At 35.0% G+C, this 144,179-nt stretch overlaps 4 protein-coding genes and 1 long non-coding RNA gene across 5 annotated transcripts; 3 read left to right on the top strand and 2 right to left on the bottom strand.

The window, feature by feature from the left end:
• Positions 1–41,963: 41,963 nt before the first annotated feature.
• On the bottom strand, positions 41,964–46,900 carry LOC117571869 (transmembrane protein 41 homolog). The gene is made up of 4 exons (XM_034254318.2): positions 46,393–46,900; positions 46,000–46,312; positions 45,661–45,789; positions 41,964–42,860 (listed from the first exon to the last, which is right to left on the bottom strand). The coding sequence occupies exons 1-4, from the start codon at positions 46,460–46,462 to the stop codon at positions 42,350–42,352; spliced, it is 1,023 nt and encodes a 340-aa protein (XP_034110209.1). The 5' UTR covers positions 46,463–46,900; the 3' UTR covers positions 41,964–42,349.
• On the top strand, positions 43,109–43,681 carry LOC127566405 (uncharacterized). The gene is made up of 3 exons (XR_007955709.1): positions 43,109–43,208; positions 43,376–43,405; positions 43,581–43,681. It is a non-coding gene; the product is annotated as an uncharacterized LOC127566405 (long non-coding RNA).
• A 428-nt stretch (positions 46,901–47,328) lies between the features above and the next one.
• On the bottom strand, positions 47,329–53,382 carry LOC117571882 (uncharacterized). The gene is made up of 5 exons (XM_034254354.2): positions 52,421–53,382; positions 48,974–49,244; positions 48,630–48,920; positions 48,244–48,428; positions 47,329–48,180 (listed from the first exon to the last, which is right to left on the bottom strand). The coding sequence occupies exons 2-5, from the start codon at positions 49,110–49,112 to the stop codon at positions 47,479–47,481; spliced, it is 1,317 nt and encodes a 438-aa protein (XP_034110245.1). The 5' UTR covers positions 49,113–49,244; positions 52,421–53,382; the 3' UTR covers positions 47,329–47,478.
• On the top strand, positions 50,346–127,858 carry LOC117571874 (homeobox protein 13). Its single transcript, XM_034254334.2, has 8 exons — positions 50,346–50,496; positions 69,096–69,170; positions 92,495–93,896; positions 115,208–115,328; positions 115,569–115,724; positions 125,220–125,479; positions 125,641–125,733; positions 127,155–127,858. Exons 3-8 carry the CDS (start codon positions 92,652–92,654, stop codon positions 127,257–127,259), a joined length of 1,980 nt encoding a protein of 659 aa, XP_034110225.1. The 5' UTR covers positions 50,346–50,496; positions 69,096–69,170; positions 92,495–92,651; the 3' UTR covers positions 127,260–127,858.
• A 10,842-nt stretch (positions 127,859–138,700) lies between these two features.
• On the top strand, positions 138,701–139,571 carry LOC117574418 (lipopolysaccharide-induced tumor necrosis factor-alpha factor homolog). Its single transcript, XM_034258259.2, has 3 exons — positions 138,701–139,060; positions 139,116–139,263; positions 139,329–139,571. Exons 1-3 carry the CDS (start codon positions 138,730–138,732, stop codon positions 139,447–139,449), a joined length of 600 nt encoding a protein of 199 aa, XP_034114150.1. The 5' UTR covers positions 138,701–138,729; the 3' UTR covers positions 139,450–139,571.
• The last annotated feature ends 4,608 nt before the right edge of the window (positions 139,572–144,179 follow it).

Genomic DNA, 144,179 nt, shown 5'->3' with positions numbered 1-144,179 from the left:
GAAAATGTAATTTAACACAGCGGCGACCCATATTCTTTTTCTCCTCTCTCTCTCTCTCTCTCTCTTTCTGTCGTTCATTGTATTCCCTCTGTATTCTCGTATTTCATGCCGCATAACGGGGCACTTGTCACAATTCTACAGTTTTTGTTAATTTTCGCTGGATTTTGAAATGTTTATGGCACATTCGAGTGCCTGAAAAATGAGCAAATTTCGTGTGTTATTTTCTCCAGTTGTTTCTTTTTTTTTTAATTTTGCGTTTTTGCTAAATTTTGCAAGTGAATGACTTTGCCAGCAAACGACAATTAAAATCAGTCATCTTTATTGCATCTACCAAATATTATTCGCAGTGCCTCCTCGAGTGCAGTTTTTCGGCAAGTGCCGTCAACAGTTTTTGGGCAGCAGCCAATTTATTCGCTCGAGTTAACATGCCATGAATTCTATGGTTTTGCACTACAACCAGCAAAAAATATTTCTTCATTTATAAATGAATTAATACATTTTTTTCGAGAGCTTTAAACTTTGTTCTGTAAATACATTAAATTACCAGATTAGCTTTATTTAATTACTAAACTAAAGTCGTACCGTAATTGACTTGACTTGAGGTTTAGTCTCTGTTATTTTGCCGAAAGTTCTTAAAAATTGCATCGAATTGAGATGAATTTTAACAATTTCAGCAGCAGAAACAAAAAAATATTACAGCAAAAAGCTCGCCTTGATCTTTTGAAGATTTCTTAGATATCAAAGATTACACGCGACGTATACTTGATATGCATTCGTATGCTATGTAGTTGCTCGCTAATTTTGAGCTAAAACTAATTTTCCTATTTAAATTATTATTAAACCGATCATGTAATGTGCCACAGCTACGATAAGTCTGAAGCATTCTCTTTGATTTAAAAAAAATAAACGAAAATATCCGCTTACAATAATTGCCTAAACCAACACGAATTCTCGTTAGTCTCTCGTTATTTTATGCTGACTGCAAAAGCAAATAGTTCAAGGCCAATTGAACTGCGAGTAAATTGCAGTTTTTGCACTTTTCAAACTGAATTAGCTATTCCCCAGTGCTCTTAGGGGACACAATATTCCGCATACGCAGCGTTGGTCAGCTAGTTAACTTTCTTGATGCACTTTTAAAACTACTCTAAATACAAAAAAATAAAAGAGTTGAGAGCGTGTTCGACTGTGAGAAACGTGTCATTGGAAAAGTGATGAAAGGCAATTTGAAATGGAAAGCAAATCAACTTATTTTGGTGAGTAGAATTTCTGCTTAAAAACAATTCGATTAGTCGAATTTCAATACAAGTTTTCCTCACATTATATTACTCATTTTAGAATCATTGTTTTTCGCTGCTATCCAGTGCGTGGCATTTACAACTTTTCTTTTCTTTAATGGCCTCGCGGTTATTTGTCTGCTGAAAGGAAAAAGTCATGCGAGTAAGTGCAAGCATAATTAAATGGCAACTTTTAAGTGAATTATGCTCGCCATTTGCTTAGGCTAAAATGCCAAAGTTAATCGCAGCGTTCTTTGCTTTTTTTTAGGTTCATTCATTTAAATCGTAAATCGTTTGAATGAACTTGAAATTGCCATGGCCGATGGCAATCGGTGGCCACTAAATTAGATGATGTGTCTGTGACTTTTGTCTCGGCCACGCAATCATTGTGGCAAGCCATTCATTTATGGCCATAACCCAAGCACACACATCCACACACACACACACAGACACACACAGAAGTTATGCAGTTAAGCAGCTGTCAAATTTCATGCCATTCGTTTTGGGTTTCATGACCAAAATCTCGGCCACAAAATGTGATTTGCACAAGCCACACACACACACGCAGATATCACGAGCCAGCGCACACCACTGCGTATACTTATTGAGTTTCATATTCACCCGCGCTTGTCTCTTTAAATTCAGACTGCAGCCATTGCCATGGCGTAGTCGCTGCCATTTCCGTTTCCGTTTATTGTTGCAAGCGAGCAACGTTTCGTTTCGTTTTTGTTGCTGTTGCTTTTCTGTTTCTTTTTGCTGCTATGATGAATCGATCCCAGACTCAATTTATTGATATGCTTCAATGCTACCTTAAGTACTTGGGTTTCCTTTTGCTTGCAAGTCAATGTATAACATGTGGCTGCGTGTAAGCGTATGCGTGGTGTATGCTCAACGTCAAGCACAACAACATTGCGTTTATTTTAGATTATAATATTGCTGATTGCTGACGATTGCCCAACTATATTGCTTACTACGTAGTTATTTAATTTCGATTTTTAATGATATAATAGAAAGATTTTATGTAGAAATAAATGTATTTAAAAAAAATGGATGAAAATAATACCTTTTCCTTTGCTTGTTGCTTGCTGATGATAGACAAATGATTCATTTATTTAATTTCATTATTTCAATTTCAGTTATTTAATTCAACATTCGGAAAAATTATTAAAATCGTTGCAAGTATTTTTAAGGTCAAATATTTTTTAAAGAAAAATAATTTATTTTCTATAACCATTTGACAAACGTTTATTTTGTTGGATTATATTTTAATTAATTATTACTTAATTATTAAATAGCTGAAAGTATTTGTCAAGCAAGCAATATTTTAAATATATCCTACATTAACAATTTGCATTATCCATTTAGAAGAAATACTTATTATCCTGAAGACTTAAGTTGCGTTTGCTATAGAGTTTAATGTACACTAAATAAAAGGGAATAACTTTATCAAAGTATACATGTTAATTTTTGTATTTATCATTTACATGAACTAAGCAAAAATATATAAAAAATTTGAAGTAGAAGTAAGTAAAAATAACAAACGACTTTAGATTGCAATTTAATTCAACTAAAAAATTGCCATAATATTTTAATGCTCCATTTTATGTACTTCTGTATGCTTTAATTTTATTTATTATATTTTTATTTATAATTATGTATTCTTAATAAGTATTATATTATTGATTTAGTCTTGTTCCATAAAGCTGTAATGCCATCACAATATGTATTAAACTTGTAACGCATTTCGCTGGGTGTCTTAAAGTCGTGCACACTCGACTAGCGCAGATTTATTCGCTCTTTTTTTAAAGGCATTTTCTACTGTTGTTGGTTCGACGAGTATTTTGGGCGCATTGGGAGCTTTATTCGTAGTACTCTCGTCGTAGTTGTCGCCTGAGTGCAGCGAACTCTCAGCCAAAAGGCCTTTTCCCTCACACGCGAAGTGCTCTTTCCATATTGCGTGGCGATAGCACACATATGGCCAGGCGGCGGCATTCGAAGTTTATTATTTTAAGTGAAATATATTTGCGGGTGCGGTTCACACACACACACACAGAACGCCCAATGAAATGGCCACCGAAATGGCGTCGCCTGTGCATTTCGAATCGAAATATATGCCTTGCTATATGTTAGCACACTTGTGTATGCGAATCTACGAATACGACCGCAAAATGTGCATAAATAAAGCACAGTAATATTTAGATTACTAATATAACAGTGCTACATACTGGCTACACGCCCTATTTATGGCCGACCAAGTGAATATGTGACGTGCTTAAGACTATAACACATAACACATAACACATTGCGTATGCGTAATATAGGTGGCCACATAACCAGGAGTGGATCGAATAATTCCTAATGAAGAGCTGTTCAAATTGAATTTCAAAAAATATTATATGTTAATAGTATTAATCAATAAATTGATTGAATTAGTAAAAGTTCAATCAATTCAATGAAAGATTACAAATTGCTGAAGTTGGTTCAAGTTTTTATTTGATGAAGGTGAATATGGCCTTAAAGAAACGGGCGAACGGATAGGCATCAAAGGTAGTTTAAGAATCACTCCATTTTTATTTTTATCCATATAAGTTTTTAACTAATGTATTAAGCTTTATTTTTTATTTATTGCATTACTTAAGCAGGCAATGAAATCACAAGAAATATTGAAAAACAAATTTATTGATATGTATTTTTATTAATTTCATGATGTATTTTTCCTTTACTAAATATTTATTTCGATTTGCTTTTCAATTGAGTATTGAACATATTGTAAAGTAACTTCAACTTTAGTAATAATATAAATAATATGAATATGAATATGAAGTAAAATACTTTGACAAGCTGCAGCTAATTTTACAAATGCCCCTCGCATGAGGGGAAGATCTTACATATAAATAGTAAGATTTGCAATAAGAACAGAGAATTCAGTGAATAATGAGACGCAATTTAATGAAACTTCTGGTGATATACAGTCTTAAAAATATGCACTTATTTATGGCAAATAACATATTTGAAAGGAAACTTAAAAGCCCATTTTAATACTTTCTAAAATAAACCTAAGGAAAAATCAAAAGCAATTTAAAAGGCTATTTTCATACTTTTGTAAAATAGAATAAATGGAAAATACGAATTTTCTCAGCAATTTAAAAATTTATTTTTTTTAAATTTGATATTTTGCAAAAATAATGTGAGTATGCTTATCTTTTTAAGATTCCCCAAAGCAGACTTAATTTTGTCTTTAATAATTGGACTGATCGTAAAAAACGAGAGACATAAAATTATTAATTCAGGCGATTTGAACTTTGAATTCGTCGTCGAGACTAGAGAGAATGAGTGCCATTTAATCAATTTTGTATTGTTAGCCTTGGCACACATCGCAGGCTTTGACAGGAGGAGACTACGAAATATTATTAAGATATGTAGTTAGAACCGAGACTATGTGTGATTTTTTTACAGACCATAAAAGTTGTCAGCAGCCGGGGTGTCATAAAAAAGAATACAAACCGAGAACATTCCATTCTTTACCACCAATCATATTTTTTGGGGAAGTCTCCTCGGTGTAAGTATTCGACTTGAAAAGATGACGACGACATCGTTAGACTACATATTTAAAACTCTATACTTCTGGAGTTGCCATTGATAATTGAGAGAAATAAACGTAAAAGATGTCGAAATAATTTATTACTAAACTACTTACTTGTCACGTTGCTTGTGAAATTGGATTGGATAACAAATTGTTTCACTAGCAAACATTTTAATACTTATAATTCGTTTAAGTCTTAAGTGAATAGTTTTTTTTTTTTATTTTTGGCAGTCAACAAAAATTAATTGTGAATTTACAATTAAATCATTCGAGCAATAAAAAGTAAAAAAAAAAAAAAATAAAATTCAATTGGAAATATAAATATTGATTAAACAATAATGTCTTTTATTGTAGTAAATCAAATTTGCTTAAGTTACAATAAGAGAGAATGGTAGAATATTTCAAATATTTTTTTTCTGGCTGGAAATTTCAAAATTCAATAGTTACTTTACATGTCTTTAAGTGGCCAAATAGTATAAAGCTTTTAATTGGTTTTTATATGTTAGTCACAAGTTGTTTTAAGTTTATTCAAGCAAGTTTCAAATTTCTGGTATGTACTTCCACAATATTTAACTATGTGCAAAAAAGAAGAAAAATAAATTGATTCACAAATCAGTTAATGAAAAATGTTGCAAAAGATTGTAGAAAATTTTGATAGCTCGAACAATGGATTAAAAATGTGAACTGCTTTGTAAAGTATATCTTATATTAATGTAATTGAATTTATCATTAATATTTCTTCTATAAGTCCAATCTCACTGCCAGGTTTCATTTGAAGAATAGAAAATCTAGCTTGTCTAGCTTTTCTTTGCGCTGCAATTAAGAGTCACTTATGTTGATTGTTTTTAGTTGTGTTGTTTTGTTTTGTTGTATGCTATACATTCACCTTGGTGTTGAGTCTCACACTTAAGTCGACTTTAGGGCAGCTTAGCGCCTCTATCATTAAGCTTCGAGTCAATGAACCTTGAAGTTTTTGGAGTAACCGCAACCGGGACATGCCACACGCTATATTTGTGTGTAGAACGCAACCAGAAGCGCAGAGTTTAAGCAACTTTTGCGTGGCAAGAGTTTGCTTCCAAGTTCAAGCTGTTCCCAGCGGCATAGTACGCGACCTCGTTGGTCATTCGTAAAATTCATTTCATTCATAAATCGCTGTCGAGGGGAAATTTATCCGCGCAGTCGCAATTTAAACTGTTCCCAGTTAGGGGAAGACGGGGGACAGTTTTAAGTACACAACAAATAACGGTTGGGGAGCCAGCAATAAGGGTTTAAGAGAGTTTAAATGGGAAGAGTTAAGGAAATAAGGCTGGGAACAGTCTGAGAAGGCAGGTTAGAAGGAATGGAGTGGAGTTTAAGCCACAGCCTGGGCTCAAATGGTTCAATAGTGAAACCAGTAAAACCAATTGGATGCCACTAACAAATTGCTATTGCACAAATTTGGCAAGCGATGCCTCATCCGGTTGCCAATTATTTTAGTTCCTCGCCAAATTCTTTCCCCTCCCCTAGCACCCACCGCACGTGTGTGTGTGTGTGTGTGTGTGGGTGTGTGTTAAAGTGTATAGGCTACAAGCGGCGCATAATGATGTCAAAAATACATTACTTTAAATTCTCGATGTGGCGTAATGAAGCCGCAAGTTTTGGCTTGCCTTTAGCTATCAGCTATTTTTGGTACGGAATTTATATGACTTCAAAGCGTCAACAGGTTTTAAAACGGCAGCAAATAACAAGGCTAAGTAAAGGCACAAATTTATTTATAAAACTCAACTGGATGTAGGTTAATTGCTTTGAACTATCTATCGTTTGTATAGCACATAAAATGTGTTGTCTGCTAATGAATTTCTTGCGTATACGTAATAAATAACTGAAAGCCGTGTACGTGCTAGTATGGTATATTATTAAAGGTATGGTATTTTCATGTATTTATCTAGAAAAAAAATAGTACATGTATTGTTTCGCTGCGTGTGTGTCGGAGTATGCACTTTTAGACAACTTCAACTGTGCAAGTTACCATATGTGTAAGTAAAATGGTATATTATTGAAGGAGTGGTATTTTGCTGTATTTATCTACGTTTCTACTTTTTTTTTTAGAAAACCTTCAATAATATGCGATTTGTGCAACTAAAATGGTATATTATTGAAGGATTGGTATTTTGTTGTAAATAAATAACTGGGAATCAAGATAAATGGTATATTATTGATGGTATGGTATTTTGCTGTATCTATCTAAAAAGGGATATCTTTTGTCTTGATGCTTTGCTACTATACCTTCAATAATATGCGATTTGTGCAACTAAAATGGTAAATTATAGAAGGATTGGTATTTTGTAGTAAATAAATAACTGGGAATAAATGGTATATTATTGATGGTATGGTATTTTGTTGTATCTATCTAAAATGGAATATCTTCTCGATGTTGTCTTTTGTCTTGATGCTTTACTACTATACCTTTAATAATATACCATTTGTGCAAGTAAAATGGTAAATTATTGAAGGTGTGGTATTTTGTTTTATTTATCTTTAAGCAATACCTGCTCAATATTGAAGATGAATACAACAAAATACCATACCTTAAATAATATACCATTTGTGTATTTCTTTGAAGGTATAGTATTTTGTTGTATTTATCTAAAAATATTGGCTTTCAATTAACTTTTGTTTTGCTGCGTGTGTGCAACTTGAGGAGCTTATGCATACAGCTTGCAGTCAATTATCAATTTGTATTGGCTCAATTAGCCAGGCATTTGGCAAAACAAAACTTGTGTGTAAAATAACAATGCAGAACACAAAGTAATTTACAAATATTGCTGAGCACACTCGAGCTACAATTACAATCAGATGCAGACTCCGACTCCGACTCCGAATCAAAATCAGAGAGAGTGAAGAGAACTCGCATGTATATAGATTTTCGAATGCAAAGTGAGTTAGCCAAAACAGTGGCTGCCAAAAGTGTGGGTGCCAACGATGCCAACGACGCGTCGGCAATCAATAAAATTTTACACCGCATGTGAGCGTCGAGAAAAGAAGAAAAAAAAAAAACACCAAAGAAAGAAAGAAAGTAAAAGTAATGAAGGAAAATGATAACAATATTATTTTTATTAGAATTTAACAAGGCTTTTGCAGGTGCAGATGCGGCTGAAATTCAAATGTCTGCCAGCGAGTGTGCGTGTGTGTTGCTTGGGTGTAAACTGTAAGCTAATCAAAGTAAATTACCTTGAATGCCAATCAAAATACTTGCGAGAGTGCAAATACGCATGCAAGACGCAAAATGCTTTGTATGCCATTAAAGTTATCTTAGACGAGCACGAAGAATGAAAAAAGAGAACAAATTTAATAGAACGCTCAATTTCGCTGCCTTGTGATTTTATGCGTTGGCCTTGGCCTTATGCAAAATCAATGGCAATGCGAGTAAAGCCAGCCTAAAGCTCTATTTGCCAGCTGTGAAGTTCATTCATCTAGCATAGACATGACAAAAAGTATAGCATACTTAGCAGCGCAAGTGTTTGGCATCATCGCATCGCATCGCATCGCTTCACTGGATTCGTTTAATTAGTGCCAAACTTGACTAACTTAAAACACACACACACACACTAAGTTAACTTTCAGAGGTTTGTTGTAAATAAATTGATTAGCTTTTGCATGTGTCAATTGTGTTTGACAGTTTCGTCAGACACAATCGAAATTTACTTGAGTGCGTTTGTATTTGTTGTCAAATTTTACGCTCATCAAATTTTCAATTTCAATTATGCTTGACTACATATTTGCTTGCTAATTTAATATAATATATAAATTTCATTTTGTTAGTTATGCAATTTACTTGTTATTAATTTAAGCTCAAAGCTTAATGTAATATTCACTTTCACAATTTGCTTATTTAATGCATTACGATTATTATTATTACGATTGTGCTTAATGTGTTCAATATTTGCTCTGCTTTGAAAATGAGTTTTTTAAACGGCGCATAAAAGGAAAAAAGTCAATCGGCTTTTTGGCGGCTTACACAAAGCGTATACGTTTAAATGTGATTTTCAATTTCGTTGTGATTCCTCGAAATGCACATTCACATATGTATATTACATTCATTCGTATATACAATACATACATATGTATATATAAATAATATATCAAAGCGCTTAAATGCTTAAGTTTCGTTTCCAATTAACAGTAATTGCGAAATGTATTTATTTGATCATTGAACGTGAATCAAAAGCTTATTAATTTTGCAGCTGACATGGACAACAGAATGTAAGAAATTAATTTTAAATTTTATTTATAAGAAAGTTATGGTAGTATGTGAAAATCAGTTCGAATAAGAAATTTATATTCAAATATATCAAATAAGTTTATAATAATATTTTAAATTTAAATTTATTAAAGTAATATTCTTTGTAGTTTGTTTATATTAAAAAGAAAGCATTCAAATATTGTAAATTAAGAAATAAAATTTAAGTAATTTAATTATTAAGCTTTATATAATTTTAATTATTTTACAACCATTTGGTAATAATATGTATATTTGCATTATTATGTATTCGATGTGTCCCTTAAATAAATAATTTCAAATTTAAATGCAACAAATCGGAATGTAGTTTTCAATTTACAAATTTCAAATGTCGAACTTAAACATAACTTTCCTTATTTTAAATAAATATAAATATTTTCTTTTAAATGTATTGCAATCATGAAAGTTAATGAACTCAATTAACTAATTAGAAAACTTTGTTAAATGTTAATATTATAAATGTTCAATTTTAATTCAATTTAATAATTTCAATTTGTAAAGTTTTCGGTTGTTTTTTGTAGACTTGTAATCAATATTTTAAAAACTAAACATTACACTGATTAAATTGAAATGCTAAACTTCAACTTCAACTGTTCAACTTTCATTTCGGCTACTTTAAACTTACAATTTGTTGTGTTAAGCTTTAATTTAAATTTATAAGATTTAAATATCCGATGAAATTGAAATGTTTAAGGATCATAACAATGTCGCCATATCAGATCACTTTTGTGCTGAGCTTTCTATGCTCAGTTGTTAAGCTGTCAATGTAGCGTTAAGTTTGCGATACACACACACACACACACACACACACACAGACATCGTAAACTCACACAAGCATAGAAGCTATCATCGATGTGCGGTGCTTATATCACAATACACAAAGTATCGCTATCGCATGTAGTGTGGCTTGGGTCATATTAATGGCACATTTGCAGCCAATTACCGCATAAAAGGAAAATCACTGCAAAACTAAGTAAAATGAAAGTGAAAACTAAGCTATAAAATGCATGTAATATCCGACCGTTCGATATATACGCCAAGCGAGGACAAGGACAAATTTAACGTTCGCATTCTGTGTGGCAAAAGGTAGCGGATTTGATGGTTAAACATTTGTAGGGTATTCGCCAGTCGCATACTACATGCTACATGTGTTTTTGTCAAAAGTAGCAACAAGCCGCTTATTCGCTTCGATGACAAAACTCTTGTGTGGATTTCCTATTGCATTGCGAGCAGCACTCAATTCACTCAGCAATATGCAACAGATATATTCATGTTATAACATATATATATACAGTAGATTCCGGTTATAGCGACTTTCAAGGGACCGACGACTAACCGAAAGGAGCAAAACAAATTTTTGTTTTGTTTTCTTTTTTATGGTTGCCATGTTCGTAATAGGTTTGTAAGATAAAACAAATTAATTTTTAAACAAAACAAAAAATTTATAAATTTAATTTAATAGCATGGGTTTTCCATAATAAATCGTACTATATCTGCATGTTCCTTAGCATAAGCTAAGGCGTTAGCTAAAACTAACAGAGAGTAGTGAGAATGTAAGAACCTTCGTGTCGCTCCTACGCACACAAACAAGAGTGCCAATCACTGATAAATGCATATATTTCTAACAGCGTCGCTTGATACTTAAATTTGTTGGCATTATTTCGCAGTATTTTTATTTTTCGTCGCAATATCCGGTTGAATTGTGAAAAATTTCGTCGGTATAAGCGGTTTGTCGCTAAAAGCGGAGACGTTCTAAGCGGAGGCCCTTTTTATATTAGGTTGGCCAAAAAGTCTTGCGGTATTTCCGATAGGTGTCTTTGCAAGCGCGTAGTTCTAGTTCTATTCGTCGCATCGGTTCATGCGATACCTTTTTGGAAAGCTCTTTTCACGCGCTAACACGTGTTTGATTTAATTTTTTTTTGTTTTGATTCGTTCGTGAATTATAGCGTCACAAACATGGAGAAAAATAAAGAGAAAATATGGCATATTTTACAGTTCTACTACGATAAAGGCAAAAATGCAACTCATGCTGCCAATAAAATTTGTGCAGTTTATGGACCCAATACAGTTTCCATTTCCACCGCACAACGATGGTTTCAACGTTTTCGTTCTGGTGCGGAGGTGGTCGAAGATGCGCCACGGTCCGGAAGGCCTGTCGTCGAAAATTGCGATAAAATCGCTGAATTGATCGAAAGAGATCGGCATAGTACCGCCGGAGCATCGGCCAAGAGCTGGGCATGAGTCATCAAACCGTTTTAAACCATTTGAAGAAGCTTGGATTAAAAAAAAAGTTCGATGTGTGGGTGCCACACGACTTGACGCAAAAAAACATTTTTGACCGTATGGATGCATGCGAATCGCTTCTGAATCGCAACAAAATCGACCCGTTTTTGAAGCGGATGGTGACTGGTGATGAAAAGTGGATCACTTACGACAACGTGAAGCGCAAACGGTTGTGGTCGAAAAGCGGTGAAGCTGTCCAGACGGTGGCCAAGCCTGGATTACCAGCCAGGAAGGTTCTTCTGTGTGTTTGGTGGGATTAGCAGGGAATCATCCACTATGAGCTGCTCCCCTATGGCCAAACGCTCAATTTGGACCTGTACTGGACCGCTTGAATGCAGAACTCATGCAGAAGAGTCCATCTTTGATCAACAGAGGCCGAATTGTCTTCCATCAGGACAACGTCAGGCCACACACATCTTTGGGGACTCGCCAGAAGCTCCGGGAGCTCGGATGGGCGGTTTTTTTGCATCCACCGTATAGTCTGGATCTCGCACCAAGTGATTACCACCTATTTCTGTCCATGGCGAACGACCTTGGTAGTCGGAAATTGGCCACAAGAGAGTCCTGTGAAAATTGGCTCTCCGAGTTTTTTGCCAATAGAAAAGCGAGCTTATATAAGAGGGGCATTATGAAGTTGGCATCTCGTTGGGAACTCGTCATCGAACAAAACGGCGCATATTTGACTTAAATCGCATTATTCTAACCAATTTTATGAACAATTGAAAATTCAATAAAAATACCGCAAGACTTTTTGGCCAACCTAATATAAGGTTGTATTGGGACCAACCAAGCCATCGACTTTTCGTCGCAATAACCGGACGGACACTATAAGCGGAGTCGTTATAACTGGATTCTACTGTACTTAATGTGTGTATATGTATCGCTTGGCAAAGTTGTTTGTCAAACAGATTTGCTTTTGCATTGATTTTCAGGTGGCGCACTAAATATTACAATTCTATTTTATGACTGCTTCAACTTCAAAGTAGCGAATAAAAACTAGAGCAACTGGAGAGAAAAGTATCTCAGTGTTGTGCACAACAGAAAATATTCAACAAAAATCGGATTTTGATAATATGCATTGATTTGAAACAGTCTTTAAAGAGCAAATCTATCAGTAAATAACTTAGTTGATAGTGGTTGGTTGCTTCTCTGAACAGTTGATAATCAATCACTTTATCAATCGCGAAATTTCAAAGATAATTTTAGTTTTGACAATTAGCATTGTAAGTGACTTGATTGATAATAGTTGATTGCTTGTGTGGACAGTTAATTATCAATCATTTCGTTAATCAAGCAATTTTAAAGATAATTGGATTGGTTGTCATCTCAATTTAGACAATTTCCATAGTTCCCAGCTTGATTGATGGTGATTGATTGCATTGCTGTAAAATTCATAATCAATCCTTTTATTAATCAAGAAATTGCAAAGATATTTGATAGTTTGTATAGTTACTAGTTTGATTGATTTTGATTGATTGCTCAACTAGGCAGTTGAAAATCAATGACTTCGTTAATCAAGCAATGTTAAAGATGATTGGATCGGTTGGTATCTTAATTAAGGCAATTTGCATAGTTTTAATCTTGATTGATAGTGATTGATTGATCAAACGATCAATCACAGACATCTGCAATGCAAATATTTAATATTTTATTTACTTTAGAAATATTCAAGCAAATTAGCTGATCAATCAGTCAGTCAATCAACTAATTAATACAATCTTTCAGTCAATCATAGACAACTTTACAAAGCAATTGTTAAGGCATCGCTAATTTGCGAGTAAAGTGCTAAAATTGAACATTTATTGGTCATTATAAGGTGCTTGACTTTGATATTGTGAAAGTGTCTGCGTTAATATGCAATTGTCAGCAATTGGGGAAATGCGTGTTTATTGGTCAACTTGCTTGAACTCGACCTCGAAGTGATTCTCAGTCAGAGTCAGAGTCAGAGTCTCAGTCTCAGTTTTGTGTTTTTGTCATTTTTGACTTTTACATTTCGTTCGTCAGCTGCCAATGAAATTGCGCTGAGCTGACATGACGTTGTCTGGGTTTGAACTTGTCGACTTGGCCGGGCCTGGGCTGAGCTGTGCGTATCCTTTTGATGGTCCGGCTCGGCTATTGGCAATTATTTTGAAACAAATTGTCAATAAATGAGAGACAACTTTTAGATTACTTTGGCTTTCACGCGTCTGCAAGGCGCCATCTCATTTACATAGACAAAAGCCGATGTCCGGCGGCAGTCCATTTTCAGTTTTAGCTCAATTTGAGTTCAGTTTGAGTTTCGCTTTTTGGTTTTTCGGTTACGGTTTCGGTTTCGGTTTCTGTTTCGCTTTTGGCTTCGGTTTGAGCAACAGCTGCGTCATGACCGCCAGCAGCAATAGCAACAGCATCAAACTCATAATCATTGATGATTGTCCTTGTCCTCTAAAAAAGAAGAAACACGAACATTTTGTCATTGTCATTGGCATTTTTGGACCGTATGATAAACCTTTATTGCCGCCGTCGCCTAAATTAATTTGATTTACGCTTTATGCTTTTAGTTAATTTGCCAAAGTTGTTCAGCTTAGTCATCATAGCTTAGCCTTCGAGTAGCTGCGGTTACTTTTTATTGCCACAAGTTCACCTGCAATTAGCTGCAACATTGCAACTAAATCAACAATTCAATAATAAACTTTCATTTACGTATTCTTCGTCATTATTTGTCTTCTTGGTGTCTTGGCTTAGTTGACCGCAGTGTCCACAATTCACACCCAGGCAATGTTTACATATTTTAATGGCTTTATTCTTTCGTATTTCACATTAAACTTAGATTTACCTCTTCTTTTTAATTTAAACATTTGATTAAAAAAGTGTCTATTAATTAATAATCCAAATAAATCAAAGAATATTTCTCATTATAAAAAATAAGATCATAAAATATAATCAAATCAAAATTCACCAATATTCATCGCTAGACAAATTTGTGTTGTCATTTTTTACAAGGTATTGAGTTTTTTTTATAAATTCAAAACTGAAATGCTTTATAAAATTAAAATGAAAATTAAAATTCATTATATAAAGATTGAATAATTGTTTTTGATTTGTAATTTAATTTTCAAATCGTTTTATTATATTTAAACTCAATACAAAAAAGTCAGAGGCCTCTATTAAAAATTATAGCACTGCTTCTTCACTATAAAATTTATGTTGGGAGCAGCGGACAGCTAATGTTAATGTTAATGTTAATGTAATGCTGTAACAGCATCTGCCAGCAGCGCTGTTTCTGACGGCAGCTCTGCTTTCTCTCTGTTAACACTCGCTTGCATTTCGATTGGCTAATTGCATTCCTTCTTGTGTTCTTGTACTCTTCTTGAAGTCACAGCTAAAATGATAAGTGGTTACGTATACGACCGTGTGTACCACGACAATAAAACTTTAAATTTTGAACTTTCGCGTTCTTATTAAGAAACGATAATATTGTGCGTGAAAGCTACTAAAATGCTTAGTAGCTTAACAAATGAAATAAATAATATTTGAACTATTTTTATCTATATGCAAGAAATAACTGAATAAAATTGAAATTGCTGAGCCATTAAAATGCATTAAGTGAGTTCCTCTTATTTTTCATTAATTTGTTAGTCTTAATTAAGTAAAACAGCACTTTGTCTGGTGTCATTTGATTTGAAATATAAAACAACAATCCGCAAATGTATAAACATAAATCAGAGATATTTTAGAGGTAGATTCGTATGCCGCACAGTTGATTAAATCGCTGTGCATATCTTTGGGGCATACTTACAAGCGCAGCAGCAAAAAAAAGGCGAAGAGAAAAGAACTTCTTGCAAAGTTCCTGACAAAGTTGCTGCAACCGGTGTGAGAGTGCGACTGTGTGTGTGTGTGTGAGTGTATGTGTGTGGCCATATGTCAATTTAGGTAATATTGTCGACGTTTATGATGAATTTATATGCTGCGGTTTTGTTTTAGCCAGCCAGTCAGCGAGGAGAGTCAACTCAGAGGCCAGAGGCAAACAAAGCCATTAAAAAGCCAGCACAACAAAGTTACAGCGTTTTATGTTTATAAACAGCAACAGCAACAACAACTACAATAACAGACGGCTTGATGCTTAAACTCAATTTGTACTAAAATACAAACACACCCAAACACACAAACACATACATATACAGAGGCAACTTTTCTACAGCGCATTGGCACTTGAACTTGGAACTCAATTCGCCAGAGAGACAGCCATCATCTAATTTGGTAAGTCTCCGACTACAATGCTATATATAACATACTATATATAGTATGTAGTTGACAAAATGTTCGCATTATTGTTACGAGAACTTATTATCATTGTGCAAACGATGAGCATATTTAATCGTTTATATTCTGGCATTTTCACTAGAAATATAACTAAATGATGGCATTGCACTATGGGTAAAAAGTCCCGAATTGCGGCATTTTTACCATTTTTATACCCGCTACCCATAGGGTAGAAGGGTATTATAACTTTGTGTCGGCAGGAAATGTATGTAACAGGTAGAAGGAGGCATCTCCGACCCTATAAAGTATATATATTCTTGATCAGCGTCAACAGCCGAGATGATATAGCCATGTCCGTCTGTCCGTCCGTCCGTCTGTCCGTCTGTCCGTATGAACACCTAGATCTCAGAGACTATAAGAGATAGAGCTATAATTTTTTTTCGACAGCATTTGTTATGTTTGCACGCAGATCAAGTTTGTTTCAAATTTTTGCCACGCCCACTTCCGCCCCCGCGAATCAAAAAAATCGAATAACAAGCGTAAGTAATAACAGTAATAACTATAGTAGTTATGATCCCTGAAAATTTGGTTGCGATCAGAAAAAAATTGTGGAAGTTATTAAAGAAATACTTTTGCATGGGCGAAAACGCCTACTTACTAGGGGTCTGAGTTGCTTTGGCTGACAATCTGGTATATTGTGCCGTCTATGGTATATTTTGAATGCGGTACTATATCCATATACCCTTTGGTATATTTTTAGTATTTTTGCAGCATATTTAGTATATTTTGGGAATAATACCGCAAAATATATTGCTTTTATTCAAAATGGGTAGCGGGTATCTCACAGTCGAGTACACTCGACTGTAGCTTTCTTACTTGTTGAAGATAGAAACATGAAACTTTGTACATATACCTAAAAAATAAAGATCGAATTTCGGATTTTTTTCTTTTTTCAATTGGACCACGCCTTCCTTCCCGCCCACCTTACCATGAGGTTATAATTTTCGATTTTTTTCTAAAAATTTGTTTTAAAATATTTTAATGTAATATATTTAATAAAATTAAACTAAATTTATTAAATTAATATATTTTTAGCAAATTCGCATTTTAAATTTGATTTGGATCCATGCAAAATCAAATCAAAAATTAATTAGAGCCCAATATTATGTTTTGTGACTCCATACCTTGGTGCCCAGTTAATAATTTATGCTTCACAAAGCTCTTCCTCCAACGCCCGAAAATTTCGAGTTCATTATCTCCGCCTTCTTCTACCTGATTATCATTATTGTCTACACATGCCCATGTTATTGAAGGCTCAATATCAGGAGATTCCAAAAGAGCTATAACATCTCTCAGTAGGCTTTTTTATAGTTTAATCTTTGGCGTTACTTTAGATTTATAGTTGAAAGCAGTGGGTCAGAGGAATCCAATGCTCTATTAAACACATCTGATATAGTATTCAGGCGGCTGTTTTTCCTTGCATGAGAAAACATATCGAGTTTGTACAATTTTTTGCGCTCTTCTGATGCATTTTCACGGAGAGCCCCTAGAAGAAGTACGGAGGTTTCCATAATTTGGTGCCAATGTACCAGTACTTTATGCAAAATTTGAGACATTGGATACCTCAAGTATCTGCTTTAACTTTTGATGGGCATACCTCAAACTCACATTATGTAGCAATTAAAATTATATAAACACTTTTCAAAACGGCATGCAACAATAGCATTGAATTGTCTGTTTCATAGACTAGTTCAAATGCTAATTTTCACTTTAACCTTGGTCCTGCCTCAGTAATTTTCACTTTAACCTTGGTCCTGCCTCAGTATACGTCAAGCGTTTACGACCAGGCTTTTCGGGTGGAACATCATCCTAAGAAACTCAATTAGGACAGAGGATGCAAGCCATTGCGCAGGCTTTTCTGTTGCATTTTCGTAAATTAGTGTTATTCAATCTGAAAAACTGAATAAGCTTATCTTTTATTAGGATTTGCTGAACATCACTTAATTCATTTTCATCGATATTTTGCAAAACAAACTGCTTCACAGCAGTTTGTTGGCGGTTGTTGTTGCCCCAAAAATCAAACAACGTTGCAAAACAAGAAGTAAATACAACTGCAACATTGAGTTTTGCCGTAAATCGGGCAAAAACGGGCAAAAATGTTAACCACTATTTGATTGTTAACAGTTTGGTTAATAACATTCAGCTTTAATATTGCCTCGACCGGCCTAGACGCACTAGTTACACTCCACAGAAACACAAATACATTTGTTACCAGGGACAAATGCCTGCGATTCGCTTGCGATTCGGTTGCGATTCGCATGCGATTCGCTTGCGATTCGGTTGCGATTCGCATGCGATTCGCTTGCGATTCGGTTGCGATTCGGTTGCGATTCGCCTGCGATTCGCTTGCGATTCGCATGCGATTCGCTTGCGATTCGGTTGCGATTCGGTTGCGATTCGCCTGCGATTCGCTTGCGATTCGGTTGCGATTCGTCTGCGATTCGCATGAGATTCGCTTGCGATTCGGTTGCGATTCGCTTGCGATTCGCTTGCGATTCGGTTGCGATTCGCATGCGATTCGCTTGCGATCCGGTTGCGATTCGCATGCGATTCGCTTGCGATTCGTCTGCGATTCGCCTGCGATTCGGTTGCGATTCGCTTGCGATTCGTCTGCGATTCGCTTGCGATTCGCCTGCGATTCGCTTGCGATTCGGTTGCGATTCGGTTGCGATTCGCCTGCGATTCGCTTTCGATTCGCATGCGATTCGGTTGCGATTCGCATGCGATTCGGTTGCGATTCGGTTGCGATTCGCATGCGATTCGCATGCGATTCGGTTGCGATTCGCATGCGATTCGCTTGTGATTCGGTTGCGAATTGCATGCGAATCGCCTGCGATTTATTCACGCGCGATTCGCCTGCGATTCGCTCGCGATTCGCCTGCGATTTATTCGCTCGCGATTTATTCGCGCGCGATTCGCGATTTATTCGCCCAGTGATTTTTTCGCTTGCGCGCGAATAAATCGAGGGGCGAATAAATTGCAGGCGAATCGCGAGCGCATCGCGCGGGAATAATTAGGTTACTTTTTTTCTTTCTTTTGACCAAGAAAAATGTCCCATATTTTAAGTTGCTTGAAGAAAATGTTTGAAAACACAACTTATGTTATATTTTTAAAATATTTTTAATAATATAATTGATTCGCTTGCGATTCGCTTGCGATTCGCTTGCGATTTATTTAATAATACTTCAATTATTATATTCAAATATTTTAAAAATATAACATAAGTTGTGTTTTCAAACATTTTCTCGCCCCGCGATTTATTCGCTTGCGATTCGCTTGCGATTCGCCTGCGATTCGCTTGAGATTTGGTTGCGATTCGCATGCGATTCGCCTGCGATTCGCTTGCGATTCGGTTGCGATTCGCATGCGATTCGCTTGCGATTCGGTTGCGATTCGCCTGCGATTCGCTTGCGATTCGGTTGCGATTCGCCTGCGATTCGCTTTCGATTCGCATGCGATTCGGTTGCGATTCGCTTGCGATTCGCATGCGATCCGGTTGCGATTCGGTTGCGATTCGCATGCGATTCGCTTGCGATTCGCCTGCGATTCGCTCGCGATTCGCCTGCGATTTATTCGCTCGCGATTTATTCGCGCGCGATTCGCGATTTATTCGCCCAGCGATTTTTTCGCTTGCGCGCGAATAAATCGAGGGGCGAATAAATTGCAGGCGAATCGCGAGCGCATCGCGCGGGAATAATTAGGTTACTTTTTTTCTTTCTTTTGACCAAGAAAAATGTCCCATATTTTAAGTTGCTTGAAGAAAATGTTTGAAAACACAACTTATGTTATATTTTTAAAATATTTTTAATAATATAATTGATTCGCTTGCGATTCGCTTGCGATTCGCTTGCGATTTATTTAATAATACTTCAATTATTATATTCAAATATTTTAAAAATATAACATAAGTTGTGTTTTCAAACATTTTCTCGCCCCGCGATTTATTCGCTTGCGATTCGGTTGCGATTCGCTTGCGATTCGCTTGCGATTCGGTTGCGATTCGCATGCGATTCGCTTGCGATCCGGTTGCGATTCGCATGCGATTCGCTTGCGATTCGGTTGCGATTCGTCTGCGATTCGCCTGCGATTCGGTTGCGATTCGCTTGCGATTCGTCTGCGATTCGCATGCGATTCGCTTGCGATTCGCTTGCGATTCGGTTGCGATTCGCCTGCGATTCGCCTGCGATTCGCTTGCGATTCGGTTGCGATTCGCCTGCGATTCGCTTTCGATTCGCATGCGATTCGGTTGCGATTCGCTTGCGATTCGCATGCGATCCGGTTGCGATTCGGTTGCGATTCGCATGCGATTCGGCTGCGATTCGCATGCGATTCGGCTGCGATTCGCATGCGATTCGCTTGCGATTCGCTTGCGATTCGGTTGCGATTCGCATGCGATTCGCATGCGATTCGCTTGCGATTCGGTTGCGAATCGCATGCGATTCGTCTGCGATTCGCATGCGATTCGCTTGTGATTCGGTTGCGATTCGCATGCGATTCGTCTGCGATTCGCATGCGATTCGTCTGCGATTCGCATGCGATTCGCTTGCGATTCGGTTGCGATTCGCATGCGATTCGCTTGCGATCCGGTTGCGATGCGCATGCGATTCGCTTGCGATTCGGTTGCGATTCGTCTGCGATTCGCCTGCGATTCGGTTGCGATTCGCTTGCGATTCGGTTGCGATTCGCTTGCGATTCGTCTGCGATTCGCATGCGATTCGCTTGCGATTCGGTTGCGATTCGCCTGCGATTCGGTTGCGATTCGCCTGCGATTCGCTTGCGATTCGGTTGCGATTCGCCTGCGATTCGCTTTCGATTCGCTTGCGATTCGGTTGCGATTCGTATGCGATTCGCTTGCGATTCGCTTGCGATTCGCCTGCGATTCGCTTGCGATTCGGTTGCGATTCGCATGCGATTCGGTTGCGATTCGCATGCGATTCGGTTGCGATTCGCTTGCGATTCGGTTGCGATTCGTATGCGATTCGCTTGCGATTCGTATGCGATTCGCTTGCGATTCGCTTGCGATCAGACTTGTTACAGCTGTTCAAGCTGTTGAAGGACACTAAATCGACAAGATGCAAGTGCAAGGTAAGTAAAGTTATACATATTTTTGAATTAAGTGAAAGAAAACATTGTATAATTATAATTCAATAGTCAAATACTGCTGTCAATGTTTTAATCTGGATTGAGTAGAGAAATGATTTAAGTATTCTACTATCTTAAATTATATATTAAATAACGCGGGCCGAATAAATCGAAGGCGAATCGCGCGCGAATAAATCGCGGGGCGAATAAACCGCGAGCGAATCGCCTGCGATTTATTCACGCGCGATTCGCCTGCGATTCGCTCGCGATTCGCCTGCGATTTATTCGCTCGCGATTTATTCGCGCGCGATTCGCGATTTATTCGCCCAGCGATTTTTTCGCTTGCGCGCGAATAAATCGAGGGGCGAATAAATTGCAGGCGAATCGCGAGCGCATCGCGCGGGAATAATTAGGTTACTTTTTTTCTATCTTTTGACCAAGAAAAATGTCCCATATTTTAAGTTGCTTGAAGAAAATGTTTGAAAACACAACTTATGTTATATTTTTAAAATATTTTTAATAATATAATTGATTCGCTTGCGATTCGCTTGCGATTCGCTTGCGATTCGCTTGCGATTTATTTAATAATACTTCAATTATTATATTCAAATATTTTAAAAATATAACATAAGTTGTGTTTTCAAACATTTTCTCGCCCCGCGATTTATTCGCGCGCGATTCGCTTGCGATTCGCCTGCGATTCGCTTGAGATTCGGTTGCGATTCGCATGCGATTCGCCTGCGATTCGCTTGCGATTCGGTTGCGATTCGCATGCGATTCGCCTGCGATTCGGTTGCGATTCGCTTGCGATTCGTCTGCGATTCGCATGCGATTCGGTTGCGATTCGCCTGCGATTCGCCTGCGATTCGCTTGCGATTCGGTTGCGATTCGCCTGCGATTCGCATGCGATTCCGTTGCGATTCGTCTGCGATTCGCCTGCGATTCGCTTGCGATTCGGTTGCGATTCGCCTGCGATTCGCCTGCGATTCGCATGCGATTCGGTTGCGATTCGCTTGCGATTCGCATGCGATTCGCCTGCGATTCGGTTGCGATTCGCTTGCGATTCGTCTGCGATTCGCATGCGATTCCGTTGCGATTCGTCTGCGATTCGCATGCGATTCGGTTGCGATTCGCCTGCGATTCGCATGCGATTCGCTTGCGATTCGGTTGCGATTCGCATGCGATTCGCCTGCGATTCGGTTGCGATTCGTCTGCGATTCGCCTGCGATTCGGTTGCGATTCGCTTGCGATTCGGTTGCGATTCGCTTGCGATTCGCTTGCGATTCGGTTGCGATTCGCTTGCGATTCGTCTGCGATTCGCATGCGATTCGCTTGCGATTCGCCTGCGATTCGGTTGCGATTCGCCTGCGATTCGCTTGCGATTCGGTTGCGATTCGCCTGCGATTCGCTTTCGATTCGCTTGCGATTCGGTTGCGATTCGTATGCGATTCGCTTGCGATTCGCTTGCGATTCGCCTGCGATTCGCTTGCGATTCGGTTGCGATTCGCATGCGATTCGGTTGCGATTCGCATGCGATTCGGTTGCGATTCGCTTGCGATTCGGTTGCGATTCGTATGCGATTCGCTTGCGATTCGCTTGCGATCAGACTTGTTACAGCTGTTCAAGCTGTTGAAGGACACTAAATCGACAAGATGCAAGTGCAAGGTAAGTAAAGTTATACATATTTTTGAATTAAGTGAAAGAAAACATTGTATAATTATAATTCAATAGTCAAATACTGCTGTCAATGTTTTAATCTGGATTGAGTAGAGAAATGATTTAAGTATTCTACTATCTTAAATTATATATTAAATAACGCGGGCCGAATAAATCGAAGGCGAATCGCGCGCGAATAAATCGCGGGGCGAATAAATCGCGAGCGAATCGCCTGCGATTTATTCACGCGCGATTCGCCTGCGATTCGCTCGCGATTCGCCTGCGATTTATTCGCTCGCGATTTATTCGCGCGCGATTCGCGATTTATTCGCCCAGCGATTTTTTCGCTTGCGCGCGAATAAATCGAGGGGCGAATAAATTGCAGGCGAATCGCGAGCGCATCGCGCGGGAATAATTAGGTTACTTTTTTTCTATCTTTTGACCAAGAAAAATGTCCCATATTTTAAGTTGCTTGAAGAAAATGTTTGAAAACACAACTTATGTTATATTTTTAAAATATTTTTAATAATATAATTGATTCGCTTGCGATTCGCTTGCGATTTATTTAATAATACTTCAATTATTATATTCAAATATTTTAAAAATATAACATAAGTTGTGTTTTCAAACATTTTCTCGCCCCGCGATTTATTCGCGCGCGATTCGCTTGCGATTCGCCTGCGATTCGCTTGAGATTCGGTTGCGATTCGCATGCGATTCGCCTGCGATTCGCTTGCGATTCGGTTGCGATTCGCATGCGATTCGCTTGCGATTCGGTTGCGATTCGCCTGCGATTCGCATGCGATTCGGTTGCGATTCGCATGCGATTCGCTTGCGATTCGTCTGCGATTCGCATGATTTTCGCTTGCGATTCGGTTGCGATTCGCTTGCGATTCGGTTGCGATTCGCATGCGATTCGCTTGCGATCCGGTTGCGATTCGCATGCGATTCGCTTGCGATTCGGTTGCGATTCGCATGCGATTCGTCTGCGATTCGCATGCGATTCGGTTGCGATTCGCCTGCGATTCGCCTGCGATTCGCTTGCGATTCGGTTGCGATTCGCCTGCGATTCGCTTTCGATTCGCATGCGATTCGGTTGCGATTCGCTTGCGATTCGCATGCGATCCGGTTGCGATTCGGTTGCGATTCGCATGCGATTCGCTTGCGATTCGCATGCGATTCGCTTGCGATTCGGTTGCGATTCGCATGCGATTCGCTTGCGATTCGGTTGCGATTCGCATGCGATTCGGTTGCAATTCGGTTGCGAATCGCATGCGATTCGCTTGCGATTCGCTTGCGATTCGGCTGCGATTCGCATGCGATTCGTCTGCGATTCGCATGCGATTCGCTTGTGATTCGGTTGCGATTCGCATGCGATTCGTCTGCGATTCGCATGCGATTCGCTTGCGATTCGGTTGCGATTCGCATGCAATTCGTCTGCGATTCGCCTGCGATTCGGTTGCGATTCGCTTGCGATTCGGTTGCGATTCGTCTGCGATTCGCCTGCGATTCGGTTGCGATTCGCTTGCGATTCGGTTGCGATTCGCTTGCGATTCGCTTGCGATTCGGTTGCGAATCGCATGCGATTCGTCTGCGATTCGCATGCGATTCGCTTGTGATTCGGTTGCGATTTGCATGCGATTCGTCTGCGATTCGCATGCGATTCGCTTGCGGTTCGGTTGCGATTCGCATGCGATTCGCTTGCGATCCGGTTGCGATGCGCATGCGATTCGCTTGCGATTCGGTTGCGATTCGTCTGCGATTCGCCTGCGATTCGGTTGCGATTCGCTTGCGATTCGGTTGCGATTCGCTTGCGATTCGTCTGCGATTCGCATGCGATTCGCTTACGATTCGCCTGCGATTCGCTTGCGATTCGGTTGCGATTCGCCTGCGATTCGGTTGCGATTCGCCTGCGATTCGCTCGCGATTCGCCTGCGATTTATTCGCTCGCGATTTATTCGCGCGCGATTCGCGATTTATTCGCCCAGCGATTTTTTCGCTTGCGCGCGAATAAATCGAGGGGCGAATAAATTGCAGGCGAATCGCGAGCGCATCGCGCGGGAATAATTAGGTTACTTTTTTTCTATCTTTTGACCAAGAAAAATGTCCCATATTTTAAGTTGCTTGAAGAAAATGTTTGAAAACACAACTTATGTTATATTTTTAAAATATTTTTAATAATATAATTGATTCGCTTGCGATTCGCTTGCGATTCGCTTGCGATTTATTTAATAATACTTCAATTATTATATTCAAATATTTTAAAAATATAACATAAGTTGTGTTTTCAAACATTTTCTCACCCCGCGATTTATTCGCGCGCGATTCGCTTGCGATTCGCCTGCGATTCGCTTGAGATTCGGTTGCGATTCGCATGCGATTCGCCTGCGATTCGCTTGCGATTCGGTTGCGATTCGCATGCGATTCGCTTGCGATTCGGTTGCGATTCGCCTGCGATTCGCATGCGATTCGGTTGCGATTCGCATGCGATTCGCTTGCGATTCGTCTGCGATTCGCATGAGATTCGCTTGCGATTCGGTTGCGATTCGCTTGCGATTCGGTTGCGATTCGCATGCGATTCGCTTGCGATCCGGTTGCGATTCGCATGCGATTCGCTTGCGATTCGGTTGCGATTCGCATGCGATTCGCCTGCGATTCGGTTGCGATTCGCTTGCGATTCGTCTGCGATTCGCATGCGATTCGCTTGCGATTCGCTTGCGATTCGCTTGCGATTCGGTTGCGATTCGCCTGCGATTCGCCTGCGATTCGCTTGCGATTCGCTTGCGATTCGCCTGCGATTCGCTTTCGATTCGCATGCGATTCGGTTGCGATTCGCTTGCGATTCGCATGCGATCCGGTTGCGATTCGCTTGCGATTCGCATGCGATTCGGTTGCGATTCGGTTGCGATTCGCATGCGATTCGCTTGCGATTCGCATGCGATTCGCTTGCGATTCGGTTGCGATTCGCATGCGATTCGGTTGCAATTCGGTTGCGAATCGCATGCGATTCGCTTGCGATTCGCTTGCGATTCGCATGCGATTCGGTTGCGATTCGGTTGCGATTCGCTTGCGATTCGCATGCGATTCGCTTGCGATTCGCTTGCGATTCGCCTGCGATTCGCCTGCGATTCGCTTGCGATTCGGTTGCGATTCGCCTGCGATTCGCTTGCGATTCGGTTGCGATTCGCCTGCGATTCGCTTGCGATTCGGTTGCGATTCGCTTGCGATTCGGTTGCGATTCGCATGCGATTCGGTTGCGATTCGCATGCGATTCGCATGTGATTCGCATGCGATTCGGTTGCGATTCGCTTGCGATTCGGTTGCGATTCGGTTGCGATTCGCCTGCGATTCGGTTGCGATTCGCCTGCGATTCGGTTGCGATTCGCCTGCGATTCGGTTGCGATTCGCATGCGTTTCGCTTGCGATTCGCCTGCGATTCGCTTGCGATTCGCCTGCGATACGGTTGCGATTCGCTTGCGATTCGGTTGCGATTCGCTTGCGATTCGGTTGCGATTCGCTTGCGATTCGCATGCGATTCGGTTGCGATTCGCATGCGATTTTTGAAAAAAAGTTCAAACCTTAGTTATTCAATAATATATATATTATTATATTTTAAAAATATAACATAACATAACATAAATCACGCGAAAAAAAGTTCAAACCTTAGTTATTTAATAATAATTCAATTATTATATTCAAATATTTTAAAAATATAACATAAGTTGTGTTTTCAAACATTTTCTCGCCCCGCGATTTATTCGCTCGCGATTTGCTTGAGATTCTTTTGCGATTCGCCTGCGATTCGCTTGCGATTCGCCTGCGATTCGCTTGCGATTCGCCTGCGATTCGCCTGCGATTCGCCTGCGATTCGCCTGCGATTCGCGAGCGAATCGCGCGTGAATCGCAAGCGAATAAATTGCGGGGCGAGAAAATGTTTGAAAACACAACTTATGTTATATTTTTAAAATATTTTGAATATTATAATTGAAGTATTATTAAATAACTAAGGTTTTTGCATATGAACTTTTTTTTCAAAAATAATTGAAATAATAAGTATAAAACGAATAAATCGCAGGTGAATCTCGCGCGAATAAATCGCAGGCGAATCGCGGGCGAATAAATCGTAGGCGAATCGCGAGCGAATAAATCGCAGGCGAATCGCAAGCGAATCGCGCGTGAATAAATCACAGGCGAATCGCGCTCGAAAAAATCACAGGCGAATCGCGCGCGAATAAATTGCAGGCGAATCGCGCGCGAATAAATCGCAGTCGAATCGCGAGCGAATCGCGCGCGAATAAATCGCTCGGGAATAATTAGGTTACTTTTAAAAAAAATAATTATGTTGTATAAGTGCGTATATGATATTCTTTTGACCAAGAAAAATGTCCCTTATTTTAAGTTGCTTGAAGAAAATGTTTGAAAACACAACTTATGTTATATTTTTAAAATATTTTGAATATTATTATTGAAGTATTATTAAATAACTAAGGTTTTTGCATATGAACTTTTTTCAAAAATAAATCGCGGGCGAATCGCAAGCGAATAAATCGCGGGGGAATCGCAAGTGAAAAAATCGCGGGGCGAATAATTATACTAAAGACATGTTGATCTTAAATTTTAAAGAGGATTGTGTGTAAATTATTAAATGATAACGAATTTTAAGATCAATATGAATATTAATATTAAATGAATAATTCTTGAATGACAAAAGTGGCACTTTATTAGAAACTTCATTTACATATAGGATTTTTATTGATATCAATTTATTAATGTTCATTTTACATGAATAATGGTGCAATAGCTAAGTTCACACTTCTTCCTCTCTAAAAATCCATGTTCATAATTAATATTAAATAAATAATTCTTCAATATCTAAATTCACACTTTATTAGAAACTTGAACTTAATTTTCATATATTATTATTAATATTTACATAGTTATCGGGAGAGACTCTTTCATGTTTACAAATTGAGAACAAAGTCAATAAAAAAGTGTAAAAAAAAATTGATACTTTACTGATACTGATGCTCCACGTAAATTTCTGTAAATTTTATTTAGAGTATGTATAACATTTCTATATTATTTACGTAGAACATAACATTTTTTAAATTTCTGTAATATTTACATATAACATAAAATGTATTACTATTTATCTTTGACTGTAATATTTTCGAAAATTGTGATCAAAGAGATTCGCTGTTCGAGGTTTATTTATTTTTGGAATATTATTTAAAATGTGAAATAAATGCCAGCCAGCATAATGCTTAGGCTTAGCTGCAGCATCAGATGACGAAACGTGCAAATTGTCATGAAAATGACATCGAAATATAAGTAATCTAATCCTACTTCCGTTTGAAAGTAAATATGTTATTTACCTTTACCCAACCTGTGACCTGTGAATGTCTTCATGTCCTTGTGCTTATTTTTTTTTTCGACTTGTTTTGTATTTTGTTGTTCTTTGCCCTTATTGATATTTAAGCCAAAATCGAAGAATGAATTCGAAGGGAATTCTGCTGTGCAGAGCGTAAAGCGTAACGTCTCCATAAATATTTATGAAATCACCCAATAACATAGCATATTAAATGGGTTAACCGCACAACACAACACAAGACAAACAAACAAACAAGCGAACGAACAACTCAAATGGTGATAAATGTTGCCCTTTTTAACGCGGTGGCGACCCGTCATGACCCCGAGCGCAATCACTTTTTGCTGCTTTTCGTGTCACTTTGCAATTAAACGGCCTTTCAACTTGATCACACCTCAGACGAATGAGTGTCAATTATAGTTAAGACCGTTGGCAAGATCCGTAGCGAAGCGTGTTTGACGGCAATCGATCAAGCTGTCAGCAATTTGTCGTTGTTTTAGGGAAAATACTATTTGTCATACTGTACGTATACGTAATTTTAATGGCATATTTAAGCTATCAAATTTGTTGCGTATTTATGGTTTATCAAAGTGCGAATTTGTTAAAAATTATTCATTCAATGCCAAATATAATTTTTAAGAATTTTTTAAATTAAAATTTACTTTATGAATTTAATGCGTAGAACACAAAAACTAATAAACTAAAATAAGTGCAAAACAGTGCGATAATATTCCTATAAAAACCTAATTAATGTGCCGAAAAAATACTAAAATATACTAACGGCTACATTTGGTATATTGATATTGTACTACCTTTAATATATACTATGTATAGAGTGCAAAATATGCCAAATTATATTTTTGAGATTTCAATGATATAAAATTAATTTAAAAAGCATTATAAACCAAGTTAAGAATATCAATTAAAATTTTAAAAATTGGTAAAAATCATATTTAGCATAAAATTCATCATTTCTAACAATTTTCAACTTTGATAAACGCAAATCATAGCCTAAATGTGCCGTACGTATATTACGTATATGTACACTATGGCAATAAAAAAAAATGTCCTTCCAAAAATTACAAATTTTTTTATATGTTTTTTTTTCATCTTTGTTCCCTTTTAAGTTTTTTTTCAGAGTTTTATAATAAACTAAGAAATTATATTTGATTATTTTATATACTTTCCATCTGGGAATTTGAAGTTATAAACTTAATTAATTTTAGCCAAAAAATTTTGCAAAAGTCAAATTTTTTTAATTTTGTTTAATTAAATAAAACAAGTTGTAAATATGGTATTTTATGTAGTCAAACTCGCATGAAACTCAAAATACTTGCATGCTATTTTTCTAATTTACTTTGTTATTCGTATTAAATTGATAGTGAATTAGTTCACAATTTGTTAAATGATTTCTTTAAGACAACGCAACACTAAAAAAATCGCATGCAACTATTTTTGGTCCCATGCGAGCTACGAGTATTTATTAAGAAAAACAAATGTTATGCAGTTCGTGTTAGTTTCATAAAGCTAAAATTGTGTTCTCAACTAGATATATTTCTATGTCTGTCGATTAATATAACACTTAATTGAGCTTGCCAACTGTACATTGCTGAACACATCGATAAATACATTTTATATTTATTGATAGAGACTCATTTGAATGTCCAAAACCAGCTAAATGAAATGTGTTACAGTTACATGTGTTGCACTAACTGTGCCACACACACACTCTACACACACACACACACACACACACGACGACACGTTTGACATCAGAGCAGCAAAAAACAAAAGAAAAAAATAATAAGCCACGCCAACGAAGCAAAGTGACGAAATTTATTTCATGTTTGCGCCTTTTTTGTTTGTCCTGCGAGCACACACACGGACACACACACACATACCCACACACACGTGTCGCACACACTTGCAGGGTAATATGTCAGATTTGTGTGTCATTTGTTTGTCTGCATATTTGTCGTCTGATTGTTGATGTCGCAATGCGTTTCGTTTTATTTTCAGCTTCAGTTTTAGCTATCTTCGTTGCTCTTTTTCGCCTTTTCTTTTCAGTTGTCACATGCTCGCATCTAAAGCATTATGCGTTTAAACGTTTTTCACACTCCCACACATGCAAAACACAGCAATTAATTTTCCATGTCTGAAGCAAACGTGGCATTCACAATTCTCGCAATGCATAGATCACCTTTCACCTCCTCTCAGTCAAAGAGCAGAAGTTTTTTTTATTAACAATTCAGCTTCTGGCTAATTTGTCTAAATACTCTATGCATTGATACCTTTTATTGATCATATTATAAGTCAACTATAAGTAAGGTAATATGTCATATCTTTTATAATACTTAAGAAAAACGTTAAGCGAATATAGAATACACCCTATTAATTTCAGCAAATCTACAATTAATTTTTCCAAGAGAAGCGATTTCTGTTTAATATACTACTTAACTTATATGATATATATTTATTTCTGTTATTATTACAAATGCGTAATGAATTTTTGATCAGATTATAAGTCCATTAGTGAAGAGGAAATATTACATATCTTTTAACAGCTTAGTGAAATTATATTATATGTTGCCTTTATGTGAGAAACACTTGATGAAGAATTCATCAAGTATTTATCTCATATGATTAAAAGTTATTTTCTTTAGAAATAAAAAATCGTAATGATAAGCTAACTAAAAAAACTATAGTGAATGAATGAATGAATTTTTCGTAATCTTATTGGCTTAATCCACGACACTTAATAAAAACAAATCGACAATATAATTTAATATTTTCATTAATATTGTAAAACATTATTCATACTCATTCAATTTCCGATAATAAATAAAACAATTCAAAAATGTAATTTTATATTTTATTTTCTTGAAATGCATCAAAATGTTTGCTATGCAAGTTATGCAGCCAATAAATTGGAGTTAGAGTATTTAAAGTGCTTTTGAGTTGCGGGCAAAGCTTGCTATCATGTTAATGTGACATTTAAATGGCAGCGTTGAAATTGAATTCAGCTCCACGCATACCACATACCACGCACACATTACCACACATACACACACATAGTCTCGAGGCCTATTTAATCACTCGCACATACGGGTCGTATGAGCAATATAATTTCTTTGCTGCCTGCCTCTTATCAACGTGTTCTGTCTCTTGCATTGTTCGCAACGCATTGTTGTCATCGTTGTCTTCGTCGACTTCTTCTTCAGCTCTGCTTAAGCTTCAGATTCAGCTTCAGATCCGACTGCAACTGGCAAAATAAGAAAAACAACAAAAATTTGGGTCGGGTCCGCGTCTCATTAATGTGCGCCGTGTGCGCTGCAAATTAGGCACGCAAAGCGCTGCCATTAAAAAGCGTCGACAAAAAAAAGAGCCCGGCAAACAAAAACGAAATAAAACAAAGCACGACACAGAACAGAAGCCAGAGAGAGAGAGAGAGAGAGTGAGTGCGTGAAAAGAACTCAAAACGAATCTGTCGCATAATTACAAAAAATGTGTCAGACACGGCCGTGTGAGCAGCAGCTCGGCTTTTATGTGGAAACGTCTAGACTCTAGACTGAGACTGAGACTGAGACTCGACTGTAGACCGGCCATGAGGACAGGACAGGACAGTCTCTCCATCAACGCGAGTCCATATGTCATATGTGTGTGCGTGTGTGTGTGTGTGAAGGGGTCTTCAAAGCAATTGCCACCTAAACAATTGTTGCTACCAAAATCAATATTTCTCATTGTTCGAATTTAGTGGCAAATTCTTGTGGCATGAACATTTCGACAGTTGCAAGCAGACGGCAGCGTTTTTCATTTTTCTTTTTTTTTCTTGTTTTGTTCCTTTCATTTTTGCTCCCTTACGTCTTCATATAATTGTCCTGTAAGCGTAAAAAGCTCCTTAAGCACAGCAGCAAGATCAAAGCGAAATTTTCCAACTTGCAGCGAGTTTCCAGCTCAGCAAGCAGATCGACAACCTAAACTCTAATTGCTAGTTTTTGATTGCTGCATTTAATAAGGAATTTCAAGATTTTATGTACTATTAATTCAATTAAAAAAGTCAGTAAAATTCTTTTAAATATTTACAATTAAAAAATAAATAAGAAAATGTAAAAAAAGTATTTCATTTTTAAAGAGTGCTATACATATTTCTGATTGGTTGCCATTAGCAACAAAAATCTTGTAAAATTACTTCATTATGCATGATTATTAATGATTCCATACTAATATTTTTATTTATTATGATTTTAATATTTAATTTTTTATATCCTGCTAAGTTTCCTGTTTTTTTTTGTGAAGTTATTTTTATTTTAATACTTTGCGCTAATACTCTAATAATATTCTAATACTTTATGCTTTTATTAATATATCGTGTAAAATAAAAAAAAAAATAGTTTCTGAAAAACCTTTTATACAATCAAGTATGCTTATATTTTTGCTATTACTTATAAAAATCAATCTTGATTATTCATAATTTCTATATGGCCAAGATTGCTAATACGTTTTATCTTTAATTTATACAAATAAATCATGTGAAATTATTTATGTTTTAAGAGCATTATGTTGTTTATGAAAAGAATTCTATATTGGCAAGAATACTTTAAATTAATAAATTTATAAAGTAAAAAAAAATTTACCACGATTGCAAGTAATTAATTTTGACAGTTTTTAGCAAAATGTTTAATTAGAACAAATCGAAAGTTTTATTTTGCGCTTCCAAATTTTGCTCAGCAATTGTCGAATTTTTATTGATAAATTAAAATTTTAAATTAAAACTTTGCTATCCTTTAACAAATTGTACTCGTCAGCAGAAGCTAAATAATCGTTTTTGAGAGTTAAATGGAAGTTGGAAATATCAATAAGAAAATATTATATTTTATCTCACACTGACAATTTTGTAAATTAAATATTTGATTAATTTGAAACAAATTGTACCCAAATTTCAGTTACTCTAATGCATTGCAAATAAAATAATTCAAATTAAACAGTTTTTACTTATACGTAAACTTTGTAACATACAACAATTCATTCAGCATATTGCAGGGTATGCACTGACCGGTCACAATTCATGTACTGATCAAATGTACATATGTATGCACATAGTTGCAATTGGAATATAATTTAATGTTGCCTACTTTTTGGGGCTTTTGGTTGCAGCTCATTTTGGTCGATTGCGCCTATTGTTCTGTATGTGTGTTTGTGTGTGTGTGTGTGTGTGTGTTTGACGAATGCGAGAGACTCAAGAAGCAAAGGAAAAGAACAAGAAGTTAGACAAAAAGTCAGTTGGCCATTTAGTCTTTGTTGCTGGCGTGGCACATTGATTTAAATTGGCCATTTCATTGCTTCATTATTTGCTTGAAAGATGCTCAAGATACGAGTACTCAAGTTGATTGTTTGTTTGGTCTTCTCCTACTCTCTCTCTCGCTCTCTCTCTCTCTCTCTCTCTCTCTTTCATTCTCACTTATTTATTTGCTTATTTTATGCTTTGTCTGGTTTTTTACTAGTATTTATCTCATTGTCAGTTTTGGTGTTTCTGGCTTCCACATTCTCATCCTCCCGCGACTCTTCGCACTTTAATGTGCCCAAGTGGATTTGCTGCAGATTTACTAAAGAAAACATTTGACTTGGCCTTTCTTTTCTGCTAAATTCCCCAAAGTCTCAAATGGCTACAAACATTTTACAAACAACAACACAAAGTAAAAGAGAATTGTATAAAATAAATAAAGAGTATACACAAATACTCTTTGAGTCGCCATCGATGAGCCTGTTTTGTCCCGTCAAATGGTGAAAACGTTTAGTGACCTTAGCCTCAAGGCACTTGACTGCTTTGGGCATTCAATAACATTGAAATTGAATTTAATTTCTCGTTTTTTTGCAAGGAAATTATGCAAATACATAAATATGCTGCATACTAACTACAACCAAAGAGAGAGCGAGGGAAAGAGAGAGAGAGAGAGAGAGAGAGAGAGAGAGAGAGCAGCATCATCATCAGTCTCCGGATTCGGTTTTAGGTTCGAGTTCAACACACAATGCACAATGTGTCTAGGACATAATTTTTGGACATCTGTCAGTTTTGTTGCGCTCGCTGTCTACAAATGTGGATTTACTTAATCAAGTATTTATGTTGGCCTACAAAACTTGAAATTATGTGGTGCGTCGACGATGGCACAAAAGACAAATAAAAAGACTTCTGCCAGCGTCGCGTCGGACCGAAAACTCTCAAGGTCCCTCTCAAAATGTCAACAGCATGTGAAAACGAATAGAAATCGAGGCCAATTGCGTTCGCGTGACCTTAATATACCACGCAAATAAATCTATGGACTTCTATTACACTTCAAATATTAACAAGTAGACTTTAGCTTCAAAATTACGCTTGTTATTCGATTTACTTCGATTTGAGGCGGCGGAAGTAGGAGTGGAAAAATTTGATGCAAACTTGATCTGCGTGTTTCATACGGACAGACAGACTGAAAGACAGAGAGACGGACAGACGAACAGTCAGACAGACGGACAGAATGCAGACGGACAGACAGACGGACAAGTTTAGTAATAAAAATAAAAATTCAATCAACATTTACACATCTCTTCAATTGAGGTAATATAAATAATATAAACGCAATTCACGAAATCCAGCTAGAGCTAGCTAGACAGACCGGACATACCGGACATACCAGACAGACCGGACAGAGCGGACATACCGGACAGAGCGGACATACCGGATAGAGCGGACAGAACGAAACTGGTTTTGAAAGCAACCGCTTGCTGCTGATTTATGTTCGCCTGGTATTTCAAATATTGACTTGGCACTTTTTAGACTTTCGTGGCGGTTGCAAGAAGCCAACACTAGCAACAACAACAACAATAACAATTACTAATTATGTTAGTGTTGTTGTTGTCTACTCGATACCGCCACAAACTGCAGAAAAGTTCCAACCCACCAGGAGAAATACCAGGCGAACATAAACCAATAGCGCGCAGAAATACACTTGCTTAATTAGTGGAGCCATCTATCAAAGTATTAAACTTATTAAGTACTTAATGACTTTCATTTTAAGACTTCAGACTTGGCTCAATATTAATCTCAACTTCCTTTCATATCGTTATTATGATAATATCATCCGTAGAATCGCTACTATTCAAGGTATGATTTTCGGAACTATCGTCCTTGGGATGAGACCTAGAGGTATCGCTTTCTATTCATAATATACTTACTCTCACCATTCTGTAAACTTTGTTATAATTTTCTCTTGATTTTTCGTTTAGCAAAGTACATATACGGACATTCATGGACCATACACGGGCATACACATGATCGTATGTATGACATGTCATACATGTCGACCATGTATGTCAGTGTCTGTCTGTCCTACCGTCTGTCCTACCGTCTGTCTTGTCTGTCATGATTCGAAGTTGTGCGTGTATGTCCGTGTATGTCGCGTATGTCGAACTTTTGGCTCTAAATCATTAAATCTTTCTTATAGCAAACTAAATTCATCTATTTAAAAATCTATTGATTAACTAACTAACTATTCAGCTATATTATTTTTTGATATTAGTAAACAATTTACTTCAATAAAAATAATACATAGTTTCAAAAAATACATACTGTAAATAATTAAATGGAAATATTTCAAAATTTTATAATATTTTTCTTAGTTAACTAATCTTTGTTTCATGCCTGTGATATTTGAGCATGCTCCATTGCTATTAAGGTGACGAGGTATAATAAAAATGAAAACTTTTTTAATAGGCTGAATCGCCTAGCTAAGCGGTTGTCCAATATAATACACACACACACACATCTACACACAATAAGTACAATACACCGAATATAAAATGATGAAAAGTAAATTTAAGCTAAAATGTGACTAAATGAGAATGCATGAAAGAATTCTCTTAACATATGCACATCAAGTTTAGCTAAGACGTTAGTTTGTCTGTCTATTTCCAATTCGATCATTCGACAATTCCCAAGAGAGGAGGAGGAATAAAAAAAAAAACAATTAAGAAAGTTACAGTCGGTGAGCTGTCGGAAAAAGATTATAGCTCTATCTCTTATAGTCTCTGAAATCTAGGTGTTCATACGGACAGACGGACAGACAGACAGACAGACGGACATGGCTAGATTGTCTCGGTTGTTGATGCTGATCAAGAATATATATACTTTACAGGGTCGGAGATGCCTCCTTCTACCTGTTACATACATTTCTTGTCGGCACAAAGTTATAATACCCTTCTACCCTATGGGTAGCGGGTATAAACAGAATGAGTCAAACCTCGATCAGATTTGCGGCCTGCTTAAAATGTTCAAAGTGTTTTGCAAAAATGCTAATCCGATTTTGAGGCTACAAAACGCTTTGGGTTTGTGTTTATTTATTTATTTTCTTTACTTTACTTTTCTCTCTTTTTTTCTGTTGCGTTTACATTTCCATTTAAATGCGATTTCATTATCCCTTCAATTTCAGTTGTGTGTGTGTGTGTGTGTGTGTAATATTTGATGTTGTCTGTTTTGTCGGTTTATTTTAAGTACGCCTTGAATGCGCATTTGTTAATTTGGCCCTGGTCTTTGGGATGTTGCTTTCTTTTGTTTGCGCACTGGCACGAAAAGATGCAATAACATTGATGTGGATGCATGTCTGGGTCCTGTCCGTTGAATAATTGAAGCTTTTCAATCTCATTTAATTAAACATCCAACAGGCAACAACAGCAACAACAGCAACAGTAACACACGCACATCACAACACACAATAGATGATGCCCATATAGTGCGATACAGATACAGCTCAGAGCAAATTTTCTATTAGGCAGACGACCGACAACAGACGACAGACGACAGACGAAAGACCAACTTGGCTCAGATTAATAAGAAATTGAGCTCACAATGTGTTCCACTTTTCAAATACCCGTACTTTATAAACATTTTTAATTAGTGATTAATTTCAATGAAAATACAATGATCAAGGAATAAATTTATGTTAAACTGGCAATTCATGCAGTAAGATATTTATAATCTTTAACAATCATTCATTTATTGTATTAAATATATAATTCAGTTACCTAAAAAACCTATGAAAATTACAAACAAAAATCGAAAAATTTAATAAATAAAGGTAAGCCACCTAAATATTAAAATAAATTGATAAATAACTAAATTTTAGAATCATTTTTTTTTTTAAATCAATTGAATATTTAATTTTTATAAAATAAATTACAAATTTGAAATATAAAACCTAAAGTTAATAATATAAATGATCAAAATAGAAGAGAAAAATTGATCAAGAAGACTCATTTACTATATAATACTTGAAACTTTTCACTAAAAATTAATTAAATTAATCAAGAAGATTCAATAATCATAGAATAAAATTCACTCTGAATTAAAAAAAATTGTTTTCTGGTTTCCAATGAATTTATACCAAAATTAAACTATTCATCAACTAATACCACAAACCACCATATTTCAAATAAAATATTGAAAAATATAAAATATTAAAATATTAATATTTATATTTTGAAAGACTAATTATAGCATCATCATATGTTGCTGATTAAGCAAAAATTAAATAAATTAATATAGTAAAATAATAATTTACTAATCCAATTATTAATTAAAAAAAACGTTCTTAGTACTGTATTTTTATAATATAGTTATTTATTCTACGTTTTAAATTGTTTAATTTCTGCTTTTAAAAATGGAACTTATTTTGAAAGTGCAACAATATTTACATAAATTTATATTACAACTTTTAGAATTCGTCAATATAAATCATTATAGAAATTTTGTATTTCTTTTTTTGGTATTAAAAAACTCTTGCTTAAAAACATAATATTAGAATTAATCACTAAGTAACCCAGTTAAGCTATCTACCCTACATATTGAAAATTGGGAACGGGTATTGCAAAGATGAAAATAAAAAAGCAGCACAGGGCTGTCGTCCATTGTCTTAGTCATGCATGGAACAGATCCCGATAAGGACCAGAAAATCGAACTGTATTGAACTGCGCCTGCATGTGCATGTGGCTGTGTCTGTGTGCGTGTGATAAGGATTATGGAGAGTGCCAACCGGAGCCTATCAGTCTCTAGACCAGAGAGAGAGAGAGTCCAGTTTAATGTGAAATGAAAAAGAAAAGGAATTTGCAACAATACCGAGCAGATGAATAGGCTACTTAATTCAAAGCTGGCGCACCTAATTGCAACTTTGCTAATGGCAACACCAAGTGCAATAAAAATTACAGAAGGCAAACCTTTTATAGTCGGAGTATTTCTTTATTTTCTTTCCACGGATTGCTGTATAATTAGCTAACGAAAAAAAACACTGAAGATGCCGAGTGGAAGTTGAAAGAGGTTTCGATGTGCAAGACGCTCACAATTAACTCGATTTGTTGCCGACAAATGAATGCAATTATAAATGCCAAAAAAGGCATACAAAACAAGGGAACTGCTTGAAGGTCCACTTAAGAGATTCAAGTACGAAAAGTATGTAAATTTGGTGTGTTAACAATATTCAGGGAATTAATTCGCATTAAGTATGCATTTGATGAAACAAAATAATTATAATCTTTATTTATTTCTTTTATTTAAAATAATTTGTGAAGATCCTACGGGTTAAACTAAAAATAATAATATAATACATAATTATAAAAACATGATATTAATAATAATAATGCTTGGATTATTTAATCAGCATCTTTCAATATAATTGATAAGCGACTTTTTATCAAAAGAAAATTCTTGAAAATACGAAAATAAAAACTAATAAAAATAATAGAATATATAATTCATAATAATAATAATACAAATTCAGCAACCATTTATTCTTAGCATTGGAAAATCTTTAAAAATTTGTACAAAACTAAAACTATAAGAATTTATTTTTAAAATGGTATTTTGTATTAAAGTAAGTAAATTATACAAAAAATCTATTAAAATGTTTAACACAAAAAAAAAACCTTTTTTCATAAATTCATAAATATATAATACAATAATAATAATAATACTAATAACTAATATGTTTCTTTAAAAAAGACGCATTTTATTTAAAAATTAAAATTCCTTTTAAGGTATGAAAGTAATAATATTAATTTTAAGAAACATCTTTAAAAATGTTTACTCAAAGAAAACAATTTTTTTTAATAATAAATAAATATATAATACTTCTTGCTTTGAAAAAATAAGAATTTTATTCCAAAAATTAACATTTTTGGTAAAGTAAGTTATAAAAATAAAATATATGATGCATCATAATATTGAAAATGCTTTTTTAATTCTTCGTGTTTTGAAAGCTATTTAATTTCGGAGTCGGAGCCAGAACTCTCCTTATTGTATAATAAAATTTAACATTTAATACTAGATTTAATATAATAAATAAATAAATAAATTTTTAACATCAACTAATTAATTTAATTTTGAATAGGAAAAGGAGAATTTTGTTGATCAAGCTTTACTCATATAAAAAGTAAGCAATATAATAAGATTATAGACTCTCTTAAATATAAAGTAGTATTTAATACTAGACTCAATATAAAAATAAAAAAATTAAATAAAATGATGAAACGTATAACTTTTAATCGCAGGGTATGTTGAGTCGCACATCATTTCAGTACTCACACAACATTGTTGCCATTGTTGCTTGTTGTGCCCCAAGTCGCCAGGCGTGTGGATAGGTCAGGAGAAAGTATGGGAGAGAGCAAGAGAGCGAGAGAGAGGGAAGAAAAGGGAGAGGGCAACAGATTGCTGACTCATGGCGACGCCGGCCAGACAGGTCTGCGTACTTCAGCCGTCAATTAGGGAGTGAAGAAAGTGAGTTTTAATTTCAGCAAAAGGCACGCAATCATTGCTATTTCGGGCCTAAGCAGAGCAGGGATTGCTTTGACACACACACACACACACAAGCGCACACGCACACACTTACGTAGAGACTATCGCACATTTGAATGCAATTAACCGTAAGCAGGCGTCACGTGACATTTCTGTTGCCCATTGCTGAGCGCCTGTCTCGGCGAGAAAAGTCAAGAGAGCGAGAGCAAGCGAGAGTGAGATGGCACTATCAGTTTGGGTGTAGCAAGCATGTCATATGATTGATTTGCATAATTTGCAGACATATTCACAGCCAAAAAGTGGATTTAGCTGCACAAAACGGCAATCAATTTGACATCCACAACGCACAACGCACAGCGGGTAGCTCCGACTAAATGGTCAGTGAGTTAAAGTCACCTTTTGTGGATTAAACTTTTATTGCGTTTTTAGAAGATTCTTTTGGCATTAAGCAAGTGCAAATAAAATGGGGATCAACCCGCTGAGCGGGTCGCAGTTTCCTCCTTGCTCCCCTGGTTTAAGCTCTTGAGCACACGCTGGGCGCTTCTGGCTAATGAAGTACGTAAATAAATTTACAACAATTTCCAGACACACGCACACACTCACATACACACACACATGCTGGTCAGACTTATAAAGACGCAGATATTCGCACAGATGATGCTTTGACGCTGTGTTACAATGACACTGAATAAGTCGAGTGTACTCGACTGTGATACACCCTGTAGGCACATTTTGTCTGTCACAATTATTGACGCATATAATATAGACAATTTCAGCATAGGTTCAAATGTCAAAGCAAATTCAAAATAACGTAATATAAATAATTATAATATAACACAAATAATAACAATCTGTAAATTTACATTAATGTTATATTTAGAATTATATATTATTACAATTATATTATTTAAGTTATATTTATTGACACAAAGAATATCAATTTCAAAACAATTTTCATTTTTATTTTAAGCAAAAAAAAAAACTTATAAAATAATTTTATAAAATAATTTGTACACAAATTAAAGAATAACATCATACTATAGTTTTTGAATTATTTATAAAAAAGATTCGAGCCGAACAGAGAAACTTTATAGAAGTTAAAGAATTTAATGAACTAATTCCAGTTTTATTTTATGCAAAATTTAAATACTTTAAATAATTTCATATCATAATATTTCACACAATATATTTAAAATTTAGATTATAAAATAATTTGTACACAAAATGAAGATTAGGTTAATACCATAATTATTTATATACTATAAGAATGATTCGAGATACACAGAGAAACTTTAGAATTATTACACTAAATCCATTTTTAAGCTTTTAAGAAAGCATTCACTGTAATAGACCCTTGTAATAATTTTCGCCATTTGCTTACAAGTTTCATCTTGTAGTGTTTAATTTCATTGCCCAATAACTTATATATTTATAGGGAAGAAATTGAAAACCTGAAACAAGTCGAATAGTTTGGAAAATATAAATATTTTAAAGGGTCTCAGAAGCCAAATTTAATTTAGACTTTTTCTCTTTAAAACTATTCAAATGTAACCGTTATGCGCAAAGCTTGAAAATAAGCTTTCCATAGAGCTTCACACCATAATTAGCAAACTTAAGAGAAACAGCTTTTCGAATATGAAAAGCTTATTACGCTTTTCAGCTTTTTGGTCCGTTTTCTCAACTGCATGGCAAAGCTTGCAGCCGTTATCTTTAAGTTTTGTACAAATTAATGCGAATGTTTGAATTGTAAATTATAAATAGTATATCAGACATAGATAATTTCTAAATACACATTTTAATTGATAGCAGTAAAAGTTAAAAACTTGAAGCACCTCTAATATAGCTTGATCCCATTTCGCACACACTCACACACTTACATATCTCCGTCTGCGGAATCTCACGCAGTGTGATAACAACACATTGGGGGCGACAATCTAATATTTCAACTTTGGAGCATGAGACTGCAAATTATCGTGCTTGGAACTTGTCAAGGAGAAGTTAATGCTGATTTCTGGTTGGATAATCGAATGAAATAAGAAGGCCATTTGTGTTTCGAGTTCTTTTGTTTCAATATATATTTTAGTTGCACACATTTAATAATATTGGTTTTCATCTTTTTTGCTAATTGGTTTACTTATCAGTAATGTTTCTAGTAAATACTGCAATAGCACTAAACAAAATTTCTTCACTAACTTAAGACAATTTATGGAAATATATGATGCAAAAGTTGCCAAAGAAAAAAAAAAATCGTAATCTAAGAAAAGAAAACTAAATAGATTTGACGTTCCTAAACTCTAAATAGTAGTTGATTCACGGAGCTTCCAATTTTTGTTTTCTATTTCTTTTTGTTGTTAACAATTTTACAGTGTTCATTTCATTTGTTTTTTGTTTTTTTATAATATTTTTGATTTGTATTTTTTTTTTTTTGCTTAATTTTTTGGAAATAGCATACATACAAAATATACGAACTAACGACAAACCTAGGCAAATAGTTATAAAATATATAATTAATATGTATGTTATGTTTGTGTGTAAAAACAACCTAAATCAACATATCCGGTGAAATGTTTCTATACTTTTCGTTATGTTGTGTTTTTTTTTTGTTTTCGTTTTTGTTTTTGGTACATATCATTTAATTTGTTGTGGTTGTGGTTGTTGTTGTGAACTTTCTCTGCAGGATTTTCTCTTCAATGTATTCTTCCGTCGAGGTTTACGCCACCTTCTTCTTCTTGAACTTGTTTTTAAGCAGACCCGGCAACAGAGAGGCGCACGCACAAAGCGTTAACACACCCATCGAGGTCCACGAGAACGCCTCACTCGAGCTGCTCATCTTCTGGAGCGTTTTGCCCGCCTGTATGGCGATCACCGATGGCGGGGCAACACCACAAAAGGTGCCGAGGGCAAAGATGTGCATCGGCACACCGATCACCGGCGACGCCAGATTGATGAACCAATTGGGCAGTATGGGAGTCATGCGCAAGAAGAGCATATAGTTGAACAAACTGTCGCGATACTCCTCGACGTGACGCGACCATTCGCTCGTCTTTTTGGGCCAAAAGTGCCGGATAAGTCGACGTCCCACCAGATTGGAGAGTGCATAGCAGAGTGTGGCGCCCAGCGCCGAGCAGAAGCAGATGAGAAACAAGGCGATCGGGAATTTGTAGAGGAATCCAAGTAAGATCGACAGGAATAACGAACCAGGAATGGCGAATGTTTGTAGGCTAGAAATTTAGTTAGGTTAAGGCAACCAGAAATTCAGATTGTTGACAGCTTAAACGTAAATACAATTAAATAATTAAATGTTATATACATATGTAAATGCAGTTGTAAAACTAAGAATAAAAGGTTATGAACCTTCTAGGCGCTACCTTTTGAACTCTGGTCTGATAGCGAGTCAGTTAGTCTAGGGAAAGGACTTTATAGATAGGTATTTAGGTATTCTTATGTGCCGAAAGTTGTATCCTATTGTTTTTAGTTTAAATAATAAGCATATAAATTGAACCTTCTAGGTGCTACCTTTTAAGCTCTGTTAGGTCAGTTAGCAAAGAACTTCATAGATAGGTATTTAGGTATATCTAGGGAAAATACTTTATAAATAGGTATTTAGGTGCACTTATGTACTGACAATCCTATTCTACTGTTACTAGTTTAAATATTGAGTGTATAAATTGAACCTTCTAGATGCTACATTTTAAGCTCTGTTAGGTCACTTAGCAAAGAATTGATAAGTATTTAGGTATATCTAGGCAAAATACTTTATAAATAGGTATTTAGGTACACTTATGTACTGACAATCTTATTCTACTGTTACTAGTTTAAATATTGAGTGTATAAATTGAACCTTCTAGATGCTACATTTTAAGCTCTGTTAGGTCACTTAGCAAAGAATTGATAAGTATTTAGGTATATCTAGGCAAAATACTTTATGAATAGGTATTTAGGTACACTTATGTACTGACAATCCTATTCTACTGTTACTAGTTTAAATATTTAGTGTATAAATTGAACCTTCTAGGTACTACCTTTTGATCTTTGACCTGATAGCAAGTCACTCTGTCAAGACAAAGAACTGTATATAAAGGTATTTAGGTATACTTATAAATCGAATGTCTTATCCTATTGTTATTGTTTAAATTGAACTATTGAGTGCATAAATTAAACCTTCTAGGTGCTACTATTTGGGTAGTCAAGAACTCTCTAGAGAGTACTAATGTGGCGACTTGTGCTATTATTAGTTGTATAAATTGTATTCAAGATATTATTGTAATCAAATATAAAATAAATACGTAAACATGAAGACGATATTTACGTATACTTGATGTACTTAATGTGATACCAACTAGCTATGCAGATGTTGGCTAAAAACAGATCATCGCGTAAATTGCCAACTGGCTGAGATGGGGAGCTCTTGGTTATTTTTAGCTAAGTAACACGTCTTGACAATGCCACTCGCAATTCGCAATCGGACTCCTCTTCCTCCTCCCCCTTCAAAGCAGACGTGGGCAAGTGTACGATAAGAGAAAATGGCAAATAAAACGTAACGCTTTCTGAGGGTCGTGCTTTTCATTATTGCGTTATAGCTATTCGACACAGTTCTTGGGAAACAGAACGAAAACAATAACAATGATTGCCTCTAAAGTGTTAAAGAGAGAGAACAATATTTGAAATGTTTAAAACTATATGTATGTATGTAATTTGCCACGCGCCGTTCCCCTTAAAAACGTTAATTATAGATAATTATTCATTTCAGAGTGCAGTAACTGGAGTTTTTTGTCGCACGAATATCGAAAATGAGAGACACGTCATCTGTCAATTTCACCCAACAAGTTTTTATATGACTAACTCTGTCGTTAGGCAAAGTTGCTACGCTAAAATAAGTCATTAAGAAAGCAAATAGCTGAAAATATTACGTTAGTAATACTATAACATTGGTATTTAAGTAATGCAATTCGAGCAGACATTTTTCAAATTGCATGACTGTAGAACAGCTGAGAACAATAAAGCAAATACTATATGTATATTTGTGTGTGTGTGTGTGTAAACAAAATCGAAACCAGCTTGGTGATCATTCGATCGTTGGATGCAATGCAAGTTTATAATTACGACGTCGGTTGTAATTACTGCAAAAGCAAACAACAACAAAAGGCACATATACAAATACGCCACACATGCACAGAGCGGAACAACGTATAAAAAGCAAAACGCAAAAAGAACACAAAAACACTGACCAGCTCTCAGCTGTTTGAAAAGATTAGAAGCAAGTTCACTCACACTGCCAAGCGCACAAGACACGCACGCGCACACACACAGACACAGACACATGCTTTGCAGGGGCAGACTAGTGCTTATGCTTTTGTTTATAAAAACGTGCGTTGAATGGCCGAGCACACAAATCAATTCAAAGCAAAAAATCTGTGAGTGAGAGAGCGAGAGAAAGATCGCAGAGAGTGTAGCTCTATGCGTCAGCAATTGGGCATTTGCTGTAGTGCAGTTGAGACAGCATGAGCAACAACGTAGCTGGGAGAATGGGAGAGTGCAAAGTGCACTTGTGCATTGCCCATGCACAGTGACAGTGACAACAGTGTGCAATGAGAGCGACAGAGAGCAAAGGCGACAACTACGACGACGACACCATCAGCTGATCGTGCATATTTCACATTCTCAAACATACATACATACATTGTTGTTGCTGTGCTTGTTCTTCATATTCGTGCTTCCTACTTGCAGCCGAAGCGACGCCGCAACGTCAATTCCAATGCTAATAAGTGTGGCCATGCATAATATTATCGAAATTAACGAGGGTGCGTGTCTATGTGAGCGTCTGTGTGTATGTGACCATGAAAATGCTTCAAGTGTCTGTGTGTGGAACGTTTTTGGTCTAAAACTGACCATTTTGATCGTCACTTCAAATGGGGTCAAGGTTATAAGTACGTGAAGACGTGCGTGACGTCGTTGTTGCTTATCTAATCGGATAAGCGTTACCGATGTCGATAACGTTTGCTGTTGTTTTGAAAAGGATACAATACATAGGCGACGACTACGCCAAACATCACTTCAAAATAATACATGTCCTTGTAGCGATCCAAGACTTTGGCCAGCATTTTAGCATCTTGTATATCACGTGGTATTTTCAAATGTTGCTTCTCAGAGCTGCAAAAAATCAACAAGAGAACGCGAGAGAGCGCAAATGAGAGAGCGTGACTTACGAATGTAATAAATGCACAAGCTGCGAATGTGTGTGTGTGTGTATGTGTGACTTGTGTGGCGTGACTTGGCGTTGAGAGCAAGCTCCAAACACACACACACGCACACCCACACAGTTGACATTTGAATTGTTTGACGTGATCAGGTCACACTTACGCATTCAATTCGGGGAATATTGCATAAACATAGAACATGGCCGTTAAGCTGGCCACAAATATTGCAACAACAATGACTAGAGATTTCTTGGTGGCTTTTCGCTCGTCCGCCGACATTGCTTGTTTTTGTGGCGTCGCTGGTTGCTGTTGTTGTTGCTGCTGCTGCTGCAGCTGTTGTTGTGGTTGCTGGGTCTGTTGCTGCTGCTGTTGTTGTTGTGGCTGTGGTTGTTGTTGTTGCTGCTGCTGTTGATCTTGCGTTTGTTTCGGTGGTTTATGCTTGCCATTCACCATCTTATGCATCTTATCAAAACTCTCTGCAATAACACACACAACAAAATCAGGCAATAAATCATCGGTGGGGATCGAGAGGGGGTTAAATATGTTTGCCACTTACCGCTGCTGCTCCGACTGATAAGCGATACGCTACCGTTGCCGTTGCTATTTTCCGTTTTACAAGACATCATAAAATCGCTCGGTTTATTTTTTATTATTAGTTGCGTTGCGCTTCCGTGTTTGTTGCTCACTCTAAATTAATTGAGAGTGTATGCGTGAGTGTTTTGTTTGCGCGCCCAACAGCAAGCAGCAGTCTCCAAATGTCTCCTTTACTCTTTACTCTCGTGTCTCGTTTCCATACACAATTTAATCGATAAAAACTACAAAGCAAAAACACCACACAAAAAAAAAAACACAAAAAATACACTAATCGCGACGCGATAAACTAATAATCTTGATAATCTGTGTGTGGGTGTGTGTCATCAGATATTCGTGTTTATTTCACTGAGCTGTGCTTGCGTCTTTCAACATGCTCATGTTTTTACAACTATTTTTTTTTTATTTAATTTAGCAACAGCTCGCCTGACTTTCGTGTTTCGCGTAACACTCCGCGCGGTGTGACCAGAGGCAGCTAAACCGCAGAATACCCACTTTTGGTGTACACACGGAGTGGAAAAAACCCCAAAATAACAATAATTCACGCTCTCGCGCAGTGTGACTGCAGATTTCACATGCCCAAAATGAGGCCAGCGCATAAAATACCAATAAAATGCAAATATACTACTACAGGCCGTTGCGTTTGAAAATGTTTAATTGCAGTGAAAATTATTTCTATTTAATTTTAATTATATTTAACTTATACATTTGTTGTATTGTAATGATTTAATATATTAATTTATTTGCAACTATTTTCACTTAGCTAAATACGATAGAACATTTTAATTATTTTTAAGCGATAAATTAAAATGAATATATTTTTTAAAAATGTTAAAATTAAATCGTAAGTTTTTCGTAAACTTAAATGATTTTGAATTCAACTACATTAAGCGATAAATTAAAATGAATATATTTTTTGAAAATGTTAAAACTAAATCGTAAGATTTTCGTAAACTTAGATGATTTTGAATACAATAAGATTGATTTAAAATGGGATAAATCATTAGAAAATTCATGATTGCAAATTATGAAAAGTATTATTTTGAAATGATTAAAGATCATAGGCATTTTGCGGATCTACACTGCAATCATCGTCATCGAAATTCAAGAAAAAATCATTGTTACAGTCAAGTTTTACAGCTGAAAAATCTAAGGTGTTCGATTCACGAACATTATTAGTTTCAAAATTATTCATTGACTGTTGTGAGAGCTCTTCCAACGATGGCTTGCCATCGCAAATCTGAGATGATGAAAACATATTCTTGAAGCTAAGAGTATCCATTGATTTGTTTGCATTGTTCGAGTCCGAACAAGTCGAGACATCAAAAACAGCAGCATCGTTATCAAAAGAGAATTTCACTGACGGTAGCACTTCAACATTTTGGATAATCGGGCGCTCTGGCAGATGCGATAGATTGAATTCTGAGAGTTCTGAAACTTCGACCATATCGTAGTCATTGTTCATTTCCTCAAGTTTACTTTCAAACGTCTCTCGAGAGTTTTCGGAAGACGACGGCACCGGCAGCGGACCAAAATGCACCTGTTTCGTGGGACTAGGCTGGATATTCCTGTCATCCTCGGATGAACGATTCGACACTAAAATGGGACGCAACGGTTGCTGCTCGTTTGGCTTCGCTATCTTGGACTTAATTTGGAAGTTTTTCAGGAATTCCATGGCTGACTGCAGCACAATTGGAGCATTACGTTTATCTTTGATAGTATTCTTAACTACATATGGTTTTGGCACTTTAAACTGTCAAGTATTGAAATTATATTAATTGGATGAGCAATTTGTGGGGATGTGGGAATTACTTACAGTTTGCTCTTCGGTAATTTGCTTGCTCAGCTCCACCAGGGAGACGATCTTCTTGTTGCGTTGTTGTGTTGCTCGATCGATTTTGATTTTCCAATGATGGTTGAGCTGTTGTAATTCCAGCTCAACGCTGAGATTTTCCTCCTCTGTATCATTGAACAGTTGCTGGCACTTGCGTAATTCCTTTACTGCAATGTTGCATCAAGAAGAAACGATATGAACCACATTTTTCTATAACTTAAAATTTCCATAAAATAGGACAGACATCCGCAGCGAAGTGTACTGTCTAAGATGCTCTTTATTTTAGAATGTTTGGTTTTAGGTATCCACATTGATAAAACTCTTTCACCCCAAGATTACTGGGTAGAAAATTAATTTTTTTTACGTACCAATCTTACGACGTTCCATGGCGGCTTTGCAATCATGATCGATTTTCTGCTGCAGTTCAATTTGATTGAGCTCCTCCTGCACTTCGTTCTGCCTGCTGAGGATAGCAAAGCGCAAAATATTGTTCATCCGATCGTCGTCAAGGAAATCCACAATTTTCAGCAGATTGACATAGTTATTGTCCAGGATTTTGAGACTGTTGTTGTTCTCCTCACGCTGCTCCTCGGCTATGATGGCAGCTTCGCGAATCAGCGTCAAATCGATGCGTAGATTGCCGATATCCTTTTTTAGAGCTGCAAAACAAAGTGCGACGTGTAACTGTAAAACAGCATAACGGTAAATTTACCATCTTTTGATTTGCACAGCGTCTCGTCTTCTTCCAGCGCAATTTCCAGTTTCCCGAACACTTTGCGCACATCCTCACTTTGTGTGCTGAGTTCGTCAATGTAGTTAAGAACACGTGGGAATAATTGCTCACTGAACATTTTAATTATTTCGTTTATTCAATATCTTTGTTGAACTTTGTAGACGCGAAGCAACATCGATATCATAACCGTCGGTATTTTTCCGAACTTCAAAATGGTCACCCTCGACGGTTGTCGATATTTGTGGAACAGCTGTGGAATATATATATCGATTAACACCGATATCGACATTATTTAATTTAACAGTTTTATTATCGCATGCATATATTATGTGTATATATTATATTTATATGTATTTACATTATTTTGCTTTTCTAACAAATAATATTCTACTTAAAAAATTAATTTCAAAAATTTAAGCGGCATACATCTGCTGAGTGTGACCGCAATTTGAGGAAAAGTCGAAATTCTTTTGTCAATCACGCGTGGAACTTAATTTTCTTTATAAATATAGCGAGTCACGAATCAATGTAAACGTCTTTGAATAACAAATTTAATTGAATATAAATGTTATTGTTTTTATTTAAATTATTATTATTGGCATCGATACTTTGCTGCAATACAAGTCCTCCAGTATTTTCCTGCTGATATTGCTAGTATTTCATGGGCATTTTATTGCTTCTGCATGAGGGTCACACGATCACCAGTTCGAGTTTTTCTGCAAGCGTCGGCAGTTTGTTCGATCGTCGTCGCTCGTTCGTCGCTTGTTTTCGTGTGTGTTTATTATTTTTTTTGCGTTCGTTTAATGTTTTGTTGATGTTTGCATTTTACAACGTTATTATTGTTATGTTGTAAGTGATGTGCGTGTTTTATTAGTGGCAGCAACTGCAACATATATATTATAGTTAATCGGGTTGCGCAGTTGCAACAATAATATTGTTGAACATACGCATACGCGCGCACACACGCACACACACACACATGCGCATGCGCAACAGCAGCAGCGGCGGCATTTTCAAGTTTTGTGCATGAGTGCAGGTGTTTCTGCTTCTTCTTGGCGTTGTCGTTAAGTTTACTTTTGCCCGCCAGTTTGTTGCGATCGTTCGTTCCGCAAGTGCGCGAGTTTCGTTCAGTTGACGTTACAAATAATTCGCGTTATTTTCTTGTGCTGTGTGTTTTCTTATTTTCGTGGTAAATCGAAATTCAAACGGAAACCGGTGTCGCTTTCATCATCGTCAACAACATCATCATCCGTAGCAGCAGCAACAACATCGCTAAAAAAAATTTTTTTTGTGGCCGTGAAAAAAAAATTTCGCAAGCTACGCAAACAAAACAAAAGTTGTTTTTTTCTGTTTTTTTTTTTTGAATGGCCTTTTTTTGTGTTGTTGCTCGAAAGTGTTGCACAAAGCAAAAAAAAATTTCAAGAACTAATTGAAAGTTGATCAATTACAACAAGAATAACAACCGACTGGATTAAAACAAATTAACTGGAAATGTTCGTTTGGTGAGTTGAACTCGTTGCTTAAGCTTGTTGAAGGGTAGTGGATGGGGATGGGGAAGGGGAATGGGCGGAGGTAAAGGGAGTGTGCAATGGACATGCACGAACATGCTCGCTCGCTGCGTCACGTCGTCACACGTCGCTGCATATCAAAATGAATAACAACAACTAGACACAAAATAGACACAACAACAACAAAATAAAACAAGCAATGAGAACTTTCACTATAGTCAAGCCCCCCTCGCCACTCTTCACCCCCAACTTAGACTTGTTGGAGCGTGCATGGAAATCACTATTGTGACTTGTATACCCTTTAATTTGTGCAATAAAGAAATTATACAACCATTTTAATGAAATTTCATATATCGCTTTTGTTGGCTTGGATTTTATCTATCTAATCTATTTTTTTGAGATAATAAGATTAGTGGCATAGGTAATTTCGTGTGCTAGCATAAATAATTACAGTAAATACGTGCAACAATTTGGTAAACATTACGATACACTTTTCGCTCTTAAGCTGGCGCCATCTATGAGTCAATAGAGTCAACAACTGCAGAGCGCAGCGTATCTGTTAGTCGAGCACATCGAATCGTAGTCAGTTCTTGATTGCTGAGGTTTTTTTTTTTGGGGAGTGTTGTGACTAAAAAACATAATGTAATGTAAAATATACAATTGCATTTGTTTATTTGGTTGCATTTGTTTATCAATGGAAATAGATGTATTGAATGAATGGAGTGCATGGTAAGGTATGTAAATATGTGTGTGTGTGAAAAAATACATGAATGTATTGTATATGTGCATGAATGTATGAGATATGTACGTGATGTAAATTATACAATTGCATTTGTTTATGTATGGAAATGGGTGTATTGAAGAATGGAAATGAATGTATGAATATGTGTACATGAATGTATGAGATGTGTACGCAAATGTACATGTGATGTAATATATATAATGGCATTTGAATATTTGGTTACATTTGTTTATGTATGGAAATGAGTGTATTGAATGAATAAAAGAGTGAATGGAATGGAAAGTATGACAGAAGACATGCATATATTATACACATATGTATGTATGAATGTACATGAATGTATGAGATATGTACGCAAATGTACATCTATGTACATGCTGTTACCATAACCGACTACATTAAAATGTCTGTGAATACATATATATTAACGAGTTCTAGACTGTGTTGTGTATGTACAAGCATGTATAGGAATGCATTAGCTATGTACGTGAATGTACATGTATGTACATACATACATACTTAAATATGATAATTTATTGGATTCAATTAATGATGTAGCGTTAAGTTTATATTTTAAATATGTATACATAAGTATGTATATATGTATATAAATATAGGGATGTATGTACATATATAGGTACATATGTATGTGTATACAAACAATGGTATATGTATGTACATATATGTGTGTATATACATATGTACATTAGGATGTATGCACATATGAATATATGAACATTAATGTATTTAAGTTTTTGCAAATAGAAGTTGTGAGTGTGTGAACATATAAAAGAATGTATGTATGTATGTATGTATGTATGTAGGTATGTATGTATGTATGTATGTATGTATGTATTTATGTATTTATGTATTTATGTATGTATGTATGCATTTATGTATGTATTTATTTAGTGTTGTATGAAAGGATTAAGCACCTGATCAAATATTCAATTCGAGTCAGGATTTCAGCATTTTGCACTTGATTTCATTTGACTGTCAAATGTCTTTTCACTTCTCTACATTCTATTTGAATAGGTTATGCTATTATGACGATATTTTCGATGTACAAAATGTGTATCGAAATGTTCGATGGTAATTGCTAGAATATCAATTCTGTTGTTGCTGCAGTTTTCAATGTTTTTGTTTGCAATTCTTTGTTGTTTGTTATCTGGTTACCTGGTCACATCTGGAAACCAACTCGAAATGCACTTTGAAGCATTCTTTTCGTTTCTTTCTGTCTTTCGCTCTCTCGCTCTCGCTTGCATATGAAATAATTGTGCTGTTTCCGCACTGTGTTTCCGCTTGGGTTTCCTACTCCTGTTTCCATGTGTATGCAAATTTCATAATTGCGTCAGGTTTTCTCTTGGTGCACTAAACGGCTCATTGGGATTTCAATGGATCGGTGTATGTGCATGTGTGTGTGTGTGTGTGTTGCAGGTATGCACAAAACAGGCAGACAGACAAAATCATCGTCGAGCAGGTAAACACAGTAATTCAACCGGGTCACGACACGGAGCACAGAGCAGCATCCCAACAAACTGCGAAACATCTCAGTCGATGTCTCTCTACCTGCCCCTGATTGCAACTCCTCTTCTTCTATCTCTATCTCTTTCTCCATCTCTTTCCCTTACCTTACATTGTGATTTTTTTTTTGTGGCAATTCGTCTCGTTCGCTTTCATTCCTCATAATTGAAATGTATCCACTCACACACACACACACACCTCACGAATGCTCTTTCTCTTTCTCCTCACCTTTCCCCACACCAGCTTGATAACTGATAAGCGCAAATGCTTCACTAGTGAATGAGCCTAAGCTGTTTGCTTTACCCAGTTAATCACTCAGTAGTCGATTGCACTTCAATTCTTACTACACAAAAGTTCTGCACTGAAATCGCTTTTGATTTTTACACTGGATTTTTCTTTAACAGCATTTCTTTGTTGGCATTTGTCATCGGGGGTCTTGGTGAATCATTTTGATTTAATCAGAAATTCTATAGTTGCAATTGCAAACAAAAAGTTCGATATCTTTTTTTTTCCAATGTTCCCCATTGTGACAATGACTGCGGATATCTATCATATAAGCACAAGATATGATGCATTACCCTTCGAAATATCCTATGATTGATGACAATCATGTTAATTATACATAAGCATTACATATAATAGAACAAACTGAGACATTTTAATATGATATAATTTAGCTGATAGTTCACCTTTTTTGTTATTCGTTTTGGTAATTGCATCCTGACTGATATTCCTTGTAAAGTTTTGTTATGGTTTTGAAGTGGTTCCATTTCTTAATCAATCTTAAAATATAAAGTTTTGGTAAAGATTTTTATTAGGAATTTCTTTTGTGGCATTTTGTTTATACTATTTTTTAGTTCTTAGAAAAGTTCTTTTAATATTTCCTTAAGTTATAGTAACAATAATTTAATTCACTCAAATTGTATTTTATGAATATTCCTAGACATGACATGAAAGTCAACTTTATTACTTAATAATTTTCAGTGTCGTATTGTTTATAATACTTTTCAATTATTGGGATAGTGCACATCAGTAAAATTTTGTTGTATTCTATTTATATTTATATCAGAATTTATTTTGTTTAATATATTTACAGTTTATTATTATTGAAAGGCATGTAAAAATTTCCTTAAGTTATATAATTCACTTAAATAGAATTTTTTACATATTTCTAGACATCACATTATTACTTAATAATTTGCAGTGTATCAATTAGTCGATTTCCAAACTTATTTATTTCATTTACGAGTATATTTTTGTTGTTTCTGTAAATTTTGTTTGGCAATGCGGTTCAACTGATATAAGTTTACATTTCGATAAACAAACATTGTGTGGAAAGCCATTCGCTTATCGGATATGCGTATTGTTGTTATTGAAAATGCAGCTTAGGCAAACCGAATGCAAGGTGAAACACCTGGCAAATGTTTCAAATCGCATTGCATAAATGGAAAATGTGGCGCAGCGAAAATGTTGCCACAAAATTTCGCACAAACATTTTCGGCAAAATACCCCGGGGAGTAGGAACTGTGAAGCAAACTGTGAAAATGCCGTAAAAACTACAAGAATTGTCTGTTGTCTGGTCAGTTCGGGGTTCGTTAGGTTCCTTGGGAGCAATTGCAAAGGAAAAAAAAACAAGTAAGAAAGCTACAGTCGAGTGTACTCGACTGTGAGATACCCGCTCCCCATTTTGAATAAAAGCAATATATTTTGCGGTATTATTCTCAAAATATACCAAATATACTGCAAAAATAATAAAAATATACCAAATGCTATATGTGGTATATCGATATAGTACCGCACAATATACCAGATTGTCGGCCAAAGCAACTAAGACCCCTAGTAAGTAGGCGTTTTTGCCCATACAAAAGTATTTCTTTAATAACTTCCACAATTTTTATCTTATCGCAAACAAATTTTCAGGAATCATAACTACTATAGTAATTATAGTATATACCAAAAAAACAGTATCAAAATTAAAGCTGATCTGAGAGTTAAGCATATGAATGTGGAATACTCTTCAATGAAGTACATTTTCTTACCAGCTTTGTTTATCTGAATTTGTCTGAAATTCATAAAAATATATTCATTTTAATTTCAAAAGTAAATTTCAAATTCTATTTACTTTTGAAATTAATATGGATATATTTTTATGAATTTATTTGTTTATTTTTCTTTAGTTGATTTGTACATTAGTAGAATTCATTTTAAATTTGTTTTTATTCAACATTTAGTGCAACTAGTTGAAATTTAGTTTTGAAATTAAAATGAATATATTTTAATGAATTAATTTTTGTTTTACTAGTTTTGTTTATTTTTCTTTATTTGATTTGTACATTGAAAGAATTATTTTTTAATTTTTTTTTCTACGAAATTTTGTTCAAGTAGTTGAAATTTACTTTTGAAATTAAAATTACTATATCTTAAGTTTTTTTTTTACTAGTTTTGTATATTTTTCTTTATTTGATTTGTACATTAAAACAATTAATTTTAAATTTGTTTTTCTACGAAATTTTGTTCAAGTAGTTGAAATTTACTTTTGAAATTAAAATTAATATATTTTGTTTTGAAAATGTTAAAAAAAAGTTGAAAGTTTTTTCTAAACTTAAGTAATTTTTAATTTGATAAGATTAATTTAACAAGGTTTTGATGATTGAAGTATTTTTATTTTTAATAAAATTTTGTATAAATAGATGAATTTTACTTTTGAAATTGAAATTTTAAATATTTTGCCGCTTTTTGTAAATTGAAAACTAAAGGAATTTGTAGATATTTAAATATAAAAATGATAGAATCATGTTTCATAATATTTAGAAATTAAAAAAATCATTGAAAATGTTAACGATGGCAACATTTATAATTTATGCTTGAAAGTCTTAAGTATGTTAAATCAAATTAAAAAGCAAGCTGATTACAATGGGGAAGATGAGCAGCTTGTCAACTCCCCCCTTTTCCCCCTTGCCCTACCTGAAAAAAGTCCGTAATTATGCATAGCCGCAAAACAAGGATATCAGCAGAAATGCAAAAATACAACGCGAGGGCGAAAAGCAGGCGGAAGAGCGAAGGGTGAAGAGGGAAGAGGGAAGGGAAATCCATATAAGTCGAGTCAAAAAATGTACAAACTAAAAGCCGGATGGATTAAATTGGGATTTATGCACAAATGCACTCGTGAAATACCTACACAAACACAAACACACACACACACACACACACAGACAGACAGACAGACACACCTATAAACATGGCTCCCTTTCTAGCTTTCTCTCTCCCTTTCCCGCTCTCTCTCTCTCTCTTTCTCTCTCTCTCTCTTCGTCACCCTTCAGATAACCGTGCAAGGTTCTGGGTTTATTTTTTGTTGTTGTGTTGTTTGCTGCTTTGGTTGTTTTTGTTTTTGTGCTCGGTGCTGTCTCATTTTTCGGGGCAGATAAAAATGTTGAAACAATAACCAAGGTAATTCCCAGGAGCCATTGCCAACAAAAATGCCAGGATAACTGTGACTCACACACACAAACACACACTCGCACACACACACGGAGTGAAATGCACATGGAAAAGTTTCTCTGAGATTTTGGAGCATTTGCAAGTTGGCTTTGGGATCGAGACGAGACTACAAGTGTTTGTTGTATACAATTTTATGCCTCTGCCCCCATATGGAAATTCCGCTTGAGGGAGTGGTGGAGTGGGGGGAGGGAGAGGAGCATGGACTGGAGGGGGAGAGAGTGTGTATGCACTTTTTATGTTAGTCAGCAAATTGGATGCTGCTTTCCGCACATTTTGTTGCATCCATATGAAGTTTGTGCTTTAGATGCCCAACAAAAAACGTGGAAAGAGAGATGGGGAGAGAGAGGGAGGGAGAGAGGTGTCCTGTTTTGGTCCTTGCAGCAACATCAGCAATAAAGTGAAATACACGTCGAGAGAGAGTGAGAGACAAAACGCTTTAAAGTGGCCATTCATGAATTAGCCCTTCAGCTTCAGCTTTGGCTTTTCTTTTTAGCTTTTCTGCTGCAGATTGACAATTTGCTTTTCAATTTGCGTCCGTCTGTCTGTCTGTCTGTCCGTCAGTCAACTGCCAATGGATTGCAGTGTTTGTGTGTGCCCCAAAAATTGTGGTTGCTTCTCAATTTCCATAATTCGCATTGACCCACAAGTCTGACAGAAATTGACTTTTGTCCATCAGCTGGTTGACGTCTGACCCTGGCCTACGTTCTCTCTCCCTCTTTGCCTCTCTATCCATCTCTCTCTCTCTCTCTCTCTCTATCTTTCTGTCTCTGTCGCTGCTCTTGACACGCCACACGAGACTCGAAGACTCAAGACTGATGAGTCAAGTGCGGAGACAGCGTCAGTTCCATAATACAATGCATATGTCACAATTACTTGGCTTTGAATGCTTCTCCTCCTCTTCCTCTTCCTCCCTTGGCAGCTAAAGAGTACTTAGAGTTCTTTCAGTTTGTCATGCACTTTGTAAGAGCTGCACTTTAATAGTTATTCAATTAAACCATATGCGCTCATTACAATTAACATAGAATACGAAATTAGTTCTACAATAGTTGGCAATATTCAAAAGTTTTGTTTAACTAGATTTTCCTAGTTTCCTAGTATTTTATAATTCAACATTAAATTAAAAATTATTTAACATTCTAATTAAATAATATGGTATAACAAATATTAAATAATAATTCAAAATTATGATTAAATAGTATATGCAAAATAATTGGTAAATATATTCCTACAATAACATTTATTTATTAACCTGTGAAGTGATTTTTCTAATATTTTAACTATCGAGTTTTAGCTCTTTGAGTTTCAGAATTTTTTAAAGTTCAAGTTACTTGCAATATTTTTAGTTTGAAAGTCTTTATTTGTAAATAATTCGTATATTATATACTTTACATTATTTTTCCATAAATTTCCAGTTTAAATAAGAAAAGCTCAAATTGGTCTATATACATTTTTCGAATTCTTTTTTAAACAAGTTCACTTAGTTGCATATTTTCATATTATAATAATGTCATAGTTTACGAAATAACTGATGAAATATTTGGTTTATAAGGTATTAAAAGGATTTTCTTAAAAATATAACCAGTAATTTTATAGGAAGACTTGAATTCTTTTCAATTTTTAATTAGTTAATAATAAGAACATTAGAATCTTATAAACATAAATATAAATTATTATATATTTTGCCTTATTTAAGTTTGTTTTTCTATATCTTGTTGCCATTGCACATTAATTTGAAATCGTAAGGAATAATTTTGTGATTTATTTGCGTTGAATAGCAGAGCATATTTCTGTCAGTTTAGTTGTTGTTATGTCGCTGTTTACTGTTTGCTGTTTTGTTGTTTGCTGGCTCAACTGTTTCAGCTTCAGCTTCAGCTTCAATTACATTTGCGCTGGTCCAGACTGAGACTGAGACTGAGACTGAAGCAAAACTCAAACCCAGACTTGTTGTGGGTAACGTAAATATTCGTAGTTAAAAGAGCGGGGGAGGTGGGAGGGGTACTGCGGTTAGACAGTCGAGGCAACATCTGTTTCAAGCATGCGTCCCTTGTCCTGTTCTCCAAGGGTTGTTGCAACATGTCGTTTCTTTTGCCCCCAAACCAGTTGTGGCCATGTTTCATTTCATTTTGACAAACAGTTTGTTGTTTTGTTGCCCATAAGGGAGGAGAAGGAGGAGACAGTCAACCTGTGTGTGTGTGTGTGAATGTCTTTGCCACATATCTATGACAGGAGTATCTGGAAAATGCAACTTGTATCTGCATCTGTAGGTGGATGTATCTCAATCAGCTCGCACTTGAATGCGATTGTGCGAGTAATGTATTAATTTGGAAAGCAAATGCAAATTGTGTCAGTTTACCCACATTGAATTCATTCAGGTTAATTGCGCAATTGAATGGATAAATATAAACTATAAATATAATGAGAGTGAGCGAGGGGGAGAGTGGGGGGGAGAGGGACAGCTAGTTAACCCTGCGACCACTAAATTGCATAAATCGCATTTTAAAGTCATTTCAATTGACTGCATCGCATTCATCTCCTCCCTCCCCTTCATTAATTTTATTTCACTTTCTCAGCTCTCGTTATGCAAGCGACATTTATTCTTCAGCATGCATACTTAATTTATACACACATACATATATGTATATATACATATATCATATTCCATGTCATATTATCTGCCTCCGTTCATGTTCATGTTAATATCGATGTCGTTGTTGTTGTTGTTATTTTTGCTGTTCGGATCGCTTTTCCACAACAATTTATTGTGTGTGTGTGTGTTTTTTCTCTCTTTTTGTTTCATTTGATTGAATTATGTCACGCTGTTGTTGTGGATTTAAATGCAGTCGCTTGTATTTGCCGCATTTAATTACAATTCAATTTGGAATCGAGCCACGTTTTCATCTGATTATATGTGTGTGCAATATATGTATGTATGCAACGATTGCCACATGCAATTTATGTAAATCTTTTACATACATCACATAATTAACAAATCAAATTTGTATATTACCGCATTTATGGGCCAACCTCTTCAAAAACCAAATCAATCATCAAATAAATTAGACTAATAATACCACAACACCAAGCAAAAAACAAAAAAAAAGCGAAAGAGTTCGATTAAAACTGCCAGCAATATTATCAAAAGTTATTCGTATCAATTAATGTTTTGTGTCGTGTCCAAATATGATTATTACCCATCCAGATAGGAGTTTCAAAAACAAATAAAAGTCTTCATATTAAATTAAGATCTTACGTATGCATTGAAAACATTTCAAGAACACTCGCTTATCTAATGAGGTTACATTCCGATTCGGATTGAATAAACTCAACAGACATTTTGTACTAATCTAAGTTAAACACACATTCTGGCAAACTACAGAGACATCTAATCTTTGAGGCAGCATCATTTAAATATCGTAAATAAGTGAAAGGCGTTATTCGATAGAAGAAGAAAGATGCTAGAAATGAAAATATATTTAGGTATGAAAAGAATAGTGAACACAAAATGTTTTTTGTTTATTGATTTGAAAAATATATTTTTATAATAGTATTTTTAGTGCTAGTGGTATATAATATAGTATGTTTATAGTAAGTAATAGTATTTCAGCAAAAAATTAACAGCGTGTTATTAACTTTAGAGTATTAATAGTATTATTTTTAGTATTAATAGTATTATTGGCAGTATTTTTGTAGTTAGTATTTTTTATAGTTTCAACATTATTTTTGTCAAAAAATGAGCACCGCATTATCTTAGTATTTTTTAATGTTATTAGTATTATGTTTAGTATAAACATCACTATAAGTATTTCCTAGTATTTTTATAGTTAGTACTTTTAAGAGCAGACTTTTTTGTTTGTATATTTTAGTATTTGTGGTATTATTTCAAGTGTTTGTATAGTTAGTATTTTTATACTTTTAACAGTATTTCAGTAAATTGAAAAGCTTATTATTTGCTTTAAATACATATTTCGATAGCAGAATTTTTAGAATTTTTTTTTAGTATTCTAGTATTATTTGTAGTATAAATAGTATTATCAGTAATTTTTAGTATTTTTATAGATCGTACTTTTTAAAGATTTTCGCACAATTTATAAACTCGAGATGTTTTAGAAAAACCTCAATTACAAGTAAATAGTTTCTATGAAAACAGTATTTTTTATATTCTGTAGCAGTAAATTCTGCTTTCAGGCTAAGAAATTGACTTTTTTAAAGCTTTTAGTGTTAGTAAACTAATTTGTGATTAAAGAAGTCTAGCCATAAAATCTGTGATGTAATCTGATTTGTGAAAACTGCAAAAATATCATTTCATTGTCATTGTGATATCTTTCAGTATATATGTATATAAGATTATATGGGCATATCGAATGATAATGTCCGGCTCTGACTTTGACCTAGTGGCATTGTCTGGCAAATGTGTGCGATGTCTGCGTTGATTACTTGCAGACGCAGTTTTCAGTGGACAGTGGACAGTGGACAGCGGAGAAGTCATGCATGAGGGCAGAGAGTTTGGTCTCTCCGCCCCTCTGTTATTTATTTAATTGTAACATTTGGTGCTGTTTGTTATTGTTGCAATTGTTTGTTTGCCTGCTTGTAAAATATTTTACAATGCAAACGAGCAAACGCAATAAAGCTGAACAAGCAGCAACCCAAGAGAAGGCGATAAACGAACGAGCCAAGCGAAGGGGACAAAGCCAGAGCCAAAGCCAAAAGCAAAGAAAAACCTTAACGAAAAAATAAAACCAAAAGCAAAACCTAAGCCGACACGCTAGCTGCACAGCAACAACAACAACAACAACAACAATAGCCAGAGCAATGACAAACAAACAAAACAACAACCGAAATGTGTTCAATTCCATTTATCATTTACGCATGATAAGCCTGATAAGCGGCGCACTTTGTGCATGCTTCGCTCCGCTTGTGTTTCTGTCTCTGTCTTGGTTGCTCTTGCTCTTGCTGTTGCTGGTTGTGCTTCTCCTCTGCTTCTTCTTCTTCCTCTTCTTCTTGTGCCTTTGTCGCTATCTCTATCTCTGCCTGTGACTCTGTCTCCGTTTCGATGATGATAACCAGTGACACGAGAGACGCGAAGCGATAAGCAGCCCACCAGGGAGAAGCGAAGAGAGAGAGAGAGAGAGAGTGAGTGAGGGAGGGAGAGAGGTAGACAGAGTAAAAGACTCCGCGTAACTCGCAAGTTGTCGTCGGCGCAATGCTCCCGCAATTTGTATCTGTATCTGCACTTGTCGCAATCTGCATCTTGTCATCTCTCTAAGGTTGCACCAAAATCAAACCAGAGACACACACACACACACATACAGTCTGTGTGTTGCTGGAATCTGTTATTTGCACTTCTACAACGCTGATGCTTTACCGACTCACAAATTATGTAAATTTCAATTACTAATATTATTCTTTTTCTTAATTTATCTAACAAAATAATTTAAATTTCAATTTATAATATTATTTTTTTGTTAATTCATTTATTAAACGTATAAATTTTGACCGCATCGAGTCACAAATTTCTTTGATTTCAATTACTAATATCATTTTTTTTAATTCATCTAAAAAATTATGTAAATTTCAATTATTACTTTTTTTTTGAATTCATTAAATAAGTATAAATTGTGACTTCATCGAGTCCCAAATTTTGTTAATTTCAATTACTATTATATTATTTTAACGAAATGAATGAATGAATGTCACAAATTATGAAAATAAATACGATTACTATTGTTATATTGTTTAAATGTATTTAATAATCGTGAGATTAAAGTTAGAATTTTTTATTTTTCTGTTTATCGAAAAAGAAATTATTAAAATTTTAATTATAATTGCTTTTCAATTTATTTGTATTATTTATTATTTTTATTATTTTCTTAGGTTTTCATACATTTTTTGTTTTTTTTTTTCAGTTTATGATTTTAGTTTGTGGTATTTTATTTTTGTATATTTTAATTTTAGTCGTGTACGCGATTATAATTAAAATTAAAATTATTATTAGTAAAATTACGCAAAATTCAATAATAATAATTATTTTTAATTTCATTACTTACAATTTTTAAGTTTTGTTAATTATTATTCTTTAGTTATTATATATATTTATTTATTTGTATATATTTATTTAATTTTATCTTCCATTTTCTTTTTTTGATGGCTGAATTGAAAATGCACAACAATAATGAATTTGTAAATTTCGCAAGCTGTTTAACATTTAATTTTTTTTTTTATCTATTACCTTGTTTTCTTTTGCAATAAAACACAATATTTCCCGCACGCTAACTGTAAAAATAAAACCTTGATTTTAATAGCTCGAATTGCGCTAATTAAGCAGTTAAAAATCAATTTACCGATTAGATTACACTCAATTTTCGCCATTCATTTGGGTTTTTTTTTTGCTGCTTTGCTCATTTAAATGTTTTGTTGAATTTCTTCGAAACCTTTTGTGACCCTCTTTGCTTTCTCCCCAAAAGTGTTTTCCAACCTTGGCTTGACACATTTTGCAACACTCATTTGGCCGTTGAAGTTTTCATTTCATCGTGTTGTTGTTGTTGGTTGTTGTTGCTTGCTCGCCACGCTTTAGTTTCGAGTTAACTCACGCATTATTGCATTTGAAAAACGATTCGCTATGGTCAGTGAATAAGCAAGGGAGAGAGACGGAGAAAGAGAGTGAGAGAGAGCGATTCACGTGTGTGCAAGTTGAGTAAGAGCTCATTGCGGTCGCGTTTCGTGGAAGTCTCAGCTTGAAGCTGTTGCTGCTGCAACTCGATTGAAAATCAATTTTCTTGTAAAATTCATCGCGTTTCCATAATTACATTAATCTGCGCTTTCGGCGGCTGCCAGCGGAACTTTTCGCTTGTATAAACTTTTTTGTTTTGTTCGTTTCCATTTCACATTTCTTGTATTTTTTCTCGTTTACAATTTAAACTTCATTTGGGAAAAGCTTGCCAAAGTATGAGTCATAAACAACAATAGCAATAAACTAAAGTCAAAGTAATTATAAGAAATTATACAGCGCTTGAAGAGTTTTTCAGCTGCTGTTGTTGTTGTTGTTGTTGTCTTCATTTGTTTAGCCTTTTGTATTTATTGTTTTTTTGGCTAGAGGTTCATAAACCTTTTAAGTGTTTACCAATTACTGATGATGAGTGATTTCGTTTTGTTTGCTGCGAGCTGCGAGCTGTAAAGACGGAACAAGATTCACATGGCGTATGAGTAATGAGTCTGTAAAATACAAAGCGAGTATCGATTTCGTAAAATTGCAAAATAAATATTGTTGCAAGCAAATACTTTGATTTAATGGGCGACAACGTGTTAAATTTCTGCTTCATATTTGATGAGCTGCACTTTGGAGTTAAACGACGAATGTAAAGATGCTGCAGCCACTCGCTTGAGTGACGATTAATGCATGACCATTAAGAAAACAATGTTCAAGAAGTTTTTCATCCACGACAGCAAATCCCTTTTTCGACTTTGGACAACGAAGTCAACAAAACGGAACGCAATAATTTGAAGCAATTTATTAAAGCACTAAAGAGAAAGAGTTTGATAAAGCGAAAGAGAGTGAGAACAGAGCAAAAATTTGTAGAATTAGTAAAGATGGAAAGAGTACAAATTAAACTTAGAAATACACGAAAAATAGGGAAAGCAAAAAGTAAACAAAAGGTATCAGATTTTTGCGAAACAACTACAGTCGAGTGTGCTCGACGATGAGATACTTGCTGCACATTTTGAATAAAAGCGAAGCAGTGCACAGTGGTTCCGCCCATAGGCCAAAAATAAAAAAAGTCATAACAACAAAAATTTACGAAAAGTAAACAAATCGTTACTAAAATGTCCAAGCTTCTTCATTGCAAACTAGATTTTTCTGGAAATCCAACGGGACATTCTAAAAATAGAATGCAAAGTGTGAACACGTCTTCAATTTTGCTGCTGCAACTGCGTTTAGTGGGCTTTTTGTCAAAACAAAAGTGAAGTTCAAAGTGGTCGGACGTTCGCAAAAATTCACCAAATTGAAATATTTAAAAATGGTATTAAAGTTGAAGATATTTACTTTAACAAGATCTTTTACTGAAATTAATTTGAATTATTAATTATTTGTTATTGTTTAATTTTAATTAATACTAATTTTCAGTGAATTGTGATCGTCATTATCTCTGTTTAAGTAGATTTTTAGGTATGTTGCCCCCCGATTCCCCCATTATGAGTGATATCAGTGCATTTGCCAATGTTTTCAGGTAATAAAAATGTTAAGTTCAGCTGCAGATTTTGGCAGATGTGTATATACTCATAAATAAACTTAAGCTATCTTACTGTTTTCAAGGTCAAATTTGCGACGCAATCTGCTGCTCCTTATTTGCCTTTGTGATGTTTTTTTTGTGTTTGTGGACAATTTTACATATTCTTTTTTTCGCTTATTTTTATATTATCATTTTTTATTGGCGCTTCTTATAACTACGAGCTTTTACGCATGTACATCTTTGATCTTTGGTGCACAGAAGAGGGCACGAATGCAGAAAAAACTCGAAAAGTAATTAGTTTAGTAGAAGAAAGCAGAAAGGTAATTTAAATAGTCTTATACATATCTTGGATGCTAATAATCAAATTTTAGCACTGTAACTCCACCGGAAGTATTTTGGCGCACAATCGGCATATAAGCCATACTAAGGTTGTATGGGAGCTATAGGATATAGTATTCCGATCTAGACAATTTTTTTACTATATATACAAAATATTTTTATAGAATTTTGGGCAAAATTTCGTAGCAATATAACAACTAGAAGTATTTTTGGCCGCAACTCCCATACTGGCGGAACAACTGTGCAGTGTGGTATTGTTCTAAAAATATGTCAAATTAATATACCATAAAAATACTAAAAAAACACCAAAATTTATATTTGGTTTGTCGATGAATAAAAGTAAAACAGTGTGGTATTATTCTAAAAATATACCAAAATATTATACATAAATTCTAAAAAATACCAACATTTATATTTGGTTTGTCAATGAATAAAAGTAAAACAGTGTGGTATAATTCTAAAAATATACCAAATAATAATATAAATAAAATATAATATAATATACACAAAAATACTAAATATACATAAAAATATAAAAAAATACCAACATTTATATTTGGTTTATCGATGAATAAAGATAGAGCAGTGTGGTATTATTCTGAAAATATATCAAATTACATATACAAAAAAATACCAAAAAAATACCAACATTTATATTTGGTTTATCGATGAATACAGATAAAGCAGTGTGGTATTATTCTGAAAATATATCAAATTAATACTGCAAAAATACCAAAGGTTATATTTAGTATATAGATGTCTAATCTATCGGTAGCGTGTATAAAAAAATGAAATGCAAAAATATGAAAAAAGTAGAAGATAATAACGAAGGGGAAAAAAGCAGCAAGAATTATTTTTATTGTTGTTTTGGTGTAGCAAATGATTTGCACAAAACTTGTTGATAGCGAAGCAAATAAAATGATTGCATTACATAAAAAAGTTACTTAAGTTTCTTCAACCTGCAAGTGTGTGTGTGTGTGTGTGTGTGTGTGTGTGAGAGTGTGTGTGTATAGTCTGAGTAGTTTGCGCAGTTAATTGACTGTGAAATGTGCAATCTTCAAGTTAATAATCGGCTACCAAATGTGCCTGGAACTCAAACTGCACAAGCGAAGCAAATATTACGCTGGCAGTTGCAACAACAACTGCAACTGCCACTGCAACTGCAACTTTAATCTGCTGCAGCATGTGTATATGCAACACACAACATATAAGCATAATATTAGTACAAGAAATAGGAGGCAATTAAGCAAGAGCGAGAGCGAGAGCAAGAACTCTGTGGCAGATAGATATGCGTAACATTGCAAAAAGCCATAAGTAAACAAGTCGACGCATAAACAACAATAACAACAAGACTAGCCACAGCCACAGCAACAACAACAACAACAGGAGTAACAAAAACAACTATAGTTATTTCTGCAAATAGCAGCTCATGTCCATCAATCAAGCGCAGTACTCGAAATGGGATACGAAATTGGACGACGCAACGGCGGCTTTGTAGTTAAGTTTCATTTCTTTCCTCTTCTATACAACAACCATTTTTGGGGGCCCAAAGCTGCATCGCGTAAGAAAAAGAAAGAGCAACAGAAACCGAAACAGAAATAGAAACATCACAAAGTCCGACAACGTCCGCGAGCGCGTTTTGCTCAATTATATAAAATTAATATGGGGCTCTTTTGTTTTCGGACTTTGGAAATTGGAACTGAAATTGGAATTGGAAATGGGACTGGAAAAGCAACAACAGAGCAACAATAACTCTGTCTGGTCTGGTGTAACTAACGATTCATCCGCAGCCGCAGCACAACTGTGATTCATAGCTCTTTTATGCCTCCGATGCTCTGAGTCTGACTTTGGCTCAGTTTGAGTCTCGTGGTCAGCCATGTGAATCATTATCATTAACATTATCGAAAGCATTCAGAGTTATTCGTTGTGCACTTGAAAGTGGGCAGCGTTACAACAGAATGAATATCTAGTAAAATACACTGAGTAAATCTAGTTTTATTCCCCATTCAAATTGGAGCAAAATAATGAGTTGAAGTTTGCTATGATCTCAGTATCTATAAAGCCAAACAATCCCTAAAAACTTAATGCATTATTATGTTTTTATTTTTAAGTTTTGCAATTACTTATAACAGCATTTTTGTGGGCTTAGTCAATCAAATTCTTCAAAGTTTTTGTGAACTTGAAACCTTTTTGAATGAGCAAGTCAACTTGCAAATGCGAAAGATATAAGATACATATTTTTTGCACGAATTAGTATAAATTGTTAGACAAAGATAATGTTATAATGAGACATAGGAAATCAAAAAAAAATCAACACTCATAATATGATAAGAAAATAAAACACGAATAAAAAGAAAGCAGAAAAACGTAATAAGAAAAGTGTAGATCAAAATTGATATAGAAATTTATATTATTGACTGATAGATAATGACAACGTTATAATGAGAGATAGGAAATTTCAATTAATTATATTAACAAAATGATAAGCAAATTATATAAAATCTATGCACATTAAAAATTCATAGATAAAAATAATTTTATTACGACTAGTGAGAAATTGACAAAAAAAAGAAATCATTAATAAAATTATAACAGAAATAAATAGAATAAGAATAAGACAGAAAGTCATACAAATTAAAGTATCGAATAGAACTGAATTAGTTTGTTAGACAAAGATGAATATTATGAGAAATTGGAAATATAAAAGTGAAGCTTTATATTATAATAAGCGAAAAAAGCTAAGTATCAAAATAAATCTTCTCATAACAATAAGTGAATATAGCAAACTTGAAGAGAAAACAACGTCTGGAAGACGTAAACATAAAAGTGTAGAGAAAACTTTAGATCAAGTGACGGATTATAACAAAATATATATATATATATATAACGGACACATCGTTAAAACGATGAAGAGCTCGATACAACAAACACATATCACTGATGTGAAGCTGTAAATCTTGTAATTATTTTTTATTTGCCAATTGATTGACGACTTTTGATATGCTGATCGATTGTGATTGCGATTGTGTGATTGTCTGTCTGATTGGCCTGTTCAGCTTCTATTTCTTTTTTCGTTTTCGGTAGCTGCGAATGACGCTGTAATTTATTTGCCTACCAATCGAGATGAAGATGGGCCAAAGGGGAGCAGAGGAGGAGTGTGCTGGACGCCTGCTAAGTGTCGGGCTGGCAATGCTTGGTCATAAATTTTCACATTGCATTTGCGTATGTTGGCCATCGTCGCAGATTGCCAGGGTTGCCATGGTGCCATCCATAGTGGCTCCTCTCAATATAATTTATGTGCGCATTTTTATGGTTCCTTACCTTCTCTGCGTTTTTATACCCGCTACCCATATAGTGTAGAAGGGTATTATAATTTTGTGTCAGCCGAAAATGAATGAAAAATGAGAAATTTTATATGCTCGATCAGCATGAACAGACGAGACGACATAGCGAAGTAAAAGCTTTGGCTGATCATCTGGTGTATTTTGTCCTCTATTTGGTATATTCCGAATTTAGTATTTCATTGATATGACATTCGGTATATTTTAGTATTTTCGGCTACAATTTGATATGCTTTAACCTCTATTCGGTATATTTCGAATGTAGTATTTCATCGATATACAAAATATCACCTTCGGTATATTTTTTTTGGTGACAATATGGTATATTTTGATCCCAAATTGGTATATTCCGAATTTAGTATTTCATTGATATACCAAATATGACCTTCGGTATATTTTAGTATTTTCGGCTACAATTTGGTATGCTTTAACCTCTATTCGGTATATTTAGAATGTAGTATTTCACCGATATACCAAATGACCTTCGGTATATTTTAGTATTTTTGCGGTATATTATTTAGTATATTTTAAGAATAATAGCATACTGTTTTGCTTTTATTTAATACAGTTTGCGGATATCTCAGAGTCGAGTACACTCGACTGTCGCTTTTTCACTTGATTTTTTTCTGCGTTTCGTTTCTCTGACCACACTTTAATGCATCTTCTGGCACCTTTTGGCATTCAAATACTTGCAACATTATGTTAGGGAGGCGAGTCGCATTTGCATTTTATATTTGTGTATGTGTGTGTGTGTGTGCGGCATGTGTGAGAAAGTGTTTGAACTATTCTTCAATTTAGAAAAAGCCAAGTGAGCAAAGCATACTCATTCATCATTATACTAATTCTCCATAATGAAATTCACATTTACAATCAACATACAAATATATAATATTCTAAATTTCGTATTTTCTTTTATACTTGCAGAATCAAAAGAAAACATCATCAACGTCATCATCATCTTCATCAACATTTATTTTCTTCATATTTTTGGCAGCTAAGGTAAGTGGTAAGTCAAAGTCAAATTTATGCGATTGCGATTGCGATGCGTACTTTCTCCCACGATTGGCCCTTATTTCTATTTACTTCTTAACTATGTTGTTGATTTTTATTTTATTTGTCGCGCTGTAACGCATAAATCACGATTCAGATTCGGATTCGCATTCGCATTCGCAATGCAAAGCAAAGCTGAGAAAAAAGCACATTCAAAGTCCGAGTTTTGCGAATCAAGTTTTTTCTGCTTCCTCTATTTTTTTGTGTATTTTTTTTTTTTTTTGCTGCATAGCTCGAAGGAATCGCAATTTGTGCAAGAGCTGAAGTCAATTTCCGTTCGACTTTATGAACAAAAATATTTATTTGCTTTATGACGTTTTCAATTCAAATTTGAATAGTTGTGGATACTACATAGTTCTCTGCTTTCTCACATCCTGTCGCCATTTGTCGCCAAAAAAAAAAAAAAAAATAAACAACAATTTTTATTTTTTTGTGCTGGAATATTTTTCTGTTAATTTCTTAGCTGGCAGAGCGCCAACAAATTTCTGTTCTGTTGCGTTTTTTGTTTACCTTTTTGGTGACGAACTTTGTGTTCACGCATTTAAAATCATTTCTCTAGTTAGTCTAGCTTTTGATTGATGTGTCGCACACAGCACGAAAGTTAAGCAAATGAATAGCTGACGAGACACTGAGGTCAAGTTGTTGCAACACAAGTTTCTCTCTCTCTCTCTCTTGCAGTTAGCATAATTAATGTCAGCCCGATTGACTTGCCATGTCCTTAAACCGTTGCGATAATATGTCAATGTCTCTATTCAGAGAGGGAGAGAGAGAGAGAGAGAGAGATGGAGCTTGTTAGTCGCTAGATCACGGAAGTAAATTGCAGACACTTGCTGCCCTTCAAGATGCCGCGTCGTCGTGCCCCATGCCACATGCCACATGCGGCCACCCGCCCATTTGAAAGTGCAGCAGCCTACGCTGAGCTCAGTTTGCTTCGGTTCAGTTGAGTCTCTTTTTTTTTTCATTCCATTTTTTGTGCTTTTTTCATTAACTTTTATAGTCTGGCCAACTGGCTGGCAAGTACGAAAAGTACGTGCACAATTTTCCATTTTTAACAAGCGACAACGACGACTGCGGTGGCGGTGGCAGCTCCTACTCTTCTCTCTTCTCTCTCTCTCTCTCTGTCTCTAAGTAAGGCCAAAAGCGAGAAACCGAGAAACCAGTTCAAAATGGATTTTCGCGCCGCGTCGGCTGCATAAATAAAACCAAAAGCAGGCAAACAGCCAAGAGACGAACACAAACAACAACAACAACAACAACAACAACAGCAACAACACCAAGAAATACAGAAAAAATGCCAAAGCAATGCAAAGTCAAGCAACCTATCCAAGTACCTGACTATGTGCAACACACACACTCCATGTGTGTCTTTTCTACCCTGACGCCCAGATATGGCATTAACCATTTGCCGTGCAAAATGACACCTGGTGATTTACTCTGCAAAACTACTTTGCAATAATAATCACCTGCTGAGTTGAGGGAAAATAATGTGATGGAAAATTATGTTAGCATGGTGAAAACCAAGAAATATCACAATGATAGATACAAATATTAATACGATTTGTAGATAAGTGGAGGTATTATATTTATTGTATACAAAAATACCAAAAGGGAATGCTAAAAAAGAATTTTAGATTGGTAGAAGTTATTCTATTTGTACAAAAATACCAAAAGGGAACGCCATAAACGAATCTCTTTCCATAATTTTCTGAAATATACATGAATATTTTCATTTGTATATACATTACTATTTAAAAAAAACTTTGCAAAAATCCTTTCACACAATCGTAATCTACTTAAATCGGTATATTCGAGTAATGATGTTTTTATGTATATAAAAAATACTAAAAGGGAACCAACAACACATTCGATTAATACTGTTTTTTTTTGTTTTTACAAAAATGCTAAAAGGAAACACTCAAAATAAGTTATGTTACATTATGTAATGAAGTTTTATAGCAACAATGTTTGCATACAATATTTATTACAAAAAAATACTAGAATTTTTCAAATTTCTTTCGTACAAAAGTATTAAGATTATTGGAATATATTTTTTATTAACAAAAACATAATACAATTCTTTCATATTTGTGAATATTGAGACGAAGGAATGCATTCGATTAATAATAAAATTTTCCTTACAAAAAAAAAAAAACTACTGCAAGAAAAAAACAGTATATTTTGTTAATACTTTTTAACTTTTTTTAATATTAATACTATGATTACAGTGTTACGATATAATGCTGTTTTTGATAAAATACTTAAAGAAACAAACTTGTATATTTCATTAATACTTTTTTACTTTTTGTAATATTAAGACTTATTAATACTGTTTTACGAATAATACTGTTTTTGATAAAAAAAATACTAAAAGACAAAAATCCAGTATATTTATTTACTACTTTTCTCCACCTCTTCAAACATTACGAAAGCTTTTAACCAACAGAAATGAATCCATAAAGGATTAAAATTGATTACTGCAACAGCAGGGTATTCTGTAGTCGATGACAAATATAGAAGAGCAGTAGAGAAGTACAGCATTCTTAGTTGCGCTTTGGTTTTGGTCTTTTGTGGTTTTGGAAGACTGCCGTCATTTCTTTTCCATAGCAATTTACCAAATATGTACCTTTCACTTTGAAAATCGTAAAATGTCACAAACTGTTCAATAAAAACACAAATGACAATAAAAATGCGATAAAAAAAAGCAGCAACCGCAGTAACAACACAAGAGAAAAAACACTAGAGGAAAAGAGAGAGAGAGAGAAAAAACAATGCAAGCAATTGCATAAATTAATGTAAATTTATGCGAAAAATTACAACAGCAACAACAGCAGCAACAACGACAGCGACAACGACAAAAAGCAGTTACATTGAACAACCAGCGGTATTTTCACATTGTGCAGCTTTTCTGCTGGCTTAAAGGGGTTCGTGGATGCCGGAGGGGGGTGGTAGGGGACAGTTGGAGGGATCAACCTGTGTGGGGTAAGATTAAAGCGGTTGGAAAGAGGGGGAGGAGAACATTCATTTCTTTTGCATCGATGCAGTTATTCATATATGAATAATCAAATACAATAAAAGTCACTTTTAATTTACTCTCGGTTAATAAATGTTTTTTTTTGCGCAGGTGCAAATGAGTGTGTGTGTGTCTGCGAGTATGTGTGTGTGTCTGCGAGTATGTGTGTGTGTGTGTGAATGTGGGTGCGTGTGAATGTGTGTGTTATGATAGCAAGTCGTGTGCAACTGCATCGAATCGACTGAAATTGAAACTTCAAAGCTATGTTTTTGTTTTGTTTCTTTAGTGTTTTTTTTTTTTGTTTTTTGTGTTATATGTTTTATGTTTTTTATCTTTCGAAATTTACGACAAAAACGTGTTTAAAATCGCTTTAAGGGGGTCAAAACTTTTGTTCGCCTTTATGATGGTTTTCCTCTTCTTTAGTTAAATATTTCTCAACTCTCGCGACTCAATTCAATCTAAACTGGGAAACGCTTTTTTCCATTTGCATTTTTCAACTTTTCATTTTATGATTTTTGTTTCGAATATCTGTATGTAGATGTGCAACGTGCGAGAAAATAAAAAAAAGGAAAAGAAAACAAAGCTCATCTTCAAGTTTTATCTGCGTTGCGGTCTTTTAAGTAGTTATGCTCGGTTAGATAGTATTTGGTTATATAAACTGTTTGTTTGGAAATGTGTTTTCCATTTGCATAAAAAGCGTGAGAAATGTGCAAAGCAATTGGCGTGCTATCACAACACAGAAATTCGTTTTGGGAAATTATGCTAAATTAATGTGATAAATTGAGAGTTCGTTGATGAACACTTCAAAATTAAGCGGCTTAAAACATATGTATTTTCTCCTTAATTAAGTTTTACTAAGGTACTAAAATAGGTATTATTATTATCAGCGGAAATCCATTTTTTGAAAGTAATTTTGTAGAAAATTGCATTACAGAAAAGTAATAACAATAAGAGTAAAATGTCATTTGAAAATGGAAGACGGCAAACCTTACAATATAATCATTCTATTTATGATCTTTTTTAAGGTATTTTAAATATCTGAGTAAAATATAAATCTCAAATAACAATCATCATTTCATGAAATTTTTGTTTCTGCATATAAATAATAGTTAGTGATTGATATTATTAAAATTTTTATATTTAATTATTAAGTTAATTTTTTTTGTTTATTACTTTATTATTTTTTTTTTTATTATAATTATTCTTTTTATTTTATTTTTTTAGTATTTACAATTTAATTTGTAATGTATTGTATACAGTTTAGACTGATTTTTGATTTTTTTTTTGCTTATTATTTTATTATTTTTATTTTTTTATTTATTTATTTATTTTTTTAAAATTATTTTTTTTTATTTTTTTTAAATTATTTTTTTTTTATTTTTTTAAAATTATTTTTATTAGCATTTTTTTATTATTTGATTTTTTGTATTATTGCTTATTTATTTTTTAATTATTATTTTTTATGTATATTCCTTATTTACTTTCTATTTTGTAAAGATTTGTGTAGAAAATAGAATAATAATAACAGAATAATTACAGTCACTGAAAAATACTTTTTAAGCTCTACAAAATACCTATGACAAAGCATTTAAAAGTAGAACAAAACATAATAGATTTTCCGTTGTGTGCAAAAATGTGTTTCCATTTTTTTTTGTTCATGCGAAGGAGGAAAAATCAAAATACTTACTAAAAAAAAAAAAGAGGAAAGAACAGAACAGAATTGGAAGACAAGTTGCTGCAGTTTCCAATTCCATTGGCGCCTGTCATTGTGAGCTTACGACTATTGTGGGTCACAAATCACGTAAGCCAAACACTCTGAAGCACTCACCAGGCCTCTGAATGTGTGTGTGTGTGTGTGTGTGAGTGAATGTGTTTGTGGAGTGTGAGTGTGAATGCGAGTGCGTATAATGGCCATACGATGAAACCAAGTTGCTGTTGCTGCTGCTGCTTCTGCGGCCTGTCAACTCAGTCACTGCACAAAGTACTTCTGAGTCATAAAAGAGTCCAAGCAGTGACTGCGACTGCGACGTCAACGTCGACAGCGACTGCAACTGCAGTTGGCAATTTTATGTTTGCTGCACTTGGACGGCAAGGGGGCGATAAAAATGACACATGGAGTGTGCCATGGAGCTGCAAAGTAAATAAACTTTCCAGATATGCGCGCACACTGCACTCTGCACTCTCTTTCGCTAGGCGACTGTAGAAATTTCAAGCGTTTGCCGGTGGGCGTGGCATACTCGAAAAGTAAAAAAACCGAAAAGCAGAAAGAAAAAACCGAAATGAAAATTCAGTCAAACGCAGACGGACAAGATTGCGAATACGAGTTATTAAAGCCATTCCGTTGCCTTACTGGGACAAAAGGGCACAGCGAAAGTTGCACTCGCTTCGATGTGTGTGTGTCGCAATTAATAATGCATCACTTTTGATTTATGCTTGCCGGCAATTAAGGCGGACAATTCGAGCCAATTGCCGTGAAAAAGAAAACCCCAACAAAATGCAAAATATGATGTAGATATGATAAAAAAGTCAACAAAATAATAAGAATTAATAAAAATAGTTAAGATGGAAATACTGAAGATTAAATATACAAATATTTTAGTAGTTAGTGCACGATAACAAATTGCAGTTTTTCAAATTTCAATTAGAAAATACCCGCTAATCATTTTGAATAAAAGTAAAACAATGCAGTAGTAATCCTAAAATATACCAAATTTAAATATCACAAAGTGCTAAAATATACCAAATGCTATATTTGGTATAATCGTACCGTACTACATTAAAAATATACCATATACTGCAAAATATACCAGATTGTCAGGTCAAAGCAATTTAGATCAGATTCCAATATACGTTATTTACCATACAAAAGTATTTCTTAATTACCTTCTACCATTTTTTATCAGATCGCATAAATAGTATAGCCATTATTGTCTATAACTTTGCTTAGCGGATATAAAAATATTTATTTTACTGGAAATAAACATATAAAATACACTTTATCTTAAATGATAATATTTTATTGCTCATGGAATTATTGTTATTGACTTTTTTCCCTGAAGCTTGCCACATTTATTTACAATATTTTGAAACGTAGTTAAATTTTCTTTGTAAGTAATTGAAACATTTGCAAAATGTCAGCTACATCAATTCGGTCATAAAACTGCAAAAATTAAAAAAAAAAAAAAAAAAAAAAAAAAAACCAAATATAGTTTATGCTAGAGGCGACTTCATTTCCACTTTGATAATCGTGTGTCACAAAAGGTAGCCAAGGCAGGAAAAATTAAACATAGAGTTGTTGTTGAAGTACTCAGACAATTTAGATTTTCATTTATTTATTTGTGCTGGGATTTAATGCACACTCGTATTTTGTTCTCTTTGTTGTCGACTGTTTGTGACAATGCGACAATGTAGAAATACCAAAAAATGATTATGGAAAAAAAAAAACAAGAAACGAAACAAAACAATTTCAATTCAAAATGCACATGCAACAAGCTCAAAGCAACTAAACAACAACTGGGCAACCTTCGAGTTGTTGTTGTTGTTGCTGTTGTTGTTCGCCCCTTTTATGGACAATTTTTTTTGTGAAGTTCCGATGGTCAGCCAGCGATAGCCACCAAATGCGTGTAATGCGCTGTAATGTTCGGGTCTGTTGCTCAAAAAGCAAGGCAACAAAAAAGCCAATTTTTCGATTTAGACTTCGATACGGATACCGAATACCGAATACCGACTCCACATCTCTGCGTTGTAAGGCTGATTGGCGAACTTGATTTATGCAACGCAGACGGAGATGGAGTCGGAGTCGGAGATGGCGACGGAGACTGGAGAATTGTTGTAATTGCGCCCTTTGATCGCCATCGTAGCCTTGCGTATACGCAATGCGATGTTTGGCCTTGGATACACAACTAAATGGATGCACGCGTGTCTGTGTCTGAGTTTGAGTCTGTCCCAGTCACACATTTGTGTAAACTGAACTCAATTGAAAGGCATTTACTCGAGTTGAGTCGAGTCGAGTCTCAGTGTAAAAGGTCGCTGCAAAGCCTTTAAGCAAACAAGTTCATTAATCAAAAAGGGCGACGCGGTGAGGGCGGGCAAATTGTCGATGGGGCCCCTAAGTGTTGAAAGAAGTTGATTTAGAAAGGTTTTTATTGGGCTACAGATAAGTCGTTGCGATGTGTTTGCCATTTGAGCATTAATTTTGCATGAGCTTTGAGTTCTTTGATAATTATCGGTTACCTTAGCCTCCTTCTCTCCAAAGCCCCTAAATCAACAAAAAACGGAAAAAAACAAACAAAAATGAAGGTCATTCGAAAACAAAATAAACACGCAAAATTAATTGAATTATTTTAATTAGATTTCGAATACAAAAAACAGATGAGTTTAATTTGATTTTCGTAATTATTTATATTGTATATCAACAGAGACTATATACTTTATTTTTATATACTGCATTCGCAGATTAAACAGACAAAATCGCATAAAAATTTCCATGGTAACTTCAGATAGTGGCTGAGAAAATACTGTATGTATGTATGTATCTTTGGCGTATTTGCAATTAGGCAAACGGCAAAAAAGTTCCACTCACAGAAAGAACAATAAAAACGAATTTCAGACGAAGAAAAGTCTCTAAATATTTAAAAAGAAGCACAAAAAAAAAAGCTGTAAAGTAATGCAAATAGAATGAGAGCAGCTGTTGACTGCTGCTGTGGCCAGACAGTTATCTAGATTCTGGTATAATGAAATTATGATCAGTTGCGATATGATGACGTAAATCAGGGTTGTTCAACCTTTACATATACATAGTACTTTATATTCTAACTGTCTTTAAACGCAGCTGTCACAGTAATCAACTGTTGTTCTAAACGTATTTATTTGTATTTTTATACTTTATTTGGATACTGTGTCTATATATTGTATCTGAATACTGTATTTCTATTATATGTTTTTATACTGTAATTGTATACTGAATTTATATACTGCGTCTATATACAGTATTTATATACTGTATTTAAATACTGGTTTTATTTATATAATGAAGTTATATACTGTACTTATGTACTGCATTTCTATACTGTAGTAATATACTGCATTTATATACTGTGTCTATATACTGTATTTACATTTCGTATTTATTTGCCGTGTATATATAATGTATTTATATACTGCATTTTTATACATTGTGTAAATACTGCATTGATATACTGTATGTATATACTGCATTTATATATTATACAATATTTATATATATATATATATACTGCATTCTTCAAATTGCATATTGAATTTTTGGTATATTTTTCAATTTCCATTCATGTGTGACAAAAGTAATTTTTATGTTTGTACACGTAATAAATAAAATAAAAATAAATTACACATATAACATGTATCATATTTGCACTGCTTACTTAAATATTTATTTACATTATAATTTTGTTCTTTTCGTCGGTGTTTTTTTTTGTTTTGTGTTTAGCTTTGTTGCTTTTGTCTTTCATTTGCTGTGTGATTTGAAATTTAAATGTTACAACGAATTTTGTCTGCTTTGGGGTTTCTGTTTCGCCGTTTCGCTGTCAGCTCTTTGGCTCGGCAAACTTCAACTGGGCTCCCACCTCACATTTTTGGCTCGTTTAGCTTTCATTTCCGTGTGACCCAATTTGAAATGCAGACTGTGACAACAACGACAGCGGCAACGACAACGACAACAGCAACAACAACAGCAACAAACATATAAGCAAACAATTGGACAGACAGCGAGACAGCGAAACAAACAAACAGCCGAAGCAAAGCAGAGCAGAGATATTCGTATATATTTTTGGCGCCTTTAATTGACATTTACGCGTTCATGACACGTTCACGACAATTGACGGTTTACAAGCGATGTGAGCTGTGTGCTTTGTTGACCTTTAGCTCTCTCATCTCTTTGACACAGCAAACAAAAACAACCGTATTAATTATAATTATTATTTTGTTGAACAATTTAAAATGCGACTTGAGGGTTTCATTCACAGTTTAAAGTTTTGCTTCAGATTCGAATTCAGCTTCTGGTTCAGATTTGGCAATCTTGGCCTTAAGCTTTTTATCTATTTTGCATATTTTAATTATAATTCTTTAATTGCGTTTATAATTGTTATTTACTCAAATCTCCATTGTGCTTAGCTTAACACCCTTCGCAGTTCTCTCTCTCTCTCTCTCTCAGTTCTTTCCCTTAACCTGACTTAACTCTCTGTGTGCCTGTCTTCTGCATTGTGTGCGAATACAACGAGCACTTGTATTATTCAAAAATTGCTTTTTCTTAGATACACTCTCTTGGCTTTCCCATAGCGCCTTTCTTCTTCCTCTTGTTGTTGCTGTTGTTGTTGTTGTAGCCACTCGTCTTGTTGTTGCCCACTTGGCGTAATTAAAATACACTTAACGTTGCTTTGCATTTTGCCTTTTAGGTGAGCTCTGAAAAATGCCAACGACCTATGAAAAACTTTACAAATAGCAGCAATAACAGCCAAAGCAATAAACTTGTCGTCGAGTCGACGCATGAATACTCTTCTTTTTTTTTGGTTTTAATACGCTGCAAATGTGAGAACAAAATGTTTAATATTCAAAGTATGTAATATATAATTTAATGCAAATAATATTAAACATATATATTAAAATAAATACAATTTATTGGAAGTTTATAGACTATTTTACAACAATATATCTTAAATATTTTGTGGAATTTTTGCATAATCTAAAATAATTTAATAGTCATCATTTAGTTTTCATTTAATCTGCAACATTTTGGAGCTATTCTGATAGAATATTTTATGGCAACATGTAATTTTTCGGTTATTTAGTGATTGTTCAGTCTCTTTATAAATAATTGCCATAGAAAGAATATATTTTCTTGGTAAACCAAAGAGTTGATATGAGAAATAGATATGGTAAACAATCAAAATAATAATATTAATAAATTATAATATAAATTTATATAACAATAATTTTGCTTTTCACATTTCCATTTTCTATTATATTCTTTAAGGTAAAAAGCAGCAGAGTTTTGCTTTAGTCCAAAGAGTTTGAAGTAAACCTTTTTAAAGTAGAGTATAAGCTATAAGCACCATGCGAGTATGAGTATTAAATATACCTGCAAATGTAGCAGCAGAAATTTTTAATAGCATTTTCGCACTGTCGTTTATATTGTTATTTCTATTGTTTTGTTTGCTTTGGCGCTTGGCGAACTCTGCCAGCATATATGTATGTAGCATACATAGGCCTTTTAAATACTTACAGTAAAAACAATTTATGACGTTGAGTACAAAATTTATAACAGCAACTGCTGCTGCTGATGTTGGGGAAAAAACGCCAGAAAAAAAGAAAGAGAAAAGTCAAACTGTTAGCAATTAAATGCACATGTGTTGAATTTTCTCTCCCCCATTGCCAGAGCACTTCAACACGATCAACAGCAATGTAGGTGTGTACTCTATAGAATAAAACTCCCACACTATGTGAACTCCTCTTATGCGAGATAACTAGATATCCTATATGTAGTATATGTGTTGTTCTAAGCCAAGGAATGCAAACAAACAAGGCTATTAAATTACACTTGCATCTTTCATTTGTTTACAACACATTAAACTATAAGTTAGGGAGAAAAGAGCGCCACAGTAAAAACAATAATAGACAGACAGACAGTCAGATAGTTGGTGCCTCTCTCTGTGCTTCTCAACAGTCAGTTTGCTGCCTTTCTTTGCGCTTCTCAACGAACTTTGCATGCATTTAATTACTGGCAAACAACATCGACTGCAACAACGGTGTTGTGCTGCGAATTTAATTAAATTTATTACAGCCAAATGCATTATATAATGCCTAATTAAAGACCAACTTTATGTATGCTTATTCATTGCTTTATACCCTGGCTGTCATATATAACATTGGGTCTGCTAAGCTTTGACAGTGCTTTTAGTATTTTTCAAGGGGTATTTCAAAGTCTGGCGGACTGAGAGTTAACGGCTTTTTTGTTGTTGTTGTTGTCTCTGCCCTTCACACAATTTCATGTAATTCCCATAATTGGCTGCGAAAGACCTTACGAAGGTAACAAGTCTCGGCCTAAAATGGTATTGGTAATTGCTGCTACTTATATAAAATACATTAAAAAAATACAATATGAAGAAAAATGTATATAAATATTTATTAACTGCACGAAATGCTGAGTTGATTGCGCAAAGTTCATGACGTGCAAAATTCTTGGAAAAGCCATCACCATGTGAATCCCCTTAACATAATATTATATATGCACTTGCTGAGATAGAAATTAAATATGGATTAGAGGTTGCTATTTGAGAATGATTTAGCTGCAGGAAATAAGTTCACACGTGTGAGTAAAATAAATTAAATAAATATAAATATATGATAAATTAAGATTTACTTAACAATTCCCAGTTTTCGACTAGTTTTTATTTTCGTTAAATCAATTGTAAAGCTTCAAGAACCTGTTCTTAAAATCGAAATTAAATATGGATTAAATATTGTTATAGCAATTATTGTACTAAGTTCACAAGTGCCTTGCAATTAAAATAAAAAATTTAAATAATAAAACGATATTTATTTAACAATTTATTGCTTAAGTGAATAACACAGAATTTTTAATTAAAGTTAAAGCATTTTCAGTTTGCACATTTTTTTTATTTTAGTCTAATCAACTGTAAAACTTTAACATGTTTTTAAATTATTAATTAATTGTAGAATAGATTTTGTTATTGTAAAAATAAATAAATAAATATTACCACCATAAAATAGTATTTGTTGAATAATTTATTAGTTAGACCAAATTTGTAGGTTGTTTTTGCAAAATATTTATCTATAGAAAATAAGTTCACACGTGTATTTAAATAACATACAAATAGTAAACAATATTTATTTAGCAAACTGCACAAACTTTGTAAGCTAATTGCATTAACTAACACTAAAAAATGCTTTAACATTTTTCAGTTGTCCAGTTTTCACGTTGCTTTTTTTTTTGTTAATTCAATTATGCATCTTCAGCATCATGATTTAGATTTTGCATTGAGCTTGATTGCTGCTTGACGTTTGACTGCTGTGGCTGTTGTTGGTTGTTGGTTGTTTGCTGGTTGCTGTTTGCTGTTTGCTGTTGGCTTTGAGCTTTGGCTAGTTGCATTGGCAATTAACTTGCAAAGTATCTGTGTGCTGTATCGCTGCTGATCCACTTGCAACTTTGCTGGCAGGCACTTGCCATCTGGTCATTGACCACTTGGCCACAAAATTCGTACCATGGGCTACACTCAATCACTTGGCCAAGAGCTAGAGCAAGAGCAGCCAACCAACAACAGGCGACCGACAACACCCAGCAACCAACAACCAGCAACCAACAAGCGACTGCAGGTTGGCTTGTTGGCTTGTCGTTTCGGTTTGCCGTTTTTGGTTGTTAGTGGCCACTTGCAACACACAACAGCAAAAGCAAAAACAGAAGTAACAACAACAACAACAGCAACAACATCATCATCATCATCGTGATGCACATAGTTGCTAAAGAAAAAGCAGCCACAGAGAATGAGAGAGAGAGAGAGCGCGCGAGAGCGAGAGCAACAAAAATGAATCAGAAAAATTGATTAAAGTTCTTGCAACGCGCGAGCGGCATCAATTACCTGTTGCGGCTTGGCTGAGGTTTTTGGGGCTGGCTACCAAAAGCAACAACACCAGCAACAACAACAGCAACAATAACAGCAACAACAACGAAATGTAGCTGAAGAAGCTTGTCCAATGAAAACAACAAAGACAACAACGCGGCAGGCAAAGTTAAATATGATTACAGCGCTTGGCTTTTAGTTTGAAGCATTTTTCAATATATGCGATAAAAAGTAAGCTTGTTGTTGCTGTTGTTGTTGCTGTTGTTACTGTTGCTGGTAGGTAGCTCGACTCGCCTGGTTGCTGTTGCTTTTGCTGTTGCATGGCATAATCAGGCAGAAATTGTTGGGAATTTCGTGAGCTGTTCGTGTCTTTCTGTGCAAACAGCAAAGGTGCAGGGAGAAGTCAAGGGAAAGGAAGGGAAGCGCTGAGCTGAGTTGAGTTGAGTTGAGTCTCCTCCGTGTAGTCAGGTTGCGGGCTTGGCTCTCTACAGCAGCCACAGCAACAACACCAGCTAAAAGCATTTGTATACCCTTGCTTAGCGATCTACGGATTAAAGCTAAAAGGCATTCTAAATACCCTAACATCAAGTTTTATATTTGACTGTTTAAAGTATTGAAAACTTAACGAATGGAGCCGACAAATTTTCAAAGTTCTAAATTTATTCATTTTTATTTGTACTATTTAGACATATTTTACACAGTATTTGTTTGGGTTTCACATATCATATTTACATATATTTTAACTTTAAATATCAAATTTAGAAAATAGCTCAATAAATTCTTCAAATTTGTTTTCTGTTTTTTATTTGAATTGTGTTGATTTTCGTTTTTGATCAATGTTAGCAGTAGATATAAAATAAAAAAATAATCAAAATGTCTCTTAATAAAATATGAAAACTCTTTTTGAATATAAGTTTTTATACATTTTTTCACATTTGTAAATTGTTGAAATATAATAGGAAATTGTAAAATCTCTTTTTGCATTTCATTGCAATACAAAACATTGCGAATTTTTTTTCCTATATCTTTATACAGATACATTTTAAACGAAAAAGTATCTCGCACTATATGTTAAGAACCTTAAAAACATTTAAAATGAAGATAATCTTTAAAGTTTGATATTTAAATATACAAAGCAAAGTCTTTAGATTCATGTCTTTATTAAATATTGAATTCAAACTTATCTCGATAATATACAAATTTTGAAATATTTTTTTAATTTTCAAATTTTCATACAATACATAGAACTTTTTAGGTTTAAAAAAGAATACCATGCAATGCCTATAATGAAAAGCAAATTATTATTTTAGAATGTTATGTTGCTTCGTTTTCTTAAGCGCTTCTTTGTTGAAAAGATGTTTGAACTAATTGCTTGGCTTTTGGTGGTTTCTGCAGTGTATTGCTCTAGGGTATTGCAGGTTGTCCCTCTCGCTTTTCTTCTCCCTCTCTCTCTTACTCGTTTTTTTTTTTGTGTGATTGATGTTATTACATTTTCAACTCTCATGTGTGTGATTCGTCTCGCGATGTACGTGTGTAAGTGTGTGTGTGTAAGTTGGAAGTATATGCGTGTGTGTGTGTGTGTTGGGTGCTGAGAAAGAAAGCGCTTAATTGCTTTTGAATGCTTTCGTGAGCTGCATTCGCCGCCGCTAGCAAAAGAAACAGACGGCGTCTCACTGAACCAAGTCGCGCTTGTTTATGAAATGAACAACAAAAAATGTATAAAGAAAAACCAAACCAACAAAAAAGAAAAAAAATGTAAAATCATTAAGCCTAGGTCCACTCAGACAGACAACAAACTCAAGCAGCAATAAAAGAAGCTGCGCAGACGCGCGGCTTCCGTCATTGTTGTTGTTAATGTTGTTTTAGAGTTTTCGACTTTTGTTGTTATTATTGTTGTTGTTGTTGTTGTTGCTGCAGCAGCCGAGAGTGTAGCATGCATTCAAGTTGAAAATGTCAGCGCTCGGTAGTGGCATCTGCTATAAAAATAACAACAACAGAAACAGCAACAGCAACAACGATGTGTACTACTTATTGAAAGCAAACAGCTGAAAATATCAATTGAAAATGTCATTGGGTCAAATAAGAATATAGTATGTAAATCAAGTATTTGTTTGTTTGCATTTTTTTCGCTTGATAATTATAATAAATTAAAGTAATCAATTCAATAGTTGAAAATATATTTATTATGAGTTCTTCAACATATCTTATTTGCTGAAAATTCGTGTACTATGTTCTTTACTTTCTTAGTTTTTAAGGTAACTTAAAAATTTTAAAACATCCTCTTTAAGCAGTTTTATTATCAGTTTTTCATTATACTAAAGGGAAATATATCGTATTAATATATTTTTTATTTGCAGTGATAGATTAAAATGTTGTTTCTCAAAATTAGGAAATCATAATTGAATACTTTATTGTCATTAAGTGTTTTACTTATTAAACAAGAACACTACAGTCGAGTGTGCTCGACTGTGATATACCCGGTACCCATTCTGAATAAAAGCCAATCAGTGCAGTATTTATTTTATAATATACCAAAATAATATACGTGCGGTATTTATTTTAAAATATACCAAAATAATATACTGCAAAATACTAAAATGATCCCTAAGTCTATATTCAGTATATGAATATATTACTACATTCGAAATATACCATAGTCAAAATATACCAAAAAATATACTAGGGTATAAACAAGATTTGCTAAACATAGTGCGATATTAATTTTAAAATATACCAAAATAATATACTGCAAAATACTAAAATTATCCCTAAGTCTATATTCAGTATATGAATATATCACTACTTTCGAAATATACCATAGTCAAAATATACCAAAAATATACTAGGGTATAAAAAAGATTTGCTAAACATAGTACAGATTAAAAATAAATGTACAAGTCAAATAAAAATACAAAACTGAGCTGCAGCCGAAAATGGAGGGTAATGAATGCGTTGTTTTTTCTTTGAAAATATTAAAAGTACTTGCACAACTAAGAAGTTTCTAATTCGCAACGACTCGAGTTGGGGTTTATACCCTGTATCCCAATTGCAGTTGGATGATGCAAAAGACAAGTCACAAGTCAGGAGAAATTCACAATAAAGCAGCTATAGAGAGTCGGATAAAGTATTTTGCAGTCCAGCATACACTTTGCTTGGCATAATGCAACTTGTTTGTTGTTGAACATAAAGAGTGTGCGCTCTCTTTCTCTTTCGTTCGTTTGCTGCACATTTTGCAACATTTAAGCAGTTAAAGCAGTTGCGGCACGTTGTTCAGCGAATGATGCTGCAGGCTGCAAACAATTTCTGCAGCATCATTAATGGCTAGTCTTCTCTGCGGCAGCTCCTCTACAATAGCAAGAGATGTCTTGTCTTGCAACTCGGGCTGATCAAGCAGCAGCAGCAATAGGAGCAGCAACAACGATGGCAACCAACAGGCAGCAGCCAACAATGTTTATTGGTAGTTGTGTTATTGACTGTCTTTTTGTCTGGGCCTGCAAAGATTGTTTTCGTCGTCGTCGTCTCTCCTTTTTTTTTTTTTTTTTTTCTTTTTCTTTCAATTCCAAGAATTTAATCAAGGTGCATCTCCAAAGAAAAGGCCGCAAGCAATGAAGCGGCCAAACAACTGTGCGCCGTGCGCGTTGCCCAAATAGTTAAAGGGCAAACTAAATAAACATGGACAAATGTGACGACAACAACAACAGCAACAAGAAGACAAGGAGAACTTGCTCATAATGACGTGACGATAATGAAATAGCCTCTTGTTGTAGTTGTTGGAGTTGTCGTCGTGAAAATCATTTTGTAGATGCGCGTGAGCGATAAAATTTCAACACCCCTTTTTTTTTTTTTTTAGAAGATTTTGCCCGCGAGCGAACTTTGTGTGTGAAGCTGAAGCTAAACTTGGGAGTAAAAAGTACGTAAACTAAAGTAAGCCAAAGTACGTGTAGCCGTAGACAGACATTGTGTGTTAGAGAGAAGAGTAACTTTAGAAGTTGTTAGATACTCTACTTTGCTATATATGAATGTATGTATGGAGTATCTTTTGTGGTGTTTCATTATGACATTCAAAGCGCAGATTTTCGGCTACAAATGCCAAAGCCACCTGCACAAGACTCTTCTCGAGACACCGACACAACTCTCTGCTGGGAGTTTCACACGCTCGAGATACGTGTGTAGTATGGTAGTTGTTGTTGTTGTTGTCTTCTCGTTTCATTTGGTTTTGGTTTTATTTTGTTTTGTCTGACTGCTTTGGTTTTTCGTTTTTCGACGGCAACAGCTGGCCGGTGTTTGAAAAATCTTCGTTTCTCGTTTTTTTTTTTTTTTTTTTTTTTGTATCTAATCAATTTGCTGGCGCACAATAGAAGAGTGTGTAAGCTGTTGTGTGTGTGTGTGTGTGAAAAGAACCACGGCGAGCGATACGGATACGACAGCTGGCTGTGACTTTATTGTTTTGTATCTGTCAGATACTTTTGCTCTGTGAACGTGTTGTGCAGGAACATCATCCAAGGCGGCCAACAATTAAATACAAATTAAAGCAGCGCCCCAAAAAAAAGATACATATTTATTTGTATCTACCAGATACTCGTCGCTGTACAGCGCCAAAGTTTAACTAATGAGCCCCATACACAAAGTATTTGTATGTATTCTAGATACTTTTCGTTGTATGCCGGGCTTTGTTTAGTTTCGACTCGCTTTTGCTTTGCTTTGCTTTGCTTTAACTCTGCCTACCTGCGAGAGTATCTGCAAGATGTGCATCTTATTGTTGTCTGGCAAGGATCGGCTTGAATTGGGAAACCGGTTTTCTGCTGAAGCAAAGCACCACAAAGGCTTCATCATCAGCAGCAGCTCTTAACTACAACTACCACTATTATTTGTGTTTTTTGTGTGTTCTCTGTGTTCTGTGTTGAATACTTTTTCTCGTTTGGCTGCGATTTTTGATAAATGAAATGTTACACCTGCCGATATACATACATAACATAACACATACACATACAATGTACATATGTACGTAGTCTCTATATTATGCTTAAATTATGCATATTGCCTGCTTTATGCTGCTTGTGCAAAATGCAACATAATTATTATTATTACACAAGGCTACACACAAAAACTAATCATGCATTTATTGCCAGCACTTTTTCATTGCAATTTGCAGGTAGTCTCATTATAATTATGATTAAATTTGCAAATTACGAAATGCCAAAGAGTATTTTGTGAGAGCAAAAATAACAACAGCTTAATTTGTGATTTTGACTACACATGTCAGCGGAATAATGCGATATGTGGCGGTTTTTTTTTATTGAGTTGGAAATCTTTAATAAAGGATAATATTAGTAGAGTTTTTATTTGTGGTATAAACTATTAAGTGTTGAACTGTGTTGACTGTGTGAGATTTATTATACTCGCTACACATTATAACTTTATAGAACGCCTACTTACAACAGTTCTTAGTTACTTTGACTAACAATATGGTATATTTTGCACTCTGTAGTATATTTTGAATGTACTGCTATATCAATATACCAAAGATAGCATTTGGTGTATTATTAGTATTATTACGGTATATTAATTTGGAATACTTTAAAATTAATTTTTGACTGACAATCTGGTATATTTTGCACACTATGGTATATTTTACACTTTATGGTATATTCATTTGTATATCTATTTTAAAATGAATATCGTACTGTTTTACTTTTATTCACAATGGATAGCGAGTATTTTACAGTCGAGCACACTCTGGCTTTTTTACTTGTTTTAATTTTAAGTTTTTGAAAATTGTACGCTATGTATAATTGTCTTCACAGAATCTTTCGAATACTTAACTTTTATAAATAATTGAAATGAATCAAAACAGTCCTGATATATATAAACATTTTTACATTTGGGCGTCTCCCAATCCAGTAATTTTTCTAGGCTGCAGTCAGCTTTGCTGCTTCATGTTATATATGGGTGTTTTATTTTTTTTTCTTTGCTGTTTTTTTGTCAACCGGACTTGGGTCTCTGTGTGTAGCTGTAGTAGTTACTTCAACGCATTTGGCTTTTCGAGTTTTAGTTATTGTTGTGTGTTTTGTGCTGCTGCTGCTGCTGTTGCTGTTGTTGTTGGGGACTTCCTGTCACGTCTGCCACATAAAAAATGCTGCAGGCCTTCACATTACAAAAAACAGACGACTGTCAAAGAATTTGCAACAAGGCAACGAAACTTTCGGCAGCTGCGTTTCAAAAGAAAATACCACAAACACAACAAAAAAATGAAGGGGGGAGCACTGTAAACGACATATGCCAAACTGCACCGAGAAAGTGTGTCTCTGAACTAAAGTGAGACTTACAAATGACCACAAAACAACAACAAAGTGGCACGAGGCGATTCCAATATACGACCTGCAACTTCCTTGTGTCAATGTGAGTGCAACATAAAATGGTCGAGTATATGATAAGCTAACAAACTTGTAAATAAAATAGCGAATGCCATAATAAATAGTTCACATGAACTTTTCCTTTTCTTTTGCTTCTTCATTATTTAGTTTATTTTTACCTAATATAGTATCCATAAATATCTCACTTAAGAGCCACAACTGGCAATGGAAAGATGAGCTGTTTAGCATGAATGAATATTTTATTTCTGTTTTGATTTTTTCTAATATACTGTCTACGAACATTTGTCTCATTGCTGTTTTTATTATTTTCTAATATACTGTCTACGAACATTTGTCTCACTTAACGGTCACAATGGGAAAATTAACTGTTTAGTCAAAGTATGTAAAGTGAAGCATGAAATTTAGTCACTACTGTTTATTTTTTGTTTTATTTGTTTCTTTTTTATTAATATACTGTCTATGAGCATATATCTCACTTAACTGCCACAACTGAAAGTAGTTTTTATTATTCTTTGATCATTCTTTTCTTTTGGTATATTGTACTAGTTAATACTTCGCTTTACGGCCACAACTGATACTTAAAAGAAGATTGAAGTATTTTCTTTAGTTGAATTTTTAGTGAAGCAATTACTTTCCAAGCTAAGTAAATACTGCTTAAATGTTGCCGCTAAGCGAAAGCGAGGCAAAGCGAGCTATTGATCTGCCGCCTGTTGAAATGTGAACTGTGTTTCCCAGCTCAATTAGCTTGTCGGCTTATCTATGCGCTCGCTGAGTTGAGTTGCCCACAGCCCACAGCTCAGAGCCAACGCAAGCGACATTCGCCCCCGCTCAGTGGATCACTCAGACGCTGCTGAACGCCGCATCCAATTGGCTATTCAAGCAATTATCGCAGCAGTGCTGTAAATGCGATTTTCATCCTTGTCCGGCCAACAAACAAGCCAAGTGTTGGGGACCGCCCACAGTGCCGCCACAGCTAATGCAATTACGCCCAAGATAAAGTGCAGTGACGATATATACAAATTGCCTTGTCGACTGGTTTTGTTTTTCTCATCTTCTCTGTTCTCTGTTCTCTGTTGTCGCTTCTTGTTCTACTCTTCGGCAAGTTGTCCCGCCATATCTTTGACATCCTTTGTCTCATTACCATTCAGTGTCACATAATCAAGCCGCCGTTGTTGGCAGTGTATAACTATATATCTACTATATATGTCTATATCCATACTACATCTATCTCTCACTAGAGCCCTGAACATTGTGGACATGTTGGACCAAAGTGAACTTTATGGCTCCAGGACCCGTTAGCTTTTTATAAGCGCCCTGTTCCCCATGTCGTCCTTCCACACACGCTCTCTTTATCTTCCTGTCCCGCCTCTTTTATGGCCAGTGGCAATTTTTTGCTGCCTTGTTTTCAACTTAATTCTTTTCCTTTTTTTGTTGCGCTCTCTTCCTTTTTGTTGCTGTTGCTGTTGCGGCGGCTGCGTCAATTCTTGACGCAAATTACAAACTGTTGCACATTCTGAACATTCTCGTGTCGGTCTCTCTCTTTCTCTTTCTCTCTCTCTCATTCTCCCACTTTTTCTCGACCAATTTCTCTGTCAGTCGTTCTCGCATTCCCTTCATCTTGCTTTCTTTATGTATTTGTATCTCTCTGTTGGTCAAGCACAATTTTAACCCTTTCCCCAATCAGGGAATGCTTTTTTGCCCGCTGTTGCAATTTTAAAATACCCTATAGCCCTTGATTGTAAGCAAAAGAAAGGGTAGCTTAGAATTAGGATGTCATTTTTGTTCATTTATTGTCTTTTTCTTTTAGGGTGAAATGCTGAAAAGCTTTACAATTTGGTTTATTATATTTCAATTTTTGCATTTTGCAGTATATTTTTTATACTGAATGCACAGTATTTTGTGAGTCAAGCACGCTTTGTGCGTTACTTAAATATATTTTGATGTTAAGTTGGAGCTCAATTGTTTATAGTATTTAATTTTTGTAGTTGCAGTATATTTTTTATACTGAATACACAGTATTTTGTGGTCGATCACGCTTTGTGGATAACTTAAAAATATTTTGATGTTAAGCTGAAACTCAATTTGTGAAGCGTTTAATTTTTGTCGACTATATTAAGCAGTATCTTCTAATCGAGCACGCTTTGTAAACATTCTTTTCTTTTGCGCTTGTTGCCTTGGTTTTTGCCCTTTTTGTTGTTGTTGGCGCATTTGTTTGACAAGCACCACGTATGACATGGTCGTGAGGTCGGTTAACGAAGAGGCTGGAGGCCGCAGGCTGCGTTTGTTGGTGTCGAGGGCGGTGGCCCAAGCCGGCGCTTGTTGCAATATTAAAAATGATATGAAATCAACAACTGACCAGTCACACACACACACACACATACACTAGCACACAAACAGACAGACAGACAGACAGAGAGTCAGAGCGGGCAAAAGAGTTACTGGAGCATAGCGTAAGCAAGGGGCCAAATGCCAGATGAATATGGTGTGTATGTGTGTGGAGGTCTCTCATTCCAGTACTTGGACAGCAAACAGACAGAGTCACAAAGCTGCTGCAGTTTGCTGCTGAGTGTGTGTGCTAGTGTGTATGTGTGTGTGAGTGTGTCAAAGTGACAGCAAAACAAGCGCTTGATTTGGAATGAGCACCTCGGAAGAAGAGAACTCAACTGGGCTGCACTTTGACAAGTTAAGGGTCTGGCTTCAAAATTGAGATGAGCAGATAAGTCGTTTGTTGCAGTGAAAGCTCCTTGGAAATCGTCACAACATGAGCTTTCATTTAACTTAAAGCTGCGCTTAGCTGCGGAAATGGCGACACTTTTGTTGTGAGTTTACACTATTTTAAGAAATTATTATTCTTATACAGTTTTTAGTTTTGTTTCAGATAGTTAATAAAATAGAATAGAATCTATACATACTTGTAAATTTGTTTTCCATTTTATTTGAAATCTCGAAATTATATTGATCTATTTTATTGATCCTATATATTATGGCTCATGTCATTAATATTCCAATATTTTTATATAATTTATATCATTTTGTTTTATATATATTTTATGCCTTAATTACATAATTTCATGCGTCTGTTATGAAATTGTGATATATTAAAGTAAAGCTTCTTAAATCGAGTCAGGAGCTTTTAATGAACTTAAAGCTGCGCCTAGTAAAACAAGAGACCAGTTATATAAACTTTCTACTTATTTTATATTCAAATTATATTCTTTTACTATCGATTTATTTTTGTTTTTTGTCTTGTGTGATATGCACAAATATGAACATTATAAATGCTTGCTTCAGCTCATTAATCTATAAAGTTTTGTAGTCTCTTGTGATATGCACACATATGATCATTATAAATGTTTGCTTCAGCTCATTAGTCTTTAAAGTCTTGTAGTACTTTTTTTTAAATATTATTTTTAGACCCGAAAGCATGAGTTGACTTTTATTTTAAATATTATTATTCATCGCCTTTGCTACCGTGCACGATTGTGATTGATTAATTTTCTGTGTGTGAATATATTATGGGGATTATTTGTCATAACAGTTAAGCAAGCAAATAAGATAGTTGTGTTTGAAAATGTAATTGATATGCTAGCAACGGGGAGAGAATTTGCAAAGTATGCTAAATATAAATTGATAAGCAAATGTGTATTATACACTTATTATATGTAAATTGATGTGACGTCAATGCCAAGCAACGGCGACGACGACGGCGACGGCGGCAAATTGATGACTGCGGTTTAAGCCCATTCAACAATGCAAAATAAAAAGGGGTCGGCCATAATTGAAAAGATGGAAAGCGCGCTGGCTGATTGTGTATTGACCGTTTTCGCTTTGTGTTATGAATCGCAGCGACCCGTTTAATATGTGCAATGCGCAATGCGCGATGCTTCCGCGCTGTCATTGTTGCTTTTCCTCCATCGTTTCCATCGTCGTAGTCGTAACTAACTTAACTAACTAGTTGCTGTTCTTGCTGATGCATATCCTATTACGGTTTCCGTTGCGGTCGCCGTCGCTTAAAAGATTCCACAACACACCGAGAGGAAAGACGAGAGTCGAGAGTGGCAACTGAAGATGCCGCTTGGTTTCTGATTACCCCCTCATTACACCAGTCCCAGAGTCAAGTTTGCGTCTTTTTATTTGACTTGCCAGTGCCAAATGCAAATTTGCTTTAAGTAATGAGTTTCTGTTTTTTTTGTAGTTATATTTTAAGTAAGAGCATTAACTGTTCGATATGGCAAAGCTTTAATATCGTTTATTCTCTGTCTTTCTCTTTTGCAGCAGGACGCAGCATTGAAACTGAAACTGAAACTGAAACCGAGTCGGAACTGCAACGACAACTTCAAGCAACTGTCATTGTCTTCTGGCTTGGCAGTGGGCAACATTTTAATTGAAAAACTTTTGCCAGTTCCCCAATCCCCATCCAACTGACTGAAATATGACTGTCAAATTGGCGAAACTCTTTGGCAGCAGCAGCAGCAACAGCAACGGCGGCGGGAGCAACAATAAATCTAACAACAGCAACAGTGCGGCAACTAATGCAAGTGGCAGTGTTGCAGCAACAGCTAATGGGCAACAACAGCCGCCGCCATTGCCGCCACCGAATGCCAATATGAAGCTCATCAAGTACTACGATCCCCATCATCATCATCATCAGCATCACAATCATCATCATCATCATCAGCCGGCGGCAATGACCATCTACGGTCATGCGTATGAGTGCAACGTGGATTTGGAGGATGACTACGATGACAACAACATGTGCATGCAACGCAATCATCCGTACAACAATTCGCAGCGTCCGCTGCTTGGCGAGCGTCGTCCGCAGCTCACCTTGATGACCGCAGTGGGCAAAAAGAAGACAGCAGCAGCAGCCACACCAACAACAACAGCTCCCATGGCTGGGATACCATTGCCAGCGCCACCATTGCCACCACAGCGACAGCTGAGCAACAACAGTGCTTGCATCTCGCCCTATGTGCAACAGCAGAAGCGCGATAGCGTCAAGGGATTGCATGGCTTCAATGACTTTGATGTGCTCTCACAGCAATACAATCAGCATTTGCAGAGCAGCCCGCACATTGGTTATCCATACGGTAGTCCGCCGTCGCCCACCGTGCAGTCGAGTGACTTTTGTTTCGACACCGACAGGCAGCAACGCGAACGTGAACGCGAGCAATCCTTTAAGGCCATTTCGAGCAGTAGCAGCAGCAGCAATAGCAGCAGCAGCAACAACTCGACAGCCACCACAAAATCGAATTGTAGCTCCAATTCGGCGCCACGTTATGGCAACGTCAGTGGGTATCAGGATACGGCAGCAACTACACCATATTATCTAGAGCAGTCACAGCGACACAACAGCAACAGCAACACAGTAACAGCAACAGCAACCACACAGTCGTCACGTTTCGAGGATGATTTCTGCACGCGTCGCAATGTGGACTTTGTGGCAAGTCAAGCAGCAGCAGCAGCAGGAGCAGCAACTGAAGGTGGACCCTTCATCTTTGGCATCTCACATGAGCAACAGCAAACGGATTATGGCCATCGTCGTTGCAGCATCAGCAGTCAACACAGCAACAACATAATTACCAACTCGAACAACATCAATTGCAAAACCAACAACAACAATCTCAATCGGCCTGTGATAAATGCCACGCCCACGCTCAAGGAGCACAATGCACTGGTAAGTAGCCGCCATCATTAGATCTTTATTTTTGCATTTCCTTGCCTCCTTGCCCCCTCCCCCTTAAATTTGGCCAGACTTTGTAGGGTAATTAGCATTTGCTGCCAAGCCAAGCAGCTTCAGATTTTCTCGCCTTCGCCTTCGCCTAGTAAAAGTTGCTTTCTCTCGTCCGTTATGGCAGATAAAATTAATTAGTGCGTTTTATGCAATTATTTCATTTTGAGAGTTTTATTTTTAATGAGCCAACAACAAGAGCAGGACACAAAGTTTAGCTTCACCAAATGCTATCTAATTAACATCGCACTTTAAATCTTACCATCCGGCCATCTATGGCACCTCTCTCTCTCTCTCTCTCTTTCTCTCTCTCTGTTTATATAGCATTGTTAATTACAGCAATTCAAATACAGTTCAACAAATATTTCGCTCATTTTATGTAGTTTGTGATGATTTTTTCCATTTACTTTTTTTGTGCTTTTTAATTTAAAAACGAAGAATTTTATTTGCTTTAGTTGTAGGAAATTTTAATTGCAATGTGAGCGCTTCAATTAAATCATATTTCTGCTAAAATAATTACGGAAATATGTTTTATATTTTATGTAAATACTTTGTACACACAAAGGTACGATTTTAGTTGGAATTTTGGTATATTTTATATTGTAAATAACATAGTCAGATGCTTTCAGATTGCTTCATAAAGATTGCAAAAAATGGTTGCCAACAATGATTCCTGAAAATTTGGAAACAAAAACTATAGAAGTTATTTAAGAAATACTTTGGTTTGGGAAAAAATCTGGTACAATCTGGTATATGGTATATTTTTAATGTACTGTATAAAATATCGAATTTGACATATTTTCAGTATTTTGTGATACACTAATCCGGTATATTTTACTTTCATTATATTTTACTCGGTAAAAGTATTGAGTGTTCGAGTATGTTGTGAAGATCTGTGAAAAAGTGCAATGAAAACTACATGAAATCGTTACAAGTTCTTACAAACGGTTCTCATAATCGACAAGATGAAAGAACAAACTGCGACTAGTAAACACTTTGCAAGCAAAAGGCTTTAAACCGCAACAACAATAACAGATTGCAGTTCTGAGGCAGTTGTCAGCTGGCAGCTGATGGCGGCTTGAGAATTTCACAGCATGCAAAGCAATTACAGATCTCTCTCTGTGAGAGAAAGAGAGAGAGAGAGAGAGAGAGAGAGTCTCTAAGAGACTGAGTCTGGGAGTCGTGAGTGAAGGTGGCAAGCAAACTTTAACAATTGACTGTTTTGTTGGCGGAGGCCAACGTCAGGGCTTAAGAGTTTACCGTTTGTTGCTGCTGCTGCTGTTCGAATGCTGGCAACATTTTCATTGCACAACTGTCTATTCTGATAATGGGCAAGGCTGCTCACCTACGCGTTGCCAAGCTGCCGACTGCAAGCAAACAAACAAACTGATGGACATACAAAACGCAAGAGTACAATTCTGAAAGAATGGCTGAGAAAGGGAATAGTAATGGGAATCAGAAGCAGAGAATTGGAATGGAAATGGAGAGAATCGGAGAATGGCGGCTGGCAATGTAAGCAGGCACACACATACACACAGAAAGCCATGTCAGTGTCTGTCCGAGGCAAGTACGCAGTGGCTTTCATAGCTGGCCAAAGCTTCAACAGACGGCGATGACGATGATGATTTGACTGCAACAACTATTTTTTTTTTTTTTTTCTTTTTTGCTGTTGCTGCTTTCCCCTCCACTTCCCATTAATGCCAAGCAAATTAAAATGTTGCGCAAATAAAATGTAAGAAATTTCCACGTTGCTGCTGCAGTGAAAGGCAATGAACGAACGAAAAAGAAAATAAAATTAAGGAAAACTGCTAAGGGAAGAGCACAAAAAAAAGAAAAGAACTGAATTGCGCTCATCGAGCAAAATTAAAACACATTTCGTAAATTAATAATGCAATGAATGCATGAGTCGCCGACAGAGTCAGACAGCCAAAAGAACAGAGATAGGAAGCAAAAGAGAGAGAGAGATAAAAGAGGGAAGTTGTCGCTAGAACTTTGCTCAAAAATGAACTGAGTAACCAGCCAAAAATGCTGCTGGCCGGAACAACTAATGAACCCAACTAAACGAAACTGCGAAACTACGAAACTACGGAACTGCAACTGATCCAATTGATGCTTAGCACAAGAAATTAAGCTAATTATAAATGCTTCTCGTCTAGAAGGTCATCAAAGTCGAGGTCGCCACGATCAAGTCTCGATGATGATGATGATGATGTTGGCTGGCAAATCGCACGTTTCACTTGCGAGATGAATGAACAAGACGTGTGAGAATATTGCAGTCGAAGATGCTTTTATTAAGATATGCAAATGTGTTTTTTATGCTAATAGTATTTAATTGAGTAGCGCGGTGAATTTCAGTTCTGTGTGAAATTCAACTTTTTTTTAAGAAAACATTTTTTGTTTGCGGTTAAATAGAATAAAATACTAAAATCAAAGATAATAAAATACTGAAATAAAATAATATACTAAAATCAAATATGATAAATATATATAAAAAATATATGGGCAATTCTCTGATGTCGAATGCGACATTTGTACGCATTCAAACTGAAAAAAAACATGTGCCACGACATTATTTTAATTTTGTAAAAATTGAAACTTATAGCTCTCGGTTAGCACTATAATTGGTGCTAAGATGGATTTTGGGCAATTGTTCGTTTTCAAGAAAATTGCAAAAATGTTGCGCATTCGCACGCGACAAAAACAGAAGTTACTTTTTCAAAAACCAGTTCAAGCACTTATTTCAGCGAAACGTGATGAAAGATTTTAATGCAATTAATTTTAATGTATTATGCATATATTTATCTAAATAGTGTATTTGGTTTGACTTAAAAATATTAAGTTGTCTTTTTTTAAATTAAATTTTAATCACTGTCGCACGCGACATGTCGCACGCGACATTTTTTCCATCATACTTTTTATGCTGTTTTTTTTTTACTTTTTAAGTTCATTTGAAGAGCATATGAAGCATTTTCATAGTTTTTTAATATATTCAATATATATTTTTATTTTCAACTGAAATTTCATACTTTAAAAAATAACTTTAATAAAGGTAAACAAAACGAAATATATTCATAACATGTACATAAGAAACATAATTACCTATCTTAAATTACATCATTAATGTCAAAAAAATTTTTTTTATGAATATACTGTTCTAGTAGATTTCGTTTGTTGGCCATTTCAGCAAAACAAATTCATTTGGTTTATAACCGGTATACTGTGCACATTCATTCTATCATTGTTTTTAATGACAAAGTCTCAATTGGCGCTTATGACATGAAATTTATATTATTTTTTGCACATAAAAAGAGTAGGCATCATCTACACTAAAAAAAAAAATAATTTAACGAAAAAAAAAAAAATTTTTTTTTTGCCATGTCGCACGCGACAAACTTTCAAAAATTCTTAAAAATGAAGTTGTGCTTATATTCATTCAAATTTTATTTTATTATATTTGGTAGCAAAAGATGTGTTTGGACACAATTTTGCATGCTCAATGGACAAAAACTTTAGATGCACTCATAACAAATGCTGTTTTTCACTGTCGCACGCGACAAAAATAGAAGCTGATTAGCTGAAAAGAAATTTACCGTTATTAGCTATTGCATCATTTCTTTTATATATTTTGTATATTCCTTGGATATTAAACAAGATATTAAACTAAGGGTATCAATGCATATTGACTCCCTTTAAGGAAATGAATCAAAACAAAACTTGCAGTAGAAATCTTCAAAACAGAACTTTTGCTCATCTTCACTTTGCACTTTCTAGAGAATTGCCCATATTATAATCAAGTATATTAAAATACCGAAATAAAATAAAGTACTAAAATCAAATATAATATATACTGAAATAAATCAAAATGCTAAAATTAAATATTTTATTTATTTGTATTTTATTTTATTATATTAAATTTAATACTACATTTAATAGAGAAGAGAGTACTGGCTGCTGGGGCCTTCGACTAAAATTAAATATACTAAATCAAATATAATAAAATACTAAAAGAAATAATATACTAAAAAATAAAATAATTTACTAAAATAAAATAAATACCGTAATATTGGACATATTTTGAGTAGCATAAAATCAAATTTTGTTAACCAACCTTTTCTTTAAATTGTTTGTAGGTCATTTTTTTATTCTATCAGAAAGTAAATTGTAGGAAGTTGCATTTATTTAAAGCTTGAACTATAATAAGTTAGTTCATACAAATATAATATTATTTTGATTACAAAATTAACTATTTGAATGAACTATTTTTACTCGTTAAAAGTTAAATTCTATCGTATAACAGCTCATCCATAACTTTCTGAGAATCACTTGTGTTTAGTAGCTAAATGAACTGTAAAAAGTCGAATGTACAGTTGTTTTTCGCTTGTCAGTTAAGTGACTTTGACAAATACTTAATATTTACATTAATTTCCTTTTGCACTTAAGTGAAAATGCGGCGCTAGGCAAAATGAAATTGACAACTCACAGTGAAGTCGCTTAATTGCCGATCTCCATGCGAGATGGTGACAAGTGTTGGTTCTCATTATTTTAATTGGCGGCGCCAATATCATTGGCAGCAACTCCAAGGGAGCGAAGCAGCGAAAGCGATCGAAGAGAGTGAGGAGAAAGTACGATGTGAGAGATGTAATTGTGCATACTATATGCTTGTATTTTGTATTCGCATCGACGATTGCAGTTAAATGAGCATCATCAAATTACTGCAACTTATGCCATTCTCCTTTCCCCAATTGACGGAGTTCATTAAGTAATTGCCTGATGCACACTTGCCACACATTGTAATCTTTCCTTTTCTTGTTTTTTTGCTGCCACACATTGTATGAAAGTAAAGCGGCAATTGCTGATTTCAAATGCGATGCCAAATCGGGTCATCATTGGAATCGCATTGATTTGTCATAAACAAGACAATAAATCGCGACTATAAATAAACTGAGCCATGAATGTGCATTGTGCTTTTGTGGCAACTATAATAGTGTGCACAAGGTTGCGGTTTACTGCGACTATATGCAACAGCCTCACAAAAACAGCTTCAACTGCAGCTGCAACAATAACAAGAGCAACTAAAAGCGTAAAATTCACGAAATCGATTCAAAACGAATTGAGAGTTCATTGATAGCCTTTCAAATCAATTGCAATATGCTAAAAATGAAAAATTTAGTGTTCATTTGTTAAGCAATAATAATAAAAACAACATTAAAAACACATTTGATTAAAAGTAAAACGACCATTAAAGAAACTGATTTAAAAAGCAAATGAATTTAACTATGGAAGAAACGTAATTGTATAAAATGTTTTGGAGGAAGCTTAAAAGTACAAAAAAATGTCAGTAGGTAATTTATATTTCAATGCGAAATTTATATTTTTAGTATATTTATATTATTATGATTTAATATAGAAGATTATGAATAATAACAATATGTGAAAATTGTGGATCAATTTTGTATTGATCAGAACAGCTTTGATTAACATATTATATTAAATTTCGTATTTTTTGATATTGAGATACAAGAACATTACAGATTCAAAGAAGTTGTTGAAAATCAAGATTTTCATTTGATTGGAATCTGAGCAATTCAATGATTTCTTCTTTGAAAAACTGGCAAGATTATCGCAGCTCCTCGAGTGCTCTTAATAAGCTTTGAAAGTTAAGAAGTGGTCAGACATGATAGACAAGATAAAATATAGATTTGCTGAGAATATAATTAATGCCAAAATGCAATTGCTGCAAATGAAATGTTCGATGTAGATTAAGGCCATGTAATTATGCAATTTCGATAGGATCTTGATGGCTGTCGTCTGATTTATATATAATCTAGTATATTCGAATGCGATGTGAATAGTTCATTGACTAGTTAAAGTGCTGCTGCTGTTGTTGCTGTTGCTGAGAGATGGATTACCTGAGTCAACCGCAAAAGCACGAAATAATTTGTTACAGCAGCTGTGTTGTCTTTGAAAAGTTGGGTAATTGAAATCAATGCGATTGTATGCGTACTTGTTGTTGTTGTTGTTACTGTTGCTGTCTGCTATTGCCACATAGTTAAGTTGTTGGCTCGCGTCGCACTGTCTGTGGCAGCAACAGAGCACGACTCGATTCCGACGACTTGCAGTCAAAAGCTACAACTTTGCTGGCGAGATTCTGCTTGACCAGCCAAGCAAGTTGGGGGAGCTAAAGCTGTGAGCTGTGAGCTGAGAGCTGAAAGCCAAAGCCAACTGTGTGCTGTGGGGTTCCGACTGGGCTATCAACTGGGCTATACTAGATATATATACTATGTATGTATATATACAACTGCTGCGCTCACCAAGCCGGTTTACGATCTGACCATGAGCTGGCGTCGTTTTGACTGCAACTGCGACTCTTTTGGACTCTGGACTCTTGAAATTTGCCAAGCTTCTCCTCCTCCTCCGCCTTCGTTTCTTGCTGCAGTTGCAGTTGTTAATAAAATTTACGCCGCAGCACGCCCAGTCATTCTTAGCTTTGCCTACCTTAACTGCTCGTCGTTGTGCATTATTTGATTAAAAAGTTTCTGTTGTTGTTCTTGTTTTTTTTTTTTTGTGGAGCCGCTTGAAGAGGAAAAGTCTCTCACTCGCTCACGGAAAACATTTTGCAAACAAAACCCAACTCTGACTTTAGTTTTAAAGTCGATAAGCACTCAAAGCCAGACGAGACGAGATGCCATGAAAGTGAACTGAAAGTGGATAACGCCTCACAAAAATATCACCCCAGAAAAGGGGGTAAAGTAGGTCTCGTTCGTGTACTGACAGTACTCACTGTACTGTGTGTAGTGTGGGTGACTTTGCTGATGTCAAAGATGTCAACTGTTGTCAAAGTTTGTTGTTTGCTACTTTTAGTTATGAAGAAGCGCGAGCGTTTGTGACCCAAGACACGCCGCAAATGAAGGTCAACGTCTGTAATTAATTGACAGAAATTCTCGACATTAAATGTCAAATTAGTCACTGTGAACAAAACGCGAGTTTAATTTAGTTTATGGTTACCAAAAAAAATATGATGAAAAGTGCATTTATGCAAGTGTTGCACAGTGGTCAAAAGAGTAAAGCAAATTATAGGAAAATCAAATCATATAATAAATTAAACATAAAATTGATAATTACAAAATTATTAGCATAATATTATTGCGCAATCCGAATTAAAACATTTTTATTCAGCCTCTAGTTACAACATTTTAAATTTTAGAGTCATTTATTTTAAAGAAGTACAAAATAATAAATTAAAATATGCCAAAGATTAAAGTAATCCAAATGATGACAGAATAAATAAACTTTAAATAAAATATGATAGATATTAAAGTAATGTGAATAATGCAGAATATATTATAAATATAGTTATTTTCTGTATAAAGAATACAAAAAAAAAACAAAAAATAATAATAATATATAATGAGACAACTAAAATATGCTAGAGGTAAATTTCTAGATGCAGAATATTCATAAAATAATAATATAATCAAATAGTTTTCCGTTTGCATATGCATAAAATAATGCAATTATAATATTAAGTGTTAACTGTAATGTGAACCGAAAAGTTCTCGAATCAGTTCAGTCTCTAGTTAATTTTAAATGCATTTGGAATTAATGTAAATTGAAACACTGCCGTATTCTCACAGTGGCTTCAACGACAGCAGCAGCATTGTTACACTCACCGCAAGTAGTTACATGCGGTTTGCTGTGCAGCTAAGTGCAAAATTGGGGTCGTCATCGTCATTATCATTATCATTATCATGATGATTATCACTATGATGACGAGCCAGTAGTCGAAGCCAAAAGGCCCATCGCATCATCATCAGCTTGGGAATGTTGCATGGCTTTTGAAGGATGTCACTGGTTAGATGTCTAGATGGCTAGGTGAATGGCTGGATGGATGGATGGATGGATAAATGGATGGATGGATAGATGGGTACAATCCACGACAAGGCTTAGCATTCGTGGCTGCCGCTATTGCATGTGTAATTTGCTGAATTTTTAATTATGACACATGGCTCGACGGAACTGAAGAGCAGACATTCAGACTGTCAGACAGACAGACAGACAGTCAGTCAGTCGTGACAGCGATAGACACACTGATAGAGATAGCCATAGAGATAGTGACAGCAACAACAACGTGCTGTACCTGTCAGCTAGAGTAATCAGTGAATAATCCGCCATGTTGCAATGTTGATTTGCCGCTTGCCGGTTGCAGTTGCAGTTGCTGTTGGCAAATGAAAGCCGCTTAATGGCTCACAGTAAATCAATTTGAATGAAATAGAAGCATATTTAGATTGCGAAAGTGCTGTCACGAACTGCTGTCAATCTTTGCACAAATATGCCAATACTTTTTATTCAACTCGACTCGGCCAATGAAATCGATAATCGATTGGGCCAAATGTTAACAGTTAATGTCATGCATTTGATCCCGATCTGAAACCGATGTGTGCTTAATAAAAGCAAAACAGTGCGGTATTAAAATATACTGAATTAATATACTAAAAATACTTAAATAGAACGAAAAATGTATTTGGTCTCGATTTTCAATAAACCAAAACAGTGTGGTATTATTTAAATTAAATATACCAAATTAATATTCTCAAAATTCCTAAAATATATCGAATAATATACTTCGTATCGTTTTTTCTCAAAATATTCCAAGATGATTTACGAAAAATACTTAAATATACCGAATGATGTATTTGGTATACCAATATAACTTTACATTAAAATATACCAAAGAGTAAATTGACAAATGCTACAAAAAATTCGACTTTAAAACAAAAGGTTGTTAATTTTCGTTAATAATAAACGTTTTTAAAGAAGTTTATCCTATTATATTATCTGTTTCTATTATAATTTTATTTATTTCTTTTTATTTCTGTCTGATCTAAGTTCACTAATTGTTTTCTCATTTAACTACATATAAATTTGCCACATATTTGCTTAATTAGTTTAATGAAAATATGTATAAATATCGCAACTCAGAAATCACAACGAAATATGTTTGCTGTCGCCTTATTCAAACGATATCTCCATTTTCGCTGACTGACTGATTGTCAATCAATGCAGCCGTAAAAGCAAAAAGTCATCAACTTTTTTGTTAGCTTTTCGTAGTCTCAATTTACGATACTATTTTGAATAGTAGACAGCATAATTGATGCTGTGTATAGTAGTTTTTTGTTATCCCTCATTCGTTTAGTGTGCAATAACGAATTGATACATTTATTATGTTTCTTTTTTTTCGAATATCGTAAACTAGATTATGGACTTTACTTTTTTGCACTGAAACCAGATTAATTGCGTGTAATGGGAGATAGTATTTTAGTTGCTATCAAAACAGATTTTATTTTAATTACTTAGTTCTTTTTTTGTTGAGCTTGACTGCATGTGACTTTAATGTATATGAAATAGCAACAATAAAGTCGTGCTCATGTTGCATCTCTTTACAATTTGCTGACATTTGCAATAATCTTGTATTTTCTGCATTGTTTTTGCTCCACTGTGCGTGCGGCCGTCTTTGCCGCAGTTGTCATCATCAATGTTCCAATTTCAATTGCATGCAGTATCAGTCTCTCTCTCTCTCTCCCTTTCTGTATCTAACTCTGTCTAAATTTATATATATTTCTATATGTATTTCTTTCGCTATTCTTTTTGAATTTTTATTGGGTCTGTCAACAATATTTCTTTGGTTTTCTTCTTGTTTGTTAGTTTTTTCGCATTCGCGCAAAAGTATGCAACAGAAATTGACAGTTGGCAATGAAAAGGCAACTCGACTAGCCGCACACTCGTCATCGAAAATTAATTATAAATACAACAATTTGTTGCTAAGCAAATCATTTGAAGTGGCTACTAATGCATTAATTATAATTAATCAGCTTAGCGCACAGTCTGATTGCACTTAACGTGCGTAATTTTGTGCATATTTTAATGGGCGACTAAATGCGTGCGAACTTCAAGCATGATCGACCTGAGTTATACTGCATAACAAAGCAATTTAAATGGGATTTTGTGTAAAATTGTGCAGGGTATAACTTCACTTGTATTTGCATTATGTTGAGCACTTTTCACTCGCTGTTCTGACTTGCCTCGCGATACACATTGATAGACATATTTTTTTCGTTGCATCTTTTTTTGTTTTGTTGTTTTTCGTGTTGTTGCTGCTGCTGGCAGCCAACTGCAGGTTTAATTAAAGCGAGCGCTCAGGCATATGCAGATGCCTGCAACTATGCACGCGTGTGTGTGTGTGTGTGTGTGTGTGTGTGTAGGGTGTGTTATTGCAGACTCTATTATACGTAGCTACAGTGTGTGTTTGTGTGGTCCTTGTTGTTTGCTTATGGTTTATTTTGTTGGCCTAGGTGGATCAGCGACTTTACACGCAATCTGCTGATGGCTACACAAAAAAAAAAAAATCCAACTATAAAAACAATAAAACAAAAACAAAATGAGAAAAATCCAAACAACGACAACAGCAAATTTAACAAGTGGTGTCAATTTTTACTTTTAACATCGACAGCAACAAAGCGCGAGCTGTGCAGACTTCTTTGTTATCGTGTCAACAAATTGCGTGGCTGGCAAAAATGTCACAAGGGGGGCGGGGGCGGTGGCGAGGGGCGTGTATTGCTATTGAATGTGGGCGTAACAATGTGCGGCCGGCTATGTAATGCAATTGTCACAATATTCAAATAACTAACGACAACTTGCCAGCCAGCCAGCCAGCTATCTGACAGATAGTTGAACTACGTGTAGTTGCTGCTTGTGGCACACTCTTCTACGTGTTGCATGGCTGCGTGTCCTGCTTGGCTGCTTGGCTGCTGCTGCATGATGCATTGATTTCATTTGCAAGCAATGCCAATAATACGCAATGCATATTGAAACAGCAATCGATACGCATTTGTTAATTATACCCGCTACCCAAGGAATAGAAAGGTATTTCAACTAGTTAGATGATTTCGATCAGATAAAAATTGGAGAAGTTTTATAAGAATCGGGTTTTAGCTGCTTTCGCTGAACATCTGGTATATTTTGACATCTATGGTATATTTCGAATGTAGTACTAAATACAAACTTTGATATATTTTTATTTTTTTGTTTTTTTTTTCGGATTTTCTCTGCTTTGTGAGACAATCTGGTATATTTTGCATTCTATGGTATATTTCGAATGTAGTATATGACTAATATACCAAATATAGCCTTTGGTATATTTTTAGTATTTTTGAAGTTTTCATGACTTAGTTGCTTTGACTGACAATCTGGTATATTTTGAATGTTGGACTATATCAATATACTAAATGTAACACCCAGTATTTTTAGTATTTTTACGGTATATTATTTGGTATATTTTAAAAATAACACACTAATATGCCTTTATTCACAATGCGTAGCGGGTATTTCACAGTCGAGCCCACTCGACTGTAGCTTTCTTATTTGTTTTAAAGTGTTCGAAAGGTGAAGAGCGCAAATACGCTTGGAAAAACTTGAATTGAATTCACAAATAATGCAAATAATTGAATTTCTGTTTTTCAATAAGATGCATCTTAAAGATCGACACAAAAATGTGAAATAAAATTGAAGAGAATTAAATGTGATTTATTTCTTAACTGAAAAATTCATTTATTGGTTGCCAGAAAATTGCATTGATTTCCATTTGAATGGCAAGTTTTGACTTAAAGCATTCGTTTCTTTTTTTATGCTGTTTTTTGTATTGTGCATAATATTTGATTTATTTTGATGAATTTTCACTCTTTGACGCAATTCCGGTTCAGCAAAAAAGAGAGAGAGAGAAAGAGGACCGTAATTAATTGAAAACAATTTATTGGGGAATGGGAGTTATTTCCAATGATTTTGCAAGCTCATCTCGTCGTGCGTCTGATGATTTATTGTAAGTTGTTTACCTTTTTGCACAAAATTACTTAATAATAACAACAACAGCGAGAGAACTTTTGTTGTGTGTTGTATGCCTGTCGGCAGCAAGGAAATAATAAATAAATAAGTAAATTGCAAAACAGGTTTGCTATTCACCTCTCTTTCGTTCTCTCTCTCCTCTGTCTCTCTCTCTCTCTCTCGGTGTGTGCTGGCAAATTAAATTAAAACGTCGCCATTCTAACTGGCTAAAAATATTTTCCGTTTGCCGAGCGTATAAAACGAAAGTCAAAGCCAAGTTTGAAGTTTTTGGCATCCAACTTTTTGCGTAACAAACTTTCCCATTGTGTTAGTGTGTGTGTGTGAGTGTAAGTCTGTATGTGTGTGTGTGTGTGTGGGCGAGTGCGTCTTAAACTAAATAAGCCCCGACGAGCTGGCAGCCAATGTCAAACGTTACTGAGTTTTGTGGCACCCTCCTCGAACTTTTGGTCTCAGCTCAGGCTTGTCTTCGCTTCGCTTTGCTTCGCCATCTCCAGCCAGCTTCTTTGGTCCAGTTCGATGCTCGTAAATGTGCAACTTTTTAATAATTTCACTCAAGACAAGCCGACACACCAAGCAACCAACGAACCAAGCAACCACCCAGCATGCACTTTTTGCCATAAAAAAAGTTTTGCTTAACCCATAAAACTGGAAATTCCAACACTGACTCGAATAATTGTAGATAAAAACCTTCTTGAAATAAATTTTAAATGACTTCTAATTAAATTTGAAAAATTGTAATAATTTCACTAATAAATAATTATTATTTGGGCGCATTATTTGTTATTAAAAAGAAACAAAAGTCGCTGTGAAACTTTCACCAAAAATGTATTTTGTTAAATAGTAAATATATAAAACAAAAATTCATCAGATCATATGTATCGCATATTAGATCATATATATATGTGTATTATATAGCAACTGTGCGCTGCTTCAAAATGTGAAAATTCTAACGAAAAAAGTGTAGCATACTTTTTGGGGTCAGCTTTTGCTGCCGAATTGCATGCTCAGGTAGCCTCCAAAATTCGACCCCAAAAATCACAATATGCTTTAAAGCACGAATCAAAGCCAAACTCTGCAATATTTTGTTTGTGTGTTTCGCTTGAACACCTTACGACAAACGCAAAGCGAAGTAAAGCAGCGGGGCGACATTTTTTTTTTTTTTTGCTTTTCGTATGCGCAAATTTTTGCCATTAAAAGTTTGGCATGTAAATCATACTTAAGAAGCGTACAGAGAGGAGGGGGAAAAGGCAAGCAGACAACGAGAGAAACTTGAATATAAAAATGGGTCAAAAGTTACAACGAGACTGAGCAGAAAGAGAGAGACAGAGAGAGAGAGAGAGCGAGCGAGAAAAATGTTGCCAAATGTCAACAGTAAAGTTTAAAATACATTTCGAGTGCACGCATTTGAAATATGAAAATGAGCGAATAGCTCCGACATTTTTTGATTGCAACAGCAGCTGTCTGCGTGAGAGTGTGCGAGTGTGTGTGTGTGTGTGTGTGTCTGTGTGACACACATTTTGGGTCACAATCTTAGGCAGAGAGAGAGAGAGAGTGGGGGAAGAAGAGGCTGGGCTAAAAAAGCTGTTGACAGTCACATGAATTGTAATTTACATGGCCCGAAAAAAGGCATCGTAAACTCTTGTTTGTGGGCCATGATGTTGTGTCTGCTGCGAATCGTCGAGTGTGTTTTTGGGCAATTGAATAAATCGCCAGGGATGCGACACACACACACACACACACACACACAGTCTAATACATAAACATACATTGTCGTTGCGTGCGTCCATTAAACTGCAGGGGACACAGCACACACACATACACACACACACACACACACACGAAAGTTTGGCGCACATGTGCAAACTTGTTGTGCCCAATAATTTTGTTAAATATATATATTTATGTACGTATATATGGAAATTTGTGTGGCTGGGGAGTTTGTTAAACGCAGCTGCTGTCGCTGCGAATTGTAAGTGAAATTGATGAAATTATCATTTATGGATTCGTTGTGGTTGCTCTTGTTGTTGTTGTTGTTGTTGTTGCCCCATCAATATACCAGAGAGAGAGAGAGAGGTTGACTTAAATATTTCATACTATAAACAAATTGTGTGAGTGACTCTCCCTCTCCCTCTCTCCCACTCTCTCTCTGTCTCTTTCGCTGTGGGCTATATAAAATGATTGCAAATTATGTGACACTCAATTGGCTTTTATATTATTTCATCGCATTACGTTCGCTTTAATGCGTTGCACTGCTTAAATAAATATTTTTCGACATTTTTAATAGCCAAGAGATTGCATTTATTTAAGCTACTCGATTCACTTTTCATTTATTTCCAATTTATTATTTAAACGTGCTGAGCCCAACATTAAAATCATAACTCAAACACCGAAACTATGTAAATAAATGTTGTGGAAATTTAATAATAGAAATAAGTAAATACCTGCAAAAATTGACAAAAAATTAATAATAGAAAAAATGAAGTGTTTACAAAATATATGTAATAATTGAAATTATGAAATACGTAAACAAAATATTGACTAAAATTACAAAATATAAAATAATTAAATACATCGAAAAATGTAGTAAAATTTGATAATAGAAAACATGAAACTGCAATCAAATTCAGTGATTGAAGAAATTAAAATCATAAACAAAACATGAAATTCATAAAAATAAGCACAATTTAATAAGAACAACAAATAAGCATGCTTTAAATATCAGCAACTAAACCAAAAGTCAAAAAACTAAATTATACTTAAATAGCAAAATATGAAAAGCCTAAAAATAATAAGTACAATTTAATAATATAAGCAAATAAAATTCAATAAGAGAGTATAACGAAATTTAGTAAAATTTAATAATACAAAATATTTATATTTAGAAAAAATATGAAATTTAATGATATTTTTTGGTCAAACAATTTCGTGTTAAATTTAAAGATTTCAATTAAACATAATTTGCATAATTCCTTTAAGAGGTTGCTTCTCTCAGAGAGTTTCTTTAGTTTTGCGTCCATTATATTATTATTATTTATTAGATAACCATTAACGAAATGATTACATATTATTATTTGTACTTTTGTTGCTAACAAATTTCAAATTCTGTTAACCTTTCGATTAATTTAATGAACTGAAGTAAAATAGACAATTGCCTAGTTAAATGCAAAAACAATTTACCGATCGATTTATGGCAATTGAAATCGTCTTTGTTTTTGATAAATAAACAATCGTTGGATGCTATTTTAATATTTATAAGCAAGGCTTTCTAGTTGATCCAAAGGCAACGAGCAAACGTTGACAACAACATTTCCATTGTTCAATTTGCGGTATAAAAATTAATGTGACAATGCCACGCACAAAACGTAAATACTGCAAATACATAGAGAAAGAGAGAGTGAGAGACAGTTAGAGAGAGAAAGATAGTAGAAATTCATTGATAGTGAATTTGAAACAGAGTGAGGAAGAACGAAGAGAGAGAGTGGACTATAACTAATTATGTTAGTCGACTAAATTGACATTTCAGCGTAAAGTTATTGGCAGATAAATTGCAAAATAATAATTAACAAATACACACACACACACAGCAAAATATTAATGCAAAATTTATTTGTTAAATATTTACGAGTATATGGAAAAATAGTATAGAGCACTATTTTACAATCTTTTATGGATTATTTGTCTTTCATTTGCTTGTCAATTTGCAAAGTTCATTTGACAGCAAAAATATCAAATTACGTTTGGCCTAAAACAGACTGCGATAGAGAAAGAGAGAGAGAGATAGCGTAAGAAAGGGAGAGAAACTTTTGTCGAGAAAATTGCAAACAGAAAAATTTTAATGTGTGTTTCTATTTTCATTTGCGGTTTATTTGACCACACTGAAAACAATAGCAACAACAACAACGATGGAGGCAACAAATTATTATCGAGCACAACAAAAATATTTGCTTTTCGCTTCGGTTTTTTGGCAGTTTGAGGATTTTGCTTTTCCGAAAACAGTTTCAGCTTTTCACATACGCTCAATTTTGCTGCTGACGTCAGCTGCTGTTGTTGTTGCTCTTGTTGTTGGTTGTGTAATAATAATATCAGGTTGGCCAAACATCATATGTACTATATATACTCTATATATATGTTTTTCCCCCCCACCTGTGTCTCTGTCTGTCTGTCTGTCCAGCGGCTTTTGCTGGCAAAAGGAAACTCATTTTGTGGCCGTATTTCGCCCAACATTTATTACTGTTGTTGTTTTAGTAGCAGCAGCAGCAGCTTCGAATGTTTAGTTTTGCGGTCTTTTTGCCACACTTTTGCCTTGCCCCCCGCTCGTTGCATGCAACTCTTTGATGCAATAAGTGGCATGCCATTTAATAGACCACAATTTTGTTTGTTTGTAGTTGTTGTTGTTGTTGCTGTTGCGAACGAGGTTACCGACAACATTGCGAAGCACGCAATATTTGCAACAACAACAACAGCAACGAATACATTACTTTAACTATTACCAGTAACAACAATTATGATTACACAAAATTGCATAAAATGGGAGTGACCCACAAAAAAAGAAAAACAACAGCAACGAATAAAAAATTAAGTGAGGAATAAAAAGAAAAGGACAACTTAAAGAAAGAGAAAGAGTCAAGTAGTTGGGAGTAGATATTGTGACATTATCGCTTAACAAGCGGAAAATGCGAGCGCGCAACTTGAAGCGATTCAAAACAAGCTTTCAAGCAGCACTTGCCGCACCTCCAATTCCATTTTTTTTTTTTTTTTTTTTATTCGCTTCCTTCCAACGAGAAGTTGAAGTGGCTGACGACGACGACGCACAGCAGCAATTTAGATATTGATTTAGATAGCGTCTGGTAAATACTTATGTACTTACCCCCCGACCCCAAACTCGACCCCCAACTACTATATAGAGTAGTATATGTCCAGGAGCAAGAGCAAACAGCAGCAGCAGCCACTCATACACGAAACATTTCGATGTCGATGTCGATTTCGTCCTTACTTTTACCCACTTTAGTGTGTGCTGATGACGATGTCGTCGTTGTTGAAGTTCTCGTTGTCGTCGTTGTCGTTGTCGATGATGATGATGATGATGTTGATGGCGTTGTTAATGGCTGCGGACAGATGCCTCGTAATTGGCAATTGTGCAATGATTGATTTGACATTTCCATTCGATCATTAGCATTAAACTACTCTTAATTAATTGGCCTGCAATTGCAACCACTCACTTAACACACAGCGACAAAATACGCACAGCCCGGCGATATTCTCGAATTCACTTTTGTGGAATTCTGTGTGCAGCATTTTCTTCATGGCTTCTTCACAACAATTGTTATTATTTAAAAGGTGTATAAAGTGCTTAATAAATGCCATAAAGTGCAAGCTGGAATTATGTAAAGTTCAACAAATTTCTTAAAAGAAATTTTGTGAAAAAATGAATTGAAATTTTAATGGATTAATTTTTAGGGTAAAATTTCAAATTGATCTTTAATGTTTGCTTTTCAAAATATTATTTATTTATTTAAGTGTTTGTTTATTACACAAAATAATATAATAACTACTACTAAAGCCATCGACTCAACTTCAAAATACCAATTAATACATACTTAAATCGAATCCAGTTTTTAGGTAGTAATATAATAAGAAGGAAATTGCAAAATTCAATTCACAAAAATTTTATTGTAATTTTCACAATGGCTGTACAAGAAAAATTATATCTTAAAACGTTTTATTTGCCATTCAATCGCTTTTCAATATCTTAAATTTAAATGGAATTAAGTTTGCCTTGTTTTGTCGTGAACTTGGCCATATTTTTATTAATATACTTACATCAAAAAGCAATTCAATTCATATTTTTATTTTTTAATAAAACTTTTATTTTCTTATATGAAAATTTAAAGACATTTGTTAGATTTTCTGCCAGCATTTTAAAATGTTAGTCGACTTCATCTAAAAAGTAATTTTCATTTCAGTTTAAAACTGAAGTTACTTTTCATCTGGTTTTCATGGTTTCAAAAAAATTGCTAAAGTTTTCAACCATGCGAATTGGATTTCAAATCAAAATATTTAAAGTTTATTTAAGAATTCAACTCGTAAATTTGAAGACAGTTTTCTCATTTTCCATATTTGAATATTATTCTAGAAGCATTTTAAAAAGTTACTGCAGTTTATAATAACATATGTAAACTGAATTTCAGCTTAAAGTAATTTATTTTAATTTATGTAATGCAATTTAAATCATATTTTAAAGCTAAGCAAAATGCGTTGAAATTTATTGACTGTGGAGTTTACTCTAGGAAATGCGCTTGATTTGCCACAAGCCTTTTTTTATGCACTTGCACTTTGGCATTTTGCAGCTCGCATTTATTACAGATCATTGAAAAATCAAGCGGCAATATGATGACCTACACTATGGGTGAAAATAATTGAATTACATGAAATTTAATTAAATAAAGCTCACCATTTATTTATTTTTTATTTTTTTTTTTGTTGCTTTGGACTGTGCAACAATATGATGCCGTTAATTAATTCGAGTGCAGATTGTTGACCATTTAACAGCAGCTGGGAGTAGAGCAATTTATTAAACTCGGTGTTTATAAACTGTGCAGCGTGTGCAACGTGCAACAACAAACGATAAATGTGCAACTCATAAATTAAGTCTTCAAAGTGCAAAAATTGTAAATTGCAACAGAGAGCGCGTTAAAATGTGCGAATTGTGCAAAAGCAGCAAAAGCGGCAAACGCACAACAAACAGCGCATAAATCAAAATATTGCAAAATGCCACTCGACAAAACAATTTTCGCTTTTATTTATTTACGTGAGCCAAAAAAAAAAGAAGTGAATTTTAATTAATTCTTTATTGCTGCTGTTGAGGGCGTGGTAAAAAAAAAACAAGAATGCTGTTGCTCTTGCTGTGGCTGCTCAGCTGCTAAACCAATTAGCAGCGCAGATGTGAGACAAAAGTTGCGACAATTGTCTGACGCGAGTTGAATTCTGTTGAGTGACTTACTCTCGTTGTACACGCTGTCGTATACGCAATGCGTCAAATGTTTCACAGCATCATCTTCATTGTTGCCGTTGTTGTTGTTGTTGTTGTTCGCTTAGATTTTTGCATTTCGCCTTGAGGCGCGTTTTGCGTGCTGTCGTCGCCTCCTTCCCTCTTCCCTCTCCATCATCTTCTCTCAACTTCTTGACTAATTTATATGTGCATATTAAATTAGCCCAGAGCACAGCGTAAAGTGTCGCGCTTGGCATTAGTTCACACCCTCAACTGCACACACAGGGGGGGAGGGAAACATTTCAATGCGTTGGCTGCTTTTATTATTTAATTGACAGTCTCAGACTGCCACACACACACACACACGCACACATGGCGTATGCGCAATATCATTTGCCTCCGCCTCGTCACTAAAACCAAATCTCTGCGCAATTCGGTTATTGGCTAACCACAAAACGAGAACGAGAACGAGAGCGAGAGTAATATATGCAATTTTATTCGAATAATGAATCAAAGCCATATATAAAATATATATCGAATGCTGCTGGAATGCAGCAGCAGCAGCATCAGCAGCAGAAATTCTCTCTTTTGGTTTTGGACAAACAATGCTTAACCACACACACACACACACACACACTCGCACACACACACATTCGAAATGCTTTTCTACAACTAATTGCACTCAACGAAAGCGTTTTAGAATGCATTTATCTAAAATATGCGTGTGTTTGTTGTGGCACCCTTTAAATATATAATAAATGATTGTTGAATTAATTAACGTATTCGATTGCTGCTGCTCAGAGCTAAAAATTCATTTCAGAGCATTGCAAACATTTTTGGGTAATCGCGTGCTTTTATTGTATTCTAATTGATATAGTAATTTCTATAATTATTGTGCAACAAAATCAAAATCAAATCTATTGCAAATATTAAATATTATGAAAGATTTCAAATATTAATTAGTAATTTCATAATTATGACAAGAAAGTGTGATATAAGTAAATAAAGTAGTAAATTATATATATTAAACTTTTTTGTTTAATATATACATATATACATAGAAAAATGTAATGTACTTAAAATACAAATAAAATCACAAATCACTTCATTGCAATTGCAATTATTAAATTAGCATGAAATATTTAACATCTTGTTTAATAATTTTTTATATTTATGATAAAAAAGTGTGATCTAAATAAATAAAAATGTAATTATAAAGTGTGATATAAATTTGTAACGTATTTAACTATTTAAATTCCATTTTTTGTTGAATATAACTAAAAATTTGATGTACTTAAAATGCAATTAATTTAAAATCAAATCAAAACATTTCATTCCATACATTTTGTTATTGCATGGGAATTATTAAAGTATTCAAACTATTATTTATGCATTCGATATTCATGATACTATTTTATTTATTTGCATTCTACTTTTTATTGAGATAATTGTTATATCAATTTAATTATTAGATATGTGCTTTAAATGCAACTAAATCAAAATCAAATCAAATAATTTCACTGCAATTACAACTGTCAAACTTATTTACGGGTAGTAGCTGCCAATATGGTATATTTTGTACTATATGGTATTTTTTAGAATGTAATATTATTAAAATATACCAAAGGCTGTTATAGTATATTGATATTATATTGATATACTAAAAATAACTCTCGGTTTATTTTTAAAAAAAATTGGTATAAATATACCGAAAGCTTTTTTGACATATCGATATACTTAAAATATTCCTCAGTATATTTTAGTATTTTTTGGTATATAAATTCGGTATATTGAAAGAATAATAATCTTGGTATCTCACAGTCGAGCACACTCGACTTTTGTTTTTGTTTTTTTAATAAAGCTATGATTATTATGTGCTTAAAATGAGAAGAACAAATTTTTAAATAATATTAATTAATTTGAAAATATTTTTCTTTAAGCATTTCACAATTTATTTGTATTACACTTTTTTTTGTGTCGAGTTGGGAATTTCGTTAAATGTATTTTTGTTTCGCTGGACTTAATTATGCCATTAAAAGTGACTTCGCTACGTGCTCTGCTTTCAGGACTTAATTCAAAAGTATGCGCAATCTGCAAATAGTTTTTAAGGATTGCCCCTTGCCCCTCTCTCGAGCTGTATTGTGTCAGGCATCGATCAACTTTGGCCATTTTATTGTGGTGCAGTTGAAGTTGAATGTGGCACGTAGCACGCTGACCAAATGGATGTTGTTCTTGTTATTGTTATTGTTATTCTTATTCTTATTGTTGTTGACTCTGACCTCCGTCTGCGCGTTCATTGGCATTTTCATTCTCTTGCCACAGCACAACAGTTGTTTCATCTTTTCCCGTCTCTTCTTTTATTCTTTCATTGCAGCAACAATCGCTGAGTGATACAAGCGCGGACAGCGGCAAAGGTGGAAAGTTTTTATTGCGAAAACGCAAATCGAAGAAGACAGCAGCAGCAGCAGCCATTGTGGCGAATGCTGAGCACAAAGGTAAGAAGAAGAAAAAGAATAAGTAAAACAATGGCCGCAATTGCAAATGGCAGCAGACAATGCAAAATGGCGCCAAAGTGAAAATGGTGCAAAAGTTTTCAATTGCCATCATTTGTTTGTTGTTCTGTTCGTGCATTGTTTTTAATTAATTGCAATTTGCAAGCAACTAATCTTCTCTCTTCTTCGCACTCTCTCTCTCTCTCTATCTCTCTCTCTTTGCTCTGCATTGATTCATCGTAGGAAAACAAGGAAGACAACAGCAGCAACAACAACAGCCTTCGATAAAATGCGTTCTGGTTGGCGATGGCGCCGTTGGCAAAACCAATTTGATCTTGTCATATCTGGAGAATCGATTCAATCCGGAGCATGTGCCGACGGCATCAGATATTTATAACGGTAAGTTGCGCAGCGAGCGAAAAACCGTGAAAACCGTGAAAATGCGAAAATGTGAAAATGTTGATTGCCTGCCTGCCTGCGTTGCTCGCGTTGCTTTTGCCTGCGCCTCGGTGTCGACTGCGCTTTTCAACAGGTTTACTTAATGGCATTTTTCGGTGTACACACACACCTCCTCCTTTTCTTCCTCTTCCTCTCCCTACAAATATATATATTCTATATGTATACAGTTGTAAGCAGCGACCTTCGACTGGCTTGCCTTGCCTTGCCTTCCTTTGGCTGCCTTGCCACGTATATGAATTTTTCATTTTGTTGAAAACCAATTTGTGAAATCTTTACTGAGTTTCCGTGTGAAGGATGCGGCGCCATTCTGTATGTATGTGTGCCAGTGCCAGTGTGTGTGTGTGTGTTTGAGGCCAGTCTCAGCTGACGGAAGTAGGCGAAAATAATGTTCAACTGCCTGGAGGCAGTCATCTCTGTCTCTCTGGCATCACAGGTTCATTTGACTTTCACTGCTTCCGCATTTGCGCTCTCTCATGCCATATGTGAGCGATGCTCTCCCACTCCTACTTCCACCCTCCCTCACCTTCTCCTCCCCGCACACTTTATGTCTGCTATTCACGAATTTTAATGAACGGAAAATTGAAATTTGCGGTTATTCAGAGCCAACGACAACAGCACATCAGAGCCATAAAAATGGCAGCGGAGCTTCTCTCTCCCTCTCTCTCTCTCTCTCTCACTCTCTCCCTCGCTTTTGCTTTTGTCACCGCCATCTTTTCTAGCCTTTTATGTCTCAACTTGTAGGCAGCACTTGCACTGCAACTGATTGAATTATGTTGTGCCACACAAAAACACTCGCTAGCACACACACACACACTCACACACACTTTCGCACACTCGGCCTCTGCCTCTGCCTCCGACTGCTGCCACACACTTGACGTTGGCCTGACTCTAATAAATTTTGCATGAATGTGCACTTATTTCATGCCACAATGCCCTTAATCACGAGAGGCTAGTACAGCCAGTTGATGAGTTTTGCAACGTCAAGCAGCATCAACAGCGACCAACGTTGCACAGGAAATGCCAAGTTGTTAGTTGTGTTGCTCTCAAATCTCCACAGATTAGAAAATTTATAAAATATTAGATTCTCTACAACTGAAATGTTTTTTTTTGGCTCACAAAAAACTAGCACACATCAGTAGTAGAGTAAGTAATTGAAATGATTACAGTAAACAGAATTTACAGGGAAAAGAAATATAAGCTAAAACTATTTTTAAAATGAGTAAAGATTGATTTAAGAAACTTTATGTTTTTTGTTTTTTGCACGAATTCGTGAATTCTTGCAAATATCTTAAAAATCAGTAGTAGAGTAAGTAATAGAAATGATAAATGATCATTTAAAAAAGAAATCACAACTAGTTATTAGTTATTGAAAGAAAGTAAACAGAATTTACAGAGAAAAGAAATATAAACTGAAACTATTTTTAAAATGAGTAAAGATTTATTTAAGAAACTTTATGTTTTTTGTTTTTTTGCACGGATTCGTTAATTCTTGCAAATATCTTAAAATACAGAAATAATTCCAAAAATCATTCATCGATTTCAATTTGTAAAAGTGCTAATTAAAAGCTACAAGATTTATTTATAATTTAGAATTATTTTTCTGTTTCAGGAATTCGAACGAAAAACAAAAAATATACATATTTATGAGTTTTATCGTAAAACAGAAAAAGTTTCTAAAATCCATCTTAACTCGAATGAAATATTGCTAATCCAGAGCTATAAGAATAACTTTCACTTATTTTTAAAGTGGTTTAAGTTTCATAAATTCTTATATAAAATAGTTGATTAATATATGAAATTCAGTAACGATTTTAGTATAATATGATAGATATTATAATTAATTAGCATATATTTTAAAGTAAATATTTGCATTTGTTGCAAGCTCATTTTCATAGTTCGCTTTTGAGTTCTACTTAAATATTTAGTAAGAAATGCCAATTTATTTTCTGCATCATTTAAAAAGAACGCATTAAATTACAATTTTTATTAATTTAGAATGGTGAAGGCTCAAAATATAATGATTTGTATTCATATATAATATTTATTTTTTATTCATATTAATTTATTAATTTCACAATCAATTCGAGATGAATACAAATTTGCCTAGCAAACATGATTATGTAGCTTATATTTTTTTTCTTGTTGCCTCTCCATTATTGCAATCTCATCTGCGTCATTGCTTTTAGGGCCGATCAATAAGTTGTTGCTGTTGAACAAAGAACAACAACAATTTGCTTTTTATATTGGTTTTCTATACTTTTTTCCTCCACTTATTATTTTGTCTTCTTTTTTTTATTTTTTGAGTTCATTGATCTATAATGTCCTGTGGTGTAGTATAGACTTTAAGCTGGCGAGAAGCACTTTAGGGCCATTGCGATTCCTAGAAAAAGATGCTTGTACCTTATATTATTACGCATACGCTGTGTGCGTCATTTACCAAATACTAAGCATAACATGGCGCGCTCCCTTAGCATAATTCTGCACACACACACACATGTTACATGTGTGTACATTCAAATATGTATGTATGTATGTTCACATTCCTCTGGAGAGAGAGAAAGCGAACTTTTTGTTGGCACAGTAGAAACTCAGAAATTAAACATGAATATTGAAATTAAGATTTCATTTTGAATTACGAAAATGACAGAAAATGTTAGCGATATAAAAGAAAATACTTTTCTTAAGTAGCATATTAAAAATAATTTGTTTTAATAAATTTAGAAACTATTTAGCTGAAAATTGCATATATAGAAGTAATTTGATAGAAGTCAAATCTTATTTAGGAGGAGAAGTTATTAAAAATATTAAAATGAAATATTAGTAAAGTGCTTGGATGTGGATTCAAATAAGAAACTCAATTATGATGGCTTTGTAATTAAGCCTTGCTTAGCGTATTTAATATTTATGATAATTCTGCAAAATAATAATCATTTCAAAAATTGTTCTCTTATAGAGCCACAATTAAAATAAATCATAATTTAAATTTTTTTTATTCATTTTAGTTGCCGATTAAAATGCTTCGAATCGAACAATTTTTCGGTCCATTACCTTAAATTTTTTATTTTAAATTTCCAATAACTTCAAAACATGTTTTCAGTTTATTTCTCTTCTCAACTTCCAACTTTTTGTTTTCATATCTGCAATTCAAATATATTCTATTACAATTTAGTGAGGTTCTACTGTGCGACAACATCTCGAATGTTGTGTGTGCACTCTTGTTGAGTGTGTTCGAATAAGAGTGTGTATGTGTGTGTGTGAGTGTGTGTGCCGAAGTGATTTGCATATTTGCAAGAGGCTTTGCATAGTTGCGCCATGCATAACTTTTGTGCATAGTTCAACTAATTATCAAGTGCCGCCCTTCAAGGACTCGACAACTTGATGCCGCCAAGCACATCCATCAACTGCCATTTATTACTGTAGCAGCGGCAGAAATGTTGAAATTTTCTCAAAAAAAAAAACTGAAGAGGGAAAAAAGAAATGAGGAGCAAAAATAGTACGAAACAGGCGCTAATTGAGTGGCACTCTGCTTACTACTTGGCAATTGTGCTATTGTGCAATTGAGGAAGTGAACAGAGACAGAACCAGAGAGAGAGAGAGAGAGAGTAGATGGATGTGTGGTTGGATGAGCGAGAGAAAGAGAAAGATAATGACAGAAAGGGACAGCGAGTGTGGGGGGAGTGATTGAATGACTGACTCAATTAAGTTTCAATAAGGTTGCGACAGCAGCCAAGCGATTGACTGACTTTCAATGGTCGCTGACAAGTAACAATTACACAATTGTGTGCTTGCCACACTTACACACCAATACACCCCAAAACACACACACACACACACGCTCGCACTCAAGAGCGGGGAGCTTAGAGACCTCGACGTATTTCTTTTTTCCGTTCTTCTTTTGTTGTGCGTCATTTGGTCGCTTTTTGGCTTTTGTCTGTGTCTCTGAATGCGTAAAGTCAATGCTCCTTTTTTTTTGCTTGGCTTTTTATATTTTCGTACTCGCATTCCGACTGTGTGACACAGTTTTTTTCGGTTGCGCATGCTGAAATCGATAATCGATTAATAAGCAAACCCCCTAAAAAAAAAGACAAGAAAGCAGATGACAAAAATAAGACAAAAAGTATGCTATAGAAAGGTGAAATGCAAAAGAACTTTGAGCTCAATCTTTGGTACTCGAACGCACAAATCGAAATTCAGTAAATGGTGATTGGCGATTTGCAGAGTTGAAAGTGCCAGCAAAAAAAAAAATAAATAAATAAATAAGAAAAGCTACAGTCGTGTGTGCTGCGAGATAAAAGCCAAACTATGCGCTATTTTGTTTTTTAATATACCAAATTAATATGCTAAAAATATAAAAATATACCAAAGTTAGCCTAGGAGTAGCGGGTATAAAAATTGGAAACGAAACAAAAATAAGAAAGCTACAGTCGAATGTGTTAATAAAACAATGCGGCATTATTCATAAAATATACCATATTAAAAATACTGAAATATGTCAAATTAATGTACTCAAAAATACTGGAATATACCAAATCAATATACTGAAAGATACTTAAATATACCAAAGGGTGTATTTGGTATATTTATAGGATCGAAGATGACTCCATATTAAAAATACTGAAATATGTCAAATTAATGTACTCAAAAATACTGGATTATACCAAATCAATATACTGAAAAATACTTAAATATACCAAAGGGTGTATTTGGTATATTTATAGGATCGAAGATGACTCCATATTAAAAATACTGAAATATGTCAAATTAATGTACTCAAAAATACTGGAATATACCAAATCAATATACTGAAAGATACTTAAATATACCAAAGGGTGTATTTGGTATATTTATAGGATCGAAGATGACTCCATATTAAAAATACTGAAATATGTCAAATTAATGTACTCAAAAATACTGGAATATACCAAATCAATATACTGAAAAATACTTAAATATACCAAAGGGTGTATTTGGTATATTTATAGGATCGAAGATGCCTCCATATTAAAAATACTGAAATATATCAAATTAATGTACTCAAAAATACTGTAATATACCAAATCAATATACTGAAAGATACTTAAATATACCAAGGGGTGTATTTAGTATATTTATAGGATCGAAGATGCCTCCTGCTGCCAGGCACAAAGTTGCCCTACAATTGATGAAACTACAAAACTTAGTACTAAAAAGTTCAATATTTAAAAAAATTAAATTAGGTTTATTTTAATGCAATTCTTAAGAGGCAATCTTGAAATATCTCACATCGAGAAAAGACTGCAGCAACTTAACTTAAAGCGTTCTCATTTGATGTTCTTCGCCTGCTTCAACTGAAGGCGTTCAAAAAGAAAACCTTTTGTCGCCTTTTGATGCCTTTCATGCTGCACTTGCATTGTGCTGGTTAGTTTTACCCTGCAATGCGATAGAAGCAGGAATTATGGCTATTAAATGTGAAAAGTTGAAGCAAACAATAAATTTCAAATTAAAACGCAAACAAATGCCACAACAACAGAATATAAAGATGTCAAATTTGCCGAAAAATTGCAGGGTATGAACACATATGATGCCAACTGCTGTTGCAGTGCTTTGCAACTTGACAGCACACACACAATGTCTGAAGTGAAACATGGAGCACATCAAGCTCGCTGTGGGACCAGAAGAGTGAGATGCGCTCTCGACTCTCCGACTCTCGGTCGACGTTGTTGCAAATGCATTCATGAAATTTATGCGCTACAAAAATGAAATTTATTTTACATGAGCTAAGAGGTCGACCTTCGGCGACCTGCTGATTAAAAACTCGGAGCACCAACTTTATTTACGCCGTGCAAACAGAGTGGCCAACTCAGCGAGAGAGCGTGAGAGAGATGGTGGAGGGGGGAGGGGGAGAGGGGGTGAGGAATGAGCAGCTGCTGTTGCATTGAAAGCCAGTCATGATTAACTTTCAGATAGCGCTGGTATAAACCACAGTTAGTGGTAACTGAGTGGCAACATGCTGCATGCTGCATGCCTCATGTTGCTGGGTGGCTTATGGTTGACTGCCGAAGCAAGCCAAAAGTAACTGCTACTCAACGCTCAACGTTCAGCGTTCTACGAGGCCATTTAAATCATTTTGCATGCGTTTTAAATATGCATTGCTTACGTTACGTTACTTTACTCTTCACTCTTTACTTTGTGCACACACACCCACACACAAATATTTTGTGTGTGTGCCACTCAAAAAATGATGTGCTGCTATGCTCTGCACTCTGCTCTTCTGTGTTGCACTCTGCACTCTGCTCTGTGCTAATTCATTGTTCATTATGCTGCTGCGAGGCGATTGCATAACTCACACAAAAGTGTTGCATACTTTTTGGGGGCTTGACTTTGGATGCGCGTGGCTGAAATCTTCATCAAGCCAAACCACAATTATATTTACATTGTTTGCCACCTTAAGTTGCAGCTTTAAATTCACCTTTATATATTCATTGCAGTTTATAATTTAAACACGTTTTCAATTGAAATTTATTCATATATGTTAACGTAAAGTTTAACGCTATTTTGTTACTTCAATGTAAAGCTATAATTATGACTTGGAAGTAGAAGAAGTTCAAATTTCCTAATTACTATTTATAACACAAATAACTTTCTAGCTTCCTTAGAGAGCAAACATAGTTGCAGTTAATAATTAAGTAAATTATATTTGCAGAATTAGTTTCGGATTAAAAGAAGAAGTTCAAATACCGAGTCTTATTATAATTAAAAAAAAAAAAAAACAAAACTTCTCTACTTTGCTTTAAAAATATATGCTAATAAAATCAATATAGAGTAAGGTGAAAAATATATGAGAAGGATAATTATTATTTGTAAATTATAAAATTCGCTAATTTATTTAATAATTTCGGTATTTCAATATCAAGATTTATGCAATTTAAGTGTAAAATTGAAATATAAGATAAGTAGATTTGGATGCAATCAAATAAAAATTGTTGAAGATATTTAAAAAATACTTTGGCTGACAGTTTGGTATATTTTGGTCTCTATGGTATATTTGCAATGTAGTAGTATATAGATTTTGGTATATTTTAGCATTTTGGGTATACTAATTTTGTATATTTTAAGAATATCAAATATTGAATTAAAAGGAACATCTAAATAGTATGTGAAAAAGAAGAAGAATTATCTATTCTGTGACAAGAGTATAATATAGAAATAGTATGTAAGTTGAAACTATTATAAAATATAGAAATAGTACAAAAAGTATATGTAAAATTAATGAGTAATAAGAATTTACTATAGTATATTAAGTATTATATGTTATTCTCTGCTGTTGGGTATTGTATATTAGTAAATTGCATAAATGTGCTGGTAAAACAGATGGATTTGAAGCTGCATTCGAGTTGCTGCAGATAGTAAAACATGCGGTATTATTCGCATTTTCGCATTACAAAATTCCCTTTGCAATTTGAAACTTTGCTGGCAACTTTAAGACATTGCCGCAGTCTGCGAGCAACCGCAATTACATCGCAACAACTTGTAACTTGTGTTATATACTGTATTTATATGTAGTTGTGTTTACCCAACGAGACACACACACACACACATACACAAATGTACAACAACAGCTGCACACATGGTTCCTGTAGTCGATGCACAAAAAAGAAGGAAAGCCGAAGAAGAAAATTGTGCTTAATTTCAATTATATTTGCGGGGCAAACTCGTAGTAGTTACACATTCCCGAGAGGCAGTTGCCACATGCCACATGCCTCAAGTCTCTGGTTCGCATTTTTTGCAAGTTGCTCATTCTGCATATGGTCACAAACATGCTTGCAATTACAAGCAGTGTGTATATACTATATTATGCATGCAGTAAACACTCGCTAGCATAGGCTGCTTTCTTTTAAATCCAACAATTGAGACTTTCAATAAACATAAGAATTTCATTTTAGTTTTATACCACATCAATATTATTAAACGTGCAACAAATTGGAATTCAAAATACGATACGAATTTATGTATTTTGTTTTTACGCACACAAAACTTATTCTAGAAAAGATTGCATACAATTGAGAAATATTTGCCGCTTTTATTCGTCCACATTTCCATATCAAAATTTAATAATATCGTTGCTTTTATTGTTTCAAATTTCAATTCATACATAAATTTAGTTTATCAACAAAATAGTATAAAGTGTTTATTGTGTTTGAGTTTTACTTTTACTATTTTGATCATCACTTTTCGAACAAGAAATGATACACGCTTAGCATCTGCTTTATTTGAGTAATTTATGCATAAACAAAAAGAATAGTAATATTTTAAAATTCAGTTGGTTTTGGTTCTCTCTTTATTTTATATACTTTTATTGTAATTTTCAGAATTTTAGTTTATTCCACTTTCTTTAGTTTATTTACGTTTATTGTAAATTTCAGAATTTTTATTAAGAAATATATAAGTTATACGTTATAGATCTTAGAGAAACATTCAAAGATTATTTTTAATTTTTTTATATGTTATAATTTTCTTTTTATTTATATCTTAATAGCTTAAATACTTTTAAAGTATTTACAGAATTCCCATGCTTATGTATTTATTATGTTTCGGATTATAAAATTCTCTCTTTCATCTTTCTGTAATTTGAATATTTAAGTAATTCAAGTAATGCCTTCCATAGCGAACGCAGACCGTATTTCAAACGAGTAATATGGAAAATTTCGAGTCTCTTCAGCGCCTGCAATCTGGCTATCAGTATTCAAGCCACTTTCTGCGCTCTATCTGGGCGGAGTTTGTCGGCTGAAAATGTTAGCCAGCGGCTTGGACTGCCCCGTGTCCCGTCTGTCCGCCTGTCTGTCCGTCTGGAGTGTCTGTTGCTGTCCAAAGTGAAGTGCAATGCAGTGCAGAGTCGAATGCCTCGCATAGTTCATCCTGAGCTGGGGGTTGAAGCTAGTGTTAGTATGTTTGTGTGTGTGTGTGTGTGTGGGTCAAAGAGCAAAGTCACCGTGTGTGTGTAGGTGTGAGTAAGTGTGTGTGTGTGTGTTTGAAAGTGTGTATGTCGCAGTCTGCGCTGGAAAGTATGCTATGCCAAAAATGTGCACTTGCATGTGGGCCGAGAGTTAAGGATTGAGGGAAGAGCGCGCTTTAAATGAAATTCCAACGGCAATTCAATCAAAAATACCAGCTCAAGTGTAAGAGAGAAGGCATTTAATTTTTAAATCACCTCCTCCCCCTCCTCTCTCCACTTTGATTAAATTGCCCCGCGTGTGCAGGCGCATATAGTAATTATTTTTCTTGCTTTCCTTTATTTAATTTATTATCTCCGCTGATTGATTCATTAGTCACCAGCCAACCAACCAACCAATCAAAGGGAAAACAAAGTACAGATAAATGCGATTTTTATTTTAAGCCGTGCAATTATGCGAAAGCGTTATAATTATGTGACATTTTTTTTGTGTGTCTTCATTGCAGTCGATGTCAATGTGAATGAGAGTCCCGTGCATCTGCAACTCTGTGATACCGCCGGCCAGGACACATTGGATCCGTTGCGTGAACTCTGCTATCCGGACAGCGATGTCTTTCTGCTCTGCTTCTCGGTGGTGAAACCCGAAACATTTGGCGCCATCAAATCAAAATGGGCTCCCAAATTTGCCAAAACAAAGGCGGCACTCATTCTAGTTGGCACCCAGTCCGATTTGCGAAGCAATTTAAATGTGCTCAACAAATTGCAGGTGAGTTATTGCTGCGTGCTATCACAACAACAACAACAACAACTACAACAAAAGTGATGTGTTGTCTGTTGATTTTTTCATTTTGTGTTTGCGCGTGCAAATTGTTTAAATATTTATGCATTTTCTTATTTGATTTCATATGCTGTGCGTGTGTTGGACAGACGAATGGCGAGAAACCAATTTCATATGCAGACGCCTGGGATCTGGCAACAACAATTGGTGCCAAATACATTGAGACTTCGTCAGCCACACAGGTGAGTAAAGTACAATACATTTACAATATGACAGCAGCAGATGGACTGCGAGGTACAAGTTGTTGTCTCTTCCTGACGTTACTCTTGTTGTTGGTCTGCAGCCATCATATTAATTAAAGCTGTTTTGGGGGCCAAACAGAAGTCATTGCACCAAACCGGCAAGCACACTGCAAAAAAAAAGAACAGTTTCTAACATCAAGAAGGTTAATTTTTTAAAGTTGTGCTGTTAAAAGATGAACAAATGATTAAATCTAAGAACTTTAATCTGAAAAATCCTAAATTCTTGACATAAGACTTAAAATTCTAGATTTAGGTTACAAAATTTGCAAATCAATCGAAATTCTTAACATATAAAGTTTTTGTCTGTCTGTTGTGAACTATTCTTCATTAAAATGAGCAAGTGCATAATTTGTGTAGTTATAAAAATTAATATAGAATGGAATATTTTTTAAGCTTAAAATCAGATTTGTGTCAGATTAGTTTCTCTTATTGTTGCTATTATATGAAATGTTCTTGTATTGAAAATGTGTTTTCTTAATTCAAAATTTCTCATGCTCAAGATGCATTTTTCAACTTAAAAGATTATAGGCGCACTTTCTAGATTAACATTCTCAGTACTAAGACCAAAAACTTGACTTTAGAACTGTTTTTTTTTTGTCAGTGCAAGTACTACTAGATATACTCGTACTATATATTGTGCTATATATATAACAACACAACACATACTGCAATATAAGAAATCCTTTGGGCGGCTGCTGTTGCTGTCTGTGTATGCAAACACTTAAAAAGCAAAACTCTGCAGAACGATGACGCTTGGGAGGCGTTTTGCCTTTGAGCCACACACACAGACACACACACACAGAAATAATCATAATTGTGCGGTTTTCGGCCTGGTAACTGTAACCAGCGCAAGAGCAGCTCTTAACCACTATCGCTGTCTCTCTTCCGCCCTCTCTCTCTCTCTCTCTCCCTTTCGGGCGCGTCTGGCAAATGTTGTAAATGCTGTTGCCTTGGCACTTCCGAGTGAGCGAGCAGAGAAGAACCAAAGCCAAGCCAAGCCACCTTTTTGTCTGTCGTGCATTGCACTCGACGACGTCGTCGTCGTCGTCATCATCGTCGCCTTCCCAAAGGAGGCGCTAATGCTGACTGACTTTACGGCAAAAGATGCATTCATTCATTCATTCATTTTTTTTAGCTCTGCTTTCCGCTCGTATTTTATTTTATTTGATTTAAGTTACGAACGAGACGACAAATTGCTACAAGAAATTATAAAGGTAGAGAAGACACATTCAAGCATTTGCTTCAACTTTGTTTAAAATACTTTTGCAAACCAACAACAACAACAAACATACTTTAGCAACTTTTTAATTCAACACCATAAATATTTAATATATATAATTTTTTGTTTTTTCTTCGTTTAGGACAAAGTCAAAGACGTGTTCGATGCCGCTATCTGGGAGGGTTTGGTGCCCACCACTTTGCCTCCGACACCTTCGTTCTGGAAAAAGTTATTCTGCCTGGCCTGAAAAGCAACTCGAAGAAACTTAAACTATTAACATATTCTATTATTTTTTTTTTTATGTGTCTTAATATTATTGATATTGATATTTATGTGTTTATACAAATTAATTACTTATTTTGTTTAGCAGTGCTTTTCAACAATATTTACACATGCACTCACTGACTGATCTATTAATATAATAAATACTTATGGCAAAATCATAGCGAGAAACATGCAACCAATTAAGCATAAAAATATCTAAAAATATATAAATGTTAAAATTATGTAAATTTAAGTAACTTAGAGTAGAGTATTTTACATTTATATAAACGACTGTTCAATTGTCGCGTTTATTGTTCTGAATTGTAGATCAATGGCAATTTACATTATCATATTATTATTCTCTATTTTTTTTTTGCGTCTCTTAATATTTTAAGAGCTCTTATTCGAAGCGAATGTAAGCACACGCCCGCATACAAAACAAACAAAACTGATGTTACGTCATTCCATCCATTTAAGCATTAAGTTTTTTTTTATCTTTAAAATATTATACATTGTACGTCGACAACAAAACAAACAAATTTATATATAAATATATAGACTATATACATATGTATATAGAATGAAGATACAACAACAACAACAAAACGACCGCAAACTGTGCAAGTAATATTATGCAAATGTGTTTTTTTCTTCGCTCTCTTCCTTTTTTTTTTGTAAGGATGTGATGCGAACATCGTTGAAGGGTAAGTGCGTTGCATACTTATGTTGTGTTGTGTGTGTGTGAAGACTGAACCAGCTGCGTGCATGCTAATAGCAAGTTTTCCCTTTTCCGCGTAGAGCATCATCCACTTTGTATCAATTTGTGGCATATCCATACACATATCCCAGCCACACATTCGAGTGCGAATGCGAGCTCGAGCTCCAGCTTCAGCCTGAGTGTGTGTACATACATCAGGCATTTAAATATTTCAGCAAAAATAGCATAAATGCTCGCTTACAGCTTACTCCAATCGACAATTGAAGTAAACCACTGTCACATGTGATCCTTCTTACTACTCGATGTGCTCTTTACGTTGGTCGTTCGTCCAAGCAGCTTTTGAACTTCTTTTGAACTATTTATTACGTATACGTCGTGTGTTACTCTCTGTATAGTAAGCTTTATTATATGTAGTTGCAAGTAGTTTAGTTTTGAAATTACTGCACGTTGGAATAAATGTTCTGCAATGATCCCATATTTCCTTGATGTCAATCGTGGATTTATTATTCTGCTCCTGGTGAAAATGCAACAGCATGTGTTAGTTTATTTTCGAAAAAGGATGTTCGTTTGTTAGCCACAATTGCAAATACTTAACCATCTCAGCAAGATGCCCATTTTCATAACCAGAACACATAGCACTATTGTTTATTATTAACGGATTTTTGAAATCTTCCAACAAAATTCGACATCAAATTTTTCAAGGGAAAAAACTCCAAAATTTGTGAAAATCTGACGTATCTCGGTCATTTGAAGGACGATCGCCATGTCCTTTGGAACAATGGTAGCTCTAATCAATGAAAATCGATTGGCATACTAAAAAGGACGAACATCCTCACAGGACCCAAGATAAAAGGACTTTTTTGAATAAAGAAAATTGGGTATATCTTAACAGTATGCTGTCTAATCCTTGCGGATCCTTTATTAAACAATGCTATTTGATGCGAGCTATCATTGTGCCAAAGGACATTCAAATCGTCCTTGTAGTTCTTATGTTATCCTGCAATTTGTTATTTTCGTTACTTCCGGACTGAAAAATTTCCATTTTTGGATAATTAAATTATCCCATATTTTTGGATGCCATTCGATAGAGTTTGTCCTTGCGAACCTGGCAATATATGTCCTTTGAAAAACCGGCAGGATATGGCTGAGATATAGCTTGTTTTCGTAAAACGACGCATGTGACACCCTTAAAGTATGCTATAAAAATTCATTTTTGTTGAGCGCCAATTTTAAATTTTAAACTAATCGAAAAATGTATATTCGTTGAATTTTGAATAAAACGAACGATATTGAAATTTCAAAACAACCGCTTGCTGCTGGTTTATGTTCACCTGGTATTTCAAATATGAATTTGACGCTTTTCAGTTGTTCGCGGCAGCTGCTGTAAGTGGACAACAACAACAACAACAACAGCAACTACAACAACAATAACAACAACAACCAATTATGTTTTTGTTGTTGTTGTTGTACACCTGATGCCACCGCGAACTGCAGAAAAGTTCCAAGCCACCAAGTGAAATACCAGGCGAACATAAATCAGCAGCAAGCAGAAATACAGCAAGTCGCTTGCTTAATTAGTAGCGCCATCTATCGGAATGCCAATTGATGCATCCTCAAAGTATGCTACAAAAATGAAATATTTTTGCAGAGGCTTTGACGCGCCAATTTCAAATTTGCAATTGAATGTAAACGCTAAGAAAAATCAGTTAATATTCAAAAATATTTTTTTTTTAAATTTTTTTTTTAGTTTTTATTTTTTTTAACGATTGAATACCGATTGACATAAAATGACAAGAGTTCTTAGAAGACTCGATATAAAATAACTTTTTTGTCTACAAAAAATAACGTATTTCTCGGTCGTATCCTGTCTTATCCTTAAGGGTCCTTTGTCAAACGATGTCTGTTGATAAGACCTATCAACCTGCTAAAGGAGATTGAAATCGTCCTATAATTTGCAGTTCTTATACCAAAGTGTTGAATGCTTAGACGATGACGGCATGAAAGTGCCACGTTAGCAGATGAAATAACAGGCGAACATAATTCAGCAGCAAGAAAAACTACAGTTGGCCTCTTTCTTGACGACGCCATTTAGTTTTCCTTCAAAGTGTACTACAAAAAATGGAATATTTTCGCATTGGCGCTTGAGCGCCTATTATAAATTTTGAACATAAAAAAATTTGTTAAAATTTGAAAATGATATTTTTTTTTTTTTTTTATTAAAATAATAACGAAATGATAATAAAGATAGGTGAAAAAATGATATTTTTATTGGATTTTATTTAACAAATGTTTTAAAGCACGTCAAGCGATCTCGTCCAGCTTCTTCGAGACTTCAGACTGCTCGCTCCAAGCTCCCCCGAACAACTGAAAATAAATAAATTATCAGGTGAAATACCAGGCGAACAGAAATAACTAGCAAGCAGAAATAGAGCAAGTCACAAGTATTTAAAAGTTACATCCTAAAAGTATGCCACATAATTTTATATTCGCAATCAACGATTTAAATTGGTGCATCCTAAAAGTATGCAATACAAAATAGATAATTTTTAAATAATTGCGTCCTAAAAGTATGCTATACATATTGAATATTACAGTGGTCTTAGAGCGCAAATTTAAAATTTGATATACACATGCAACCCACATTTAAAAAAATCTGTTAATATTTGAAAACAAAATTTTTCTATAATTACGAATATTACGAATATATTTATATATTGTAGAATATATCTTCGACAAACTCATATCATATATCAATTTCTATCGATTTAACATAGCAAATTTACATAAATCTTTCTGAGTCGATGATATTTCGTTTAGATAGATTGTGCGAAGACAAAATTAAGTCGTTTCAAAATCTTTTCAAATCCTTCTTTATTGAACATATTCTTTCTGCAGCGCTTGTTGCTTTCCATTTGTAAAGATGAACTTTATCGATTAGCACACTTGTTCAAATGTCAATTTCCCTTCGGCGTAGAGAAAATTGCTTGTCTCCTGTCTATGAGGCAATGCGACAAAGACTACTTAGCAGCAGTTGCTCAATGCTGTGAGGGTTGGCTGTGTTGTCTCACTCTTTTATTTTGTTTTTCTTTATTTGTGCCATAATTTGCATGACTAATGCCTTATGCTTAAACCATAAGCGCAGACAAGTGCAAAAGAATAATAATGGATGCCTTGGCATGGAAGAGCCAAATCAACAAAAACAACATTAACGCAGACTTTTTGGGAAAAGCGAAAGCAAACACAAAACACAGCCCCCACATTCAGCTAGACAGACATCCAGACAGCCGCGTGCTTAACACAACCAAAGCACACACGCACACGCACACACACAGCGAGAGCGAGTTCACAACACGCATACAAACGCACTTCAATGGGCAATGCAGAGATTGGGGATGGAATTTACAGCGAAAAGTTAAGCGGAACTTGTCAAGTTTTTGCAGCTTCTGAGAAAAATGTGTAAGATGTATTTAGTCGGCGAGTGCTAAGAAGCTGCAAGCTACAAGCTACGAGCTACGAGCTACAAGCTACAAGTCAAGCAGCAAGTTCATTTTTGGCATCAAGTGTTTTGTTGACATTGATGCCTCGATTGCAGCTACTGTTGCCTGCAGCTCCAGCTCCAGCTCCACACAACGACGATGCAGAGTTAACACGCTGCAAAATTAATGCCCGGCAGACAGTTAACAAGTATGCCGATGACAGCAACAGCAACAACAACAACGAGAAGGAGAACGGTCAAGTGAAGTGCAAACATTTTGCACATTGTCTTGAGGCAAAACAGTTAATGCAGTCGAGAAAAACAAAAGCCAAAGTCTCGAAGCAATCGACAATGTTTCACATGCCAAACAAGAAAACTATCAAATTGTTCTATTGCATTTCATTTTTCATAAATCGTGTGTGTGTTTGGGTGTGTGTGTGAATGTGGTAATATGTGTAAGCAATTTAAAGTCATAAATTTGAAATTTTCTTGACCCCAACGTCAAATCATAAGCCTTCCATAAGCATGTCCTGCACATTGCCTTGGCATCATTTTGAGCCATCACTGCATCGTTCTCCCCTTGCCCATTCTCGCTCCTTCTCTCTGCCACTCACTCAGTGTCTGTGTGTGTGTGTGTGTGTGTGTCTGATGTGCCACCCGAAAAGCACTTAACGGCATTGCAGAAACCTCGTCGTCGTCGCAGCCGTCGCTTTATTAGGCCAAAAATAAATCAATAGCCCAAAAGAAGAACATGGCCATGTCATGTTGAAAATTTATAGCTTTGCCACTTACACATACGTGTGGCTAGAGCAGCAGTAGAGTCCAATAAGAAGAAACATCGACATGTGTGCAATAAATAAACAATTCTTTTTCTTCTCTATACTCTACTATTGAAGCTTACGTTGTTTGTTCGTGCATATGTGCTGCATAAATACTTCTCTCGTTATAAATGTGCCAAATTACGCATACGCATCGTATGCTGCCCCAACACTCAACACTCAACAGCTCAGCAATCTGCATTGTACTAATTTAAATATATGTATGCATGTGTGTGTGTGTGTGTGTGTGTGTGTAACACACATTTCGATCAATCAATGTAATCCTAGCGTAAAATTCAAGATTGCTCCCCATGCAGGCTTTTTGCTGCAGCTCTTGAGAGACTTGAGAGCAAAGTTTTGTGGTTGTCATTCAACATTTATAAAACTCAAGAACTTCGAACATGCATAGGAATATCCTTTTTCATAAATAATTGCGAAGCTATTTCGACTGCTAATTGCTTGTTAACAATTGTTTAATTTATTAAAACAAAAAAATACAGAAATTTAGCAACTCTTTGTGGATAAGTAATTTGTGTTTGCTAATGCAACAAAATTTGGGTAGACAGTTATTAAGAACTCTGGGGAAATACCTTATAAACCTAATTGAATAATTTAGTGTGTGTGTGTGTGTGTGTGGGTGGGAAGAGGAAGAAGTTCGCTTGCTCGACTAACAACTGAATGCTTTGGTGGGCGGTTGAATGAGAATCTATTCAAGGCATTTTCACTGACCCAGCACAAATAATAATAAAAAAATAATAAAAATAGAAATCGGACAATGAAAATAAGGAAATGTAACCTTAAATGAGTGCAAAATGAAATAAAATAAAAGGGAGACGAAGCGAAGAGGAGGCGAAATCAATTCAAGTTTATAATGAAAAATGGAACGGACCCCCAAGAGAGGCGAGACGCAGTTCGCAGTTCGGAGGACGCAGGACGCGCGACGATGCGAGCGAAAGCTGTGAAATTTAGTTGAATAGTGTTTTGCTTTTCTTTGCTACGGTTCTTTTTTTTTCGCCCCTCTTTTCTCTCGTTGAGGGGTGTGAGGGACAAGAACGGTTCTTTGTTTGGTACGTGCCCATAAAATGGAAGCCAACAGTTTCGCTGGGCGAAACAGAAACCGAAACCTAAAGCGAAACCAAACCGATTTCAGCACGCGGCTATTTATGTGGGTCATTCACGCGAAAAGGATGCGACCGACGTTCGAAAGCAGACGGAACCCAAACTCAAACTCAAACCAAGAACTCTAACCGAAAAACCGAGATCCCAAACCCAAGCAGAGCAATGCAAGCTACTCGCAAACAACCAAACAACATTCCAGCCAGCCGTGTCCATATAGTATAGTAGTCTGTATCCCATGTCTGTTACGGTTGTGTTTGTAATTTACTTAGAAATAGATACAGATACTCGAACTCATACTTATACCGAGAGAGAGAGAGAGAGAGGGAGACTGACACACATGTAAACGCCGCTACTTGAACCCTTGATTGCGGTGGTGACGCGCTCTTGCCCATTGTTCGACTGCTTCGCGCGCTTGGCTTGGGCTAAAACTTATAATCATAGCATCATCAACAAAATTATCGTTTTGCCACAGCACGGCAGCATTGTAGTCGACGTTGAGGGGAGCGGAGAGGGGCGTAGGTGAAGGGAAGGGGGGAAGAAAAGGCATCGCACAGATACACTCGCCATTTAAGAGCATAAAAGCGAAACGTGCTTGAAATGTGAATTACTCGCACTAACACACACACACACACACACACACATACTCACACATTCCCAAAGACCGAGACAAGCTGTACTTTGTGCACTCCTAAGTGTGTGTGTGTGTGTGTGTGTGAGTGCGTGTAAGTCGCTTTTTGCTCTTTGGCTCCTTTGGCTCATAACTTTAACTATTTTACACGAACGAGCGAACGAACGAACATTTACTTTACTTTTTTCTCTCTTTTCTTCTTCGACACCTGTTCACTAAAGAAGAGAAAGGTCTATTAGACAGACACAAAAGTATAACGCACAATTTATATCTATGAACCATAAAAGAAAGAGATCATTCTCCTTTGCATATCCTTCTGAATTTCAGCATTTCAATATTTCATCCCCAATTCCAAAATACTAACAATTAAATGCTGAAATGCCAAATCTTTGAGTAGAATGATGAAATATTTAAGCTGGCTCAGTATTTTATATTCTTTTACTATTTTTTTAACAACCCAATTCTTCTGTTCCATCTACTCACTCAAAAAACTCTTAACAACAAAATAGATTCAATCAGTATCATACTGAAATACTTAAGTCTTAGCTATATTCTTAAGTCTTTAAAGTTAAGCTTCAAGATTATGTTCTTAAGGTAGTACTAACGAATTGTTCTGCCTCTAAATTCATTTGTAAATTAATACAAAATAATATTTTCAGTTTATTTCAAAATAAATGTGAACAGGTCTTTTATAGTCAACACTTGACTGTAAGTTAAATAGTTGAGCCACAAAATTATGATGCTAAAGTAATTTGATGGAAATGTAAAGACTCTTCAGTTAAATAAAATCAGAAATATATTTCTATATTATATATTTTTACTTTATAACTTCAACTAATGTGAGCAGGTCTTTCACAGTCAACACCTGATTGTAAGCTAACTAACTAGTGTTTTTTATTTTAAATAGTCAAGCAACTAAGTACTATCTAAATATATAAATTTCCATTTAATATTTGTATCTTTAGATTTAAGAAATGTGAACAGAGTTCCATAGTTAACACTTAACTGCAAGCTTTCCTAACTTGTATTTTTTGTAATACTATGTAACACTATTAGGTATTACTATTTTAAAATAATTCTATGAAAATATATAAATTATTTATTGAAATTAGTACATAACTATATTCATTTTATATTTCCACCTTAAAGCTTTAACAAATGCGAACAGGTCTCTTATAGTCAACACTCGACTGACAGCTTTCCTAGCGTGATTTTTTTTGTTGTTCTTCTCCCGTAGCACGCTTTTCTTTTATTTACTTCTTTTAGTGCTTACTTCCGCACACACAGACAGACACACACACCCACGCACTTCACTCACACATACACACACACACGCACTTCACTCACACACACACACACACGAACACTCTGACGCACCTACAATTTTTTAGCAAATTAACAAGCCAAAAACCCGGCGAGCAAATGCTCGCAAAGCAGCGTCAGCTGCCTTTTTTTACACATTGATTTTTATTCAACTGTGTGCCAATAGCGTGTAAGTATGTATTTGTACTGTCTGTATATATGTGTGTGTGTGTGTGTGTGTGTGTGTGTGGGATGTTAGCAATGACTTCGTTTAATTTCAACGCCAAAATCCGCACGGACGCATTGCCAAGAACGCAAATACTTCAACAGCTATGGAAAGTGTGCACACTAACACACATACACATGCACACTCTTACACATGTGTGTGTGTGTGTCTTTCGCCTTTTGTTCGTCTCGCCAACTTCCGAAACCAGAAACCTTTTTGCGCTAATTGCAATTACACAAAATATTGTTTACACACTTTTCCAAGCCGCAACGTTCAATAACATACATAAGTAAGCATTCACACGTGAGTGTGTGTGTGTGTGTGTGTGTGTGAGAGAGAGAGAGAGAGCGAGACACACACACACAGAAAGAGACGTCGAAAGCATGTGTGTGGAAACGTGGCCTGAACGCGGTGCATGGCAGAGATAAAGACAATCAGAGCTTAATTAGTTAAATAATGGCTTATTCGTTTTGAAAAGCAAACCAAAAGGAATAACTTTACAAATTAAATGCGACATCGCTGCCTTTCGCCTACGCTCGCAACTTAATATTTAAATCAATTTCCATCGTAGTTCGACTTAATTAAACCAAATACATTTCCAGCGAGCGCTCAAATTTACTAAGCTGTTGATTATGTTGCAGATAAATTCATGCAACTAAAAAGTTGAAATATGTATTTAAAGGTTAACAAATTTTAATTTAAAATAATGTTCTTAAATTGCACTAAGGTTTGTGAACGAAAGAAATTGTATAGATTTTAAAAATGTAATTTAAAATAAGTATTATGAACAATGATTATTGAAAATTACTTATGACAAGGATTTAAAGGAAAATCTATTTAATTATAAGGATTTTAAAAAGTGAATAAATAACAAAAATTTCTATTATTAGATATTTTCATATATTTCATTTATAGATATTTTCAAAAATATTTAATTTAAAAAAATCAATGCAAGCAAAAAGAGTCATAATTAAACAATTCAGAAAAAGTGTGCTCGACTGCGTGTACGGTATAAATTGGAATATATACCAAATCAATATACCACAAAATACTAAAAATTTACTAAGAATTATATTTGGTGTATTAGAAAGTCAAAGCAACAAAAAAATATATACATTATAGGGTCGGTGATGCCTTTTCTGCCTGTTTCATATATTTCCTGCCAGATCAAAGTTAAAAATACAGATAACAAAATAAATAAAAATTGTAAAATTGCAAGAAAAAGATACTCAAAGATTATCGTAAAAAATCATAGTTCGAATCAAAAATTAAATAATAATTTGCACATATGAAACTAAACAACAGTTTAGGGCAAGGAAAATCATTTAAAAGCGCAATTTAAAACATTAACATAATGCCACATTAAACAAAAACGTTGTTGACTAAATCATGATAAAATTAAATTTAATGTGTTTGCTTTCAATACTCACAATACTTTAATCCTTTGATTCTAATTGCAGGTTGTTATTTGTTTATCTTCATGCTGATCCAACTAAAGACTGTTCGTGTTATTTGCAGCAGACAAGCAGATGAGTAAAATCTTGGCATTTGGTTTACCTAAGAATTGAAATGAAAATTGATTTAGAGCTTTCATCACTTTAGTGCGCGTTTAGAAAATGAAAAAAGAAAAGTAAAGTAAAATAAAGTAAAGTGAAGTAAAGAAATGAAAACAAGGTTTTCTACTTTTGCACAGAATGCAGAATGCTAAATCGATTTTGAGTAAACCTCGAGACAGCGAGTGGCGTCTTTTGTTTTATTGTTGTTGGTGTCGTTGGTGGCGTGGTTGAATCTTGAGTCAACTGCAAAACTGTGCAAATGGTCTTGAGATATCAGAGAAGAATCTTTTCTCTGGTCGAAGTGTTTACATATTCAACTGTTGTTTGTTGCGAGTAAACCAAGTCAACACCGCAAACGCAAGTTTTCGTTACTCAACTCGAGTCTCGACCTCTCTCGCTTTCCCATCCTCATGGTATATCGATAAGCTGCGCCCAGCTTTCAGTTTTCACACTCACTCACTCACTCACTCACTCCCTCAAGCAACAAGAACAACAACAACAACAACGAGAGGAGAATGCAATAAAGCAAACATCAAAGCGAGGAATGAATTTCAAATGGACTCCAAATTTATGCAGTGCCAAGTGAGAAATAAAAAGGCATGCTTCAATTGCCAACATGGGGATATATTCTCTGTCTCTCTCTCTCTATGTGTGTGTGTGTGTGTGTGTGGAAAGAAATGAGGGATACACGGATATAGATATGGATATGGATATGGCATCATCCATATCCATTCAGTCTCATTCTAATTCCCCGAGTCGTCAAGCAAGTGAAGTATGCATGCAAATTACATATTTATATATTTGGTATATATTTATATTTTTTCGTAGTTTTTTTTCGGCTGCATAAATTTGCATAAATGCGCAAAGGTAATCAGCAAACGAGTTGATAAAGTTGATTAAATGCAAAGTGCTCACAAAACTTCAATCATTCCCAACTCTCTCTCTCTCTCCACTTTACACACTACTTACGACTGTCTGGATTGTTGTGTGCTGTCTCCTCGCTCTCTCTCTTTCTCTCTGTCTATCTACAATTTGGGCCGCAAAACAGATTGAAAAACTTCACTAAAACACAAACAGAAAATCCACAAAACAAACCTTACCACATGGGCGGCAACGAACTGCATTTCGAGGTAGACATTTGGCATTCGGCAGGGCTGGCAAGCAAAACTCTCGCTCTTTGACATTAAAGTGCAAAAGTCAGCTGAGGCATGCAACAAGTATGCAAAGTGAAGTGCATTAATTAGACGAGTAAATAATAATATTCATAAAAAAAATGAATAGTTTTTGCTATTGCTGCAGCCCTCGTCGTTAGACTCTCGTCAGCATGTCAAGGGGCAGGCAAATACTTTGTGTGCGAGCAGAGGCTACTGCTAGACAACATATTGCAAAAGTTATGAGCCGGAAATGAAACGGAAGTTGACAATATGCTCCGACTCTCGAGTCTGGCACTGGGATGACGGTGCGCATACGTAATGTGTGTTTCGACTGTTCAAATGCAACTAAAACAACATCGCATCGTATCACAGCTAACAACTGTTTTTCAAGTGTTTTGCCTGCGGCCAATAAAAAGCATTGCAAATGCGATTTCTTGTAGGCAAACGGCTGGCGATCATGGCCGAGGAGAAACATCGCATGCTCTACCAGGGCCAGGACCCCAGTCAGCCGGTGTTGCGGCATCTGGCGTTGCTGCCACGTGCCTGCAGCGATGGCAACATTCCAGTCGCACCTCAACAGCTGCCAACTTATGACGATGCCGTGGCAAAGGCAAAGGCGAGTCAGCTGCCTGTCGATCGTCGTCGCACATTCTTCGCTGAGCCGCAGCATCTGCGCAGCCGACTCGAGCTAGAGCAACAATCGGTCAACGCGTCGGCTACGCAACTTCCATACGAAGTTGTTTCCGAAGTGCAACCAGCAGCTGCTGTTCGATTGCCGCAAGTGCGCAGTAAGTTGACTGAACTCCAATATCTTTAGCGTTAAATTCGTTTGCTTTCTTTGAGGCTTCTTTGCGCTGGCGCCGCAGCCAAAGCTGGCTGCCACATCCTGTGCGATTGTGTGTCCTGCGTGTGGCCAACAAGGACGCACGCGTCTGCAGCGCATGCCGAATGCTCGCACACACACCTGGGCTCTTTGGCTCTGCTCCTTCGGGTGAGTTGCACTTGGCTTCCTCTTTATTGCTCATCATCTATCTATGACTGCTCTTCTTCACACAGCTGGTGTTGCTGCTGTTGCCTTTATCCGTATGTGCTGCGTGGCTGCCGCACCACGAGTCATTACTGCAACGCCTGTCGCACTTTTCTGGGTGCCTACTATCCCAGAGATTGCTGCCCATAAACGAATTCTATTCTATTTCTTTAGTTTATATATTAAAATTTCTATTATATTTTATACTATAATAAATATTTAGATGCTAAGTCTATATAAACAAAAAGGAAAGCTAATAATAATAATGGTAAAATATACTCAGTAGCAAAACCTTAACAATGTATTTTCACACACATTTCAACCGAATTTTGGCAGCTTGCAGAATGTTTCTGAAGCTGACGCACAAAAAAGGAAGAAATAAAATGCGAATGAAATTGCTTTTGCAATTGTTGATGCTACATCAAAATTCTAAGAAAACAAAATAGCAAATATTGTTGTGAGCTGCTAATAACAAAAAATGCTGCCAAAAAAAGAATATTATTAACAAAGAATTGAAATTGAAATTGGAATGCTTTACTTTTTCAATATAAAAGAATGGAAATGGATTAACTCGAGAGAGAGAGAGTGAAAAGTTCACTCGAAAACTGAAATTGTTGTGGGTAAAATGAGAATGAGAAGGAGAATGAAAATGCTGATGGCGTCGGGTGTCTTTTACTTTGTATCTTGTCGCACTTTGGCTTTGTTATTTAAATTTCGACATCACACAAAAGTTGCGCAACCTGCGCAGAGAGACACAAAAAAGTGCACTTAACTTCATGATAATGGCGAGTCCTTTTACGAGGACAAATACCCTTTAGGGGCAGCCATGGAATTGCCCGACGTTGGCTGCGTTTATTGAAACTAATGAGGGTCGAAAATGTTGTTGTCGCCGCTGTGTTCGTGGAATGCGGCGTCAAGTGGCTTTCCATCAGATCCACAGCAAGTAAATTCAATTTGCTGGCAAGTGCAGTTCACATCAAACAATACCACATGAATCCTTCCTTCTTCCTCCTTCCTCCTTCCCCCCTACCTCCTCCCTCACTTCCTTCTCTGGGACCACTCTTGTAAAACGAATAGCCTAATCAGCAACATGGGGGGAGAGAGAGAGAGAACATGTCAATTATGGGAGCAGCACTTTTGGTCGTGTTTACGCGGCCAAAAGCGAATTCAATAAAACGTGGCAAACAACAAGGGCAGCTGAAGAGCACAACGAGTACCAAGCACCAAGTGTAAGCCTGGGACTAACATGAAACCACCGCAGTGCAATGCGAATCAGCTTTGCAGCGATGCAATTAGCTTGGCCTAAAAACCCAACAAAATGCGTGTGGCTACAAAAACTGAACTCAACTCAACTCAACTGGCACCCAAATGAGCACAATTCATATCCGTATTAGCGTGCTGTCATTCCCCAATCCCCCAATCACCATATCCACATCCGGCTGGGGAATGCAGCTGCCCAAAAAACGACGGTCAATTAGCTGATCGAATGCCACAGCAATAATTACAGGCAGTAAGCGCATTATGGTTAGCATATTACGCGATGGCAGTGGTAACAATAGTAATAATAATAATAGTAGTAGTAGTAGTTGAAATATTAGAAATAGAAATAGGAGTAGTAATAGTAATAGTTATAATAATAATAATAATAATAATAATAATCATAATAATAATAATAATAATAATAATAATAATAATAATAATAATAATAATAATAATAATAATAATAATAATAATAATAATAATAATAATAATAATAATAATAATAATAATAATAATAATAATAATAATAATAATAATAATAATAATAATAATAATAATAATAATAATAATAATAATAATAATAATAATAATAATAATAATAATAATAATAATAATAATAATAATAATAATAATAATAATAATAATAATAATAATAATAATAATAATAATAATAATAATAATAATAATAATAATAATAATAATAATAATAATAATAATAATAATAATAATAATAATAATAATAATAATAATAATAATAATAATAATAATAATAATAATAATAATAATAATAATAATAATAATAATAATAATAATAATAATAATAATAATAATAATAATAATAATAATAATAATAATAATAATAATAATAATAATAATAATAATAATAATAATAATAATAATAATAATAATAATAATAATAATAATAATAATAATAATAATAATAATAATAATAATAATAATAATAATAATAATAATAATAATAATAATAATAATAATGAAAACACAATCACATCAGCGGCAAACGGAAGTTTTTCCTCTGCATAAATTGGTAACTTTAATTAGATTAACTTGCTGGTCGCACATAAATATCAATAGCGGAAAGTTTAGGCCAACTTAACAAGCTGAAAGCTGGCTTACGAATATGCGCATACGAATAAGTATGAAATCAATGCGCTGCATAAGTTAAATGAATGAACTGAACTGCGGGCGTCTGTTACACACACTTACTTACTTACTCACATCGAGTTGTTGTCCGCAGGCTTTTACGCAATCGCTTACACAACTTCCGGACCGTGTAATTTCGTCAAACAGAGGGAGCTGAGAATATTTTTACTTGTGTCACAATACGTTATGTTCGTCCATAACACGTGTATCGAAAGACGTTTCAGCTTCAGTTTCACTTTCAGCTTCTGCTTGAGATTGAGATTGTGCAATGGCTTTAGGCATTGGCAATCAGCAAACTGAATTTATATTGCATTTATTTCCTGGTATTTCAGTCTCATGGCTAATGACGTCGTCGTCTGTTGGAGTTGTCTTTCCCCCACACATTAATCAATGGATACACAATGGCTAAAATTAGAAGCACACGAAATCACAGAGTCGAAGACTTTAGTTGTCATTTCTCTAGTTTGTTTCCTTATGAAATATACTTAACTTATTAAGTAAATACATATTATTTCGTTGAAACTTTTTTTGAAACGAATTCTTATAATACATTACAATATATTTGACTACAATAAATAATAAAAGAAATATAAATACTCTTAACATTATCTGTTAAGCGAAATATTATAATTTTGTTTCCTTTTCGGAATTTGGAAATTTGGGATAAAGCAATTATTAAAATATTCACATAAATAATAATAATAATAATAATAAATTTTAATAATATCGATATGGCAATATTAATAAATTAACAGTGCTATGTAAACACTTTTATGTATGTTAAGATATTATGTTAACATCCGCCTTCCGTTTTGAAGTCTTGAATAAAGAACAACTAATTTTGATTTAACTTTGAGGCTTAAAGTGTTGCATAAAAACTCACATTACGCTTGCAAAATAAATTCAAATAAAAAATGCTTTACAAAATTGTTTTTTTTTTTACATTTTAGCACATATTAATTACAAATCAATCGCATAAATATTATTAGAGTTCTCTCGAAAATGTTGCCCAACAGGTTTTATAGAAATCAGGATTCAATAATTATTCGATTTATGCGATAAACTATCGATTTTGGCTTGAATATATGAATACACTTCAAAATGATTAATATTGTCAAGTGTTTTACATAATAATATTTAATATTACTATGTTCGTAACATTTTCTTAATTTATTAAGTAAAAATATGCTATTTTATATAAACTATTCGTAGTTTACTTTTGCGCATATATTATTTGCAACGTAATTACACTTTTCTAAATCTGAACAAATCGAAAACATGATCTCCAAACATTTATTTAAGTGAAACACTTATAAAATTAAACGAATGACTTGATTTCCTAAATTTAAGTTGTAAAAATTGCAGAAAAAATAATTTTATTCAAGCTGACTACTTATAACGTTACTTGCTTTTTCAACAAGCTTACTTAAAGTTGGCAATTACCGAATATTAGTATAAAATTCATTTAATAAGAGAAGCAAAGAGATAATAAATTTATCAAAATTTGACTAGTCAAAAATGTACATTAAGATTTTCAACTTTGGTTTATAACATTCTAATTTTCCAATGACTTTAACTAAAGTTCCATTTGAATAAAACATTAATTTCAAATAGGTATCAAATGAGACGCTTTGAAAAAATCAAATTACCAAATTGAACTAGTCAAAAATTGGGTCGAAATTAGCAATTAATTGGCAATTTAGTTAAACATAGTAAAGACTTTGTGTGCTCGTCTAATTAGCCGCAATTGAGTGGCTTGGATGGTAGCGAATATAATATATGTGTGTGGTGAGTAAGTAGGTAAATGGAAATAGATGACTATGTACTAAACATAGTGTGGAGTCCTGTGAAGAGGTCCTGTCGTCGTCCTCATCGAATGCCATCTTGAAAATAGTCAATTTTTGGCGGCAAATGTTTGCGCAACATATTTACGGATATTTGCGGCGTGTTGATTTGTTGATTACACGGAGGCAAAGGAAAAGCCAATTGCAGAATTAGAGCGTAAGAGCACAGAAAAAAAAAAACAAGAAATGAAGTAGAAATCGAAATAAGAAGAAACAAGGTAAACAAGGAGCAAAGCAGTGAAAGCAGTGGAGCAGAGAAATGTTACTTACGGCTAAAAGCATGCTAATCAAATTAGCAGCCAAATCAATTGCAAATATTTTAATTGCTGCCGATGGCAAAAGCAGCAGCAGCAGCAGCAAAGGTAAAGCAGTAGCCAAAGCTGAACGATAAATGCAAAAGGGATTTTGTGGGGAGGGGGAAGAGGTCGCAAGTCAAGTGGCCAAGTGGATGCAAAAACGAACGTTAACAAAAATGCCAACAACTGGCCAGTAACTGTTAACTGGTAACTGCTAGCTGGTCACTGGTCACTGGTAACTGGTAACTGTTGCGGCCGCTAGGACGTGTAAAAGGTCAGTCAACACGTAGCAAGCAAATGAACTGCAATCGTTGTC

The sequence above is a fragment of the Drosophila albomicans genome, chromosome X, assembly GCF_009650485.2.
Source record: "Drosophila albomicans strain 15112-1751.03 chromosome X, ASM965048v2, whole genome shotgun sequence".
Classification (NCBI taxonomy): Eukaryota; Metazoa; Arthropoda; class Insecta; order Diptera; family Drosophilidae; genus Drosophila; species Drosophila albomicans.
This window is presented reverse-complemented; position numbering and strand designations above follow the sequence as displayed.

Excerpts from the sequence above, each read along its gene's own strand:
- LOC117571869 (XM_034254318.2), bottom strand. The coding sequence starts at position 46,462 with ATGATGTCTTGTAAAACGGAAAATAGCAACGGCAACGGTAGCGTATCG. Across the intron at positions 46,313-46,392 it reads TATCAGTCGGAGCAGCAGCG|AGAGTTTTGATAAGATGCAT; the intron begins GTAAGTGGCAAA and ends GTGTTATTGCAG. Across the intron at positions 42,861-45,660 it reads GTAGTCGTCGCCTATGTATT|CCTACAAACATTCGCCATTC; the intron begins GTATCCTTTTCA and ends CTAAATTTCTAG.
- LOC117571882 (XM_034254354.2), bottom strand. The coding sequence starts at position 49,112 with ATGTTCAGTGAGCAATTATTCCCACGTGTTCTTAACTACATTGACGAA. Across the intron at positions 48,429-48,629 it reads CATGGAACGTCGTAAGATTG|TAAAGGAATTACGCAAGTGC; the intron begins GTACGTAAAAAA and ends GCAACATTGCAG. Across the intron at positions 48,181-48,243 it reads AAATTACCGAAGAGCAAACT|TTTAAAGTGCCAAAACCATA; the intron begins GTAAGTAATTCC and ends AATACTTGACAG.
- LOC117571874 (XM_034254334.2), top strand. The coding sequence starts at position 92,652 with ATGACTGTCAAATTGGCGAAACTCTTTGGCAGCAGCAGCAGCAACAGC. Across the intron at positions 115,329-115,568 it reads GGCGAATGCTGAGCACAAAG|GAAAACAAGGAAGACAACAG; the intron begins GTAAGAAGAAGA and ends GATTCATCGTAG. Across the intron at positions 125,480-125,640 it reads ATGTGCTCAACAAATTGCAG|ACGAATGGCGAGAAACCAAT; the intron begins GTGAGTTATTGC and ends TGTGTTGGACAG.
- LOC117574418 (XM_034258259.2), top strand. The coding sequence starts at position 138,730 with ATGGCCGAGGAGAAACATCGCATGCTCTACCAGGGCCAGGACCCCAGT. Across the intron at positions 139,061-139,115 it reads TCGATTGCCGCAAGTGCGCA|GCTTCTTTGCGCTGGCGCCG; the intron begins GTAAGTTGACTG and ends GCTTTCTTTGAG. Across the intron at positions 139,264-139,328 it reads CTTTGGCTCTGCTCCTTCGG|CTGGTGTTGCTGCTGTTGCC; the intron begins GTGAGTTGCACT and ends TTCTTCACACAG.